At 43.8% G+C, this 115,982-nt stretch overlaps 1 protein-coding gene across 1 annotated transcript; it reads left to right on the top strand.

Annotated features, from left to right (window-relative positions):
- The first annotated feature begins 54,288 nt into the window (after positions 1 to 54,288).
- Positions 54,289 to 115,509, top strand: LOC311100195 (serine/threonine-protein kinase PAK 3). The gene is made up of 16 exons (XM_084141000.1): positions 54,289 to 54,445; positions 89,379 to 89,572; positions 90,014 to 90,114; positions 90,324 to 90,477; positions 90,738 to 90,775; positions 93,344 to 93,406; positions 96,738 to 96,887; positions 98,262 to 98,436; positions 98,884 to 98,947; positions 102,303 to 102,351; positions 102,515 to 102,627; positions 102,793 to 102,910; positions 112,826 to 112,925; positions 113,091 to 113,287; positions 113,404 to 113,541; positions 115,155 to 115,509. Exons 2-16 carry the CDS (start codon positions 89,401 to 89,403, stop codon positions 115,242 to 115,244), a joined length of 1,722 nt encoding a protein of 573 aa, XP_083997126.1. The 5' UTR covers positions 54,289 to 54,445; positions 89,379 to 89,400; the 3' UTR covers positions 115,245 to 115,509.
- Positions 115,510 to 115,982: the final 473 nt, after the last annotated feature.

The following is a 115,982-nucleotide window of genomic DNA, read 5'->3' as shown; positions in this document are numbered from 1 at the left end:
ACACACTGTCCTCTTAAATGTAGGCTAAACATAACGTTAGAATATTATTACATACAAAATGTAGCCTATCACAAAGTTACATATTAAGTCAATATTCATCCTGTCTGAATTGGTCAAAATCGAAAAGCGTAAGCTATTGAATATGAGCGTATTTGGAATGCGTAATACCATTTGGGGCTGTGCTGCGTGTGCCGTGGAGACTGATGGTCGACTCTCGCCAAACATCTCACTTCTCAACTGTCACCAACACCTCTCCGGTACGCATGCCATTTGTCTTTCACACACACGTGCCAGGGTTGGTGTGTTTATGACAGCGCGTGCCTCAGCTCCATGCGGTAGCTTTGATCCTGAAGTTATTAGCTACAGCGCAAGAGCGCAGTGCGAACACTTGAGATACCAATCGCGATCCCTCAACAAGATCTTATAGCACAAAAATAGATTTATGTGAACAATTGCAATACTCGTTTTTCCCAATATAATAGGTAAACTCTTGAAATTGGATGAATGAATATTTGTTTGGTTTTTAGTTCCAGATTGTCAAGCATGTCACACGCGTTCACTGCATGTTTTGCGCATTTAAGTGATTGGTCACCATGGAATTCCAACAACACTTCCTGTGGTGGTTCAATGCTTTCAATTGCTATGTTAGGCCTGTACTTTAGAACATTGACCAAATTCACATTGCCGTTCGCAGATGTGACAGTCTGGGAAAATGTAACTTAACCCTTTCCCTTGGGAAAGTTTTAGGATTGACACATGCATGTATTGTTTATTACCTGTTAGAATTTGTACATCATTTAGCGATGACGTGTCGCCACTGGAAGTGCGATGGTTCCCACAGCACACGCTACCCTTTAAATGTAAATGAAGGTGAAATATAATTACATCTGAATACAATTATTTACCACATTCACTCCACTACGTATTTATTTGGACAGTGAAGCTAAAACTTTTAATGTGGCTCTATACTCCAGATTTGGGATTTTAGATCAAATATTTCATGAGATAACATTACAGAATGTCATTTTCATACCTGTCTTACCATTTAGAAATTAAATCAACTCATCCCTCCATTTGAAGGTGTCATAAATATTTTGACAAATTCATTTATGTTTATTAATATAGGCTATGTGTATTAAAGTAGTCAAAAGTTTAGTATTTGGTCCATATTCCTAGCACGCAATGACTATGTGATGAGTGTGATTAGAAGGAGTCAGGCGCAGGAGGGTAAATCACCGAATACAGAGTTTATTCCGTCGTACACAGTTGCGCTGGATAGCGACAACAAAATACAGGCACACGGGGAACAATCTACCCCGGCAATACAAGGTACGGGTAGCTCCAACAAAATACAGGCACAGGGGAATAATCTACCCCGGCAATACAAGGTATGAGTAGGTCCACCGCGCTCCACTCAACTCACATAAAACAATCACCCACAAGGACAAGGGGGCAGAGGGAACACTTATACATGGACTAATGAGGGGATATGAACCAGGTGTGTGTAATTGACAAGACAAGACAAATGGAATGATGATATATGGAGCGGCAGTGGCTAGTAAACCGGTGACGACGAACGCCGAAGCCTGCCCGAACAAGGAGGGGAGGCAGCTTCGGCGGAAGTCGTGACAGACTACGAAGCTTGTGACTCTACAAACTTGATGGGTGTATTTGCAGTTTGTTTGGTTGTTTCAAATTATGTTGTGCCCAATAAATAAGAATAGAATATGTTTCTGAACACTTCTACATTAATGTTGATTCTACCATGATTATGGATAATAATTAATCGTTAATAATCGTGAATAATAATTGTTAATAATGATGAGTGAGAAAGTTACAGAGGCACAAACATCATACCCCCAAGACATGCTAACCTTTCACCATCAGTGGCTTGTACAGAACATTTTTAAAGGGGTTGCCAAGGTGGGGCCTAGACCCCGTTTAGGGGGGCCATAACCTTTTCAAACTGAATCGATGCAAGGTGGATTTTTTCAATATAATTATGATGGTTCAACTCATCAAATGCTTCAGTTTAGATATGGTACATTTCCCTGTTCAAATAAATCATAAATCAATTGTTACAGTGTTTGTTACAGTGTTTGCTTTTAAGGTCAGGATTTTATATAAGTGTATTAGCATAAAGCAGTAAATTCACTTAAAAGTGCCATCCAGAGTGCGAATTATACTGTGACATTCGGGGGTTCTCTATTTATGTATGCATGCGCTCGCTCTACTGTCGCTTTATATGGGCTTTATAGTAAAGGCATGTCATTTAACTGTAAAAATGTATTACCTTCTAATGTGTCGTGAACACAACCAGTCATGATGTTTTCATCTGATTGTCAAATAAATGACTTGCAAAATAAGTCCAGCATCCATTTGAATGGAAAAGGACATCTATTATAAACACGGTAAGTGTAATGACATTCAGCCTACAAAGTGGCTTGTATTCATGGCTGCCAAGGGAAACCAGGCTTCCCCAAAAAACATATAAAAAATAAACAAACTTATACAATTATTTATCGTTAATGTCTATCAGTGTTTCATAATTGTCCTTCAATTCGCAAGAGGCTGAATCTATTTCACCAGAGAAAGCATCCGAGCAAAGCAAACATCCCTCTGTCTTAATATCTGTAGCCCATGTATTTGATGCTGTCTGGCCCCCAAAAACATGATGGTATGACATGATTGATGCTGTCGGTGAGTGTCTTGGTCAAAATTATCTGTAGGCTATGTTCAGACGACCTATCAGATCTCAGAATTTCTGGGGGGGTCCTTGGGGTGGCCAATCAGATATCAGTGGGGCGTGACCACCATGTGACCCCTCCTGGAAACGTCACTGCTCACCATTATCAATTAAAAGGGAGTTTATATATATATATATATATATATTTTTTTTTTTTTTGGGGGGGGGGTGATATTCATGCCTCTGTAACTTTCTCACTCATCATTATTCATGATTCATTCATGATTATCCGTAGTCACGGTAGCATCCATTCATGTAGAAGTGTTAAGAAACATATTATATTCTTATTTAAAATAAAAGTGACTCCAAAATGACACAATACATTATTTACCATTCATTGGGCACAACATAATCTGAAACACAACCCAAAAAAAAGCAAATGCATGCAACAAGTTTGTAGGGTCACAAGCTTGATGTAGTCATTGTGTGCTATAAAATATGGGACCAAATACTAAACTTTCGATGAAATGTAATACACTATAAGAGAATGTATAAAGTGCTTTCATTTCTAAACGGTTAAACAGATATGTATGAAAATACCCTCAAATAAAAGGTACCATTCTGTAGTCTCTACTGTCGCCTCATATTAAACATTTGACGTAAAATACAAAATGCTGGAGTATAGAGCCGCCAAAAAAGTTGTAGCTTCACTGTCCAAATAAGTACGTGGGGGAGTGTAGTGAAGTACATCTACGTATGTGAAGTCAACATCCTCAGCTTGTCTGTATAAAAAAGTCAGAAAAGATCTTAGCGTAAAATGTTGTGCCAATTGGAATGGGTGATTTGTGGCTGCGCGTGTGCCTGTCTTTGTTTAAGAGACTGAGGTGTCACTTCATTCATTTGTAAATCCGTGTCACACTGGAGACTGGTCGACTCTCACCTACACCTCTTTTGTAATTACAATACGCGTGCCATTTGTTAGCGCTTTCTTACACCTGCCCACGGGTGTTACTACGGATGTGAATGCTTGTACGGAAGCGCCACGATGTCCTCATTGGTCCTCTTATACAAGTTGTTAAACGTGGGACAGCGTGGGAAAGCACGACAATGATCTGTGTCGAAATCATTTCAACCATTTACATTTAAGTCATTTAGCAGACGCTCTTATCCAGAGCGACTTACAGTTAGTGAATACATATATATATATATATATATATATATATATATATATATATATATATATATATATATATATATATATATATATATATATATAAAAAATCATACTGGTCCCCCGTGGGAATCGAACCCACAACCCTGGCGTTGCAAACGCCATGCTCTATCAACTGAACTACATCCCTGCAGGCCATTCCCTCCCCTACCCTGGACAACGCTAGGCCAATTGTGCGCTGCCCATGAGTCTCCCGGTCGCGGCCGGCTGCGACAGAGCCTGGATTCGAACCAGGATCTCTAGTGGCACAGCTAGCACTGCGATGCAGCCAACTGCTCTCTTTACTTCACTGTGTTACATTGGCCATCAGCCCGTTTCAATAGGCCTACAGATTTTTACACCCCATTATGCTATATATCCTCCTTATGACTATGGTGACTTCTTCTACGAATTCACTTTGTATTCCATTTCTAACTTGTGAAGGATACTCTACTGTATTTCAACAGTATAAGGCGCGTGCCGCGAAGCTTAGGGATTGGCCACCGATGGCGATGGGAGGAGTCCAAAGTCACCTCTCATTCCTATGGACTTAAAAGTCGTCCAGGGAAAGAAATGCCATATTGAGACTCTTCTTCAATGACTTAGCACAGAGAAATACAACTGTTGTTCTTGATTATTTACATCTGGACATTCTCTGACCTCTGGATGTATACGCTTTTTAAGGACAACAGCAGCTGAGATGAAACCACTTGGGGGAACAGAGAACAAGAAAATTGACAGAAAGGTAAGATTTGAACCATTGAAATGATTATATTCATCAGTATATCTGTAATACATATTAGTCAATCAAAATCGATTTGGACTCAAACATGTAGGCCTATTTTGTTCTTAGCTTGTTGACTGAAATTGGAATAACAATGTGTTTCTAAAATGTACCTATGTAACTAGTCCTACCATGTACATATATTTAGGTTTTAGGAGCCATTACTGTGGTATAAAGTGAGTGTTTTAGAAACACTGGTTTAGAATAGCCACTGGTCTAATCTCCCTGGTCTGATCTCCTTTCATCTTTCTCTTGTAGCTCCTCAAGCCTCAGGTGGAGAGACGTCGGAGAGAGAGAATGAACCACAGTCTGGAGAGCCTGAGAACACTACTGCTGCAGGGACCACTACACCAGGTATGAAGTTCACCTCTAACTTGACTCTGCTCTAAATGCAGCTCATACAGGTGTCAGCTCCTCTGAGAAGTGTAGCATGACTGTGCATTAATCTGCCCTCTCTCTCTCCAACAGGGTGTGACTCAACGTAGAGTGGAGAAAGCTGAGATCCTGGAACACACTGTTCTCTTTCTCCAGAACACTGGTGATGGGGACAGGAAGAAAGCTGAAGGTGGAGGACAGCAACATTCCTTCCAGGAAGGCTTCTCAGGCTGCCTGCAGAGAGCTGTACACTTCCTGGGGCACGAAGGGGAGGGGCTGCAGCTGGAGGCAGCACTGAACACTACTTTCTCTGCTCGTCTGAACAGCCATGTTTGTATGAGCACCGAAGTCCCGGCTAAAGCCCACTCTTCCAACTCTCTGCCCAGCACAATGTGCCACCAGTCCTCACACCTGATGAAGATACAGGAGTCCCACTACAAACAACAGCTTTGTGAAGTCTACAGGAGACATCTGTCTCATGCTCACAGAGCTCCACTCCGACATGGAGATCCCAACCCTCCCCAGCAGCCCCACAGACACTCTGCCAAGGAAGCCCAATCCCAGAACCTCCCAGCCAGCCAGTCTGTGTGGAGGCCTTGGCCCTGATCCAGCACAGGAGCCTGAATTGGGATATTGAACTGTAAAACAAATGTAATATCCTATGAACTGATAACCAGGATGCCACATCCTTTGCTGCTGAGGTTGCTATGGAGTTATTAATTCATGCAGTGTTGTGAACACTGGATTTAGGGAGTCCATAGATTTGCACTGATATGACAATATTGTACAGCAAAGCAAATATCAATTCTAAATATTGTACAATTACTCTATACTTTAGTATTACAACATGTACTATGTATAACTTGTAGTACTCTGATATCTTGTCTATTTTTGCACATTAATTTATTCTGGGACTTGTTCCTATGTTTTTCAAAGATATAGGCCTGTATGTTGAAATACAAATAAAACACATTCCTTTAAAAACATTGTCTCAATGGTATCTTATTTAGTAATGTGTAGAAGTATCAAATGTGTTTTTGGTTATGGTTGTCATCTGCTGATGTAATGGCACGTTCCAGCACGTTCCGATGCCAGTTAAAAGTATTGCAAAGTTATCATGGATTTGCATTTCATTGATAACTGGCACTTGTGTGTTTGAGTCAAAGGTGTGCAGAGACCACACGCTTTGACAAATCAAATTTTATTTGTCACATACACGTGTTTAGCAGATGTTATTGCGGGTGTAGCGAAATTATTGTGCTTCTAGCTCCGACAGTGCAGTAATATCTAACAATTTCACAACATATACCCAATACACACAAATCTAGTAAGGAATGGAATTTAAGAATACATATATATATGGACAAGCAATGCCAGAGCAGCATGGACTAAGATACTGTCGAATATTATAGAATAGAATACAGTATATACATATGAGATGAGTAGTGCAAGATATGTAAACATTATTAAAGTGACTAGTGTTCAATTTCTTAAAGTGGCCAGTGATTTCAATAGGCAGCAGCACCCTCTAATGTGCTAGTGATGGCTATTTAACAGTCTGATGGCCTTGAGATAGAAGTTGTTTTTCATTCTCTCTGTCCCAGCTTTGATGCACCTGTACTGACCTCGCCTTCTGGATGATAGCGGGGTGAACCTGCAGTTGCTTGGGTGGTTGATGTCCTCGATGATCTTTTTAGCCTTCCTGTAACATCGGGTGCTGTAGGTGTCTTGGAGGGCAGGTAGTTTGCCCCCGGTAATGCGTTTGGCAGACCGCACCACCCTCTGCAGAGCCCTGCGGTTGCGGGCGGTGCAGTTGCCGTACCAAGCGGTGATACAGCCCGACAGGATGCTCTCAATTGTGCATCTGTAAAAGTTTGTGAGGGTTTTAGGTGCCAAGCCAAATTTCTTCAGCCTTCTGAGGTTGAAAAAGCTCTGTTGCGCCTTCTTCACCACACTGTCTGCGTGGGTGGACACCTCAAGATGTTAGGTCGGGGACAAGAACATCAAAGTGCTCAGTGACAGCGACCTTCAATCACACCTGAAATTCTAAAGAACATTTTAAGGGCATTTTTATATCCTGAGAGGGTTCAGACTGCCGAAAACAAGGAGCTTTTCTTTACATTCTCACATATACACAAATTATGTCCTTGTTGTCTCCTTGGGGTATTGGAACGGATCATTCATTCACAGTAATTTGTTCAGAGGTTCATGGTACAATGTTATATTTTTCTTAACAGATTATTTTTTCTTTCATAGGCCTATGGCCTAGGCTTTATAACAAATTATTCCTAAACCAGCAGTGGGACAATCTTGGTTTAAGGAGCTTTTACATATATTGAACGATTTACTCTCAAATATCGAGACTAGCCTACAGTCTAAAAGCAACTTCCAACGTAATTAACATTCATTAATATTAGTAAGCCTATGCTAATAATATTTAACAAATGTGGTTCATCATCAGTACAACTACAATGTGTGCCTATTAAAAGTGGCAATCGAAAGTAATCTGAACAGATCCTATTAATTTAAGACAAATATTTATATCAACAAATTATTAGAAATGTTCTGTGATGGAACTTACATTTTTTGTCATTTAGCAGACGCTCTGGGGCGACTTACAGTAGTGAATGCATTCATTTTCATATTACTTGTCCCCCGTGGGAATGGAAACCACAATCCTGGTATTGCAATTGCCACGCTCTACCCACTGAGCCACACGGAACCACAATTACTTCCAAATATATTATTAAATCACATTACCTTCTTCAGACGTACCGTTTACAACATATGCTCAATATAGGCCCCATTTTTTACGATTAACGATTAACCTGAAATAGTTCTATTGACATGCCAAGAAAATGAGGAGACCAAATGTATCTATGGTCCCTGATGTGATACACTGAGAAATTGTCCTGAGCATTTTCCCTTGAGAAAAGGAGTAGGATAGATAACAGTTTGTTCTTTATTACCTGTTAGAATTTGTACATAATTAGGCAAAAGCTGCCACCGACTGTCTGGTGGAGCATTCCCAGGTTATCAGTTCTCACGCGCACATATTGACATGTGAAACGTTACTTAACATAGGCTAATATTACAATATAATTAAATCTAAATAATATTATATATGTAATAGTCAATTGTATTAAAGCAATATTCATCCACTAACAAATCAGAAACGCGTGTTGGGTCTGTGAGTAAAATGCTGTGCCAATTGGAAAGCCAATACCTTTCGGCTGTGCGTGTGCCTGTCTGTGTTTGAGAGTCTGAGGTGTCACTTAATTCATTTGTAAATCCGTGTCACACTGGAGACTGTTCGACTCTCGCCTACACCTCTCTTGTAATAATTACAATACGCGTGCCATTTCTTAGCGCTTTCATACACATGCCCACGGGTGTTACTGCGGATGTAATGGCTTGTATCGAAGCACCATGAGGTCTTCTTTGATTTCCAAGTTGTTAATACTGGGTACAGCGTGAGAAAGCACGACAATGATCTGTGTCGAAATAATTTCAACCAACTGCTCTCTTCACTTTACTGGGTTACATTGGCCATCAGCCCGTTTCAATAGGCCTTCAGATTTTTCCACCCCATTATGCTATTTATCCTCCTTATGACTATGCTGACTTCTATGAATTCAATTTGTATTCCTTTTCTAACTTGTGAAGGCTACTCTACTGTATTTCAACAGTACAAAGCGCGTGCCGCAATGCTCAGGGATTGGCTACCGTTAGCGATGGGAGGAGTCCAAAGTCACCGCTTATTCCTATGGACTTAAAAGTCGTCCAGGGTAAGAAATGCCATATTGAGACTCTTCTTCAGTGACATGGCACAGAGAAATACTACTGTTCTTCTTGATTATTTACATCTGGACATTCTTTGACCTCTGGATAAATACGCTTTTTAAGGACAACAGCAGCTTGTTGATTAGCAAAAATGAAACCACTTGGGGGAACAGAGAACAGGAAAATTGACAGAAAGGTAAGATTTGAACCTTTGAAGTGATTATATTAATCAGTATATATGTAATACATATTAGTCAATCAAAATCGATTTGGACTCAAACATGTAGGCCTATTTTGTTCTTAGCTTGTTGACTGAAATTGGAATAACAATGTGTTCATAAAATGTACCTATGCAACTAGTCCTACCATGTAAATATATTTAGGTTTTAGGAGCCCTTATTATAGTATAAAGTGAGTGTTTTAGACACACTGGTTTACCAGAGACACTGGTCTAATCTCCCTGTGATGATCTCCTTTCATCTTTCTATTGTAGCTTCTCAAGCCTCAGGTGGAGAGACGTCGGAGAGAGAGAATGAACCACAGTCTGGAGAGCCTGAGAACACTACTGCTGCAGGGACCACTACATCAGGTATGAAGTTCACCTCTAACTTGACTCTGCTCTAAATGCAGCTCATACAGGTGTCAGCTCCTCTGAGAAGTGTAGCATGACTGTGCATTAATCTGCCCTCTCTCTCTCCAACAGGGTGTGACTCAGCATAGAGTGGAGAAAGCTGAGATCCTGGAACACACTGTTCTCTTTCTCCAGAACACTGGTGATGGGGACAGGAAGAAAGCTGAAGGTGGAGAACAGCAACATTCCTTCCAGGAAGGCTTCTCAGGCTGCCTGCAGAGAGCTGTACACTTCCTGGGGCACGAAGGGGAGGGGCTGCAGCTGGAGGCAGCACTGAACACTACTTTCTCTGCTCGTCTGAACAGCCATGTTTGTATGAGCACCGAAGTCCCGGCTAAAGCCCACTCTTCCAACTCTCTGCCCAGCACAATGTGCCACCAGTCCTCACACCTGATGAAGATACAGGAGTCCCACTACAGACAACAGCTTTGTGAAGTCTACAGGAGACATCTGTCTCATGCTCACAGAGCTCCACTCCGACATTGTGATCCCAACCCTCCCCAGCAGCCCCACAGACACTCTGCCAAAGAAGCCCAATCCCAGAACCTCCCAGCCAGCCAGTCTGTGTGGAGGCCTTGGCCCTGATCTGGCACAAGAGCCTGAATTGGGATATTGAACTGTAAAACAAATGTAATATCCTATGAACTGATAACCAGGATGCCACATCCTTTGCTGCTGAGGTTGCTATGGAGTTACTAATTTATGCAGTGTTGTGAACACGGACTCAGGGTTTCCATAGATTTGCATTGATATGACAATGTTGTACTGCAAAGCAAATATCAGTTCTAAATATCATTCAATTACTCTATACTTTAGTATTACAACATGTACTATGTATAACTTGTAGTACTCTGATATCTTGTCTATTTTTGCACATTAATTTATTCTGGGACTTGTTCCTATGTTTTTCAAAGATATAGGCCAGTATGTTGAAATACAAATAAAACACATTCCTTTAAAAACATTGTCTCAATGGTATCTTATTCAGTAATGGGTTGTCATCTGCTTATGTAATGGCACGTTCCAGCACGTTCCGAATCCAGTTAAAAGTATTGCAAAGTTATCATGGATTTGCATTTCATTGATAGTTGGCACCTGTGTGTTTGAGTCAAAGGTGCGTAGAGACCACGCGCTTTGACACCTCAAGATGTTAGGTCCGGGCAAGAACTTCAAAGTGCTCAGTGACAGCAGCCTTCAATCACACCTGAAATTCAAAGGAATATTTTAAGGGCTTTTTATGACCCGAGAGGGTTCGGACTGCCGAAAACAAGGAGCTTCTCTTGACATTCTCACATATACAAAAAGTATGTCCTCGTCGACTCCTTTGGGTAACGGATCATTCATTCACAGTATGAAAAATGTATACACTCACTAACAGTAAGTCGCTCTGTATAAGAGCGTCTGCTAAATGACTAAAATGTAAAATGTAATTTGTTCAGAGGTTCATGGTACAATATTACATTTTTCTTAACAGATTTTTTTTTCTTTCATAGGCCTATGGTATGCAGGCTTTATAACAAATTATTCCTAAACCAGCAGTGGGACAGCTTTGGTTTAAGGAGCGTTTACATATTTTGAACAATTTACTCTCAAATATCGAGACTAGCCTACACCCTAAAAGCATCTTCCAACGTAATTAACATTAATTAATATTAGTAAGCCTAAGCTAATAATATTTAACAAATGTGGTTCATCATCAGTACAATTACAATGTGTGCCTATTAAAAGTGGCAATCGAAAGTAATCAGAACAGAGCCTATTAATTTAAGTCTGGGACAGAAGGCACATTTTTTAGAAAAGACAGATACTTATATCACCAAACTATTAGAAATGTTCTGTGATGAAACTTACAATTTCATCATTCAGCAAACGCTCTAGAGCGACATACAGTAGTGAGTGCAATTATTTTCATATTTGATCGTTCTTATCCCCCGTGGTAATTGAACCCACAATCCTGGTATTGCAATTACCATGCTCTACCAACTGAGCCACAATTACTTCCAAATATATTATTAAATCACACTACCTTCTTCAGACGTACCGTTTACAACATGTGGCTTAATATTGGCCCCATTTTTTATAATGAATAACCTGAAATAGTTCTATTGACATGCCAAGAAAATGAGGAGACCAAATTCATCCATGGTCCCTGATGTGATACACTGAGAAATTGTCCTGAGCTTTTTCCCTTGGGAAAAGGAGTAGGATAGATAACAGTTTGTTCTTTATTACCTGTTAGAATTTGTACATAATTAGGCAAAAGCTGCCACCGACTGTCTGGTGGAGCATTCCCAGGTTCCCAGTTCTCATGAGCACATATTGACATGTGAAACGTTACTTAACATAGGCTAATATTACAAAATAATTAAATCTAAATAATATTATATATGTAATAGTCAATTGTATTAAAGCAATATTCATCCACTAAGAAGTCAGAAACGCGTGTTGGGTCTCTGCGTAAAATGCAGTGCCAATTGGAATGCGCAATACCTTTCGGCTGTGCGTGTGCCTGTCTGTGTTTGAGAGTCTGAGGTGTCACTTAATTCATTTGTAAATCCGTGTCACACTGGAGACTGTTCGACTCTCGCCTACACCTCTCTTGTAATAATTACAATACGCGTGCCATTTGTTAGCGCTTTCATACACATGCCCAAGGGTGTTACTGCGGATGTGATGGCTTGTACCGAAGCGCCATGAGGTCTTCTTTGATTTCCAAGTTGTTAAAACTCGGTACAGAGTGAGAAAGCGAGACAACGATCTGTGTCGAAATAATTTCAACCAACTGCTCTCTTCACTTTACTGGGTTACATTGGCCATCAGCCCGTTTCAATAGGCCTTCAGATTTTTACACCCCATTATATAATATAATGTATAATATAATATGTAATATAATATATCATTATATATAATATAATATGCCATTTAGCAGACACTTTTATCCAAAGCGACTTACAGTCATGCGTGCAAATGTTATGCTATGTATCATCCTTATGACTATGCTGACTTCTTCTATGAATTCACTTTGTATTCCATTTCTAACTTGTGAAGGCTACTCTACTGTATTTCAACAGTACAAGGCGCGTGCCAAGAAGCTCAGGTATTGGCTACCGATAGCGATGGGAGGAGTCCAAAGTTACCGCTTATTCCTATGGACTTAAAAATCGTCCAGGGAAAGAAATGTCATATTGAGACTCTTCTTCAATGACTTAGCACAGAGAAATACAACTGTTGTTCTTGATTATTTACATCTGGACATTCTCTGACCTTTGGATAAATACGCTTTTTAAGGACAACAGCAGCTTGTTGGTTAACAAAGATGAAACCACTTGGGGGAACAGAGAACAGGAAAATTGACAGAAAGGTACGATTTGAACCTTTGAAATGATTATATTCATCAGTATGTATGTAATACATATTAGTCAATCAAAATCGATTTGGACTCAAACATGTAGGCCTATTTTGTTCTTAGCTTGTTGATTGAAAGTGGAATAATAATGTGTTCCTAAAATGTACCTATGCAACTAGTCCTACCATGTAAATATATTTAGATTTTAGGAGCCCTTATTATAGTATAAAGTTAATGTTTTAGACACACTGGTTTACCAGAGACACTGGTCTAATCTCCCTGTGATGATCTCCTTTCATCTTTCTCTTGTAGCTCCTCAAGCCTCAGGTGGAGAGACGTCGGAGAGAGAGAATGAACCACAGTCTGGAGAGCCTGAGAACACTACTGCTGCAGGGACCACTACATCAGGTATGAAGTTCACCTCTAACTTGACTCTGCTCTAAATGCAGCTCATACAGGTGTCAGCTCCTCTGAGAAGTGTAGCATGACTGTGCATTAATCTGCCCTCTCTCTCTCCAACAGGGTGTGACTCAGCATAGAGTGGAGAAAGCTGAGATCCTGGAACACACTGTTCTCTTTCTCCAGAACACTGGTGATGGGGACAGGAAGAAAGCTGAAGGTGGAGAACAGCAACATTCCTTCCAGGAAGGCTTCTCAGGCTGCCTGCAGAGAGCTGTACACTTCCTGGGGCACGAAGGGGAGGGGCTGCAGCTGGAGGCAGCACTGAACACTACTTTCTCTGCTCGTCTGAACAGCCATGTTTGTATGAGCACCGAAGTCCCGGCTAAAGCCCACTCTTCCAACTCTCTGCCCAGCACAATGTGCCACCAGTCCTCACACCTGATGAAGATACAGGAGTCCCACTACAGACAACAGCTTTGTGAAGTCTACAGGAGACATCTGTCTCATGCTCACAGAGCTCCACTCCGACATTGTGATCCCAACCCTCCCCAGCAGCCCCACAGACACTCTGCCAAAGAAGCCCAATCCCAGAACCTCCCAGCCAGCCAGTCTGTGTGGAGGCCTTGGCCCTGATCTGGCACAAGAGCCTGAATTGGGATATTGAACTGTAAAACAAATGTAATATCCTATGAACTGATAACCAGGATGCCACATCCTTTGCTGCTGAGGTTGCTATGGAGTTACTAATTTATGCAGTGTTGTGAACACGGACTCAGGGTTTCCATAGATTTGCATTGATATGACAATGTTGTACTGCAAAGCAAATATCAGTTCTAAATATCATTCAATTACTCTATACTTTAGTATTACAACATGTACTATGTATAACTTGTAGTACTCTGATATCTTATCTATTTTTGCACATTAATTTATTCTGGGACTTGTTCCTATGTTTTTCAAAGATATAGGCCAGTATATTGAAATACAAATAAAACACATTCCTTTAAAAACATTGTCTCAATGGTATCTTATTCAGTAATGGGTTGTCATCTGCTTATGTAATGGCACGTTCCAGCACGTTCCGAATCCAGTTAAAAGTATTGCAAAGTTATCATGGATTTGCATTTCATTGATAGTTGGCACCTGTGTGTTTGAGTCAAAGGTGCGTAGAGACCACGCGCTTTGACACCTCAAGATGTTAGGTCCGGGCAAGAACTTCAAAGTGCTCAGTGACAGCAGCCTTCAATCACACCTGAAATTCAAAGGAATATTTTAAGGGCTTTTTATAACCCGAGAGGGTTCGGACTGCCGAAAACAAGGAGCTTCTCTTGACATTCTCACATATACAAAAAGTATGTCCTCGTCGACTCCTTTGGGTAACGGATCATTCATTCACAGTATGAAAAATGTATACACTCACTAACAGTAAGTCGCTCTGTATAAGAGCGTCTGCTAAATGACTAAAATGTAAAATGTAAAATGTAATTTGTTCAGAGGTTCATGGTACAATATTACATTTTTCTTAACAGATTTTTTTTTCTTTCATAGGCCTATGGTATGCAGGCTTTATAACAAATTATTCCTAAACCAGCAGTGGGACAGCTTTGGTTTAAGGAGCGTTTACATATTTTGAACAATTTACTCTCAAATATCGAGACTAGCCTAATTAATATTAGTAAGCCTAAGCTAATAATATTTAACAAATGTAGTTCATCATCAGTACAATTACAATGTGTGCCTATTAAAAGTGGCAATCGAAAGTAATCAGAACAGAGCCTATTAATTTAAGTCTGGGACAGAAGGCACTTTTTTTTTTTAGAAAAGACAGATACTTATATCACCAAACTATTAGAAATGTTCTGTGATGAAACTTACAATTTCATCATTCAGCAAACGCTCTAGAGCGACATACAGTAGTGAGTGCAATTATTTTCATATTTGATCGTTCTTATCCCCCGTGGTAATTGAACCCACAATCCTGGTATTGCAATTACCATGCTCTACCAACTGAGCCACAATTACTTCCAAATATATTATTAAATCACACTACCTTCTTCAGACATACCGTTTACAACATGTGGCTTAATATAGGCCCCATTTTTTATAATGAATAACCTGAAATAGTTCTATTGACATGCCAAGAAAATGAGGAGACCAAATTAATATATGGTCCCTGATGTGATACACTGAGAAATTGTCCTGAGCATTTTCCCTTGAGAAAAGGAGTAGGATAGATAACAGTTTGTTCTTTATTACCTGTTAGAATTTGTACATAATTAGGCAAAAGCTGCCACCGACTGTCTGGTGGAGCATTCCCAGGTTCCCAGTTCTCATGCGCACATATTGACATGTGAAACGTTACTTAACATAGGCTAATATTACAAAATAATTAAATCTAAATAATATTATATATGTAATAGTCAATTGTATTAAAGCAATATTCATCCACTAAGAAGTCAGAAACGCGTGTTGGGTCTCTGCGTAAAATGCAGTGCCAATTGGAATGCGCAATACCTTTCGGCTGTGCGTGTGCCTGTCTGTGTTTGAGAGTCTGAGGTGTCACTTAACTCATTTGTAAATCCGTGTCACACTGGAGACTGTTCGACTCTCGCCTACACCTCTCTTGTAATAATTACAATACGCGTGCCATTTGTTAGCGCTTTCATACACATGCCCACGGGTGTTACTGCGGATGTGATGGCTGGTACCGAAGCGCCATGAGGTCTTCTTTGATTTCCAAGTTGTTAAAACTCGGTACAGAGTGAGAAAGCGAGACAACGATCTGTGTCGAAATAATTTCAACCAACTGCTCTCTTCACTTCACTGGGTTACATTGGCCATCAGTCCGTTTCAATAGGCCTTCAGATTTTTACACCCCATTATATAATATAATGTATAATATAATATGTAATATAATATATAATAATATATAATATAATATGCCATTTAGCAGACACTTTTATCCAAAGCGACTTACAGTCATGCGTGCAAATGTTATGCTATGTATCATCCTTATGACTATGCTGACTTCTTCTATGAATTCACTTTGTATTCCATTTCTAACTTGTGAAGGCTACTCTACTGTATTTCAACAGTACAAGGCGCGTGCCGCGAAGCTCAGGTATTGGCTACCGATAGCGATGGGAGGAGTCCAAAGTTACCGCTTATTCCTATGACCTTTTATTTTTTTTATTTTTTTTATTTCACCTTTATTTAACCAGGTAAGCCAGTTGAGAACAGGTTCTCATTTACAACTGCGACCTGGCCAAGATAAAGCAAAATAGTGCAATAAAAACAACACAGAGTTACATATGGGGTAAAAAAAACATAAAGTCAGAAATACAACAGAAAATATATATACAGTGTGTGCAAATGTAGCAAGTTATGGAGGTAAGGCAATAAATAGGCTATAGTGCAGAATAATTACAATAGTATTAACACTGGAATGCTAGATGTGCAAGAGATGATGTGCAAATAGAGATACTGGGGTGCAAAAGAGCAAAATAAATAACAATATAGGGATGAGGTAGTTGGGTGGGCTAATTTCAGATGGGCTGTGTACAGGTGCAGTGATCGGTAAGGTGCTCTGACAACTGATGCTTAAAGTTATTGAGGGACATAAGAGTCTCCAGCTTCAGAGATTTTTGCAATTCGTTCCAGTCATTGGCAGCAGAGAACTGGAAGGAATGGCGGCCAAAGGAGGTGTTGGCTTTGGGAATGACCAGTGAGATATACCTGCTGGAGCGCAGACTACGGGTGGGTGCTGCTATGGTGACCAATGAGCTAAGATAAGGCGGGGATTTGCCTAGCAGTGATTTATAGATGGCCTGGAGCCAGTGGGTTTGACGACGAACATGTAGTGAGGACCAGCCAACAAGAGCGTACAGGTCACAGTGGTGGGTAGTGTATGGGGCTTTGGAGACAAAACGGATGGCACTGTGATAGACTACATCCAATTTGCTGAGTAGAGTGTTGGAGGCTATTTTGTAAATGACATCGCCGAAGTCAAGGATCGGTAGGATAGTCAGTTTTACGAGGGCATGTTTGGCAGCATGAGTGAAGGAGGCTTTGTTTGCGAAATAGGAAGCCGATTCTAGATTTAACTTTGGATTGGAGATTCTTTATGTGAGTCTGGAAGTTGAGTTTACAGTCTAACCAGACACCTAGATATTAGTAGTTGTCCACATACTCTAGGTCAGACCCGTCGAGAGTGGTGATTCTAGTCGGGTGGGCGGGTGCTAGCAGCGTTCGATTGAAAAGCATGCATTTAGTTTTACTAGTGTTTAAGAGCAGTTGAAGGCTACTGAAGGATTGTTGTATGGCATTGAAGCTCGTTTGGAGGTTTGTTAACACAGTGTCCAATGAAGGGCCAGATGTATACAAAATGGTGTCGTCTGCGTAGAGGTGGATCTGAGAGTCACCAGCAGCAAGAGCGACATCATTGATATACACAGAGAAAAGTGTCGGCCCAAGAATTGAACCCTGTGGCACCCCCATAGAGACTGCCATAGGTCCAGACAACAGGCCTGTCTTTCCCTGACTTAAAAGTCGTCCAGGGAAAGAAATGCCATATTGAGACTCTTCTTCAATGACTTAACACAGAGAAATATAACTGTTGTTCTTGATTATTTACATCTGGACATTCTCTGACCTCTGGATAAATACGCTTTTTAAGGACAACAGCAGCTTGTTGGTTAACAAAAATGAAACCACTTGGGGGAACAGAGAACAGGAAAATTGACAGAAAGGTACGATTTGAACCTTTGAAATAATTATATTCATCAGTATGTATGTAATACATATTAGTCAATCAAAATCGATTTGGACTCAAACATGTAGGCCTATTTTGTTCTTAGCTTGTTGATTGAAAGTGGAATAATAATGTGTTCCTAAAATGTACCTATGCAACTAGTCCTACCATGTAAATATATTTAGGTTTTAGGAGCCCTTATTATAGTATAAAGTTAATGTTTTAGACACACTGGTTTACCAGAGACACTGGTCTGATCTCCCTGGTCTGATCTCCTTTAATCTTTCTCTTGTAGCTCCTCAAGCCTCAGGTGGAGAGACGTCGGAGAGAGAGAATGAACCACAGTCTGGAGAGCCTGAGAACACTACTGCTGCAGGGACCACTACATCAGGTATGAAGTTTACCTCTAACTTGACTCTGCTCTAAATGCAGCTCATACAGGTGTCAGCTCCTCTGAGAAGTGTAGCATGACTGTGCATTAATCTGCCCTCTCGGCTCTCCAACAGGGTGTGACTCAACGTAGAGTGGAGAAAGCTGAGATCCTGGAACACACTGTTCTCTTTCTCCAGAACACTGGTGATGGGGACAGGAAGAAAGCTGAAGGTGGAGAACAGCAACATTCCTTCCAGGAAGGCTTCTCAGGCTGCCTGCAGAGAGCTGTACACTTCCTGGGGCACAAAGGGGAGGGGCTGCAGCTGGAGGCAGCACTGAACACTACTTTCTCTGCTCATCTGAACAGCCATGTTTGTATGAGCACCGAAGTCCCGGCTAAAGCCCACTCTTCCAACTCTCTGCCCAGCACAATGTGCCACCAGTCCTCACACCTGATGAAGATACAGGAGTCCCACTACAGACAACAGCTTTGTGAAGTCTACAGGAGACATCTGTCTCATGCTCACAGAGCTCCACTCCGACATTGTGATCCCAACCCTCCCCAGCAGCCCCACAGACACTCTGCCAAAGAAGCCCAATCCCAGAACCTCCCAGCCAGCCAGTCTGTGTGGAGGCCTTGGCCCTAATCTGGCACAAGAGCCTGAATTGGGATATTGAACTGTAAAACAAATGTAATATCCTATGAACTGATAACCAGGATGCCACATCCTTTGCTGCTGAGGTTGCTATGGAGTTATTAATTTATACAGTGTTGTGAACACCGGATTTAGGGACTCCATAGATTTGCACTGATATGACAATATTGTACAGCAAAGCAAATATCAATTCTAAATATTGTACAATTACTCTATACTTTAGTATTACAACATGTACTATGTATAACTTGTAGTACTCTGATATCTTATCTGTTTTTGCACATTAATTTATTCTGGGACTTGTTCCTATGTTTTTCAAAGATATAGGCCTGTATGTTGAAATACAAATAAAACACATTCCTTTAAAAACATTGTCTCAATGGTATCTTATTCAGTAATATATGAAAGTATCACATTTGTTTTTGGTAATGGTGATCATCTGCTTTCTCAGCCAAATATTCAAAAATGCAGTGACTTATTTAGCATTCATCTTACTCAATGTTTATTGGCACGTTCCGATGCCAGTTAAAAGTATTGCAAAGTTCTCAAAGATTTGCATTTCATTGATTGCTGGCACGTGTGTATTTGAGTCAAAGCTGCGTAGAGACCACGCGCTTTGACACCTCAAGATGTTAGGTCCGGGCAATAACATCAAAGTGCTCAGTGACAGCGACCTTCAATCACACCTGAAATTCAAAGGAAGATTTTTAGGGCCTTTTTATAACCCGAGAGGGTTCGGACTGCCGAAAACAAGGAGTTTCTCTTGACATTCTCACATATACAAAAATTATGTCCAGTAGACTCCTTGGGGTATTGGAACGGATCATTCATTCACAGTAAGTTGTTCAGAGGTTCATAGTACAATATTACATTTTTCTTAACATATTTTTTTTTCTTTCATAGGCCAATGGTATGCAGGCTTTATAACAAATTATTCCTAAACCAGCAGTGGGACAATCTTGGTTTAAGGAGCTTTTACATATATTGAACGATTTACTCTCAAATATCGAGACTAGCCTACAGTCTAAAAGCAACTTCCAACGTAATTAACATTCATTAATATTAGTAAGCCTAAGCTAATAAAATGTACAAATGTGGTTTTTGGGTGGTCCTCTGTAGCTCAGCTGGTAGAGCACGGCGCTTGTAACGCCAAGGTAGTGGGTTCGATCCCCGGGACCACCCATACACAAAAAAATGTATGCACGCATGACTGTAAGTCGCTTTGGATAAAAGCGTCTGCTAAATGGCATATTATATTATTATATTATATTATTATATTATTATGGTTAATCATCAGTACAATTACAATGTGTGCCTATTAAAAGTAATTTGACCAGATCCTATTAATTAAATCTGGGACATTTTTTAGACAGTGTAGCTATTAATTTCACCAAATTATTCGGTTATTAGAAATGTTCTGTGATGGAAATTAAATTTTACTTTTTTAGTCATTTAGCCGACGCTCTTATCCAGAGCGATTTACAGTAGTGATTGTATACATCTTCATATTTTATCGTACTGGTCCGTCATGGGAATCGGATCAACAACCCTTGCATTGCAATTGCCATGCTCTATCAACTGAGCCAAACGCGACCACAACTTCTTCCAAAAAATATTATTAATTCACACTAACTTCATCAGACGAAGTACAGTTTACAGCATGTGACTCAGTATAGGCCCCATTTTTTATAACAATTAACCTGAAATAGTTATGTTGACATGCCAAGAAAATGAGGAGACCAAATTCATCCATGGTCCCTGATGTGATACACTGGGAAATTGTCCTGAGCATTTTCCCTTGGGAAAAGGAGTAGGATAGATAACAGTTTGTTCTTTATTACCTGTTAGAATTTGTACATAATTAGGCAAAAGCTGCCACCGACTGTCTGGTGGAGCATTCCCAGGTTCCCAGTTCTCATGCGCACATATTGACATGTGAAACGTTACTTAACATAGGCTAATATTATAATATAATTAAATCTAAATAATATGATATATGTAATAGTCAATTGTATTAAAGCAATATTCATCCACTAACATGTCAGAAACGCGTGTTGGGTCTGTGCCTAAAATGCTGTGCCAATTGGAATGCGCAATACCTTTCGGCTGTGCGTGTGCCTGTCTGTGTTTGAGAGTCTGAGGTGTCACTTAACTCATTTGTAAATCCGTGTCACACTGGAGACTGTTCGACTCTCGCCTACACCTCTCTTGTAATAATTACAATACGCGTGCCATTTGTTAGCGCTTTCATACACATGCCCAAGGGTGTTACTGCGGATGTGATGGCTTGAACCGAAGCGCCATGAGGTCTTCTTTGATTTCCAAGTTGTTAAAACTCGGTACAGAGTGAGAAAGCAAGACAACGATCTGTGTCGAAATAATTTCAACCAACTGCTCTTTTCACTTCACTGGGTTACATTGGCCATCAGTCCGTTTCAGTAGGCCTTCAGATTTGTACACCCCATTATGCTATGTATCATCCTTATGACTATGCTGACTTCTTCTATGAATTCACTTTGTACTCCATTTCTAACTTGTGAAGGATACTCTACTGTATTTCAACAGTACAAGGCGCGTGTCGCGAAGCTCAGGGATTGGCTACCGATGGCGATGGGAGGAGTCCAAAGTCACCGCTTATTCCTATGGACTTAAAAGTCGTCCAGAGACAAAAATGCCATATTGAGACTCTTCTTCAATGACGTAGCACAGAGAAATACTACTGTTGTTCTTGATTATTTACATCTGGACATTCTCTGACCTCTGGATAAATACGCTTTTTAAGGACAACAGCAGCTTGTTGGTTAACAAAAATGAAACCACTTGGGGGAACAGAGAACAGGAAAATTGACAGAAAGGTAAGATTTGAACCTTTGAAATGATTATATTCATCAGTATGCATGTAATACATATTAGTCAATCAAAATCGATTTGGACTCAAACATGTAGGCCTATTTTGTTCTTAGGTTGTTGATTGAAACTGGAATAATAATGTGTTCATAAAATGTACCTATGCAACTAGTCCTACCATGTAAATATATTTAGGTTTTAGGAGCCCTTATTATAGTATAAAGTGAGTGTTTTAGACACACTGGTCTGATCTCCCTGGTCTGATCTCCTTTAATCTTTCTCTTGTAGCTCCTCAAGCCTCAGGTGGAGAGACGTCGGAGAGAGAGAATGAACCACAGTCTGGAGAGCCTGAGAACACTACTGCTGCAGGGACCACTACATCAGGTATGAAGTTTACCTCTAACTTGACTCTGCTCTAAATGCAGCTCATACAGGTGTCAGCTCCTCTGAGAAGTGTAGCATGACTGTGCATTAATCTGCCCTCTCTCTCTCCAACAGGGTGTGACTCAGCATAGAGTGGAGAAAGCGGAGATCCTGGAACACACTGTTCTCTTTCTCCAGAACACTTGTGATGGGGACAGGAAGAAAGCTGAAAGTGGAGAACAGCAACATTCCTTCCAGGAAGGCTTCTCAGGCTGCCTGCAGAGAGCTGCACGCTTCCTGGGGCACGAAGGGGAGGGGCTGCAGCTGGAGGCAGCACTGAACACTACTTTCTCTACCTGTCTGAACAGCCATGCTTGTATGAGCACCGAAGTCCCGTCTAAAAAAGCTAACACTTCCAACTCTCTGCCCAGCACAATGTGCCACCAGTCCTCACACCTGATGAAGATACAGGAGTCCCACTACAAACAACAGCTTTGTGAAGTCTACAGGAGACATCTGTCTCATGCTCACAGAGCTCCACTCCGACATGGAGATCCCAACCCTCCCCAGCAGCCCCACAGACACTCTGCCAAAGATGCCCAATCCCAGAACCTCCCAGCCAGCCAGACTGTGTGGAGGCCTTGGCCCTGATCTAGCACAAGAGCCTGAATTGGGATACTGAATTGTAAAATAACTCTAATATCCTATTAACTGATAACCAGGATGCCATATCCTTTGATGCTTAGGTTGCTATGGAGTCATTAATTTATGCAGTGTTGTGAATGCTGGACTCAGGGATTCCATAGATGTGCATTGATATGACAATGTTGTACTGCAAAGCAATTGTACATTCTGTAAATATTAGACAATTACTGTGACTTCACCATCACAACATGTAATGTGTATAAGTTGTATTATTCTGTCATATTTATCCAGCCTATTTTGTACATTCATTTATTCTAAGATGTTTTTCCTATGTTATTACGAAATAAAAAACATTCCTTGATTAAATATTTACCTGTATATCAGTTTGTTTTATTGATGTTCAACAGAAAAATACAAGGTAGTATAGGCCTTTAAAAACCTGAGCACAAAATGCACATTAAAGCAATTATCTTGTTATGAACATTATCTTTATATGGTCACATATGTTGAACAAGGAAGTCCAGTGTCAGAACGAAAGGCTTAACTTAGTCTCATTAAGTTGTGTTGATTTGCCTCCGATGCTTTCACAGTTAAATTCAGTCATACTCTCCATGAAGTCTGGCACTCCACGTCGATAAGATATTGTAACATTTTAGGCAATTTTAAGTTGCAGCGTTGGTCCCTGGAGTTGCTGTCAAATGGCACGCGTCCACAAACGTTAGGTGTTTTATTGCCACGCGTTCTGACATTTATTTGGCAGTTGTGAGAAAAATCAAAAGGTAAATTCAAAGCGTTCAGGGCCCAGACGCTTCTTATTTCGCACCTACGCCAATAGGTGACAGGGTCATTTGCAAGCTCATGTAACGCAGAGTCGCGGATCTGTCCCCATCATTTTCCCAAGACAATAAAACAACTACAGGTAATGAAGGATCCATTTGGCCTTTTCATTTGTTGTCTGTCTAGGGATGTTTTAACTTGTTTTGTACAGTAGGGGCAATCTCACATTGAGTTATAGGTAACTGGTCCCATGGTACACAAGGTGACCAGCAAGTGTTAGCACAGGTAAAAAAATAAATATATAATAATAAAAAATATCTGTAAATTCTGTGGACGCGTCGCGTCATGAACTGCACTTAACCTGTGACAGTTGTTTATCAGAGCGTACATGTGATATTTAGTAGGCTACAGTGTCTTATTTGAAAAGTTGAATGTTTCTGTGGAAAAGTTGTCAATAAATTGTTTGCCGGCTTTTTCTGCTCTCAGCTTATTGTTATAGGTGCGCGCAAATATTTGGGTGGGTAGGCCTGTAATGTCATTGGTAGCCTATAGCCTAGCTCTAGAGCTAACCTTAAAAATCGATTAGCCTACTACTGATTTAGACGACATGGGAACAGATGGCAATAGTAACGTCGCCAAATCGCACATAGCACACTTGTGACATGAAGGTGAGAAGTGTCTCTGGATTTTCTTTGATGTCTCCACACTGCTGTAGACTAGAGCTAACAGGTGGTTGAGCCAAGGGTGAGTTTTGCATCGTTTCCGTTTTCAAGTCAACACCTTTTTCAGTCGGAATTTTGACCAGAAGGTGACCTCAATAAATCATGCTTTCGCACCTGACATTCGTGTTCCCATGGAAATGCGGTTTTGATATCTGGAAAAAGGCCACTGCCATGTAGGTGAGTAAAAGTCGCGTTGGCGCCTGCTTTTCAACCCTGTTAGAAATGCAATTGGCAACTTTTGCAGATAAAAATTCCACCTATGAACTTGACTATGGACCATGGATATAGGCCTAAATGGTTTCATAACATGAAAGTGTTTATTTACTAGCTTTTTTTTATTTAAATGAATAATACATTTTCACAAAAATATAATTGCATTCACAACTAAATTGTCTTCAAAATGCTTACCCAAGCTGAGCTCATTGTGTAGAGATTGCTTTGGAGTCTGTGAGAGCTGGTCTACAGCCTCTTCTGAGTACCCAGATAAATAATCAATTTCATTGCATTCACATCTTTAATTGTAAATGACCAGATAGAGGAAAAGCCCACTTGTGACACCAGTGTAGTGGATTCAGCGGGTAGCCCAAACGGGATTCGAACCTGTGACTGTCAGTCCAGTAGCACCCCCATGCCTCTACAGTGCCTTCAGAAAGTATTCACACCCCTTGACTTTTTCCACATTTTGTTGTGTTACAGCCTGAATTTAAAATGGATTAAATTGAGATTTTGTGTCACTGGCCTACACACAAAACCCCATAATGTCAAAGTGGAATGATGTTTTTAGACATTTTTACAAATGAATGAAACAATAACAACAAAGCGATTCCCCGCCCCTGTTTCGGTAAACAGCTGAGGGATGGGGCTGGAGTAATGGAACCACTCTCAAATTCATAGACAGAGCTATAGATGCAAGGAATGATCAACCATGATATGAAATGTATAATTTTAATCATGTTTTGAGACTATATAGTGTTCGTTTACATTTACTTTACAAACATTGGAGTAAAACAATATTATATTTTGAGTTCTTATGTGGTACAACAGTTGAACTAAGCTCATGAGGCAATTCTAAGTTATATTTTTCAAGAATCAATGGGCATATAGTTAAGTTAAAAGTCAAGAAATGGATGTAGGAACTGCAGATTGTCCCTTTAAATCAAATACAATTTCAACACGGTTGGTCATTCTACGGTTGGTCATTATGTCGGGGAGAATTTGAGACAAAATATCTAAAGGAATATATTATTAAATAGACTTTCCGTGGGTCTGTTGTAGACCCACTCCCTCCCTGCTTACCTCATGTCCAAATAAAAGTCATATGCATTTTGGTCAGCAACAGACACATATTTGAAAAGTCTGTTTAATAGGACGTTCCTTTACAAATGTTGTTTCAAATTCCCCCAGTCATAATCACCGTCCTGCCCACCGGCACAGTACATTGAAATAGCATTTTATTTAACTTCTGGCTTCCCGCGGACTGTTTTTGTGCAACCCAATACAATAAGGAGCAACGCTAGTGTATTAAATACACCCGCGTTGCTAAAAGCAGCTATGATCCCACCATTCTATGTGCTGGCGTTCGTTTGTTATATACATTATTAGATGCGAATGTCAAGCGAATATCGAACTTCAAGACAACTACACAGCGGTAATTTTGTTCATAAATTAGCATCCCATGGGGACAACACACTGGCTGTTTGCCTAAATGAACACATGGGGGAGACAAAACTCCACAAGGATCAGAAAAGCATTCTATCTTTGAGTTTATTTTCTTCAATAATGTGCATAGGTTGAATGAGCCTGTATGTATGGCTGCGTTTACACTGGCAGCCCAATTCTGATCTTTTGCCCAATTACTGGCAAACGAGCTGATCTGATTGGTCAGAAGACCAATTTGTGAAAAAAGATCAGAATTGAGCTGCATGTGTAAACGTAGCAATAGGCTGGCATTTCATAGTGGTTTCAGCTCAGTCCAGAGCCTCAGGCCAAACTGCTTTATTGGTGGTAAACACATTGTAATCCCCAGCCAAAGATGTCAACATCCCAGGCCATGACCCTGTTAGCCTGAGAGCTCTTTAACCCATTAACAGTCAGTTAGAGGTGGGCAGCTCTGTGAGAAAGGTGAGATCACTTTTAATACCGATTCCGTGTCGGGTCATAGAGCCTACATGTTGATAGGTGATTGTGCTGTGCTCTGCAGTATGACGTTGTTTATGTGATATGAGCCATTGACATCATCACACTTTGTACAGTAACCTCTTTGCTTTATAAGCTTGAAGAATCACATTTTAAGGAAACGATTCTTGTGAAATAAGGGTTTAAACAAAATGTTTTAGTGAAAATGACTGAAGTTAGTAATTGTGTTAAATGTCAGTTGCATCTGGTATTGGAAGGAGGCTGGACTCTCTGGCACTCTTTTCTACTGCTTTGAGTTTTGTTATGAATGGCGTGTATCTCACACGTGTCAACAGCTTGACACCATGTCTCCCTTTGTGCTCCGATGCACTGCAGCACAACAGAGTCTGTTTGGATAGAAGAGGGTTCCCCCCTGCTCTATAACAGAGGAAAGGGTACCTGTCCCCCCTCTCTCTGGTTTTCTTTCTCATGCTAATGCTATGCTGGACCTGGGGCACCATCTGCCCTCCCTGAGGGCTTGGGTCCCAATCACACCAGACGGGCCCTCTTTGTTGCTGTGAGTCCAGGCAGAACACTGAGGTCCACGCGCTTCCCTTCCTGTTGCCCAACAGACTAGAGCAGAGCTGCTCCTCCATTAGGAGCGCGAGCCTGGAGCCTGACCTGCCTGCAGGTAATTATACCTCGTGACTGAGACAGGGGGGCGCTCTGAAACTGAAGAGAGGACAGCCAACTCGCGTGCCCCTGTTCTAAGGGCAACAGTTTCCCTTTCATTCACCTCTTTGCTTTATGAGCTTGTAGTGCAGAGCCGTGCAGGAGCAATTCACTGTCTGTCCTCATCCATTTGATGTGAAGTAGCATAGTAGCTACTAGGAAACACTGGAGTGTCATCTTGCTGCAGAGCACTAAGTGCTCAGCATTGTTGAAATAATCTTTTTTGTATGTTTCATAGATAAATCATGTTAGTACTATCATTTGAATTCATCAGCTGTAATTATCTATTCTATCACTATATATCGTAGCTATGTTCAGTGTCCTGTAAACCCTATGGCTTGCTGCTGCTTTGACTGGTCAAAATGAGATAGATGTTTCTATTATGGTAATGTTCTCTAAGGAGTCACTCAAAGGAGATATTCAAAGCTTTGGGGGCCAATTTGTCCAAATCAATTTATTTCAATGATTACCAACACTTTCCCCATCTCCTCTATTTCCTGTTCTCTCATTGGTGTGTATCGTTGGCATCTCTCTCTTCCATTTCCTGTTTGTGTGTCTCCTCCTCTTGTCCCGTCTCTGTGAGGGCAGTGCTCCAGCAGGTGCGGCAGAGAGAGAGAGAGAGAGAGAGAGAGAGAGAGCGTCTCTGAGAGAGAGATAGAGTGAGAGAGTGCATCTCTGAGAGAGAGAGAGAGAGAGAGAGAGAAAGAGAGAGAGAGAGAGAGAGAGCATATCTGAGAGAGAGAGAGAGAGAGAGAGAGAGAGAGAGAGAGAAAGAGAGAGAGAGAGCATCTCTGAGAGAGAGAGAGAGCGTCTCTGAGAGAGAGAGAGAGAGAGAGAAAGAGAGAGAGAGAGAGAGAGAGAGAGAGAGCATCTCTGAGAGAGAGAGAGAGAGAGAGCGTCTCTGAGAGAGAGAGAGAGAGACTCCTACCCACCCCAAGCCCCCCACTCCAACAAAGAGGGCCTCAACATGAAAGTCACACATACGCCCAGGCCGTGAGCAGGCAAACAGGCCCAACACCCACTCTTACACTAGCCCAAGCCAATGGCATGTACCAGATGCTCAGCAGGCTCTGCTCACAATTACTGGCCTGAGGCCAAACCACACAACCAACAACATTAGACACTTTATGGAACACAAAGCCTTCACTATTTCATCCTGGAATATCCAAGGCCTGAGGTCATCTGCCTTTGGCCTAAAGAGCAGGAATCTGGACTTCACCAAAGAAATCGGAAATACAGACATTGTCATCCTACAAGAAACATGGTATAGAGGAGATGGACCCACTGGTTGCCCTCTAGGTTACAGAGAGCTGGTAGTCCCATCCACCAAACTACCAGGTGTGAAGCAGGGAAGGGACTCAGGGGGTATGCTAATTTGGTATAGAGCAGACCTAACTCACTCTATTAAATTAATCAAAACAGGAACATTTTACATTTGGTTAGAAATTCAAAAGGAAATTATCTCAACTGAGAAAAATGTCCTCCTGTGTGCTACCTATATCCCCCCACTAGAATCCCCATACTTTAATGAAGACAGTTTCTCCATCCTGGAGGGGGAAATCAATCATTTCCAGACCCAGGGACATGTACTAGTCTGTGGCGACCTAAATGCCAGAACTGGACAAGAACCTGACACCCTCAGCACACAGGGGGACAAACACCTACCTGGAGGTGACAGCATTTCCTCCCCCATATGCCCCCCTAGGCACAACTACGACAACATAACCAACAAAAATGGGTCACGACTCCTGCAGCTCTGTCGCACACTGGGTATGTACATAGTCAATGGTAGGCTTCGAGGGGACTCCTATGGTAGGTACACCTATAGCTCATCTCTTGGCAGTAGTACTGTAGACTACTTTATCACTGACCTCAACCCAGAGTCTCTCAGAGCGTTCACAGTCAGCCCACTGACACCCCTATCAGACCACAGCAAAATCACAGTCTACTTGAACAGAGCAATACTCAATCATGAGGCATCAAAGCCAAAATAACTGAATAATATTAAGAAATGCTATAGATGGAAGGAAAGTAGTGTTGAAACCTACCAAAAAACAATTAGGAAACAACAAATTCAATCCATTCTAGACAACTTCCTGGACAAAACGTTCCACTGTAATAGTGAAGGTGTAAACTTGGCAGTAGAAAACCTAAACAGTATATTTGACCTCTCAGCTTCCCTATCAAATCTAAAAATATCTAACAGAAAACCAAAGAAAAGTAATAACAGTGATAAATGGTTTGATGAAGAATGCAAAAACCTAAGAAAGAAATTGAGAAACCTATCCAACCAAAAACATAGAGACCCAGAAAACCTGAGCCTACGCCTTCACTATGGTGAATCACTAAAACAATACAGAAATACACTACGGAAAAAGAAGGAACAGCATGTCAGAAATCAGCTCAATGTAATTGAAGAATCCATAGACTCTAACCACTTCTGGGAAAATTGGAAAACACTAAACAAACAACAACACGAAGAGCTATCTATCCAAAACGGAGATGTATGGGTAAACCACTTCTCCAATCTTTTTGGCCCTATAACAGAGAACAAACAGCAAAAAAATATACATGATCAAATGCAAATCTTAGAATCAACTATTAAAGACTACCAGAACCCACTGGATTCTCCAATTACATTGAATGAACTACAGGACAAAATACAAACCCTCCAACCCAAAAAGTCCTGTGGTGTTGATGGTATCCTCAATGAAATGATAAAATATACAGACCACAAATTTCAATTAGCTATACTTAAACTCTTTAACATCATCCTTAGCTCTGGCATCTTCCCCAATATCTGGAACTAAGGACTGATCACCCCAATCCACAAAAGTGGAGACAAATTTGACCCCAATAACTACCGTGGGATATGCGTCAACAGCAACCTTGGGAAAATCCTCTGCATTATCATTAACAGCAGAGTAGTTCATTTCCTCAGTGAAAACAATGTACTAAGCAAATGTCAAATTGGCTTTTTACCAAATTACCGTACGACAGACCACGTATTCACCCTGCACACCCTAATTGACAAACAAACAAACCAAAACAAAGGCAAAGTCTTCTCATGCTTTGTTGATTTCAAAAAAGCTTTTGACTCAATTTGGCATGAGGGTCTGCTATACAAATTGATGGAAAGTGGGGTTGGGGGAAAAACATACGACATTATAAAATCCATGTACACAAACAACAAGTGTGCGGTTAAAATTGGCAAAAAACACACACATTTCTTTCCACAGGGCCGTGGGGTGAGACAGGGATGCAGTTTAAGCCCCACCCTCTTCAACATATATATCAACGAATTGGCGAGGGCACTAGAACAGTCTGCAGCACCCGGCCTCACCCTACTAGAATCTGAAGTCAAATGTCTTCTGTTTGCTGACGATCTGGTGCTTCTGTCACCAACCAAGGAGGGCCTACAGCAGCACCTAGATCTTCTGCACAGATTCTGTCAGACCTGGGCCCTGACAGTAAATCTCAGTAAGACAAAAATAATGGTGTTCCAAAAAAGGTCCAGTTGCCAGGACCACAAATACAAATTCCATCTAGACACCGTTGCCCTAGAGCACACAAAAAACTATACATACCTCGGCCTAAACATCAGCGCCACAGGTAACTTCCACAAAGCTGTGAACGATCTGAGAGACAAGGCAAGAAGGGCCTTCTATGCCATCAAAAGGAACATAAAATTTGACATACCAATTAGGATCTGGCTAAAAATACTTGAATCAGTTATAGAACCCATTGCCCTTTATGGTTCTGAGGTCTGGGGTCCGCTCACCAACCAAGAATTCACAAAATGGGACAAACACCAAATTGAGACTCTGCATGCAGAATTCTGCAAAAACATCCTCCATGTACAACGTAAAACGCCAAATAATGCATGCAGAGCAGAATTAGGCCAATACCCGCTAATTATCAAAATCCAGAAAAGAGCCGTTAAATTCTATAACCACTTAAAAGGAAGCGATTCCCAAACCTTCCATAACAAAGCCATCACATACAGAGAGATGAACTTGGAGAAGAGTCCCCTAAGTAAGCTTGTCCTGGGGCTCTGTTCACAAACACAAACAGACCCCACACAGCCCCAGGACAACAACAACAACAACACAACTAGACCCAACCAAATCATGAGAAAACAAAAAGAGAATTACTTGACACATTGGAAAGAACAAACAAAAAAACAGAGCAAACTAGAATGCTATTTGGCCCTAAACAGAGAGTACACAGTGGCAGAATACCTGACCACTGTGACTGACCCAAACTTAAGGAAAGCTTTGACTATGTACAGACTCAGTGAGCATAGCCTTGCTATTGAGAAAGGCCGCCGTAGGCAGACCTGGCTCTCAAGAGAAGACAGGCTATGTGCACACTGCCCACAAAATGAGGTGGAAACTGAGCTGCACTTCCTAACCTCCTGCCAAATGTATGACCATATTAGAGACACATATTTCCCTCAGATTACAGCGATCCACAAAGAATTCGAAAACAAACCCAATTTTGATAAACTCCCTTATCTACTGGGTGAAAAACCACAGTGTGCCATCACAGCTGCAAGATTTGTAACCTGTTGCCACAAGAAAAGGGCAACCAGTGAAGAACAAACACCATTGTAAATACAACCCATATTTATGTTTATTTATTTTCCCATTTGTACTTTAACTATTTGCACATTGTTACAACACTGTATAGATACATAATATGACATTTGAAATGTCTTTATTCTTTTGAAAATTCTGAGTGTAATGTTTACTGTTAATATTTATTGTTTATTTCACTTTTGTTTACTATCTACTTCACTTGCTTTGGCAATGTTAACATATGTTTCCCATGCCAATAAAGCCCTTAAATTGAAATTGAAATTAAAATTGAGAGAGAGAGAGCGTCTCTGAGAGAGAGAGAGAGAGAGAGAGAGAGAGAGAGAGAGAGAGAGAGAGCGTCTCTGAGAGAGAGAGAGAGAGAGAGAGAGAGAGAGAGAGAGAGAGAGAGAGAGAGAGAGAGAGAGAGAGAGAGAGAGCGTCTCTGAGAGAGAGAGAGAGAGAGAGAGAGAGAGAGAGAGAGAGAGAGAGAGAGAGAGAGAGAAGAGAGAGAGAGAGAGAGAGAGAGAGAGCGTCTCTGAGAGAGAGAGAGAGAGAGAGAGAGAGAGAGAGAGAGAAGAGAGAGAGAGAGAGAGAGAGAGAGAGAGAGAGAGAGAGAGAGAGAGAGAGCGTCTCTTGAGAGAGAGAGAGAGAGAGAGAGAGAGAGAGAGAGAGAGAGCGTCTCTGAGAGAGAGAGGAGAGAGAGAGAGAGAGAGAGAGAGAGAGAGAGAGAGAGGAGAGAGAGAGAGAGAGAGAGAGAGAGAGAGAGAGAGAGAGAGAGAGAGAGAGCGTCTCTGAGAGAGAGAGAGAGAGAGAGAGAGAGAGAGAGAGAGAGAGAAAGAGAGAGAGAGAGAGAGAGAGAGGTCCCAGCTGGCAACACTAATCACCCCACTGTTGATCAGCCTCTGATTGGAGACGTTGGTCACACTCTGTCACTGTCTCACTTTGAACTTCCTCAATCTTATGTGCTGTGTTATGAGTCCTCTTGTTTTTGCTGATTGGAAAAAATAGATTTGAACGTGTTAACACAAAATCTGCACAACATTAGACGCAATCTTTTGTTTTTTCTGTATACTATTCTGTTGGATTGTGCTTGAGAGACAATTATGATCAAATATAAATATATTATGTTAGAATAAATTATAATGAATTATGACAGATCATGACCAATCTAGATGGTGTGTGTTGTCATAGGGAGCTCCTGTGTACTGGTTTAAGCAGGCCTCCAGACCAGACTGAACCAGTGAACTTTTAGGTAAGTGAACTTGTTATTGTGCCCATGCACAGCTCCATGGCGAGCAGATTATGCATTGCCGTTGGGTCTGAAAGCATTGCCATCTTCATTTGCAAAGCTCCCATTGAATAAGTTGCTGCTGGCTGCATTGAGAGTTAGTTATTGAACTGGCTTACCCTAGGGAAACAAGGCAGCTTCAGTGACAGCACACAATAGGCCAGCTGTCAGGGGGAGGGGCTTGCTCAGGCCAGATCCGTCATGGATAGGGCCTTGGTGTCGGGCCCTGTTTGCTGATAGGTGCGCCCTATGAATTTATGCACCTCTATGCTAGCAGGCACACCACAGGCTGATTAATATTGACACAAGGCTTGATTGAGGGCAGGCAAGTGAGCAGGGTGGTGAAGGGGTGCAGCTGGGTACAGGCTTGAGAAAAGAGGCAGGGAGGAGCATCTTATAGTGTATTATTTAATTCTTAGGTTTAGTCTTCAACTCAGCAGGGTTTGTAATATGAGGATACACATCTGGAAATGAATGTGTCTTCTCTCATAGTTACTGCCTCTAGAGATATATATGGTACTGTTTGCTGATGTAATGAAATAATGGCATAGGCCTATATATTGGCAACCTATCTCCAAAATATATTACATTTTCAGAGTAGAAAATTAAACACAGCAAAAAAGAAAAAAGAAATATCACACTTATTTAACAGATTATTCATACTTGCATGCTCTTCAGTAGAATGTATTTTTGTTATTTTATTATTATAATATTTTGACCCCCTTTTTCTCGATATCCAATTGTGAACTTGTCTCAACTCCCCAACGGGCTCAGGAGAGGCGAAGGTCGAGTCATGCGTCATCCGAAACATGACACACCAAACCGCACTTCTTAACACCCGCCCGCTTAACCTGGAAGCCAGCTGCACCAATGTGTCAGAGGAAACACAGTTCAACTGACGACCGAAGTCAGCCTGCAGGCGCCCGGCCCACCACAAGGAGTCGCTAGAGCGCGATGAGCCAAGTAAAGCCCCCGGCCAAACCCTCCCCTAACCCGGACGGCACTGGGCCAATTGTGTACCGCCCTATGGGACTCCCGGTGGGTTGTGACACAGCCTGGGATCGAAACCGGGTCTGTAGTGATGTCTCAAGCACTGCGATGCAGTGCCTTAGGCCGCTGCGCCACTCGGGAGGCCCAGTAGTCTTTTGACTTAGTTTGATTTCAGTTGTTGAATATGTAAACTATGGACGCTATAATGATAGTGGTGCAGTCAAATACTTGGTCATACATCTACTTAAGCAGTCCGATTGTGGCAAATGTGCTCAATAGTCTTTTGACAGAGATAATAGTTTTTAGTTGGCCTAAATTACTGTCTACTTTGTTTTTGCTGTCACAATGCCAGACAAATCCTAAACATCTGTTCAACATGTATGAAGAGGGTCTCTCTAAACAGTCATTCTGCAGCTGGATTATTAAAAGCTGGATGTTTTCAACCGTCTTATTTGAATCAGTTTGGTGGGTATCACATTTTTAGATATCAGATGTACAAGAGAGCAGATCAAGAAGCTGTTCGTGTTTTCTGTTAGAGATGGATGTCCAATCACATCCTTGTCAGAGGGGATTTCAGTTTGTAGTTCTTCTCATAATGCCACATATGGTGTTGACGTGACATAGTGCTCTCTCTCTCTCTCACACAAACACACACACGCACTCACACACAGATACATACACACCCCTCCCCCTGGGTCCCAAGTGACCACTGAACAACACCACCACCCCTACTTTACATTCAAAGGTGTGTCTCATAGCCACCCTCTGAACAGTACTTGAGATCTCCTTGTTGAACGAACCATATTGCAGTAGGATATGCAACTACCTACCACACCAGTGATCCATTTCTAATACATTGTGTGGTACTAGGCTTGACTGATGTCTGCTCTGGCTGATGAAGTAGACTTTGTTTGTTACTGACAACACGCTCTACGATCAAAGCTGCCTGTTTAGACTTTGAAAAGGCAATATGCACTAGAATCCTGTCTGCTTATGTCACCAAAGGCTTTTCAATAAATATTCCCCTTGAATAGAATTACATGAAATGAAAAGGTCCCCATTGTTTTATGAAAAACATTGTCTCAGTCTAAAGCTGGATTTACACTCAATTCAGCTTGCAGGGTGGATTATGATGTTGATGATAGCTCAGAGTTATGGCTTGAGTATTTACTTCGCAAGGAGAGGGACCAGGGTACATTAGAATTGGGGGGAAATCTTCTGGTGTGAGTCCCCAGGGCCTGGAGCGGAGGGCAGCAGGACAGCTCTGTTGACTCTGGTAATGTTGGGCTGGCTGAATTATTCGGGCATCACAGCGGGCAGCCCTGTGAAGAGCAGCTGCTTTCTCCACCACTAAACTCCAGGACCATGCAGGAGAAGCTCATCCCTCTCCTAGTCTCTAGGCCGCATTGTAGGGATACGTAGAGTAGTAGAGGACCAGTGTAGTTATGTGGTGTTTTTCGAAACCTAGTGATGAAGAAGAAGATGCAAGGGTCCAGGTTTCTCTGCTCCTCTACAGCAAAACAGTTGATACATAATGTGATGTGTGATAACAGAACATACAGTGAGGGAAAAAAGTATTTGATCCCCTGCTGATTTTGTACGTTTGCCCACTGACAAAGAAATGATCAGTCTATAATTTTAATGGTAGGTGTATTTGAACAGTGAGAGACAGAATAACAACAAAAAAATCCAGAAAAACGCATGTCAAAAATGTTATAAATTGATTTGCATTTTAATGAGGGAAATAAGTATTTGACCCCTCTGCAAAACATGACTTAGTACTTGGTGGCAAAGCCCTTGTTGGCAATCACAGAGGTCAGTTTCTTGTAGTTGGCCACCAGGTTTGCCCTGGTCTTGTTTCACCCCCAAAATTATTTTGCATCTTCAAAGTGGTAGGCATGTTGTGTAAATCAAATTATACAAACCCCCAAAAAATCCATTTTAATTCCAGGTTGTAAGGCAACAAAATAGGAAAAATGGCAAGTGGGGTGAATACATTCGCTAGCCACTGTAGAGAAGCTCAGCCTAAAACCCCAAAGAGCAAGCGATGCAGATGTAGAAGCACAAAGTGACAAAAATCGTATCATGAAGTATCAGGTTCTCTATTGAAGATATCATGTATTCCTTTCAATTGGTGCTTTTGTACCTTAATGTGGGTGTGTACATATAGAAAGAATATTACATAGAGTTTATGGATAATTTAGGTATCACAGTGCCTTCAGAAATTATTCACACCCCTTAACCTTTCCACATTTTGTTGTGTTACAGCCTGAATTGAAAATGGATTAAATTGAGATTTTGTGTCACTGGCCTACACACAAAACCCCATAATGTCAAAGTGGAATAATGTTTTTAGAAAGGTTTTAGAAATGAATAAAAAATGAAAAGCTGAAATGTCTTGAGTCAATGTTATGGCAAGCCTAAATCAGTTCAGGAGTAAAAATTAGCTTAACAAGTCACATAAAACGTTGCATGGACTTACTCTGTGTGCAATAATAGCGTGTAACATGGATTTTTTAAATGACTACCTCATCTCTGTACCCCACACAATTATCTGTAAGGTCCATCAGTCGAGCAGTGAATTTCAAACACAGATTCAACCACAAAGACCAGGGAGGTTTTCCAATGCCTTGCAAAGAAGGGCACCTATTGGTAGACGGGTAAAAAAAGCAGACATTGAATATCCCTTTGAGCATGGTGAAGTTATTAATTACACTTTGGATGGTGTATCAATACACCCAGTCACTACAAAGATACAGGCGTCCTTCTTAACTCAGTTGCCGAAGAGGAAGGAAACTGCTCAGGGATTTCACAAAAGGGCCAATGGTAAGTTTAAAACAGTTACAGAGTTTAATGGCTGTAATAGGAGGAAACTTAGGATGGATCAGCTACATTGTAATTACTCCACACTAATAACCTAAATGACAGAGTGAAAAGAAGGAAGCCTGTACAGAATAAAGATATAAAGATATCATGTTTGCAACAAGGCACTAAATGAATACTGCAAAAAATGTGACAAAGCAATTAACGTTTTGTCCTGAATTCAAAGTGTTATGTTTGGGGCAAATCCAATACAACACATTACTGAGTACCACTCTCCATATTTTCAAGCATAGTGGTGGCTGCATCATGCTATGGGTATGCTTGTAATCATTAAGGATTGGGGAGTTTTTCCATTTTTTTAAAACACAAGGCCAAACTGGAGTTGCTAATAAAGATGACATTAAATGTTCCTGAGTGGCCTAGTTACAGTTTTGACTTAAATTGTCTTGAAAATCTATGGCAAGACTAGACAATGGCTGTCTAGCAATGATCAACAACCAAATTGACAGAGCGTGAATAATTTTTTTAAATAATAATGTGCAAATATTGAACAATCCAGGTGTGCAAAGCTCTTAGGGGCTTACCTAGAAAGACTCACAGCTGTAATCACTGCCAAAGGTGATTCTAATATGTATTGACTCAAGGGTGTGACTACTTATGTAAATTCGATATTTATGTAGTTCATTTTCAATAAATTAGCAACCATTTCTAAAAACATGTTTTCACTGTCATTATGTGGTATCGTGTGCAGATGGGTGAGAAAAACAATGCAGTTATTCCATTTTGAATTCAGGCTGTAACACAACAAAATGTGGAATAAGTCAAGGGTTATGAACACTTTCTGAAGGCATTGAGTGTCTGACCTCATTTGATGCTTCATGTGTAATCTCTTCCATACCCATACACACTGACAGAGGATATTTTGACCAGCTAGTGACCATGGCTGCAGCATGGGTATCAGTCACATGTGAGTGTGACATCGCCTGTTACTGTAGATGGGTAAACCCAGACCACAGTTTGGTGATTTCATCTGTAGTGTTAAAACACAGTGTTAAAGCTTTAAAGACAAACCACTCAAATGTTATCCCCCATAATCCACTGTATAGACTATAGACTGATGGCTCCAGCCCTGACTGCCACTGACCACAGCCCTCAGACCAGCTGCCCTGCATAGTATGTGGTCCTCTGTAGCTCAATTGGTAGAGCATGGCGCTTGTAACGCCAGGGTAGTGGGTTCGATCCCCGGGACCACCCATACGTAAAAATGTATGCACACGTGACTGTAAGTCCCTTTGGATAAAAGCGTCTGCTAAATGGCAAATTATTATTCTTATTCTAGATATAGCATACATATAGTATAGAGTAGATTGTATATAGAGTATGTCCATTATTGATATAGTCAATACTATTTATATTTAGTTATTATAGTAATTTTGTTATAGTTATTATATTGTATTTTCTACATAAATTAGATAGATCCAAACATTTCACATTCAATCTTTCTCCCACCCCACCCCACCAACCACCTCCCCTCTCAGATCTGTGCTTCAGTCAGCCTTATATTTGGGTGAGTGGAGAAGTACGGTTATCAGTTATGTCTTCCGAGCGCCTCTATGATTGACTCCTAAATGGATGTGAGATGGAGCTGGATGTCATATTACTGTCACCAAACCACCCATTTACCCATCCTGGGTTAGACCACTGAAACATTGATTTTTACGCCACATTCTCTCAGAGAATTGAGTCAAATCACACCGTGTAATGTATGATTTTTCCTGTCTCACTCAATTGACCATATAATTGCCAGGGCCCAGTCTTTCCAAAAGTTAACTATCCTGACTTTTTTTTCCGGCTATCGGATAGGATTAAATGCATAAAATAGAATGAATAGAACTGGAATCCCCATTCAAGTCAATTATTTGTCCGTTCTATGTAATCTATTTCTACACCTTTAATCCTATCCGATAGGAGAAATCTAAATAGATAACTTTTGAAAAACTGGGCCCAGGCTATCATTATGTTCTACCTCATTAGACATATTTTAGACTGAACCAAAATAAGTTGATTTACCACATTGAGATGTTTAATTAAGCAATAAGGCCAGAGGGGGTGTGGTATAGGGCCAATATACCACTGCTAAGGGCTGTTCTTAGGTAAGGCGCAACACGGAGTGCCTGGATACAGCCCTTAGCCATGGTATATTGGCCATATACTACAAACCCCCGAGGTGACTTATTGCTATTATAAACTGGCTACCAACGTAATTAGAGCAGTAAAAATTATTGTTTTGTCATACCCGTGGTATACAGTCTGATACCATGGCTGGTCAGCCAATAAGCATTCAGGGCTCGAACCACCCAGTTTATAATTATAAATACTGTATATGTTGGTTTCCTGACTTCTACACATCACACTTCCATATAGGTTTAATAGGCTGCGTTTACACAGGCAGCCCAATTCTGATTATTTCTTCCACTAATTGGTCTTTTGACCAATCACATCAGTTCTTTTCACGTCAGATCTTTTTCAGAGCTGTTCTGATTGGTGAAAAGACCAATTAGTGGAAGAAATATCAGAATTTGGCTGCCTGTGTAAACACAGCCATACAGCCTCTGGCATGGATCCTATGAGGAAGAGGGGAGTGAACCAACCCTGTATTATCTGTGTAAAGCATTCCACTGAGAGCTAAAGGATGATCAAGGGTTTCAGTGATATCTAACTGACCCATCTATCTAACCGGCCATGGCAGAAACACAAAGCTCCACTCCACCTAAAGATAGAAAGAGTCTTTATTATGTGAGGAAACGAGTCCCCCCGCCCATTCAAATACCACCTGTCACCCTCTCATGCAAATACCTGGCTTCACCAGTCCTTCCCCCTCCTCTCCCATTCCCTGCGGCCATGCAAATCAGGCAGGTTTAGCATTTAGGAGGGGCCTGCCCTGTGCAGGGGAGGGTCTCAGACAATAGCCTTCCTCCACCCCATGTTGGGCTGGGCTGACAGGCTGGGGTAATGTTTGTAATCATATCAGTTTGAAGACACGCACCTGCAAGTGTGTAAGACTATGATTTGTACCACGTGCGTAGTACATTCAAAGTTAAAATAATATGTTCTGCAATACTAACATAGGTCTGGCTGTCAAAACCTTGACCCTTTTATCACACATCTGGGTATTACGTTTGTGTAATAATGATCATGTCTATATCTGAAATGGTTCAATTTTAAGTCTGAAAGTCTGAGAATGAAATACAGTGTGTGCTGACTCCACTAGGCAGAGGGCACAGGCAGTAGATTATCCTACCCATTAAGCTGTAGATAGTAGTAGCCTGCAATGCATTAAACCCACTATGCTCTTCATTAATTGTACTTCCCATCATTCTCCTTTCCTGTAGAGGCGATAAGGAGGTTAGACACTTGGGACCTGATGATCTGCTGGCCTGCACTATTACCCCATTACAATCTACTGCTACAAAATTCTTCATCATGGAACATACAGCCCTTAGCCGTGGTATATTGGCCATATCCACAAACACTAGAGGTGCCTTATTGCTATTATAAACTGGTTACCAACGTAATTAGAGCAATAAAAATACAAATAAATTCATACCCGTGGTATACGGTCTGATATACCACGGCTGTCAGCCAATCAGCATTCAGGGCTTGAACCACCCAGTTTATAATATAATATAATATACTACACTACAGAGTATTATGTATTATGTAGTAATGTTGAAAAAACAACCACAGCTTATTATTGAACAATTCAATAACAGATTCATAGTGTAGCCTAAATATCACAATCATATTTTCATTGCTTTTTAGAATACTGTGATAGTATTTTGTCCCAGTAAGGTTAATAATCCAGAGTGATTGCGTTTTACATAACATAAGCAGGCTTTGTTAGCAGGGCTCCTCTTCCAGAATAACTGGGGAAATCCTTGAGTACCCCGCAGCGACGGTTGATATTTTCACACACAAAATCGCAGAGCAGAGCAGGCTTTTCCCTGGACAGCTAAATATAGGCCCCATTGGATCAGTGGGAGGCTAGTGCCTGGGGTAGAGGCAGTGGGAGTACAGTTCTGTACCACAGCAGTGCCGTGCTTTCCACCAGCAGCACTATATACCCAACATGCTAATTACAATTATTGCGCATATAATCGTCACTGCATTACCCCTGTAACACCTATTTAATAGTCTTATCACAGTACAGGCTCTTGTATTTGGCAGCGGTGCAGTGCTTCCTCAGCATCTACCACACTGCACTACACTAGACTACACTACACTACACTACACTACACTACACTATACTACACTGTACTACACTAGACTATACTACACTACACCAAACTACACTATACAATACGACACTAAACTACACTATACTACACTACACTACACTACACCACACTATACTACACTATACTATACTACACTACAGCACACTATAATATACTATACTACAATATACTGCACTATACTGCACTATACTGCACTATACTACACTATACTACACTATACTACACTATACTACACTATACTACACTATACTACACTATACTATATTACACTATATTACACTATATTACACTATATTCCAATGTACTATATTATACTATACTATACTATACTATACTACGCTACACTATGCTACACTACACTACACCACACCACACTACACTATACTACACTATACTACACTATACTATACTACACTATACTACACTACACTATACTACATTACACTGTACTACAATATACTACACTATACTACAATATACTACACTATACTACACTATACAACATTGTACTGCACTATACTGCACTATACTACACTACACCACACTATACTACACTATACTACACTATACTATACTACACTACATCTCACTATAATATACTATATTACACTATATAACAATATATTACACTATATTACACTATATTACACTATACTATACATCACACTATAATATACTATACTACACTATACAACACTATACTGCACTATACTACACTATACTACACTGTACTACACTGTACTACACTATATTACACTATACTACAATATACTACACTATACTGCACTATACAACACTATACTACACTATACTAACCTACACTATACTACACTATACTAAACTACAATATACTACACTAAACTACAGTATACTACACTACACTATACTGCACTATAATACACAACACTATATTAAACAACACTATACTACACTATACTACTATAGTGCAGTATACAATATGCTACACTATACTGCACTATACTACACTACACTATACTACACTATACTACACTATACTACACTATACTACACTACACTACACTATACTTCAATATACTTCAATATACTACACTATACTACACTATACTACACTATACTACACTATACTACACTATACTACACTATACTACACTATACTAAACTACACTATACTACACTATACTACACTATACTATACTACACTGTTCTGCACTACACTACACTACACTACACTACACTACACTAGACTAGACTAGCCTAGACTAGACTAGACTCTTAGAAAAAAGGGGGTTCCAAAAGGTTTCTTCGGCTGTCCCCATAGGAGAACCCTTCTTAGTTCCAGGTATATCCCTTTTTGGTTCCAGGTAAAACTATTTTGAGTTCCATGTAGAATCCTCTGTGGAAAGGGTTTTAAATGGAACCAAAAGGGTTCTACCTGGAACCAAAAAGGGTTCTTCAAAGGGTTATCCTATGGGGACAGCCGAATAACCCTTTTAGGTTCTAGATAGCACCTTTTGTATTCTGAGAGTGTACACTACACTACACTACACTACACTATAATACAACCCTTCTAATGCTAATATGCCTGCCTGGTGAGCAGAGGCAGCAGAGGGGTTACCATGACAACCTGTGGTTTTAGGTATGGCTAGATTCAGGGTTGGGTAGGTTACCTAGCAGTTAAGAGCGTTGTGCCAGTAACTCAAAGATTGCTGGTTCGAATCCCTGAGCCGACGAAGTGAAAAATCTGCCAATGTGCCTCTGAGCAAGGCACTTAACCCTAATTGCTCTGGATCAGAGCGTCTGCTAAATGACTCAAATGTAAAAATTGTACTTTCTACATGTAATCCGTTACCTGTCCAAAATTGTAACGTAATCTGGTTACTTTTGGATTACTTTCCCTTTAAGAGGTATTAGAAAAAGACAAAAAGGATCCATCAAACGCATTTGGTGTGTCATCATAGTGGTCTCTGATTGGTGGTCATCATTTGGTGTGTCATCATTTGGTGTGTCATCATAGTGGTCTCTGATTGGTGGTCATCATTTGGTGTGTCATCATAGTGGTCTCTGTCTTGTGGTCAGAATCGCTCAGGCTGAACAAACTTAAACTTGCGCCTTTTTTCAATGCTGAATTAAATGTAATTGAGAAAACAATCCATCCTGAATTTAAAATTAATCCAAGAAGTATTAATCTAGTTTGGGTGAGTAGTAGAGAGAACGTACAGCATGAGGGCCAGGTTAGGTTGTCTCTTCACATCCTCCAGATGTTCAGGTCACTTTGCTGTTGGTGGTGTTATGAGCCCCATGATGAACCCTGTTCCAGACTAGTGTTGTTAGAGCAGTGGGCTTCTCCTCTGACTCCTCCTCTAACATGGACTGTCACATGGTGGTGACCTAGCGACCCCCTCACTCAGTGTTGTCATGATGTTATCCCTCATGCACTATAGCCTGTTGACTGTGGTTTGAGCTGTTGGCAGTGTTCTGGCACTTGGTTTGAGGTGGAGGTGGTATTTTGGCTGTGATGTGAAGTATGCACTCACTAAGTCGCTCGGGGACGACCCGGACGACGCGGAGCAGGGCGCGTAGGATGACCCCGATGGAACTCGGTCAGCAGAGACTGGTCAAATATGTCCCTCCTTGGCACCCAGCACCGCTCCTCCGGGCCGTACCCCTCCCACTCCACGGCGTCTCGAATCAAGGATGGACCTCACAGTGTACGCCGGAGCCCCCTCGATGTCCAACGGGGGCGGAGGAGTCTCCTCTATCTCATACTGTAAGTCGCTCTGGATAAGAGCGTCTGCTAAATGACTAAAATGTAAATGTAAATGTAAGTACTTTTGGCTGTTGTGCTCTCGCTGTGGGCTTGGATGTGGGGCAGCTGATGTAGTTTTGGCTGCTGTGTGGCTGCTGTGGATTTGGCAGTGGTTTCTTTACTTTAGGCAGTGGAGGTTGTGGAGGCTGCTGACAGAGAATGCCCTGGTGACTCGTAGATCTTTGTAGAGCCGGTCAATTCCAGAGAGCTAGCTAGTGCTCATTACTTAATGTCACCACAGAGGGAGATTAGCTCACTGCTCTGTCTCATAGAGGATATTTATAGGTTTCATTACATAAACCTGATAAGCAGCACGGTTATGCAGATAAATCATCCCCCTGATAATGTATGCAGCAGGCTGACCTCTAACCTGTCAGCTCCATGACCACAGCTTTCACCACTCACCTTCACCAGTCTCTATTAGATGAGAATATTACATCTCAATGGATAGGGCCTAATTAATACCTCATAGCATTCATGTGGCAGAATCAGGGATCAGGGCTGTATTGGAATCATTTAGTCATAATGGAAAATCAGTTGGGTTATAGTCCCAGTCGGTATTAGATAGAACGTCGCAGCCCTGCCCGCCGGTTGGGAAAATAACCTGTGGTTACCTAGGTTACCCCATTGGCTCACAACAAAAATGTGACCTTTTTCAAACGCAATTTTGTTGTTGTCTGCTTGTTTTAGTCAATTACAAAACTATATTTAAGAAAACTACAACATGTCTAAAGATTACTTTTCAACATTGCCTGCTCCCGAGCGTTCTCATTACTTAGGAAAACGTAATATTGTAGGGCTTCCCTCATGCCTCTTTTCATGACGGTGGTACTTCCGCCTAGTACGGCAACTGCACCACCCGCAACCGCAGAGCTCTGCAGAGGGTGGTGCGGTCTGCCCAACACATCACCAGGGGCACACTGCCTGCCCTCCAGGACACCTACAGCACCCGATGTCACAGGAAGGCCAAAAAGATAATCAAGGACATCAACCACCCGAGCCACTGCCTGTTCACCATGCTATCATCCAGAAGGCAAGGTCAGTACAGGTGCATCAAAGCTGGGGCCGAGAGACTGAAAAACAGCTTCTATCTCAAGGCCATCAGACTGTTAAATAGCCATCACTAGCCGGCTACCACCCGGTTACTCAACCATGCACCATAGCGGCTGCTGCCCTATGGCCATACTGTAGACATGGAATCACTGGTCACTTTAATAATGGAACAATGGTCACTTTAATAATGGAACACTACTCACTTTAATAATTGAACACTAGTCACTTTATTAATGGAACACTGGTCACTTTAATAATGGAACACTAGTCACTTTAATAATGGTACACTGGTCACTTTAATAATGGAACACTGATCACTTTAATAATGGAAAACTGGTCACTTTAATAATGGAACACTAGTCACTTTAATAATGGAACACTGGTAACTTCAATAATGGAACACTGGTCACTTTAATAATTGAACACTAGTCACTTTAAAAATGGAACACTAGTCCCTTTAATAATGGAACACTGGTTACTTTAATAATGGAACACTGGTTACTTTAATAATGTTTACATACTGTTTTACTAATTTCATATGTATATACTGTATTCTAGTCAATGCTACTCCAACATTGCTCCTAATGCCAATTCCACTCCTAATATTTATATTTCTTAATTCCATTATTTTACTTTTAGTCATTTAGCGGACGCTCTTAACCAGAGCGACTTACAGTTAGTGAGTGCATACATTTTCTTACTGGTCCCCCGTGGGAATCGAACCCACAACCCTGGCGTTGCAAGCGCCATGCTCTACCAACTGAGCTACACGGGACTACATTTGTGTGTATTGTTGTGAATTGGTAGATACTACTGCACTGTTGAAGCTGGGAACACAAGCATTTCACTACACCCGCAATAACATCTGCTAAATATGTGTAGGTGACCAATAAAATGTTATTTTATTTGCTAGCAGCCACGTGAGTGAGTGCTAGCTAGCTACCAACCGGAACATTAAACTAACCAAGACCAACAACACAAACAAACTAGCTACAAGTAGTGAGTGGAGTTACAAACAGACTATACTAAACAAGTTAAATGTCTTACCTGTGATTAAATGTTTTCCACACACATAGCTACTTGTAGCCTACTTGGACACCAGGTCCCTACATTTCCCACTCTCCCACACCGAATAGCCTGAAGGCATAGGGCTTCTTCTCGCAAGCTCTATTTCCCTACGTGGGAGCATTGCGAACTGCAGGTCGGGATCATTGACCTGGTTACGTACATTGAACAACAAAGCAGATTTTCGGAATGTTTTGTTATTTTTGTATAACAAAAAATCTACAACGAAGTTGGCTCTTTTACAATGGGGGTCAATAGGAAAGAATGTTTGTTTTCCCCAATTTGTGGGTGTGGTCAAGGGGAATTCCTTATTATTACGTGAATATCGAGGACTGTATTGGAATCATTTAGTCATAATTGTGAATCAGTTGGATCAGGGCTGTATTAGAATAATTTAGTCATAATGGCGAATAATTTGGATCAGGCCTGTATTGGAATCATTTAGTCATAATGGCGAATCAGTTGGATCAGGCCTGTATTGGAATCATTTAGTCATAATGGCGAATCAGTTGGATCAGGCCTGTATTGGAATCATTTAGTCATAATGGCGAATAATGAGGGTTATAGAGCTGTACGTGGAAGAGCACTAGATCCAGTGTGTGTGTCCTGCTGTAACACACCATGCTGTGAGAGGTTATCAGTCATTCTGAAGGTCAGGCCAGTCTCTTTAGTCCCACATTCAATCACTATTGTCAAAGATGGGAGGAGGAAATTGGTTTGGTCTGAGTCACGACATCTCAGATTAATGTGATCTGAACAATACAATATGTTTCATACGCAACTCAAAAAATATAAAATGAATGTATTTTTATGTTTTTTGTGGTATGATTTTATATGCTGCATATTTGGGCAGCTCTGTCTTGCCCACCACCAGGGGAGATATGTGTTGTTAATATGCTGTTAGAGCAATGCCCTTATTCTCTGTTGTGTCATGTCTTCACTGTTAGAGTGAAGAACAGTCCTAATTCTGTACACAGTGAGTGTTACACTCATGATACTGAGATGGTAATAGGTTTAGCACGTATTGTCTTTGTAGCTAACATATTTCACAGAGCACAATATAAACAATGAATTATTGTTCTTGTTCTTGTATTATATCATGACTCCATACTCCTGCTTCCTGTTTACAAGCAGAAGCTCAAACAGGAAGTACCCGTGACTCACTCTGTTGAGATATGGTCATCAGAATCAGGGATTATGCTACAGGATTGCTTTGCTAGTGCTGATTGGAATATGTTCCGAGACAAGGAAATGCATCAGTGACGTTGTCCCCACAGTGAAGGTTCGCTGCTTCCCTAATCAAAAACCCTGGATTAACACAGAGTTTGGCGCTAAACTAAAGGACATGGCTACCACACACAGGGCCATGGCAGAAAACCCTGAGGCTATGGTCGAGGACAGGAACAAGTACAACAAGTCCCTCTACGACCTCCGCAGAGTCTTCAAAAGGACAATATAGGAATAAAGTGGAATCATATTACACAGGCTCCGACACCTGTCACATGTGACAGGGGCTTCAGTCCATTATGGATTACAAAGGAAGACCCAGCCATGATCTGCCCAACGATGCCTCTCTACCAGACGAACTCAACGCATTATATGCACGCTTCGACAATAACAACACCATACCGTGTGTGAGGCCCCCAACCGAACCAGAAGACTGGGTGATCTTGCTCTCTAAGGCTGACGTCAGTAAGGTCTTTAATCAGGTCAACACTCGCAAGGCCGTGGGGCTGGACGGTATTCCAGGGCGCGTTCTCAGAACATGCGCAGATCAGCAGGTAGGCATATTCACGATAATCTTCAACCTCTCCTGGTCCCAATCTGTAATCCCAACATGTTTTAAGATGACTACCATCATTCCTGTTGCCAAGAACTCTAAGGCTTCATGCCACAATGACTACCGGCCTGTAGCACTCACATCTGTAATCATGAAGTGCTTTGACAGGCTGGTTATGGCACACATCAACTCCATCATCCCAGACACACTAGACCCACTCCAATCTGCATACTGTGTGTGTACAGATCCATAGATGACGCAATCTCAATGGCACTCCACACTGCCCTCACCCACCAAGATAAGAGGAATACCTATGCGAGAATGCTGTTCATTGACTACAGCTCAGCGTTCAACACCATTGTTCCTTCCAAGCTCATCACCAAGCTTAGGACCCTGGGACCGAACACCATGGAGTGGGATGAGAGCTTCAAGTTCCTCGGGGGCCAAATCACTAAGGACTTAGAATGGTCCACACACAGTTGTGAAGAAGGCGTGACAGCGCCTCTTCCCCCTCAGGAGGTTGAAAAAGTGTGTCATGGGCCCTTAATCCTCATAAAATTCTACAGCTGCACCATTGAGAGCATCTTAATTGGCTGCATCACTGCTTGATATGGCAACAGCACCGCCCCTCGAACACATGGCGCTAAAGAGGGTGATGCGGACAGCCCAGTACATCACTGGGGCTGAGCTCCCTGCCATCCAGGACCTCTATATCAGGCGGTGTAAAGGAAATGCCGGAAACTTGTTAAAGACTCCAGCCACCCAAGCCACAGACTTCTCTCTGCTTCTGCAAACAAGTCTGACACCAACAGGCTCCTGAACAGCTTCTATCCCCAAGCCATAAGACTGCTAAATACCCAACAAATGGATAACAAATGGCTACACGTGTTCATCTGTGTTCACCCTTGTATTTATTTTCAAAAAAAATAAAATAATTCTCTATGCACATTCACAGGACTTTACACAGTCATGCACACTGACACTCCAACACACACATAACATGCATACACATTTATACTGACTCTACACACGCACACACATACCATTTTAATTTACGCTGCTGCTACTCTGTTTATCATACATCCTGATGCCTAGTCACCTTATACATATCTACCTCTATCACTCCAGTATCCCTGCACATTGTAAATATGCTATTGGAACTGACCCTGTACAGTGGGGAAAAAAAGTATTTAGTCAGCCACCAATTGTGCAAGTTCTCCCACTTTAAAAGATGAGAGAGGCCTGTCATTTTCATCATAGGTACACGTCAACTATGACAGACAAAATGAGAAAAAAAAATCCAGAAAATCACATTGTAGGATTTTTAATGAATTTATTTGCAAATGATGGTGGAAAATAAGTATTTGGTCAATAACAAAAGTTTCTCAATACTTTGTTATATACCCTTTGTTGGCAATGACACAGGTCAAACGTTTTCTGTAAGTCTTCACAAGGTTTTCACACACTGTTGCTGGTATTTTGGCCCATTCCTCCATGCAGATCTCCTCTAGAGCAGTGATGTTTTGGGGCTGTCGCTGGGCAACACGGACTTTCAACTCCCTCCAAAGATTTTCTATGGGGTTGAGATCTGGAGACTGGCTAGGCCACTCCAGGACCTTGAAATGCTTCTTACGAAGCCACTCCTTCGTTGCCCGGGCGGTGTGTTTGGGATCATTGTCATGCTGAAAAACCTAGCCACGTTTCATCTTCAATGCCCTTGCTGATGGAAGGAGGTTTTCACTCAAAATCTCACGATACATGGCCCCATTCATTCTTTCCTTTACACGGATCAGTCGTCCTGGTCCCTTTGCAGAAAAACAGCCCCAAAGCATGATGTTTCCACCCCCATGCTTCACAGTAGGTATGGTGTTCTTTGGATGTAACTCAGCATTCTTTGTCCTCCAAACACGACGAGTTGAGTTTTTACCAAAAAGTTATATTTTGGTTTCATCTGACCATATGACATTCTCCCAATCCTCTTTTGGATCATCCAAATGCACTCTAGCAAACTTCAGACGGGCCTGGACATGTACTGGCTTAAGCAGGGGGACACGTCTGGCACTGCAGGATTTGAGTCCCTGGCGGCGTAGTGTGTTACTGATGGTAGGCTTTGTTACTTTGGTCCCAGCTCTCTGCAGGTCATTCACTAGGTCCCCCCGTGTGGTTCTGGGATTTTTGCTCACCGTTCTTGTGATCATTTTGACCCCACGTGGTGAGATCTTGCGTGGAGCCCCAGATCGAGGGAGATTATCAGTGGTCTTGTATGTCTTCCATTTCCTAATAATTGCTCCCACAGTTGATTTCTTCAAACCAAGCTGCTTACCTATTGCAGATTCAGTCTTCCCAGCCTGGTGCAGGTCTACAATTTTGTTTCTGGTGTCCTTTGACAGCTCTTTGGTCTTGGCCATAGTGGAGTTTGGAGTGTGACTGTTTGAGGTTGTGGACAGGTGTCTTTTATACTGATAACAAGTTCAAACAGGTGCTATTAATACAGGTAACGAGTGGAGGACAGAGGAGCCTCTTAAAGAAGAAGTTACAGGTCTATGAGAGCCAGAAATCTTGCTTGTTTGTAGGTGACCAAATACTTATTTTCCACCATCATTTGCAAATAAATTCATAAAAAATCCTACAATGTGATTTTCTTGATTTTTTTTCTCAATTTGTTTCTCATAGTTGACGTGTACCTATCATGAAAATTACAGGCCTCTCTCATCTTTTTAAGTGGGAGAACTTGCACAATTGGTGGCTGACTAAATACTTTTTTCCCCCACTGTATATAGCTACTGACCCTGGAACTGACCCTGTATATAGCTTCTGACCCTGGAACTGACCCTGTATATAGCTTCTGACCCTGGAACTGACCCTGTATATAGCTACTGACCCTGGAACTGACCCTGTATATAGCTTCTGACCCTGGAACTGACCCTGTATATAGCTTCTGACCCTGGAACTGACCCTGTATATAGCTTCTGACCCTGGAACTGACCCTGAATATAGCTTCTGACCCTGGAACTGACCCTGTATATAGCTTCTTACTTTCTCCAGTTCTTTTTATTTCTTATTGTTTTTCTTCTACCTTGTGTTATTTTTAGTACTACATTGATATTGATTACTGAATTGTTGGGTTTAGAGCTGGCAAGAAAGGCATTTCACTGTACTAGTGCACGTGACATTAAAACTTGAAACATGAACTTGAAACTTGAAACTTTATTTAATCATGGAAAACTCTTTGTTTGCTTCCATGCTGTCAGCTGAAGGATACAGTACCTTTGTCTTCTTAAAATGGAATCAAGCTGGGAACTGTCTCGTCACCAGTCATCTCTCAAAGGTACCCAACTCCTCATGCAATGTACTGCTACTGTTTCCCTCATAGACTTATGCCTCTCTTAGACTGTAAGTCAGTTAACCACATCTCACTTTGGTCAAGATCATTGTAATGCACCACAGTACTGTCTGTCTGTCTGTCTGTCTGTCTGTCTGTCTGTCTGTCTGTCTGTCTGTCTGTCTGTCTGTCTGTCTGTCTGTCTGTCTGTCTGTCTGTCCTGTCTGTCTGTCTGTCTGTCTGTCTGTCTGTCTGTCTGTCTGTCTGTCTGTCTGTCTGTCTGTCTGTCTGTCTGTCTGTCTGTCTGTCTGTCTGTCTGTCTGTCTGTCTGTCTGTCTGTCTGTCTGTCTGTCTGTCTGTCTGTCTGTCTGTCTGTCCTGTCTGTCCTGTCTGTCTGTCTTTCATTACCACAGGCTCAGTGCTGGGTTTGGTTACAGCTAGCTATAGGAGGTGACTATGAGGAGAGAGAGTGATGAGAGCTTACTAATTGGATCAATGAGAGTATAATTACTTTGGTTTCAGGCACAATCATCTGAGTGGGGCTTGTCCTGCATATACCCTAATGAAAGTATATTTTGCTGTGTATATCACAGTGTAATTTCTCTGAGAGTTATATTGTCTGTGTCAATGTTATTATTATTATATTATAATTCACAGTGACTGTACGGTTTTCATTAGTAACACCTGTACCCACAATATAAGTATAAACAAACAAATGCATAATGGATGGTAGTTGAGAGCAAGTATATGTAAATTCAGTGTAGTTTAATTTCAGTTTGATAGGTTTTTCTTCTTCTTGACTTCTGTTTTTAGTTTTAAAATAGCCTTGATTGAGACTGTAGGGAGACAGACTAAATCCCCTTCATCTCTCTGCATCAGTGCACTAAAATAAGTTCCTGCATGGTACTGTTAAATATAAATCAAACATGGGCTCTGGTATTCTCAGATTCTCTCAGGATTAATCAGCTCTCTTTTTAGTCTTTCTAAACAGCTCATTGTAAAACAGAATCTAGTCAGTTAGTTTAGTATTAGGTATTAACATAACCAGGATATAAGAGTTGCAAATGATGTCACCAGTGTTTTGCCTGTGTTTGTGTATCTCAGTGTTAGTAGGATGAATGGGCTCATTCTCCATAGAATGCTCTCAGCTAGTTGCCTTAATTATCTACAAAAATCAATCACCAAGGCCTTAGAAACGAAGCAGACTTTGAAAATACATTTCTTTCTCAATATGTATATTTAGAGTCCCTTTTCGTAAGTCATGGATATAGCTATGGATTTATCCCGCTGCAGCATATGTAATTGTTCTTCATTCTTATGAGACAACTCATCATTTCTGGGATTCTGATATTAAAATATTTTGGCAAAATCATAATTTCTCCTCCACGCCCACAATAATAAGTATAAATGATAAGACGATCATCTAACTATGTTCTATTATGTCCCGCTAGTGGGGGTTTCCATAAGGATCAGAAGGTGAAGGTGCTCCTCCATGTCTCTGTTCTCCATTTGAGTGAACACTGTCAAAGAACAGGTCCATATTCTCCAACGAGGAATCAACATTACATGGGTTGTCATGACAACCAGCCATGATTCAGAATGCCTCAGATAGGTCTCCACCTCAGGCAGAGGAACTAGCCCTGAGATCTGAGCAGATGCTGAGACAGCCAGCCAATCACAGGTGAGCAAGGGGAAAAAGATGACATCATAAGCAAATTAAGGCAAATGAAGTGAGTCTGTGGTTTGTCGTCACCGCCCCTCCAGGAAGCCAGAGAGGGATAAATAGCATCTGTATCACATTCAAGGATACTCACTGCTCCCAGGGCAGGTCTGATGATTTTGACTAGCAGAAGTTACTTTTCGTGGCAGGTTAGGAGAACTTACACAGCAGGTTAAGATAATTAACATGGCAGGTTAGGAGACATAGGTTAAGGTTAGGAAACATTTTAGGGTTAGGGTTAGCTAAAATGCTAAAATTGTCCCTAACGCAACAAAAATATCTAGCTACAACCAGGCCTGGCATGAGAACAGTCTTGGTTTCCACTAATGCGATTCTGCTAAATGGCATCCATCCATCAGAGACTAGTGAGGCTTCCACCACCATCAACAAAATACCAAATGATGGAATTTCTTGTGGAAGAATGATGTCGCATCCCTCCAGTAGAGTTCCAGACACTTGTAGAATCTATGCCAAGATGCATTGAAGCTGTTCTGGTGGTGGCCCAACGCCCTATTAAGACACTTTGTTGGTGTTTCCTATATTTCTAATTGTACCTACAGATGTAGGATCTTAATTTGAGCCAGTTTGATACAGCAGGAAAATAATCCTGCAGCAACAGGAAATGTGAATTATTATTGATTATAAATATGGACATTTTTGTAGGGGTTGATACATTTTTCATAAGGGAAAATCAAGTCTGAAATTCCACACTTCAGAAGCCTTTTTCAACCTCAAATACACTACAAGTTTTACATTTCTCCTGCAACAGGGTGATCAAATTAAGATCCTACATCTGTACCTCTGTCTGGGGGACAACTACAGTCCACTATGGTTATATTCCACCACAAGACTGGCAGGGTCCAGGAACTGTAAGGGAACTGTAAAACAGACAGTCAACACATTTACGAAGCATGATATTGATATCATTTGAAATGCAACCTGATATAGTGGAACTATTACCAACTAAGTGTTAATCGATACAGGTCTAATTCATGTCATGAGAAAGGTAGGTGTGTATAGGTACTGTAACTGTATGTGTTTCTGCTACCCCTTGATTACATTTTAACATTTTAAGTGTAATCGACAGATTAAAGTAATAACTAGCAAAATAAGAAAGAGGAAAATATTTTTGACATTCAGACTTGAGAGTGGTAGAAAAAAAAAGATAGATATGGAAATATAATCCAACCTTCCTCCTCTCTCTCGCTGAGCTGGTTTGGTCTGTCAAACAAAATACCAACTGTGTCTGCCTCACTCCCTCTCTGCCTCCTCCCCCAGAGCTGCTGCCTTCATTAATATGCAACCTCCCAGCCAATGGGCTGAGCAGGGCGGATGACATCATGGGCTAGGGAACAGTAAGCAGCCAGTGAAGAATCCAGCCTGCCGAACAAGACTGAGTTTGGGGTCAGGAACCGGTCTGACAAGAGAATGGCAATCCTGCACGTAAACTGTCAATAGGACTGTGTATATGAGGATGAACCTACCAGAACACTGGATCCAAAGTCGACACACCGAACAAGAGAATGTCAAGATATATTTCAGGTAATCCCTTGTCTGTGTATGCGATAGAGGATGTGGATGGGAGAGGGAGGGGGGTTCTGTATGTGGTGGGTGCTTTGTAGTCTTTTTCCTCTTACTCCCTGCATTCTGCCCTGCTGGAGAGGAGGAGGAGGAGGAGGAGGAGGAGGAGGAGGAGGAGGAGGAGGAGGAGGAGGAGGAGGAGGAGGAGGAGGCAGCTGTGTTGATCTACGTTGTGCCTATCACTGAGAGAGAGTGAGAGAGAGAGAGAGAGAGAGAGAGAGAGAGAGAGAGAGAGAGAGAGAGAGAGAGAGAGAGAGAGAGAGAGAGAGAGAGAGAGAGAGGAATTGGAAGCCTGCATCAGTGAATTGGCTTTTAATGCCGTTACTTGCCAGCTCAATGTTATCAACGCCCATCCCCTCCCTCCTTCCCTGGATTTTATGGACCCCCCTTGTGTTTCACAAAAAGCATCTTTGTTGATGTGAGAGTCTGAATCATTGGCATTTGTCAGGGCCGTGTGTGTGTGTGTGTGTGTGTGTGTGTGTGTGTGTGTGTGTGTGTGTGTGTGTGTGTGTGTGTGTGTGCACAAGCCAGCCCTGTAGCAAAGCAGCAGCTGCAGTGGTAACACAGTAACAAAAAGAGGCAATGCTATTTTGGGTGGTGAGGTGCGAGGCTGCTGGCGGATGGATCTGAGGAGTAGATGCTGGGGGTGGATGGGGAGTGATGGGTGGTTATTATGTGCACAGGGACAGCCCTTTGTTATCGATGGGATGCTGCCTCTGAACCCACTTTATTTAGGGAGGGTTTTTTATGAGATGATATAATTTTTTTTCTCTCTCCACATACAGACACAGAAAGCAGTGGCTCTGTCTGTCTCCTGGTTTGAACATGTATGTGTGGAGCGCTTTCATGGCCACCCTGTCAGCTGTGGTGACAGGGAGATATACAGCGTCTGGTCACCTGACTGAGATGGGGGCGGGGCGGGAGTGGGGGTGGGAGCTGAGGGATCCTGCCTCAGCCTCAGTGAGGGGAGGAGGGAGGGGAATTGGGTCGGTCAGTCATCCAACCAATCTATCCATCACACTGGGCTACTGTTCATTTACACGCTGGCGTCAGGGCAGGATAGAGTAGAGCTGAGAGGACGAGTGAGAGATTCCACCTCTTCCTAGTAGCACAGTCATCCCCATGTTTGTGTGAAGCACAGCCTTCTGGGTAACCTGTTCCCTGTAAGATAAGGATGCTGGGAAGGCGTCTGGGTGATGGCGGAGTTGGGAAGAGGAGGATGTGGGGATGGAGAAGGAGTGATAGAGTGGGGGAAGGGGGAAGGTGCTACTCCCTGTGTGTGTGGGATGTGGCGTGCGTGTGCGTGCTTGTGTTGGGCTGTGGTGTTGATGCAGATATCAGGAGAGTTATAGCTATTCAATATCCACCCATCCAGCCCAACACCTGCTCCATCTGTCTCTTCACTGACAACAATGACACAGAACTAAAACAGCCTCTAGACCTTACATATCCTCATTGTTGTTATTTTCTATCAGCATGGCCCATAAAATTTGGAACCACTTTAGCTGTTGAGAGGAACTCTTGTCTTGTGTGTGTGAAAGGTGCAAGGCCTCTCATTGCATGTAAACATAGATCCCCATTCTAATTCCCTCGCTTTTCTTTTAACCTAGAAACATTGTGATTATAGCAGCAGTTTATAAACAGTATTATCTAGTCTAGTGGAATTGAAGACCTGTTATGTCATGATGGTCCTCAGGTTGTTGCTGGGTGATGGACAGAGACAAACAGGCAGACAGACAGACAGACAGACAGACAGGCAGGCAGGCAGGCAGGCAGACAGACAGACAGACAGACAGACAGACAGGCAGGCAGGCAGGCAGGCAGGCAGGCAGGCAGGCAGGCAGGCAGGCTGGCTGGCAGGCTGGCAGGCAGGCAGGCAGGCAGGCAGACAGACAGACAGACAGACAGACAGACAGACAGACAGACAGACAGACAGACAGACAGACAGACAGACAGACAGACAGACAGACAGACAGACAGACAGACAGACAGGCAGGCAGGCAGGCAGACAGGCAGACAGGCAGACAGGCAGACAGGCAGACAGACAGTGTTGTTGGTGTGTAGCAAAGGGAGGAAAGACAGGAAGAGAGGCTATGTGTAATAGTCCTTCAGAGAAGATGTGTGTTTCTTGTCTGTCTGGAGTCACAGTGTCTGATCCCAGATCAGAGGTTGGCTCTGGTAGATCGTTCACTGTATTGGGAGTCTGGAACACTGGGCCTTATAAGACACATGCATTGTCTCTGAATACACCGGCTCTCTCTCTGCTCATCCACATAGACATCTGAGGTTAGGGTGTTTACGCCCACCTGCCTGACTATAATGGGCATTATTGAAAAGAACTCAAAGAAGGTCAAAGGGCAGTGAGTATGAAAAACGAACTACGCTGAACCCTTGATTACCATACAATACCTGTAGGCAATACGTTCATGGATTTTTGTACCCTACGTTCTGACTGATTATAGTTGCCTGTTAAGACCCACAAGCTCTAGTAAGTCAATGCTTTATATTTCACCCTAGTGGTAGTGTGAAGACGTCCCGAAGCCATGGCTAACAATGATTTGTTGGACTGCTGTAGATCTGGATAATCATGCAAGACCACCACTTTCCTTTGCAGAATAGAAGGATAAACAGTGATGAGGGAGGGGTGTGTGTGTATGTGTGTGTGTGTGTGTGCGTACGCGTGTGTGTCCGCGTGCGTGTGTGTGGCATCACCCTACCCTCACTGTCACACACACGCACGCGGACACACACACGCGTACACACACCGTGTGGGCGTCATTATTGATGGATAGAACTGAGAGGGGTGATGCTGAGGCTTATCCCCACAGGAGGGAGGCTGTGTAGAGGAGGGCTTGATGAGGAGATGGATGGCTAGAACACACTGAGGAGAGGAGAGGAGAGGAGAGGAGAGGAGAGGAGAGGAGAGGAGAGGAGAGGAGAGGAGAGGAGAGGAGAGGAGAGGAGAGGAGAGGAGAGGAGAGGAGAGGAGAGGAGAGGAGAGGAGAGGACAGTAGAGGAGAGGACAGTAGAGGGGAGGACAGTAGAGGGGAGGAGAGAGGAGAGGAGAGGAGAGGAGAGGAGAGGAGAGGAGAGGAGAGGAGAGGAGAGGAGAGGAGAGGAGAGGAGAGGAGAGGAGAGGAGAGGAGAGGAGAGGGAGAGGAAGAGGAGAGGAGAGGAGAGGAGAGGATAGGAGAGGAGAGGAGAGGAGAGGAGAGGAGAGGAGAGGAGAGGAGAGGAGAGGGAAAAAATGAGGGGAGAGGTGAGGAGAGGACAGTAGAGGAGAGAGGAGAGGAGAGGACAGTAGAGGGTAGGAGAGGACAGTAGAGGAGAGAGGAGAGGAGAGGACAGTAGAGGAGAGGACAGTAGAGGGGAGGACAGTAGAGGGGAGGAGAGAGGAGAGGAGAGGAGAGGAGAGGAGAGGAGAGGAGAGGAGAGGAGAGGAGAGGAGAGGAGAGGAGAGGAGAGGAGAGGAGAGGAGAGGAGAGGAGAGGAGAGGAGAGGAGAGGAGAGGAGAGTACACTACAGGAGAGGACAGTAGAGGGCAGGAGAGGACAGTAGAGTAGAGAAGAGAGGACAGGAGAGGAGAGGAGAGAGGACAGTAGAGGAGAGGAGAGGACAGTAGAGGAGAGGACTGTAGAAGAGAGGAGATAGGACAGCTGAGGAGAGAGGACAGTAGAGGAGAGGAGAGATGACTGTAGAGGAGAGGAGAGAGGACAGTAGAGGAGAGGACTGTAGAAGAGAGGAAATAGGACAGCTGAGGAGAGAGGACAGTAAAGGAAAGAGGACAGTAGCGGTGGAGAGGGGACAGTAGAGGAGAGAGGAGAGAGGACAGTAGAGGAGAGGAGAGAGGACTGTAGTTGAGAGGAGAAGACAGTAGAGGAGAGGAGAGGAGAGTAGAAGAGAGTAGATAGGACAGCAGAGGAGAGAGGACAGTCGAGGAGGAGGACAGTAGAGGAGAGGAGACAACAGTAGAGGAGAGGAGGTAGGAGAGGACAGTAGAGGAGAGGACAAGAGAGGAGAGGACAGAAATGAGGACAGTAGAATAGAGGAGAGGAGATAGGACAGTAGAGGAAAGAGGACAGTAGAGGAGAGAGGAGAGGACAGTAGAGGAGAGGAGAGAGGACAGTAGAGGAGAGGAGAGGAGAGGAGAGGAGAGGAGAGGAGAGGAGAGGAGAGGAGAGGAGAGGAGAGGAGAGGAGAGGAGAGGAGAGGAGAGGAGAGGAGAGGAGAGGAGAGGAGAGGAGAGGAGAGGAGAGAGGATAGTAGAGGATATGAGAGAGGAGAGGACAGTAGAGGAGAGGAGGGGAGAGGACAGGAGAGGAGAGAGGACAGTAGAGGAGAGGAGAGAGGACAGTAGAGAAGAAGAGAGAGGACAGTAGAGAAGAAGAGCGAGGACAGTAGAAGAGAGGAAAGGACAATAGAGGAGTGGAGAGGACAGTAGAGGAGAGGAGAACACAGGAAAGAAGAGGGGACAGTAGAGGAGATTAGAGAGGACAGAGGAGAGGACAGTAAAGGAGAGAGGACCCTAGAGGAGAGGACAGTAGAGGAGAGGAGACAGGACCATAGAGGAGAGGACAGTAGAGTAGAGGACAGGAGAGGAGATAGGACGGTAGAGGAGAGGAGCGGACAGTAGAGGAGAGGAGGTTGGAGAGGGCAGTAGAGGAGAGAGGACAGTATAGGAGAGGACAGATTACAGTAGAGGAAAGGAAGGAGGAGAGGAGGAGAGGAGAGAGGACAGTAGAAGAGAGGAGAGAGGACAATAGAGGAGAGGACAGTAGAGGAGATGACAGTGGTTAAGAGGAGAGGACAGTGGAAGAGAGGAGAGGACAGTAGAAGAGAGGAGAGAGGACAGTAGAGAAGAGGAGAGAGGACAGTATATGAGAGGAGAGGACAGTAGAGAAGGGGAGAGAGGACAGTGGAGGAAAGGAGAGGAGGAGAGGAGAGAGGAGTCGACTGTAGTGGAGAGGAGATAGAAATGGACAGTAGAGGAGAGAGGACAGCAGAGGAGAGGACAGTAGAGGAGAGGAGAGAGGACAGTAGAGAAGAGGAGAGAGGACAGGAGAGGACAGGACAGGACAGTAGAGGAGATGACAGTAGAGGAGAGAACAGTAGAGGAGAGGAGAGAACAGTAGAGGAGAGGAGAGAGGAGAGGAGAGGAGAGGAGAGGAGAGGAGAGGAGAGGAGAGGAGAGGAGAGGAGAGGAGAGGAGAGGAGAGGAGAGGAGAGGAGAGGAGAGGAGAGGAGAGGAGAGGAGAGAGGACAGTAGAGAAGAGGAGAGAGGACAGGAGAGGAGAGGAGAGGAGAGGACAGTAGAGGAGAGGACAGGAGAGGAGAGGAGAGGAGAGGAGAGGAGAGGAGAGGAGAGGAGAGGAGAGGAGAGGAGAGGAGAGGAGAGGAGAGGAGAGGAGAGGAGAGGAGAGGAGAGGAGAGGAGAGGAGAGGAGAGGAGAGGAGAGGAGACATTATAGGAGAGGAGGGAGGACAGGAAAGGAGAGAGGACAGTAGAGAAGAGAGGACAATAGAGGAGAGGAGAGAGGACAGTAGAGGAGAGGCGAGAGGACAGTAGAGGAGAGGAGAGAGGACAGTAGAGGAGAGGAGAGAGGATAGTAAAGGAGAGGGCAGTAGAGGAGAGGAGAGGAGTCCATTGACTGTCTATGCTTTGTGCTGAGACCCAGGCCAGTACTCACTGAGCAGCAGTAACAGTCTCCACTCAAATAAACACAAGATCTCCTGACAACAGAATATCAAGGCCCAGTGTTGCAGCTGAACACTCTCTGGCTCAGGATGCACACCTGGGATTGGATAAGGAGGTCGAAGGACACCTGGGGGCAGAAGAGAGGAGACTGGCTTTTCACTTCACTTCCCTGCAGCTCCATGTGTCTCACCCTCATTGACACCTCACACCTCCAGGCCTGACTAACCACATTAACCACATACTGTTTGCTCCTCATGTGATACAACTAATTCAGTAGCCCCTGGCTCCAACCATCACATAGACAACACATAGAACATATAAAAAATAGTGGTCAGTTATAGACCACTGTTTCTGTCTCTTAATATGAGTGAAATAAGAGCTGAGTGTAAATTAGCTTGCGGTAGTCTATTCATAAACATACAAAGGCTTGTCCCAGCTAGCCTACTGGTTGGTTGTGGCCTGGCTGCTTGTCCAGTCAGTCACTGCTGTTTGTGTTGACTGTGTGTGCTGTACAGCGCTGTGTGCTGTACTACCTCAGGTTGGTCGGTGTGTAACCCAACACATGGGGCTTATCTTACATCACCTCAGCCAACTCCTAACAAAAGCTCCAGAAAGACCCAGCGCCTTGTATCTGCCTGCAGCCTGTCAGCTGGCCAGCCGAAATGTGATATCACATACAAATAGACCTTCCATCGTCCGTTTTCTTAGGATAGTAACGCTGCATGGTCTTATAACACTTTGGGCTCTATTTTAACAAACCTAACACAGTGGTCACTAAGCGCAGGTGGTAGCACTATAGGTTCAGGGGTGTGTTAGAAATATTTGTGCTATTTTCACTATCACAATTATCGGTGCACTTGCTGGCGTTGGCGCGAAAGGGCTGGGTTTTGATGAATAAACAAGTTGTGGGTGTGTCGAAGCTTGACCCCTCACTGGCCAATCAGAACGTGCTCCATGGCGAAATATGTGGTTCCTTCAAGTTGTGTATTTACAGTCTTTTATGTATTGCCTTGGAATCAATTCCAATGTTAGTCCGTTAGAATTTGTTATTTGGCTTACAGAAAATAAATCAACAAAATGTAGACCAATCTCTGCTAAATACGTTAACTTGAACCCATTTGCAGTCCAAATTGTTCTAAATAATTGCATAGCTTTAATAGCATTCACACTGACATAGGGGCTAGGCCTACTGTAAATTGCATTATGGCTGAGCATGGACATGCCAAACATTGTCAATAAGCAAGATGAACTTCATTATTGATTAGGCCTAAAAAGAGAACAAATAATTATAATCAAATTCTAAACAAAACAAAACAACACCTTGTTTTAAATAGGCTATGTCACACTTACAGGCCCCATCATTTCTCCCCGTGGCCATACAATATTAATACAACACAGACTGTGGAGGTTTTTACGCACATCCAAACTTTTCACAGAAGCTGGACAAAGATCTAATATAAAGAGAAAAGGAGAATGTCCACTCACCGTTATACTGCTTCCAAATAGGCCTATGTTTTATGAACATAATCAGAACCATTTTACAGATCAGATCGCATTCACACATCTCCAGAAGTTGCATTGCAAGCACGCCACGGAGGTTGTCACCATAAAACTGTTGAACCAGCCTTTGTTAAAGTAGGCCTAAGGGAGGGCTTGGATTTTGAACATATGAAATGGAAAACAAGCCATTTTTACAGGTTACAGATACCTTCTAAATAGGAGGTTCAGCGGTATATACCGAGGTTCTCATCTATCGTTTCATGATGGGCATGGACACGTAACCTACACGTAACCTACATAATAGTGGGGGTTTTATGCATGGGGGGGGTTTTATGCATGTCCAAAACGGGACCTGCATGGTTAAAATAATGTGGGCCTACCTACAATGCATAGATAAAAAGGGAATGTCAGCTCACTGTTTTACTCCTCTCAAACTTGATATTTTAATAAAGCTTTGTGATTTAGATTTATTTCCAAGAGGTCTCAGGAGCCAAACCCTTTATCGACAGTCTTGACTACTTTTCGATTGCATTGGGCAGACAAAAAAATGCCTTATTTGAGTGGACACTATGCTTGGTTTTTACTCAAATAAAACTAAATGTGAAAAAACCTTACTTTTTTATGTTTCTAAATACAAATTATTTTTTATGTTTCTAAATACAAATTATACAGGCACCAAAAGCCATTACGGCTAAAACCAGCTTTTGGTTGGTCTTAAATATCCCTATCAGCGCTGCCTGAAATTAGCACTATGAATCATGTTTTTAAGGACACACCTCAAATATTTCCACCCCGTCCATCTGAGCGCAAGCGAGCTGATACGAGACAGGTACATTTTCGAACCTGGCATTAGGGTTGGAAAATGCTAGTGCACCAGTTTTTACATGCCGAAATTGCAAACTAATGTGCGTTTGACACTAGCGCTGCCTTAACGCCAGCCGAAAATAGAGCCCTTTGGTGCGGACGACCGCTCGGCAGTGGGCAATGTGCTCTGCCAGAGTGGAGGAGGGTAGTATTGGTGTATGCTTTGGTCAGAGTGTAGTAGTGAAGTGGCCTAGTCTTAAGAAGTGTGCCTACTCCAGTGTTGTAGTGTAGTGTGTGGAGCTGTAGTGTTGCAGTGCTGTCAGGGCTACGGTCTGTGTACTGGATTAGCATGGAGGATTGAGAGCCATCTGGCCATTTTGCCTGATAGAGGGGGGAGTGGGGAGGCGGGGGGTGGAGGGACGATGGAGGAGGCACACTCACACAGACTTAAACATTGAAATATGTAAATATGTAATATCCTCTGTAGCTCTGTCGGTAGAGCATGGAGCTTGGAATGCCAGGATAGTGGGTTTGATTCCCGGGACCAGCCGTACGTAAAAATGTATGCACGCGTGACTGTAAGTTGCTTTGGATAAAAGCATCTGCTAAATGGTATATTATTATTACTTTACATTCTTCAATGTTCACTTTCGGGGTTAGATTTTGAGTTTGAGCAGGGCTGCCTGAAAAGAACTAATTGATCATCTGTAAATAACACTGTAATGAGACAGACTTCTCAGACAGACAGACAGACAGACAGACAGACAGACAGACAGATAGACAGACAGACAGACAGACAGACAGACTTCTCCAACAGACAGACAGACAGACACACAGACAGACTTCTCCAACAGACAGACAGACAGACAGACAGACAGATAGACAGACAGACACACACACACACACACACACACACACACACACACACACACACACACACACACACACACACACACAGACAGACAGACAGACAGACAGACAGACAGACAGACAGACAGACAGACAGACAGACAGACAGACAGACAGACAGACAGACACACAGACAGAGTGGTTCCTGAAGCTGTCTGTCTATGGACGATGCTCAAACTGAACTCTGATGATGATGGTTACTACAGGGACGCTTCTAGGAAGCACTCTTCCTCTGGGCCTGTTGTTCAGAAGGAGCATCTGTCTCTTGGCCTATAGTCAGACACCTGAACCCAGTTAGAACATATAGAAGAGCCACAGGTCTGGGTTCATGGTCTGTGAGCAGAGTAGACAAGAGTTTTGTCCACATCCCAAATAGCTAGGCGTGTTTTATCAATCAACACACACACTATGGGGGTTGGTGTTGCTATGGTGAAATGACCACCGTAGCCAATTGAATAGGCAACCCCACAATACCATGTAGGTTCACAGTGTGCTAAGAACACTGCATAATTTGTAGAATCTTTGAAAACCAAAGAATACCCCACTCCACAAAGAGGCACCGTATGGCTGTAGTCGAACATACACAAGCACACACGCACGCATGCACGCACATACTCGCACGCACGCACCTGCACACACACACACGCGCACACACTCACTCTCGTGCACTCACACATACACACACGTATACCTCTGTGTATTTTGGAGCTCCATAAAGGGAAGGTGAGTCTATCAGGATGGACATTAGAGGGACGTTGGTCATCGGACAAAGCCTGCCTGTGAATTCTGTCTATTTATGGAAATGCAGGGTTCTTGGGTTCTTTCCAGCTCTTATTAAATCATCCACCTCCAAATTAATCTTCTCTCTGTGAATTTAGAGAGGACATTCTCCCATCAGTAAGTACAGGCCTCCTCCACAAACAGCTGTGTTTGTGTGATTACCAGTATCACGAGTCTACAGTATAACTCATGGACAGATAACACCACTGACCCAGAAGAAATGCCAGGAATGATTATTGTTGTATTATTCAATGATTTTGAGCAGTCATTGGGTGTAGACACAATACTTGTATTAACACTCACACTTGACTTTTTTCCCTCTCTACTAGCACCAGTAGTGGTGCGTGGGTAAAATCACTGAGGAAGCCAAGCCAGTAAAAAAGCCATATTACAACCTATGTTGTGATAATTGCGTTGTTTGCTCTATAGCCCATTCATTCATACGCCACCGTGATATACAATAAGGCTGTGACAACAAAAAGAGAACAGTCAAACAGTGGCGGAATAAATTCAACTACACATATGTTTGTTTCATCAAAGAAATGGAGAGCAACATCTGTCCGGTGAAGTCCACAAAGCAAATATTGCATACCAACAGTTTTATTACCTGCAGCATGTGTAACAGTGTTGCTTCTGTCCCTCTCCTCACCCCTACCTGGGCTTGAACCAGGGACCCTCTGCACACATTGACTACAGTCACCCTCGAAGCACCGTTACCCGTCGCTCCACAAAAGCCGCGGCCCTTGCAGAGCAAGGGAAACAACTACTTCAAGGTCTCAGAGCGAGTGACGTCACCGATTGAAACGCTACTAGTGCGCACCGCTAACTAGCTAGCCATTTCACACCGGTCACACTCTCCGCCCTTTTGACCTCCTCCTTTTCTGCAGCAAACAGTGATCCGGGTCATCAGCATCAATGTAAAAGTGTTGCTTCCATCCCTCTCCTCGCCCCTACCTGGACTTGAACCAGGGACCCTCTGCACACATCGACAACAGTCACCCTCGAAGCACCGTTACCCATCGCTCCACAAAAGCCACGGCCCTTGCAGAGCAAGGGAAACAACTACTTCAAGGTCTCAGAGCGAGTGACGTCACCAATTGAAACGCTATTAGTGCGCACCGCTAACTAGCTAGCCATTTCACACCGGTTACACATGGTCAAGCAAGTTAATGTTTTCGACAGTTTACTAAAAAACTACTGATATAGAACGACGGAGTTACCGCAAGTCAGCACAAAGACAACAGGACCACTGCCTCCGCTATTCCAGCACCATTTTAACTTAAACATTTAAACATCATCAAATCAATAAGGCTATATATGCTTAGTTTAATACACTGAAAACAAACTTTAATATACCAAAAACAATTTAGTCCAATCAATGTTGCTAAATATCATGTGGCTGTCCATGGTACTGATTTATGTATGTGTGTGTGTGTGTGTGTGTGTGTGTGTGTGTGTGTGTGTGTGTGTGTGTGTGTGCAAGTAAAAAAATTAGTTTTGACTCACCCTACTTGTAGACTAGTTGAACGCCAATGCCATCCTCCTCTCTTTCATGTTGGCAAAACGGACTATAGCTCTGTCATACAGTACACATTTAGTTTTTGTTGTCATAGGCTACCTAGCTAAAATGCTTGCTAGCCTGACTTCCTTGCATGGGCAACAATGAACCAGCTAAGTTAGCTAGTTAGTTAACGTGAGCCTACTAGGCTACATATAGGCTACATATTGAACTTCAATCGTCCGGGTCGTCGGGGTTAGGGGATGGTTTGGCCAGCTGGGAATTCCTTGTCCCATCGCGCTCTAGCGACTCCTTGTGGTGGGCCGGTCGCCTGCAAGCTGACTTCAGTTGCAAGCTGTACGGTGTTTCCTCCGACACATTGGTGTGGCTGGCTTCCGGGTTAAGCGAGCAGTGTGTCAAGAAGCAGTGCGGCTTGGCAGGGTCTTGTTTCGGAGGACGCATGGCTCTCAACCTTCGCCTCTCCCGAGTCCATAGGGGAGTTGCAGCGATAGGACAATACTGTAACTACCAATTGGAAATCACAAAAAAGGGATACATTTTTTGTGTGTGTTTTTTGTCAAATATTTGGGGAGGCCTGGCTTCCCTTGGCATCCATGAATACACGCCACTGACTAGCACTGACTTTGCTGATAACTACTTTATCCCTACTAGCACTGACTTTGCTGATAGCTACTTTATTGAGGAAAATGTACTTACTATGACTGAGCCATGTGGTTGTCCCACCTAGCTATCTTAAAATGAAAGCAATAACTGTAAGTCACTCTGGATAAGAGCGTTTGCTAAATTACTAAAATGGGTAATAATTATATATATGTGTGTGTATGTGTGTGTATGTGTGTGTGTGTGTGTGTGTGTGTGTATGTGTGTATATATATATACATATGTGTGTATGTATATGTATATATATATATATATGTATATATATATATATATATATATATATATATATATATATATATATATATATATATATATATATATATATATATTTGCGAGAAAAAAAACATATGGGGGATTGGAAGTGATGCAGACAATTACATTGATGGAAGTTACAATCTATCTGAAATATTAAAGCTGATCTACCCCCTAAAAAAAAAAATTATAATAAAAAAGAGTAATAATTATTTTTATACCTTTTTGGTTAATTTTGCATCAGAGAAGCAAGTGCAAGACTTCTAGATGGTCAGCTGGTTAAGGCTATCGCTATGACCTTAAGGGAATAGTTAATTGCACACGTACGTACACACTCTCGCACACAAACTATTGTGCACAAACACACACACACACACAGACGCACACGCCACGTCCCACCTGTCACCTGTTCTTAGCTGCTGTTGAACTGTGGCTCATTATGAACCTAACGGATGTCTAGCGGCTGTAAGCAGAGCAGGCTCAGTATCCCAGCAGCCCCTAGAGGAGGAGAGGAGGGGGACTCGGGAAGGAACTTTGGGAGGGAAGTGGAGCTTGTAGAGACAAAGGCTTATACAGTATATGAGTCAGAGGAACAGACAAATCAGAATCACATGGAGTCAATTATCTGTTGAATTTCAAGGAGAACTCCAGACAGCAAGAAATACGTTTCATCTAAGAGCTTACTTGTTCATGTAAATTTCCCTCTAATATGACCTTATCTCTGCTTCACTGCACGGTGTTCCTAATTAACTAGCATGATGCTAGTGTCAGTTACGGTACAAAAAGAAAACTATATCCTAATCAAAACTTAGATCAGCTATGATATGTCTGCCCTCAGTAGATCAGTGTGTACCTCAGAGTTTTGGTGATCTCTATATTGTGACTAGTCCCTCTGTTGCCCCTGTCTCTGTTGTCAGTTCAACCCAGGACGGTTTTTATAATAATAATATAATATGCCATTTAGCAGACGCTTTTATCCAAAGCGACTTACAGTCATGTGTGCATACATTTTTACGTATGGGTGGTCCCGGGGATCGAACCCACTACCCTGGCGTTACAAGCGCCATGCTCTACCAATTGTTTGTTCAAGTGAAGAATAATATTTTAATTCCTTCCATGACATCTGCAGAACAACTTTCAGAGGCTGTCTGGTTTCCGTGGTGACCTTGAAAGGGAAATCACGTGAGAGGTGAGGGTTTGGGCAGTAAAGAGACAACATCTGCTGTGGTTTGGCCTGTGTGTGGTGGTCTGCTCTCTGCTGTGGGCCCTCCTCTGTGCTGTGAGGAGAGAACGTGGGGAGAGAAGGCTGTTGTTTTGACACTGCGCTTATAATTTATAACTAACTTTGAACTAATGTGTGAAGAGAGCCAACAACTACAGGTTAAACTCAAATAAGGCATACTACCTAATGGCAAATAAACCTGGTAAATATCTTGCAGCTCTCACAAAATGAATATCTGCTAAACCAGTAATTAGAAACAACAACGTGATTAATTACAATTTTAAAAGCTGAACATTTATATAAATCAGAATTTAACAACAGTGGTACGGATCCTATAGCTTCTTAGACTCAACAAACCTGAAGCAATTATCAGTAGACAAAAAATAATCATTTAAAACAGAGATCACCCAAGAATAAATATTAGATACTGTTAAAACATTAGCACAGAGAAAAGCACCAGGAATGGATGGCTTTCCCATTGAATTATATTCAACATTTTGAGACAAAGTAGCCCCCCTGTTTACACAAATGACAACACACGACACTCAATTCAGTACTTCCTAGTTCCATGTATCAAGTAGTTATCTGGAGAGTCCCCTGTTGATTATAGACTCATAAGTTTAATAAATTGTGACATTAAAATAATAACAAAAATAGACACTTACAAACCAATACAAGAACATGTTTCAGTTTAATATAATACGCCAAAAAACAAGATATAGATTCATCAATAATGGCGGTTGATGCCGAAAAGGATTTCGACCATCTTGAATGGTCTTTTCTATTCAAATGTTGGAATCTTTCAACTTTCCAGTTGAAATAATACATTTGATTTAAAAAAGTATAAATGTAAGCAAAAATGTACACAAATAATAAATTATCTGATGAAATCGCTTTAGAAAGGGCCACAAGACAGGGGTGTCCCCTCTCCCCCCTCCTGTTTGGACTGGTAATTTAACCGCTTGAAGAAAGAATGAGACAGGACACAAATGTAACAGGTATCAGTATTGGTAAACATTAATATAAACTAAAATTGTTCGCAGATGATCTCCTGATATACCTGAGCAATATTGAAAACTCAATTCCCCCTTTGCTGAAAATATTTTCAGAAAACTATAAAATCTCAGGATATGAAATGTATGTAGAAAAAAAATCATGGCAATAGGAAAAAGAAAAATAATAACTCCTGATCTACAGCAATCCTTTAAGTGGACCACAAAACATATCAAATACAGTAGAAGTCGGAAGTTTACATACACCTTAGCCAAATACATTTAAACTCAGTTTTTCACAATTCATGACATTTAATCCTAGTAAAAATTCCCTGTCTTAGGTCAGTTAGGATCACCACTTTATTTTAAGAATGTGAAATGTCAGAATAATAGTAAAGAGAAGGATTTATTTCAGCTTTTATTTATTTCATCACATTCTCAGTGGGTCAGAAGTTTACATACACTCAATTAGTATTTGGTAGCATTGCCTTTAAATTGTTTAACTTGGGTCAAACGTTTCAGGTAGCCTTCCACAAGCTTCCCACAATACGTTGGGTGAATTTTGGCCCATTCCTCCTGACAGAACTGGTGTAACTGAGTCAGGTTTGTAGACCTCCTTGCTTGCACACGCTTTTTCAGTTCTGCCCACACATTTTCTATAGGATTGAGGTCAGGGCTTTGTGATGGCCACTCCAATACCTTGACTTTGTTGTCCTTAAGCCATTTTGCCACAACTTTGGAAGTATGCTTGGGGTCATTCTCCATTTGGAAGACCCATTTGCGACCAAGCTTTAACTTCCTGACTGATGTCTTGAGATGTTGCTTCAATATATCCACATAAATGTCCTTCCTCATGATGCCATCTATTTTGTGAAGTGCACCAGTCCCTCCTGCAGCAAAGAACCCCCCACAGCATTATGCTGCCACCCCCGTGCTTCACGGTTGGGATGGTGTTCTTCGGCTTGCAAGTGCCCCCTTTTTCCTCCAAACATAACGATGGTCATTATGGCCAAACAGTTCTATTTTTGTTTCATCAGACCAGAGGACATTTCTCCAAAAAGTACGATCTTTGTCCCCATGTGCAGTTGCAAATCGTAGTCTGGCTTTTTTATGGCGGTTTTGGAGAAGTGGCTTCTTCCTTGCTGAGCGGCCTTTAAGGTTATGTCGATATAGGACTGTTTCCTCCAGCATCTTCACAAGGTCGTTTGCTGTTGTTCTGGCATTGATTTGCACTTTTCGCACCAAAGTACGTTCATCTCTAGGAGACCGAACGCGTCTCCTTCCTGAGCGGTATGACAGCTGCGTGGTCCCATGGTGTTTATACTTGCGTACTATTGTTTGTACAGTGGTTGAAAAACAAGTTTTAATGACTACAACGTAAGTGTATGTAAACTTCCGACTTCAACTGTACTTAGGATGCTTAATAAGGGACAATAAACAACAAATATATAAAGATAACTTAATTCCATTACTCAACAATATGAAAGCAGATCTAATTAAATGGAATAATCTTCCCATGAACCGTATAGGTGGAATAAACCTCTTTAGAATGGCATGGCTGCCAAAGATTTTTTATTTATTTTCGGTAATACCAATTACCCCACTGAAGACATTCTTTTAAAAAGTATCCTCGGTCATAACAAACTTCACATGGGCAAATAAAGTGTATAGAATAATAAAGAAAGCACTATAACTATAACAATATGGAAGAAATTGAAACAAGAACCAATATCACGCTCTAAAAACACAACAGTATGGAACAATTCTAGCTAGCTTTTCAGAATTCACAGATAAATTGTACCACATGGAAAACTAAAGGCATAGAAACCGTAAACGACTTGGTACCAGGAAATACATTTATTTCTATGACAGAATTAAAAACTAATTTTGGACTGAATACATGCAACTTAAATGTTGCATATCACAACATTTCGATTTGAATTATTTTGGACATCAGAGACACCTTGAGGGAATCTTATTTGAGTCAGAAAAGGATGTTCATATGATAGGGAAGATATACAAAACCTTACAGAGAGCATATCCAACTGACAAAAATACACTGAGAGTAGAAAATATTAAGGACACCTTCCTAAAATGTAGTTGCACCCCCCCCCCCCCCCCCCCCCCCCCCCCCTTTTGCAGCCTCAATTGGTCAGGGCATGAAAGCATTCCACAGGGATGCTGGCCCATGTTGACTCCAATGCTTCCCACAGTTGTGTCATTTTACATTTACATTTAAGTCATTTAGCAGACGCTCTTATCCAGAGCGACTTACCAATTGGTGCATTCAACTTAGGATAGCCAGCCTTTATTTAGATTTTTATGGGCGGTGGGGGAGGGGTGGCGTAGAAGGATTACTGTTATACTATTCCAGGTATTCCTTAAAGAGGTAGGGTTTCAAGTGTCTCCGGAAGGTGGTCAGTGACTCCGCTGTCCTGGCATCGTGGGGGAGCTTGTTCCACCATTGGGGTGCCAGAGCAGCGAAGAGCTTTGACTGGGCTGAGCTGAGCGGAAACTGTGCTTCCATAGAGGTAGAGGGGCTAGCAGGCCAGAGGTGGATGAACGTAGTGCCCTCGTTTGGGTGTAGGGTCTGATCAGAGCCTGAAGGTAAGGAGGTGCCATTCCCCTCACAGCTCCATAGGCAAGCACCATGGTTTTGTAGTAGATGCGAGCTTCAACTGGAAGCCAGTGGAGTGTGCGGAGGAGCGGGGTGACATGAGAGAACTTGGGAAGGTTGAACACCAGACGGGCTGCAGCGTTCTGGATAAGTTGTAGGGGTTTAATGGCACAGGCAGGGAGCCCAGCCAACAGCGAATTGCAGTAATCCAGACGGGAGATGACAAGTGCCTGGATTAGGACCTGTGCCGCTTTCTGTGTAAGGTAGGGTCGTACTCTACGAATGTTGTAGAGCATGAACCTGCAGGATCGGGTCACCGCTTTGATGTTGGCGGAGAACGACAGGGTGTTGTCCAGGGTCACGCCAAGGCTCTTCGCACTCTGGGAGGAGGACACAATGGAGTTGTCAACCGTGATGGCGAGATCATGGAGCGGGCAGTCCTTCCACGGGAGGAAGAGCAGCTCCGTCTTGCCGAGGTTCAGCTTGAGGTGGTGATCCGACATCAACACTAATATGTCCGCCAGACATGATTCGCCACCTGGTTATCAGAAGGGGGATGTCCTTTGGGTGGTGACCCAGCAGTGTTGCAGTTCTTGACACAAACCGCTGCGCCTGGCACCTACTACCATACCCCGTTCAAAGGCACTTAAATATTTTGTCTTGCCTATTCACCTTCTGAGTGGCACACATACACAATCCATGTCTCAATTGTCTCAAGGCTTAAAAATCCTTCTATAATCTGTCTCCTCCCCTTCATCTACACTGATTGAAGTGGATTTAACAAGTGAAATCTATAAGGGATCATAACTTTCACCTGGATTCACCTGGTCAGTCTATGTCATGGAAAGAGCAGGTTTCCTTAATGTTTTGTACACTCAGTGTATAATCTATTGGAACCAAGATTTAAAAAGAACTGATATTGGCACAAGATGGAGGGAATATTGGAGCATAACTAACGAGATTACAGTTAACTAAAATGTATTCTTAATCCAGTATAAGATAATGTATAGAATGTATTATACAAGAGATAAAAATCACAACTTTTACAGCACAATGTGTCTTAAGTGTAAAACTAATAATGACTCAATAATCCATGCTTTCTGGGATTGCTATAAAGTCTGGAAGTTGTGGGTGGAGCTAGAAAGTTGGCTGTCAGAAGTATTACAATATACTGTAAACGTACTTTTAATCCATCTGTCTTCATAATCAAGACATGTCATATGGGGGTTTAGTGAGATACCCAATGGGCTGGATGATTCTCTTCTCATCACTCATCTTGAAAAAACATATACTTAAACATAAAAAACTAAACATATATTAACACAATGGAAAAATCAAATTATTTATTATTGAAATATTGAAATACAGTAGCATGGGTGACCGAGAAAAACAAATGGATACAATTTACGGCGAAGTGGCAAACAGTAATACATGTACGAGGGATGGGGTGTGAGCATGCGGGTCTGGGCAGATGAGATATAGTCATTGTTTGTGTGGGTCTGTAAGTTGTTGTTCATATCTATATAGATATAGATATAGATATATAGTAGGGGTGTAACGATCCATCTACTACATCGATGTATCGATTTATATTCCTATGATCCAACTACATCGATCTGTGCTCGGCGAGTTGGCCTTTTGGACAACATATATCGATCTAACATCGTTTTAAAATGTAATAAATCGATTGTATCGATACTAGGAAATAACCCATTGGATTTAAGCACGTCAGACTTTATATGGATGTTTTTTCTTAGCACTTTTAATGATAAAGGCTTTAAACATTACTCGATTCAGTCTGCCTATCCGTGACGTCATCGCGCCAGCAGCAGCGCAAAGGCGCCAAGACAACAAAACATAGCATGGCGGACGACAGAGGAGAAGCCGACGAGCGAGAAATTATCAAGCCACCATTGCGGTCCTTACAAGAAACAGGAATCTAGGAAACTTCACCTGCACTGTCCAGTATCCAGGTATTTATTTCAGTCACACTGGTTGAATTTTTGGCTAAAAGGTTACTGAATCGATTTCAAGTCACTGAATCGTTTCGGATCGTATCGTTCTAAATGAACCAATATCGTCTTTGAATCGTATCGACAACCACGAATCGTGATACAAATCGAATCGTTGTTAAAACGAATCGTTACACCCCTAATATATAGATATATACTGTATATACAGTACCAGTCAAAAGTTTGGACACACCTACTCATTCAAGGGTTTTTCTTTATTTTTACTATTTTCTACATTGTAGAATAATAGTGAAGACATCAAAACTATGAAATAACACATATGGAATGATGTAGTAACCAAAAAAGTGTTAAACAAATCAAAATATATTTTATATTTGAGATTGTTCAAATAGCCACCCTTTGCCTTGATGACAGCTTTGCACACTATTGTCATTCTCTCAACCAGCTTCATGAGGTAGTCACCTGGAATGCATTTCAATTACCAGGTGTGCCTTCTTAAAAGTTAATTTGCGTTTGAGCCAATCAGTTGTGTTGTGACAAGGTGGGGGGGTATACAGAAGATAGCCCTATTTGGTAAAAGACCAAGTCCATATTATGGCAAGAACAGCTCAAATAAGCAAAGAGAAATGATATCCTATCATTACTTTAAGACATGAAGGTCAGTCAATATGGGAAATTTCAAGCACTTTGAAAGTTTCTTCAAGTGCAGTCGCAAAAATCATCAAGCGCTATGATGGAACTGGCTGTCATGAGGACCGCCACAGGAATGGAAGACCCAGAGTTCAAGTCACAGACACATCTCAACATCAACTGTTCAGAGGGGACTGTGTGAATCAGGCCTTCATGGTCAAATTGCTGCAAAGAAACCACTACTAACTGACACCAATAAGAAGAAGAGACCTGCTTGGGCCACGAAACACGAGCAATGGACATTCGACCGGTGGAAATGTATCCTTTGGTCTGGAGTCCAAATTTGGTTCCAACCGCTGTGTCTTTGTGAGACGCGGTGTGGGTGAACGGATGATCTCCGCATGTGTAGTTCCCACCGTAAAGCATGAAGGAGGAGGGGTTATGGTGTGGGGGTGCTTTGTTGGTAACACTGTCTGTGATTTATTTAGAATTCAAGGCACACTTAACCAGCATGGCTACCACAGCATTCTGCAGCGATACGCCATCCCATCTGGTTTGGTTTTAGTGGGACTATCATTTGTTTTTCAACAGGACAATGACCCATAACACCTCCAGGCTGTGTAAGGGCTATTTTACCAAGAAGGAGAGTGATGGAGTGCTGCATCAGATGATCTGGCCTCCACAATCCCCGGACCTCAATCCAATTGAGATGGTTTGGGATGAGTCAGATGGCAGAGTGAAGGAAAAGCAGCCAACAAGTGCTCAGCATATGTGGGAACTCTTTCAAGATGGTTGGAAAAGCATTCCAGGTGAAGCTGGTTGAGAGAATGCCAAGCGTGTGCAAAGCTGTAATCAAGGCAAAGGGTGGCTATTTGAAGAAACTCAAATATCCTTCCACGGGAGGAAGAGCAGCTCCGTCTTGCCGAGGTTCAGCTTGAGGTGGTGATCCGACATCAACACTAATATGTCCGCCAGACATGATTCGCCACCTGGTTATCAGAAGGGGGATGTCCTTTGGGTGGTGACCCAGCAGTGTTGCAGTTCTTGACACAAACCGCTGCGCCTGGCACCTACTACCATACCCCGTTCAAAGGCACTTAAATATTTTGTCTTGCCTATTCACCTTCTGAGTGGCACACATACACAATCCATGTCTCAATTGTCTCAAGGCTTAAAAATCCTTCTATAATCTGTCTCCTCCCCTTCATCTACACTGATTGAAGTGGATTTAACAAGTGAAATCTATAAGGGATCATAACTTTCACCTGGATTCACCTGGTCAGTCTATGTCATGGAAAGAGCAGGTTTCCTTAATGTTTTGTACACTCAGTGTATAATCTATTGGAACCAAGATTTAAAAAGAACTGATATTGGCACAAGATGGAGGGAATATTGGAGCATAACTAACGAGATTACAGTTAACTAAAATGTATTCTTAATCCAGTATAAGATAATGTATAGAATGTATTATACAAGAGATAAAAATCACAACTTTTACAGCACAATGTGTCTTAAGTGTAAAACTAATAATGACTCAATAATCCATGCTTTCTGGGATTGCTATAAAGTCTGGAAGTTGTGGGTGGAGCTAGAAAGTTGGCTGTCAGAAGTATTACAATATACTGTAAACGTACTTTTAATCCATCTGTCTTCATAATCAAGACATGTCATATGGGGGTTTAGTGAGATACCCAATGGGCTGGATGATTCTCTTCTCATCACTCATCTTGAAAAAACATATACTTAAACATAAAAAACTAAACATATATTAACACAATGGAAAAATCAAATTATTTATTATTGAAATATTGAAATACAGTAGCATGGGTGACCGAGAAAAACAAATGGATACAATTTACGGCGAAGTGGCAAACAGTAATACATGTACGAGGGATGGGGTGTGAGCATGCGGGTCTGGGCAGATGAGATATAGTCATTGTTTGTGTGGGTCTGTAAGTTGTTGTTCATATCTATATAGATATAGATATAGATATATAGTAGGGGTGTAACGATCCATCTACTACATCGATGTATCGATTTATATTCCTATGATCCAACTACATCGATCTGTGCTCGGCGAGTTGGCCTTTTGGACAACATATATCGATCTAACATCGTTTTAAAATGTAATAAATCGATTGTATCGATACTAGGAAATAACCCATTGGATTTAAGCACGTCAGACTTTATATGGATGTTTTTTCTTAGCACTTTTAATGATAAAGGCTTTAAACATTACTCGATTCAGTCTGCCTATCCGTGACGTCATCGCGCCAGCAGCAGCGCAAAGGCGCCAAGACAACAAAACATAGCATGGCGGACGACAGAGGAGAAGCCGACGAGCGAGAAATTATCAAGCCACCATTGCGGTCCTTACAAGAAACAGGAATCTAGGAAACTTCACCTGCACTGTCCAGTATCCAGGTATTTATTTCAGTCACACTGGTTGAATTTTTGGCTAAAAGGTTACTGAATCGATTTCAAGTCACTGAATCGTTTCGGATCGTATCGTTCTAAATGAACCAATATCGTCCTTGAATCGTATCGACAACCACGAATCGTGATACAAATCGAATCGTTGTTAAAACGAATCGTTACACCCCTAATATATAGATATATACTGTATATACAGTACCAGTCAAAAGTTTGGACACACCTACTCATTCAAGGGTTTTTCTTTATTTTTACTATTTTCTACATTGTAGAATAATAGTGAAGACATCAAAACTATGAAATAACACATATGGAATCATTTAGTAACCAAAAAAGTGTTAAACAAATCAAAATATATTTTATATTTGAGTTTCTTCAAATAGCCACCCTTTGCCTTGATTACAGCTTTGCACACGCTTGGCATTCTCTCAACCAGCTTCACCTGGAATGCTTTTCCAACCATCTTGAAAGAGTTCCCACATATGCTGAGCACTTGTTGGCTGCTTTTCCTTCACTCTGCCATCTGACTCATCCCAAACCATCTCAATTGGATTGAGGTCCGGGGATTGTGGAGGCCAGATCATCTGATGCAGCACTCCATCACTCTCCTTCTTGGTAAAATAGCCCTTACACAGCCTGGAGGTGTTATGGGTCATTGTCCTGTTGAAAAACAAATGATAGTCCCACTAAAACCAAACCAGATGGGATGGCGTATCGCTGCAGAATGCTGTGGTAGCCATGCTGGTTAAGTGTGCCTTGAATTCTAAATAAATCACAGACAGTGTTACCAACAAAGCACCCCCACACCATAACCCCTCCTCCTTCATGCTTTACGGTGGGAACTACACATGCGGAGATCATCCGTTCACCCACACCGCGTCTCACAAAGACACAGCGGTTGGAACCAAATTTGGACTCCAGACCAAAGGATACATTTCCACCGGTCGAATGTCCATTGCTCGTGTTTCGTGGCCCAAGCAGGTCTCTTCTTCTTATTGGTGTCAGTTAGTAGTGGTTTCTTTGCAGCAATTTGACCATGAAGGCCTGATTCACACAGTCCCCTCTGAACAGTTGATGTTGAGATGTGTCTGTGACTTGAACTCTGGGTCTTCCATTCCTGTGGCGGTCCTCATGACAGCCAGTTCCATCATAGCGCTTGATGATTTTTGCGACTGCACTTGAAGAAACTTTCAAAGTGCTTGAAATTTCCCATATTGACTGACCTTCATGTCTTAAAGTAATGATAGGATATCATTTCTCTTTGCTTATTTGAGCTGTTCTTGCCATAATATGGACTTGGTCTTTTACCAAATAGGGCTATCTTCTGTATACCCCCCCACCTTGTCACAACACAACTGATTGGCTCAAACGCAAATTAACTTTTAAGAAGGCACACCTGGTAATTGAAATGCATTCCAGGTGACTACCTCATGAAGCTGGTTGAGAGAATGACAATAGTGTGCAAAGCTGTCATCAAGGCAAAGGGTGGCTATTTGAACAATCTCAAATATAAAATATATTTTGATTTGTTTAACACTTTTTTGGTTACTACATCATTCCATATGTGTTATTTCATAGTTTTGATGTCCTCACTATTATTCTACAATGTAAAAAATAGTAAAAATAAAGAAAAACCCTTGAATGAGTAGGTGTATCCAAACTTTGGACTGGTAGTGTATATATCTATATTATATAAAAAAAGAAATAACCTGTGTAGGAATACAAATTCGTACACAGGTCTCCAAAAATGTTCAGAACTACACAAGCACTTAGAAATACTCCAGTCCTGTAGAGACATGCAGCTAGTCAGCCTAGTCTCAAAAGGTGATGATTGGTTATCCTAACAGCTCCCCACCAAAGTTACAGAACCTGGGTATGCCTCTTCAATGTCCACTACACTACAGAGCATCTCCCCAGCTGGCTTGTCCCCCCAGCCCTCCCCTCCCCTCCACCAGCCCTCCCCTCCCCACCTCTCCCCTCCTCTCCCCACACCAGCCCTCCACAAGCGCTCCCCACCCCACCCCACCCCACCCCACAACCCCTTCCCACCCCACCCCTCGCCACCCCTCCCCAACCCTCCACCACCCCAGCCCTCCCCACCCCTCCCCTCCGCTCATGCTACACAGAGCCATGAGCCTGAGCCAGATCTAGAGGCCCAGCCAGCCTGTCCTGCTCAGTGAGACTCCTCCAGCCTTCCCTCCCCCATCCCCCTCACTGAGCCAGCATGGACTCCAGATCACAATCCTCCTACAGCTCCTCCTATTTAGCCAGGCAAATTCAGCATTAATATTTGATCAGCGCCAAAGAGCAGTGAAAATAGCTACTCTTCATGGATATATTAATAGTTTATGGAAGAGGAATGTGAAAACATCTTCAGTGATATCTCTGAGACTAGGTGGGCCATGCAGGCAGTAGGCAGTGGTGTGTGTGCTGGCTCTCTGTGGGGTTTTTGACAAGTGTACATTCTTATTTCTGTCAAGACGTCATATTCTAATGTGGCAACCGTGATGCTAGCCCAGCCGAGCAAGAAGAAGAAGCCCAATTTAAGGCATGCTAGCATGTTAGGCTCAGCAGCTCAATTCCTCACATCCCTGTTTCTACTTTTCTGCCTGTTTTCACAGCTTGTGGTCTTAAGTGGGCATCATGGTATCATTTTAGACGATACTGAATATCCACAGCTGAATAATCAAACAGAAGACATCTAAAACATGTATTGTGCTATTTATTGATGAGTCCCAGAGAGAAGTCTCTTGATGAGAGGGATTCTGTTTCCCCTGCCGCATGGTTGAAATATTTCAGCATTACAAAAACATTTTGTTATCTTGCCCTGTCATGTACATAGAAAAAAGACAGTTGTTTGTTGCTTGCTGCTGTTGTGTTTTTTAAAATGTTGGATGTGATCAGAGAAACAGAAGATGCTCCTTTTAGGGGTAGTGCATTAACACAGTACAGAGTAGACTGTCTGCCTGCCTACCTGCCTGTCAGTCTGCAGAGCGACTCTGTACCGAAATAGGTCAGTGTTTTATGCTACAGTCAGTGAAGAATAAGGAATGTCTTGGCGCCCGTGAAACGTCCATCTTTAGTGGTCCCCGTGGAGACTGACCAGTCGGCAGTCCTGGAGCCATCCATTAGTCAGGTGACTAGCAGGGGGCCATACCCAGGCGGGAGGAAATGGAAGGGAACTTCCTGCAGTTAACCTGCTGATGACATCATGCATGTACACCAGAGATATAGTTAACTAACAGTGCACATGCTTTCACTTTCTATATACGTCACAGGAGGTTGGTGGCACCTTAATTGGGGAGGATGGGCTCATGGCAATAGCTGGAGCGGAATCGATGGAATGGTATCCAATACATCAAACACATGGTTTCCATGTGTTTGATGCCATTCCATTTACTCCTTTCCAGACATTATTATGAGCCGTCCTCTCCTCAGCAGCCTCCATTGATATACGTATCCTTTCACTTCTAGTGCATTGATTCTAGCTCCCAGTGCTGACAGTATAGTGTATTGTACATTCCCTGATGAATAGATAGAGTAGTCATGGCATCATTGAGTCTGCTTTATGTTACAGACCCCAATGCCTGAGGTTGTTAACACAAATCATCATATTCATGAATATGCCCTATGGCCTTCAAAGTGGTCTAGTCTTTATGACGTGTTTCTTGTAGAGTACCATGAGTCAGAAGTGCGATTGATAAAGCCCCGTCGTCCTGTCTGTCTGTGGAGGAATACTGGGATGCATTCATAAGTGTTGTTTTAATGAGCTGCATGCTAAAGGCTCTGAACATCCTCTGATTTGTTGATACAACCATTGATTATTCATTCCACCATGTCTGCTGACCAGATAGGGACCTGATTGGTCTTTGTTATTATTGTAGTGGTCACATCTGGCCTGTGTCTGCATTTTGTATAATTATATATATATACAGTGCCTTCGGAAAGTATTGAGACCCCTTTACTTTTTCCACATTTTGTTACGTTACAGCCTTTTTCTAAAAATGATTAAAAAATAAATAATCCTAAACAATCTACAAACAATACCCCATAATGACAAAGCGAAAACAGTTTTTATTTTTATTTTAGCAAATGTATTAAAAATTAAAAACAGAAATACCTTACTTACATAAGTATTCAGACCCTTTGCTATGAGAATCTAAATTGAGCTTGGGTGCATCCTGTTGCAGAAAAACAGCCGACGAACGCCGAAGCCTGCCCGAGCAAGGAGAAGGGGCAGCCTCGGCTGAATCCGTGACAGTACCCCCCCCCCCCCCCCTTGACGTGCGGCTCCAGCCGTGCGCCGACCCCGGCCTCGGGGACGGCCAGGAGGACGCAGAGCAGGGCGAGTCGGATGATTCTGATGGAATTCCCTCAACATGGAGGGATCTAGGATGTCCCTCCTAGGGACCCAGCACCGTTCCTCCGGACCGTACCCCTCCCACTCCACGAGATACTGCAGGCCCCCCACCCGACGCCTCGAATCCAAGATGGAACGGACTGAGTACGCCGGAGCCCCCTCGATGTCCAGTGGGGGTGGAGGAACCTCTCGTACCTCAGAGTCCTGGAGTGGACCAGCTACTACCGGCCTGAGGAGAGACACATGGAACGAGGGGTTAATACGGTAATTAATGGGTAGTTGTAACCTATAACAAACCTCGTTCAATCTCCTCAGGACTTTAAATGGCCCCACAAACCGCCGACCCAGCTTCCGGCAGGGCAGGCGAAGGGGCAGGAGCCAGACCCGATCTCCCGGTACATACACCGGAGCCTCACTGCGGTGGCGATCGGCGCTCGCCTTTTGTCGCCTGATAGCCCGCTGCAGGTGGACATGCACAGCGTTCCAGGTCTCTTCCGAGCGCCGAAACCACTCGTCCACCGCAGGAGCTTCGATCTGGCACTGATGCCAAGGTGCCAGGACCGGCTGATAACCTAACACACACTGAAAAGGCGTAAGGTTAGTTGAGGAGTGGAGAAGTGAGTTTTGGGCTATCTCTGCCCAGGGGATATATCCTGACCACTCCCCCTGCTGATCCTGGCAATAGGACCTCAGAAACCTACCCACATCCTGGTTCACTCTCTCCACCTGCCCATTACTCTCGGGGTGAAAACCTGAGGTAAGGCTAATCGAGACCCCCAGACGTTCCATAAACGCCCTCCAGACTCTAGAGGTGAACTGGGGACCCCGATCAGACACTATATCCTCAGGTACCCCGTAGTGCCGGAAGACGTGTGTAAACAGGGCGTCAGCAGTTTGTAGGGCTGTAGGGAGACCTGGCATAGGAATGAGACGGCAGGCCTTTGAAAACCGATCCACAACGACCAAGTTTGTAGTGTTCCCCTGTGAGTGGGGAAGGTCCGTGACAAAGTCCACCGATAGATGAGACCACGGCCGTTGTGGAACGGGTAGGGGTTGTAATTTCCCTCTGGGCAGGTGTCTAGGCGACTTACACTGGGCGCACACCGAGCAGGAGGAAACATAAACCCTCACGTCCTTAGCTAAAGTGGGCCACCAGTACTTCCCACTAAGGCAGTGCACTGTCCGACTGATACCAGGATGACCAGAGGAGGGTGACGTGTGAGCCCAATATATCAATCGATCACGAACCTCGAGCGGCACGTACATCCAACCCTCTGGACACTGGGGGGGAGTAGGATCAGTGCGTAACGCCCGCTCGATGTCCGCATCAACCTCCCACACCACCGGTGCCACCAGACAAGACTCCGGAAGTATGGGAGTGGGCTCAATGGACCTCTCCTCGGTGTCATATAGTCGGGACAGGGCTTCTGCCTTAGCGTTCTGGGAACCTGGTCTGTAGGTGAGCATAAACACAAATCGAGTGAAAAACATAGCCCACCTTGCCTGACGCGGGTTCAACCTCCTCGCCGCCCGGATGTACTCCAGGTTACGATGGTCAGTCAAAATGAGAAAAGGGTGTTTAGCCCCCTCAAGCCAATGCCTCCAAACCTTCAGGGCTTGAACCACAGCTAACAGCTCCCTGTCCCCCACATCATAATTGTGCTCCGCCGGACTGAGCTTCTTAGAAAAGAAAGCACAGGGACAGAGTTTTGGTGGCGTACCCGAGCGCTGAGACAGTACAGCACCGATCCCAGCCTCGGACGCGTCCACCTCAACTTGGAATGCCAAAGAGGGATCCTGAAGGGCCAGCACCGGAGCCGAGGTAAACAGGTCCTTCAGATGCCTAAAAGCCCTGTCCGCCTCAGCCGACCACTGCAGACGCACTGGCCCTCCCTTTAGCAGGGAGGTAATGGGAGCTGCTACCTGCCCAAAGCCCCAGATAAACCTCCGGTAGTAATTGGCAAAACCCAAGAACCGCTGCACCTCCTTCACCGTGGTGGGAGTCTGCCAATTGCGCACGGCCGAAACGCGGTCAATCTCCATCTCCACACCTGACGCTGACAAACGGTGTCCCAGGAAGGAGATGGACTCTTGGAAGAACAGACATTTCTCCGCCTTCACATACAGGTCATGCTCCAACAGTCTACCAAGCACCCGCCGAACCAGGGACACATGCTCGGCTCGTGTAGCGGAGTATATTAGAATGTCATCGATATACACCACTACACCCTGTCCATGCAAGTCCCGGAAAATCTCATGCACAAACGATTGGAAGACTGAAGGAGCATTCATCAAACCGTATGGCATGACGAGGTACTCATAGTGGCCCGAGGTGGTACTAAATGCTGTCTTCCACTCATCTCCCTCCCTAATACGCACCAGGTTGTACGCGCTCCTGAGATCCAATTTTGTGAAGAAGCGCGCCCCGTGTAATGACTCCGTCATACTAGCAATCAGAGGGAGTGGATAGCTGTATTTGATTGTGATCTGATTGAGACCACGGTAGTCAATGCACGGGCATAAACCACCATCCTTCTTCTTCACAAAAAAGAAGCTTGATGACGCAGGGGAAGTGGATGGCCGTATGTATCCCTGTCTCAGAGATTCGGTGACATATGTCTCCATAGCCGCCGTCTCCTCCTGAGACAGAGTATACACATGACTTCGGGGAAGCGCAGAGCCTACATGGAGGCTTATTGCACAATCCCCCTGTCGATGGGGTGGTAATTGAGTCGCCTTCTTTTTACAGAAGGCGAGAGCCAAATCGGCATATTCAGGCGGAATGTGCATGGTGGGAACTTGGTTTGGACTTTCCACCGTCATTGCCCCTACGGAAACACCTACACACCTCCCCAAGCACTGATCAGACCATCCCTCGAGAGCCCTCTGTTGCCATGAAATGTTGGGGTCATGAGAAGTTAACCAGGGAAGCCCCAACACCACGGGAAACGCAGGAGAATCAATCAGATACAATCTAATTATCTCCTCATGGCCCTCCTGCGTTTTCATCCTGAGAGGCGCTGTGACGTCCCTAATCAACCCTGACCCCAAGAGGCGGCTATCTAGGGCATGGATAGGGAAGGGCACATCAACTGGAACAATAGGAATCCCTAACTTATAGGTAAACTGACGATCAATAAAATTCCCAGCTGCGCCTGAATCGACTAGCGCCTTATGCTGGGAATGAGGAGAAACCTCGGGAAACACAACATTAATACACATATGCGCAACAGGGAGCTCTGGGTGAGTTGGGTGCCTACTCACCTGGAATGGCTCATCAGTGCGCTGCCTACTGCCTCGACTCCTGGGAGACCCTCCCCAGCACCGACCAGCAGTGTGTCCTCTGCGGCCACAGAGTGTGCAGGGGACGGCCCCTCTCCTGGTCTCCCTCATACCAGCACCTCCGAGCTCCATAGGGGTCGGCTCGGAAGTGCTGGGGGATGGAATGGACAGCCCCGGATCCAGACGTCCGCGGGTTGCCAACAGGGTATCCAGGCGAATCGACATGTCCACCAGTTGGTCCAGGCTTAGGTTGGTGTCCCTGCAGGCCAATTCCCGACGCACGTCCTCCCTCAAGCTACATCGGTAGTGGTCAATGAGGGCCCTCTCATTCCATCCCGCGTTGGCAGCCAGAGTCCTAAAGTCCAGTGCGAATTCCTGCGCTCTCCTCCTCCCCTGTCTGAGGTGGAATAGACACTCACCCGCCGCTTTTCTTTCTGGTGGATGATCGAATACCGCCCTAAAGCGGCGGGTGAACTCCGCATAGTTGACAGAAGCGGCGTCTATTCCCCCCCACTCGGCGTTGGCCCACTCCAGCGCCTTGCCGGACAGACAGGAGATGAGGGCGGACACGCTCTCGTATCCCGAGGGGACCGGGTGGATGGTTGCCAGGTAGAGTTCGACCTGGAGCAGGAAACCTTGACACCCGGCAGCTGTGCCATCATAAGCCCTCGGGAGCGAGAGCCGAATCCCACTGGACCCCGGAGGTGAAGCGATGGGTATCGATGATGGTGGGGGTGTAATCGGAGGAGGTGTAGGCAGACCTCCTCTCTCCCATCGCTCCATGGTGTTCACTACACCTTCCATGGCGGTGCCGAGAGCCTGGATCATGGCAGCTTGTTGTTGTACGCGTTCTTCCATTGATCCTGCTGGCACCGCTGCTCCTGCTGACTCCATGTAAGTTGTGTGATTCTGTCAGAGCGTCAGTGAATGCGGTAGGCGAAGTCAAACGCAGGACACAGAGCTTACTGGAAACGTACTTTACTCGAAAGTAACCAGAGTATAAACAACCTCCACACAGGGAGGAAAACAACCCGCACACGAACTACTGCCGATGACGAATACAATCACACACAACACACAATGAAAGACAGAGGGTTGTATAGGGAAGACAATACAACATAATGGGAAACAGGTGTACACAATAAAGACCAAACAAGTCAAACACAGAAACATAGATCGGTAGCAGCTAGTACTCCGGGGACGACGAACGCCGAAGCCTGCCCAAGCAAGGAGGAGGGGCAGCCTCGGCTGAATCCGTGACAGCATGCCTCACCAATACCCAAACAAGTGCAGGAGGTAGCTTTGTGTTGACTGTTTCAGTCCAGGGACATAGCTACTTTAGAGTATTAAAACTGAAAACACAGTTTTTCCATGCTGAGGCCTGAGGATGTAACAAACTAGCCACAAACACCTACAGTTGAAATCAGAAGTTTACATACACCTTAGCCAAATACATTTATACTCAGTTTTTTACAATTCCTGACATTTAATCCTAGTAAAAATTCCCTGTCTTAGGTCAGTTAGGATCAACACTTTATTTTAAGAATGTGAAATGTCAGAATAATAGGATTGAGGTCAGGGCTTTTTGATGGCCACTCCAATACCTTGACTTCGTTGTCCTTAAGCCATTTTGCCTTTGGAAGTATGCTTGGGGTCATTGTCCATTTGGAAGACACATTTGCGACCAAGCTTTAACTTCCTGACTGATGTCTTGAGATGTTGCTTCAATATATCCACATAATTTTCCTTCCTCATGATGCCATCTATTTTGCGAAGTGCACCAGTCCCTCCTGCAGCAAAGCACCCCCGCAGCATGATGCTGCCAACCCCGTGCTTCACGGTTGGGATGGTGTTCTTCTGCTTGCAAGTGCCCCCTTTTCCTCCAAACATAATGATGGTCATTATGGCCAAACAGTTCTATATTTGGAGCAGTGGCTTTGTCCTTGCTGAGCGGCCTTTCAGGTTATGTCGATATAGGACTCGTTTTACTGTGGATATAGATACTTTTGTACCAGTTTCCTCCAGCAACTTCACACGGTCCTACTCTGCTGTTGTTCTGGGATTGATTTGCACTTTTCGCACCAAAGTACGTTCATCTCTAGGAGACAGAACGCGTCTCCTTCCTGAGCGGTATGACGGCTGTGTGGTCCCATGGTGTTTATACTTGCGTACTATTGTTTGTACAGATGAACGTGGTACCTTCAGGCGTTTGGAAATTTCTCCCAAGGATGAACCAGACTTTTGGAGGTCTACCATTTATTTTTCTGAGGTCTTGGCAGATTTCTTTTGATTTTCCCATGATGTCAAGCAAAGAGGCACTGAGTTTGAAGGTAGGCCTTGAAATACATCCACAGGTACACCTCCAATTGACTCAAATTATTTCAATTAGCCTATCAGAAGCTTCTAAAGCCATGACATAATTTTCTGGAATTTTCCAAGCTGTTTAAAGGCACAGTCAACTTAGTGTATGTAAACTTCTGACCCACTGGAATTGTGATACAGTGAATTATAAGTGAAATAATCTGTCTGTAAACAATTGTTGGAAAAATTGTCCTAACCGACTTGCCAAAACGATAGTTTGTTAACAAGACATTTGTGGAGTGGTTGAAAAATGAGTTTTAATGACTCCAACCAAAGTGTATGTAAACTTCCGACTTCAACTGTAGGCTTCTAATCAACACATAGACACACACACTAACACACACACACATTTGTTTTACTATCGTTGTGGGGACCAAACAATTGATTCCCATTCAAAATCCTATTTTCCGTAATCCTAAACCTAACCCTAAACTTTAACCAAACCCTAACCCATCATTCTAACTCTAGCCCCCACCAAATTATTCTTGTTTTATGATCCTTGTGAGGACTTCTGGTCCCAAAAGGATAGTAAAACCAAAAACACACACACAAATATTTGATGTCTCAAAGGTTCCTTCTACCTCTATATATGAGAGATTGCCCGTGGTCCGTGAGTACATCCTGTGCTGCCTGGTGGTCTTTGTCTACTAATGTAGGTCTCCACTCTGAGAGGCTGTGTGCCAGGCCCTGAATCGGAGACTGTTGGACTGTACATCACATGATGGGCCTCAGGGCAAGGTTGTGAAAAGATCCTAAGATGGAGGATGGAGGGATTGAGGATGAAAGAGGGGATGAGAGATATGAACATGTAGCCCAGCTCTCTCTCTCCCTCTCTCTCTCTCTCTCTCTCTCTCTCTCTCTCTCTCTCTCTCTCTCTCTCTCTCTCTCTCTCTCTCTCTCTCTTTGTCCCGGTTGTGATTTCACAGTCGAACAAAGCCATTGGACATCAATAGCACGATTCTAGCACCAAACAGCTCATTAGCTCACATACTTCTAACAGCCTGAGAAAAATGTGCTGTCATCTTGAAGGTTGCTCTTCATTGACTTTCACTTGTTTACATTGGAGAGGGAATTACTGTAATTTAACTCAATCTGTAGCTGTTTTCTCATCATCTTAATCTGTAGTGCACAGGGTTCAGGATGACAATTAGTATACCTTCTTGAGCCTAACCTTTACTTAAACAGATTTATCCTCTCTGAGTCTTTCAGATGACTTTCCCATCTTCATCTGAGTGCCCTCTCCACATTACCTAAATAGGCCAATGTTCCTGATGTAGTTGGAATCCCTAACTAGGGGGCTGCTCTATTGCAAGCTGCAGGTCTGGCTCACTGTTCTGTATGCTGCTTCTATTCCTACAGTGCCCACTGTTTCCTATGCAGAGCATGCTCCTGTCAATCTCATTATATTACCCTGGTGCCGGTGCTCCAGGAGAGGGCTCCCTAAAGCCTGCAGCTGCAATATTAATGGAACAGAGCAGCAGAGAAAAATAAGAACCTCTGCTTCATATTATATTACTGCCCTAACCTGTTAGCTCCTTACTGGGCCCTGCCCTAACCTGGTCCCTACCCTAACTGGGCCCTACCCTAACTGGGCCCTACCCTAACTGGGTCCTACCCTAACTGCAGCCGAGCAGCCATGACTTGAACACACATTCTAAATCGCTGGCCCAAACGTCCGCCTCACATATTGACATTTCGGACAGAGATGCCTGAGAGAATGTTGTGTGAAATGTAACATACACCATAATGTAATGGAACACAATGTAACAGGCACCGTAATGGTGAGCTATGTTCCTGAAACATGTTGTGTCATAAACATTGATTGATTTGAATGTCAGTGTTTCTATAACTGGGAGTGTCTGTCTGAACTGAGGCTTGGCTGAATCTCGGATTATCATATTACACGCAGAATACTATAAATAGGCTACAAACTACAGTACAAACTGCAGTAGTCCATGATGTTACATGAGAATATGTGTCAATCAGGGATGCAAGGGTTTGACTATGCTGAGGACTAGATAGTCTGTTTACAGATGCTGCCAGATGAAGTCAGATGTGTACTGGTGGATTTATCTCCTCCTATATGAATGTAGGTCGATGGGCTGCAGTCTCTATACTGTCAGTTTCTCTCCATCATTTTGGCAGACGATGATTGAAACAGCATCTCAGCAAAGATGTTTAATCTACTTAGTTCAGAGCTTCTGTTGAATGTAGTCATTTAGATTTAAACATGGTTTTATAGCTAGATGTTTTCCAGTCTGTGAGTCTTGTGATTGGATTGTTTTTTCTTTGGCACACGGCAGATATAAAACATTACACTGAGTAGTTCCTGAACACAGAGGCCTTCCTTCAAGAAAAAGATTAGGAACGAGAGTGAAACTATGACAGGAAATTGTAGGTTTAAGTAGAGATAGATTATGGGATATTGTGCCCCCCTGGAGCACAGAGAGAGCCCTTCTTGTGACCCATGGAGATTTAAACACGCAGGCTGGAGGCTGCTCATGCCTCTACTGACAGCAAACATTACACAGTGAGGGGGAGAGAGACAGTCATTCAAAGGCTTTACCTTGTGGCGTTATGTTGAACTCCTGATGAAGTCTAAGGCAACTCATATGAGTTACAGAATTTGTACTCAAGTTCAAAACCATTACAACATTCCTCACATTTCTTGATCCAGTTATTGAGATTGAAAATACGTCTCTAAATGGGGGCTGGTTGTTGATTTGTTGAAAGCCTGCAGAGTGCAGAGGGAGTGGTGGACTTTAGTATATTTTGATATCTCAGGGAAGAGCCTGTAGGCACGGCCCTCTTCTCATTTTCCACTTTGATCCTAAGAATCTCTTCATTTATTTTCTATCATAGCACCATGCTAAACTTCCATCTCTCTTGTTTTTCTTTCTTCCTAGGAGATTGTGAGTGTTACTAAAGATGTCCGATAGAGTCGATATTGAAGAGAAACCGCCAGCCCCTCCCTTGAGAATGAACAGTAGTTCCCGAGACTCTACATCAGTGAATCACGGCTCCAAACCTCTCCCAATGGCTCCTGAAGAGAAGAACAAGAAGGTCCGCCTGCGCTCCATCTTCCCTGGGGGAGACAAGAGTGAGCAGACAGCTGCATATCACATTTTACTGTAGAATTAGAGTCCTGCATGAGCTTGTCCTGACCTCATGACCTAAACTGTGTGCCCTAGACATCACCACTGGCTCACGAGGTCCAGTGACAACAAGGAACCAGTTGATCAGTGATAGAGTAACATCACAGCTTTATGACGGTTAGGAGCCCCCTCTAAGTTATGCAATTTGAGATATGGGTATTGTATTTATATTTAGCTTCGCCCTCAGCAAAGAGTGAAACAATCTGAGTTATATAAAAGTTGCTGGAGCCATATAATCTGTGTAAACACAGTTCTTGTTCTAAAAATATTTGTAATCTCTGCTCAGGAATAATACCACACTGATTTGAAAATGTATCTCTTTAAAATCTCAGTGTACTATGTATTAGAAATAGATCTGAATGTTATTTTTGTTTTCCCCTGTGCAGCAAACAAGAAGAAGGAGAAGGAGCGTCCTGAGATTTCCCTGCCCTCAGACTTTGAGCACACCATCCATGTCGGCTTTGACGCTGTTACAGGGGAGTTCACTGTAAGTACATCCTTGACAGATCAACGTTCCAGTGAATATATTTAAACAGTATACGGTACATCACAGACAAGGAAGGTGTACAGTGAAGGTTTTGAGTATACCTTTAAATGGCCCATATTACCACTACATGTTAAAAATAACCATGGTAGCTATGAGGTCACAGAGTGGATCTGACCTCTGACCTATGACCTGTAACCTCTCTCCCCCAGGGCATCCCAGAGCAGTGGGCGCGGCTCCTTCAGACCTCCAACATCACCAAGCTGGAACAGAAGAAGAACCCTCAGGCCGTGCTGGACGTGCTCAAGTTCTACGACTCCAAAGAGACGGTCAATAACCAGAAATACATGAGCTTCACCTCCGGAGGTAAGAACACACAAACACACAACAGCCAGACGCTGTTTCAGATCATCTCTCTGCCTTACATTTCTGAATAATTGAAATAGCGAAAATATGCTGCTGTGCTGAGCTAAAGCTTTGAATATTTACAGTACATGCGGTCAGATCCGCTCTGTGACCTCATCTCTGTGACCGCACACTTTTTCATGTCTTGGATATATTTAACTGTCAGTGTGTTGTTAATGTAAGAGAATGGGACGTCTGGCAATGATTCCTTTCTCTTTCAGACAAATCAGCACATGGATACATAGCAGCCAACACTCTGGTAAGTGCTACTTCATTTCAAACATGTTTCTTTCCTCTTAACAACTAATTAGCCCGCATTTATTGAAAGAGAAACAAATATGAGCTTATAGTCTGTGTAGTACTCTCTCGTCAGCTGTAGGGTGCTCTGGAGTTTTTGAAAGCACTGTAAGCCAGACTGCGTGTTCTCGCTGGGCCCATTAACATTATCATGACCTCACATGACTGTCTCAGAGTATAAGCGTCCCTTTGGAAATCAGCCAAAGGACTGTCTCTGGGCTGTGTCGCTGTCTGAGTAATGTTTCATCGGTGTAATGTAAATGGTGGACTGAGAGAGAAGACTCTCAGGGGTTGTGTGCACTCACCTGCATTCAGACTTTCTGTCTGTTGGTACTTTACCTCTGGCTTGGGTGTGAATAGTCGGTGAACGGAGGCCTTTTCTCTACTATGGTTTTGTTATGTCTGGAGAATGCTGGTTTTCCCAGGCGGTGGCGCCGGCCTGTTGACTCCCAGCACTCTAAGGGTCCTGATGAAGTGTTGATAGAGCAGGTACCACACCTCTCAATAAGGAGCTGGTTCAGAGCCAGGCAGTAGGTACCACACCTCTCAATAAGGAGCTGGTTCAGAGCCAGGCAGTAGGTACCACACCTCTCAATAAGGAGCTGGTTCAGAGCCAGGCAGTAGGTACCACACCTCTCAATCGGTCAGCTCTCTGATATACTGTATGTATCAAATCAAAGTTTATTTGTTGCGTGAACGGGATACAACAGGTCTTACAAGCTATTTCTCAACAATGCAGTGTTCAAATACTAGGTCATATATCAAAAGATAAAAAAGAATTTATAACAAACCTAAGAATAAAAACTCACAAGGAGTAAAACACACAAGAATGTACGCAATATACAAGGTCGCTACCAGTTTCATATCAATGTGCAGGGATACAGTGGTAGGTGCCATATGGTGGCATTATGTCAATGTGCAGAAGCAAAATGTTCTGCCACTAATATCACGCTAGTGATCACCTTGCCATCTCTAGGTCAGCAGCTAGGTCTGGTCATCAGCAGAAGGTCCCCAAAACATGATTTGTGTCTCTTCACCCATGAAAATCTCTCTTCAGTTGATATGTGAGGATCCATTCATGTGTATTTAGATACTGATAGAAATAAGTCCCCATCTCTCCGTAGTGGTCCCCTGCCCTCTACCCTTCCCCATCTCTCCGTAGTGGTCCCCTGTCCTCTACCCTCCCCCATTTCTCCGTAGTGATCCCCTGTCCTCTACCCTCCCCCATCTCTCCGTAGCGGTCCCCTACCCTCTGCTCTCCCCCATCTCACCGTAGCGGTCCCCTGTCATTTACCCTCCCCCATCTCTCCGTAGCTGTCCCCTGTCCTCTACCCTCCCCCATCTCTCCATAGCTGTCCCCTGTCCTCTACCCTCCCCCATCTCTACGTAGTGGTCCCCTGCCCTCTGCTCTCCCCCCATCTCTCTGTAGTGGTCCCCTGTCCTCTACCCTCCCCCATCTCTACGTAGTGGTCCCCTGTCCTCTACCCTCCCCCATCTCTCTGTAGTGGTCCCCTGTCCTCTACCCTCCCCCATCTCTCTGTAGTGGTCCCCTGTCCTCTACCCTCCCCCATCTCTACGTAGTGGTCCCCTGTCCTCTACCCTTCCCCATCTCTATGTAGTGGTCCCCTGTCCTCTACCCTCCCCCATCTCTCTGTAGTGGTCCCCTGCCCTCTACCCTCCCCCATCTCGCCATAGTGGTCCCCTGTCCTCTACCCTCCCCCATCTCTCCATAGCTGTCCCCTGTCCTCTACCCTCCCCCATCTCTACGTAGTGGTCCCCTGCCCTCTGCTCTCCCCCCATCTCTCTGTAGTGGTCCCCTGCCCTCTACCCTCCCCCATCTCTCCATAGTGGTCCCCTGTCCTTTACCCTCCCCCATCTCTCAGTATCGGTCCCCTGTCCTCTACCCTCCCCCATCTCTCTGTAGTGGTCCCCTGTCCTCTACCCTACCCCATCTCTATGTAGTGGTCCCCTGTCCCCTTCTTCTCTCCTCCATCTCTCTGTAGCGGTCCCCTGTCCTCTACCCTCCCCCATCTCTCCATAGTGGTCCCCTGTCCTTTACCCTCCCCCATCTCTCTGTAGCGGTCCCCTGTCCTCTACCCTCCCCCATCTCTCCGTAGTAGTCCCCTGCCCTCTACCCTCCCCCATCTCTCTGTAGCGGTCCCCTGTCCTCTACCCTCCACCATCTCTCTGTAGTGGTCCCCTGTCCTCTACCCTCCCCCATCTCTCCGTAGTGGTCCCCTGTCCTCTACCTTCCCCCATCTCTCCGTAGCAGTCCCCTACCCTCTGCTCTCCCCCATCTCTCCGTAGCGGTCCCCTACCCTCTGCTCTCCCCCATCTCTCCGTAGCAGTCCCCTACCCTCTGCTCTTCCCCCATCTCTCCGTAGCGCTCCCCTACCCTCTGCTCTCCCCCCATCTCTCCGTAGCGGTCCCCTACCCTCTGCTCTCCCCCATCCCTCTATAGTTCATTGCTCTGTAATGTTGTGTGGGTCTGTGTTCAGTAAATCCTCCCATTTTCAACCTTCACATTCAGAACCGACTGCTGTCGTCTGGGCCTCCTGTCAGCCTTAGAACCTGCAGCGCATTATTTGACAAGGTAACTCCTCCATATTACATTCCGCATACCTCTACGGTCGTGGTCAAAAGTTTTGAGAATGACACAAATATTAATTTTCACAAAGTCTGCTGCCTCAGTTTTTATGATGGCAATTTGCATATACTCCAGAATGTTATGAAGAGTGATCAGATGAAAGTCCTTCTTTGCCATGAAAATGAACTTAATCCACAAAAAAACATTTTCACTGCATTTCAGCCCTGCCACAAAAGGACCAGCTGACATCATGTCAGTGATTCTCTCGTTAACACAGGTAAGAGTGTTGACGAGGAGAAGGCTGGAGATCCCTCTGTCATGCTGACTGAGTTAGAATAACACACTGGAAGCTTTAAAAGGAGGGTGGTGCTTGAAATCATTGTTCTTCCTCTGTTAACCATGGTTACCTGCAAGGAAACATGTGCCGTCATCATTGCTTTGCACAAAAAGGGCTTCCCAGGCAAGGATATTGCTGCTAGTAAGATTGCACCTAAATCAACTATTTATCGGATCATCAAGAACTTCAAGGAGAAAGGTTCAATTGTTGTGAAGAAGGCTTCAGGGCGCCCAAGAAAGTCCAGCAAGCGCCAGGACCGTCTCCTAAAGTTGATGGGATCGGGGCACCACCACAGAGCTTGCTCAGGAATGGCAGCAGGCAGGTGTGAGTGCATCTGCACGCGCAGTGAGGCGAATACTTTTGGAGGATGGCCTGGTGTCAAGAAGGGCAGCGAGGAAGCCACTTCTCTCCAGGAAAAACATCAGGGACAGACTGATATTCTGCAAAAGGTACAGGGATTGGACTGCTGAGGACTGGGGTAAAGTCATTTTCTCTGATGAATCCCCTTTCCGATTGTTTGGGGCATCCGGAAAAAAGCTTGTCCGGAGAAGACAAGGTGAGCACTACCATCAGTCCTGTGTCATGCCAACAGTAAAGCATCCTGAGACCATTCATGTGTGAGGTTGCTTCTCAGCGAAGGGAGTGGGCTCACTCAAAATGTTGCCTAAGAACACAGTCATGAATAAAGAATGGTACCAACACATCCTCCGAGAGCAACTTCTCCCAACCATCCAAGAACAGTTTGGTGACAAACAATGCCTTTTCCAGCATGATGGAGCACCTTGCCATAAGGCAAAAGTGATAACTAAGTGGCTCGGGGAACAAAACATCGACATTTTGGGTCCATAGCCAGGAAACTCCCCAGACCATAATCCCATTGAGAACTTGTGGTCAATCCTCAAGAGGCAGGTGGACAAACAAAAACCCACAAATTCTGACAAACTCCAAGCATTGATTATGCAAGAATGGGCTGCCATCAGTCAGGATGTGGCCCAGAAGTTAATTGACAGCATGCCAGGGCGGATTGCAGAGGTCTTGAAAAAGAAGGGTCAACACTGCAAATATTGACTCTTTGCATAAACTTAATGTAATTGTCAATAAAAGCCTTTGACACTTATGGAATGCTTGTAATTATACTTCAGTATACCATAGTAACATCTGACAAAAATATCTAAAAACACTGAAGCAGCAAACTTTGTGAAGACCAATACAAAACTTTTGACCACGACTGTACATTGGCTGAACACTAAATTGAACCATTTTGAACTCCTAATGTTGTTGATGCTAGATTTGCCCAGATACGCAGGCTCTATTGGATGGAAATGAACATGACTTACCAATAAATATGACTTACCATCCACCAAATGTTTGAGATTTTAGAGACCGCTTCACTCTCTATATTTAAATTTTGTTTGTGGGGGGGCATAATTGGATCTGGCCAATTTTCAAGGTAATGGATGCTTCGCTACTTCACCACTTGTCGTAAGCATTTCCTTAAACAATTCCAAATGGCCCACCCTTAAACTGTCAGGGCAGGGGCGCATGCCTAAGAGGGCTATTATGATCGTCAAAATCCTGCATGTCTGAACACGTGTTCTTCACTCCCTTCCCCACATAGCCAATATGTGCCTGCTTTAATAGTCAGTGGTTTAGATCTGACCGCGTGGCCCAGTAGAAACCTGTTAGCTAGCGCTGCTTATCATTAGCCAGCTAGCCTCTCATCTCCACTGCCTTGTTCGGCTCTGTCTGTGCTACCATGAGGGACAATAGGGGTCAGTGTTCTGAAGACTGCCCCAGATTCATAGCACAGACAGAGTTGAAGAAGGCAGTGGAGATGAGAGGCTAGCTGGCTAATGATAAGCAGCGCTAGCTAACAGATGTCTACTGGGCCATGTGGTCAGATCTAAACCGCTGATGGACTATTAAAGCAGGCACATATTGGCTATGTGGGGAAGGGAGTGAAGAACACGACGGACTGCTGGCTTGGCACCAATAGCCCACCGCTAATCACCACTACTGATATGCTGCGCTGCTTTGGCTATTCTTTGCCATCCTATGTTGCATGCTTAGGCTAGGGATGGATTAAATCTATCCCACTGTACAGAACAGTCCAAGTGGTCACCCAGATGATGGAGTACAGTACAGAGGTGAGAGACATTGAAACCCATTTTAGAGGAGAGAGTAGTGACAGGGATTGCCTTTGCATGGCACTCTGATCCACCCTCAGAATAGGTATGTGACCTACTGTATTATAAGGCTGTTTTTAGTGGCTATGGTTGGAGTGTTGGGTTAGGGGTCGTTTTGCATGTTTGGCTCTCTAGGCCCAGCTGTATGCTGTATAATGCAGTTCTATGGGCTGTCACTGAAACACCTCACAACAGAGAATATCCCTGTTAGCCTTGTTCTAGCTTGTTTTCTCATATAGCTGTCATGGTTTTTGCTGTAAAATGTAACTACTGTACCACATATCCCCCCACCCCACACACCCCCACCCTCTGAGCACATCCCACCATGTCATACCACACTCTCTGTCTGGTACATACCTCAGCCCATATGATCACAAGCCATTCTAGTAGCTTTCCTGTCCAGGGCCCGTATCCACAAAGCATCTCAGAGTAGGAGTGCTGATCTAGGATCAGTTTTGCCTTTCGGATCATAATAAATAATATTATATGGACAGATCCTAGATTTGTGGATACGGGCCCAGGTTTAATCAAGCTGATCATATTGGATACCTACATTCCTGATTACACTGTGGATTTTTTTTATTTTTTTTATTGTTTTACCGTATCTTATTTCACAGCTGAACACCCTGTTGTAATGGTATGGTCTAAGGAGGTGTTTATTGAAAGCATGGACATGCTTCATTACATGGAACATTAGGAGTCCCTGGACTAAACATTGACAATAATGCTTGTGACGCAGCTGTCCCAGCGTTTCAGATTGTCACAGTCCAACGTACTACAGACCTCCTCACTGAAACCTTGATTTACCCTTCAGGGTGCAAAGACATCGACAGAGCCCCCTATAGCGCCCCCTGTGTCAGAGGAGGAGGAGGATGAGGAGGAGGAGGAGGAGGAAGAGGAGGAAGAGGAGGATGACGATGAGCTACCACCTGTCATCGCACCTCGACCTGAGCACACTAAATCTGTGAGTCACTCTGAGGTTATAAACAATGACTTAACACAATGTTACCGATCGAAGACTTAGGAAGGCTTACAGTCTAATCACCTCAACAACTCAACTCAGTACAGAGTTGTACAGTATGCTTGTCCTGCTCCTCTCTGACTGTGTCCTGCCCCTCTCTGACTGTGTCCTGCCCCTCTCTGACTGTGTCCTGCCCCTCTCTGACTGTGTCCTTCCCCTCTCTGACTGTGTCATGCCCCTCTCTGACTGTGTCCTGCCCCTCTCTGACTGTGTCCTTCCCCTCTCTGACTGTGACTGTGTCCTGCCCCTCTCTGACTGTGTCCTGCTCCTCTCTGACTATGTCCTGCCCCTCTGTGACTGTGTCCTGCTCCTCTCTGACTGTGACTGTGTCCTGCCCCTCTCTGACTGTGTCCTGCTCCTCTCTGACTATGTCCTGCCCCTCTCTGACTGTGTCCTTCCTCTCTCTGACTGTGACTGTGTCCTTCCTCTCTGACTGTGACTGTGTCCTGCTCCTCTCTGACTGTGAATGTGTCCTGCTCCTCTCTGACTGTGACTGTGTCCTGCCCCTCTCTGACTGTGACTGTGTCCTGCTCCTCTCTGACTGTGTCCTGCCCCTCTCTGACTGTGACTGTGTCCTGCCCCTCTCTGACTGTGTCCTGCCCCTCTCTGACTGTGACTGTGTCCTGCCCCTCTATGACTGGGAATGTGTCCTGCCCCTCTCTGACTGGGACTGTGTCCTATCCTTTCTGACTGGGACTGTGTCCTGCTCCTCTTTGACTGTGTCCTGCTCCTCTCTGACTGTGACTGTGTCCTGCCCCTCTCTGACTGGGACTGTGTCCTATCCTTTCTGACTGGGACTGTGTCCTGCTCCTCTTTGACTGTGTCCTGCTCCTCTCTGACTGTGTCCTGCTCCTCTCTGACCGTGTCCTGCCCCTCTCTGACTGTGACTGTGTCCTGCCCCTCTCTGACTGTGACTGTGTCCTGCCCCTCTCTGACTGTGTCCTGCTCCTCTCTGACTGTGTCCTTCCCCTCTCTGACTGTGTCCTGCCCCTCTCTGACTGTGTCCTGCTCCTCTCTGACCGTGTCCTGCTCCTCTCTAACTGTGTCCTGCCCCTCTCTGACTGTGACTGTGTCCTGCTCCTCTCTGACTGTGACCATGTCCTGTTCCTCTCTGACTGTGTCCTGTTCCTCTCTGACCGTGTCCTGCTCCTCTCTAACTGTGTCCTGCCCCTCTCTGACTGTGACTGTGTCCTGCTCCTCTCTGACTGTGACCATGTCCTGTTCCTCTCTGACTGTGACTGTGTCCTGCTCCTCTCTGACTGTGACTGTGTCCTGCTCCTCTCTGACTGTGACTGTGTCCTGCGCCTCTCCTTACAGATCTACACCCGCTCTGTCATCGAACCCTTGGCGCCTCCCGCCCCTGTGAAGGAGGTCACAACCCCGCCGGAGTCCCAGGTCCAGCCGGAGAACACATCCAGCACTCTGTACCGCAACACTGATCGGCAGAGGAAGAAGTCCAAGATGACAGATGAGGAGATTCTGGAGCGACTGAGTATGTTGTCTCTCTGTGGACCTATGGAGCATGGAGAGACCCATAGAGATTGTGCTGTGACTGTACTGTGATGTGTCCAGACCTCTCAGCTCTAAACTCATCCTATTGCAGTGATTAGTGTGGGCTGCTCAGTAAGCCACAGATTACAGCCTTAGGACGGCCAAGCGCCCCTCTATAGTCAGAGTACTGCTCTCTCTGCAGTGTCTGCATGTGCCCCTGTCCAAAACATCAGCAGTGCTCTACTGTGCAGGCCAACCTCCCAGCATGCAGCAGTGTATTTTGCCATTAGTACGAGGCCCCACAGCGGGCCACATCCCTGAATGGCATGGGCAGAGGAGCGTGTGTGTAATGCAGGGTTGCCCTCTCCATGGTTGTGCTGTGTGTGCATGCCTACCTCAGCCTGACCTAGAGACACTCTCCACTAATCACCTCTCTCTGTCCTCTCAGGGAGCATTGTGAGTGTGGGGGACCCCAAAAAGAAGTACACACGCTTTGAGAAAATAGGACAAGGGTAAGTCCACTTTCAATCCAAATCCACTAGCTACTTACTGTCTCTTATTGGAACAAAGTACTCTTTGGTAGTCAGCCCAGCTGAAAGAAAGAAAGACAACGCCTCACTCAGGAGTGACCAGAGACAGAGCGGAGAGAAAGAAAGAGGTTGAAGGGTCTGAGAGAGAAGTAGAGAGTAACTTTATTCAGGCATGGCTGCGGGCCAGATGAGCTCAGCCTTCTCTCTCTCTCTCTCTCTCTCTCTCTCTCTCTCTCTCTCTCTCTCTCTCTCTCTCTCTCTCTCTCTCTCTCTGGGAGAGCTGGAGTCTGGGGTGAGCTTAGCCCTGACATCACCACTGCCTCCACCTCAGACCTGAATACAACAACAGCAGCAGTCAGCTCCCTCCAGCACTGCAGAGACACTCCATCTGTCTAACACACCACTAAGGGCTCCCATGATCAACGTTGGTGGGAATGGCAGACAATCTACACACACTGTCTATAAATTAAAACAGCCGTGCACAAGGATATGAACACTAAACCGTGGTTTCTCACAGACCTCTCTGATTAAACCCACATGGAAATGTTACCTGAGGATGTGAGCAGTTAACAAATCCTGAGCTCAGTAGCCTTACCACCACACACTCCATTACCTCTGGAGATCACATGAGAAGCTTCCTGATGAGTCAATGATCAGCATGGAGTGGTTCCACAGCTACCTAACAACAGAGTGTTACCTGGCTGGCTGCAGCGCATCAGTGACTGGGTTGGGATACGCTGCAGAAACACTTGTTCATTATTCATACACACTCACAATACAATACACTGGTGTAGCCTGACGGTCTCAGGGAGGGAGGGAGGGAGGGAGGGAGGAGGGAGGGAGGGAGGGAGGGAGGGAGGGAGGGAGGGAGGAGGGAGGGAGGGAGGGAGAAGAAAGAAGAGAGAGGGCAAGGAGAACAGAGTGAGGGAGAGATGTGAGAGAGAGAGAAGTGTGACTTGACTCAATCTCTGGAGTGTGACTTGTAAAATGAGTGTTCCACTTCATTCTGTATAAGGTCAATCTGTGAGACCTCATTATCGAAATGAAGCCATTCTGCAGCAGCAAAACAAACTGTTGTCAAAAAGACAGGCAAGGCATGGGTTAGACTGCCATGGTGCACTGGTAAAGTTAATGCAGTAGAAACTAGGCTAAAGTTCATGGTGTGGAACCAAACAGTAAACCAGACTCCTGGCAGGGGGCTCTGTCTATTCCTGGTTACAGCCTTCACCATGGGACTGTGTTATATTCCTGGTTACAGCATTCTCCATGGGACTGTGTTATATTCCTGGTTACAGCATTCTCCATGGGACTGTGTTATATTCCTGGTTACAGCATTCTCCATGGGACTGTGTTATATTCCTGGTTACAGCATTCTCCATGGGACTGTGTTATATTCCTGGTTACAGCATTCTCCATGGGACTGTGTTATATTCCTGGTTACAGCATTCTCCATGGGACTGTGTTATATTCCTGGTTACAGCATTCTCCATGAGACTGTGTTATATTCCTGGTTACAGCATTCTCCATGGGACTGTGTTATATTCCTGGTTACAGCATTCTCCATGGGACTGTGTTATATTCCTGGTTACAGCATTCTCCATGGGACTGTGTTATATTCCTGGTTACAGCATTCTCCATGGGACTGTGTTATATTCCTGGTTACAGCATTCTCCATGGGACTGTGTTATATTCCTGGTTACAGCATTCTCCATTGGACTGTGTTATATTCCTGGTTACAGCATTCTCCATGGGACTGTGTTATATTCCTGGTTACAGCATTCTCCATGGGACTGTGTTATATTCCTGGTTACAGCATTCTCCATGGGACTGTGTTATATTCCTGGTTACAGCATTCTCCATGGGACTGTGTTATATTCCTGGTTACAGCATTCTCCATGGGACTGTGTTATATTCCTGGTTACAGCATTCTCCATGGGACTGTGTTATATTCCTGGTTACAGCATTCTCCATGGGACTGTGTTATATTCCTGGTTACAGCATTCTCCATGGGACTGTGTTCTATTCCCTTGGAGCTGATACAGAAATGGAAGCATCATAAAAACAAAGAGACGTTATAAACCTGACACTACCCCAGGCTGTACCCAGGGAGGTGCCTGTGGTGTCTTGCCAAAGGGCAGAGTGCAAGGTGGTGGGATACAGCACCATGTCTCTGCCCTCCAGCACTCAGAGGTGTAAAATGTCAGGGCAGAGAGAGGGACATCTTGGGACAGAGGTGCAGGTTACTGTACCCCAGCCGGGGGTGCCAAACACACAGAGCTTTTTTTTTTTTTTACATTGTAGTCATTTAGCAGACGCTCTTATCCAGAGCATTAAGTACCTTGCTCAAGGGCACATCAACAGATTTTTCACCTAGTCAGCTTGGGGATTCGAACCAGCGACCTTTCGGTTACTGGCCCAACGCTTAACCACTAGGCAACCTGCCTCCAGTTTACTGTAATCTGTGTCTGTCTGATTAAAAGGATGCTCAGGCTACTGCAGAGGGAATATCAGATCTGTGATTCCAGTGGAGCCCCAACACCACTGTGGCACAGGGATCAGAATAACAGTACATATACTGGACATGGTACAGAACAGACACTTTGCAAGAAATCATATTGTACATGTTAATAAGGGCACTTCAAACACACTGTACACTTGGCAGAGTGGGTTCATATGCCAGTCATGAACTGTATGCATTACAGACTTGATACTGTACACACAAGTCATACACTAAACACATCACAGAGTGGTGAGCACCCCATACACACTCTGAATGTAACTCAGACAAACAAGCACACGCATAGCAGAATGAGCTCTTGATATTCTCCACATATGCAAGTGGTATAATGTGCACATGCAAGCCATGCAAGACATTTATAGATATCAGAGAGGAAAGGTAATCTTATTGACAGGTTAATTACTCCTATTAGTTATTACTGACCCAGGGACACTAGTGTTGCCTTTTCCAACTGCCAATGGTCAATGCTGCCCTCTGGTGGCCAAATTAAATGGTACTTGATCATCTATGAAAGGAAGCCATTGAACTGCTTGCATTCAAATACATTCTGTAATTGTTTCTTTGAAGGGCATTCTTGTGTTAATAAAAAAATGTCCTCCAGGCTCTTGAGAGTTGCATAACTCTAATATTATGGAGATGGGTACCGTGGAGGGACATGTTTTGGAAGGAGCAGACAAGAAAGGCATTTCACTTTACTAGTGCACGTGACAATAAAAACTAGAAACTTGAAACTTTGAGAACTTGGGTGATCTGTTCTAACTCCTTGCATGTGGACTTGTTTCTATGTGGAACTAATACATTGTTATCTTGTTTCCTCAGGGCATCTGGCACTGTGTACACAGCCATTGACATTGCTACTGGCCAGGAGGTAAACTAACTACCACAGTCACTTCAGAAAATCCGCAACATCTTACGTGTCTATCAGTCACCCTGATGATTAGCCTTCTCTTCTGGCACATTAATTGTGTAATCTGTCAGAAGAGCACTGAAGATACCATGTAGTGTCGTGTTTGTGGTTGTTCCTCTCTCAGGTGGCCATCAAGCAGATGAACCTCCAACAGCAGCCTAAGAAGGAGCTCATCATCAATGAGATCCTGGTGATGAGGGAAAACAAAAACCCCAACATAGTCAACTACCTGGACAGGTGAGCCTAACCATACTGTGGTTACTGATGGGGAGAACCTAAAGTATAGCAGCTACTGTAAATATGACCATCTCATGCAATGACTATACTGAATCTCTCTGTCCTCCTCTGTCTTTAGTTACCTGGTAGGGTCTAGTATACTTTATCTCTCTCCTCTGTCTGTAGTTACCTGGTAGGGGATGAGCTATGGGTGGTGATGGAGTACCTGGCTGGAGGTTCACTGACTGATGTGGTGACTGAGACCTGCATGGACGAGGGCCAGATCGCTGCAGTCTGCAGAGAGGTAAGAAAGGGGGATTCCTAATCTGTTACACAACTGACTGCATTCAACAGGAACAGGACTTCTGTATTATACCCTTAATCAGCGTCCACATCATCGGCGCTCAGGGAGCAGTTGGGGAGTTAACTGCCTTTCTCAAGGGCAGAACAGCAGATTTTTCCACCTTGACGGCTCGGGGATTCAAAGCAGCAACCTCTCGGTTACTGGCACAACGCTCTTAACCGCTAAGCTACCTACCTCTACTGTCAACCCCTTACCAGTTACCATGCCTCAGTGACAGTCCTCTACTGTCAACCCCTACCAGTTACCGCTAGGGTTGAATATTTTCCCAGTATTTTACAAATGTTCCATCCCAAGAATAAAAAATGTCCCGCCAAAACCGGAAGTGTCATTCAAAAGCATATAAATACGCCTATGTCTGAATTTGATTAGAGCTTTGATCGAAAATTCAAGCCTGATGCTACCTGAGCCTGATGAGCCATACAGTAAATATATTTTATGAGCCCTACATTAGACATTTTATGAGCCCAAGCCCAAAAAAGCCCAAATGATTGTGGGCTACTAACTGCACATTACACACGACAGTAAAATAATAAAAGCCTATAGATGTAGCTAGCTATATGCACTCTTGGTAAATAAATTAAACAAGCTCCAGTAGGCTAATCATTTTGAGTGCGGACTGTATTATTGTACTGTATTGTATTATACTGTATTACAGTGCATTCGGAAAGTATTCAGACCCCTTTACTTTTCCACATTTTGTTACGTTACAGCCTTATTCTAAAATGGATTAAATTGTTTTTTTCCCCTCATAAATCTACACACAATACCCCATAATGACGAAGCAAAAACAGGTTTTTAGATTTAGAAGAATCTCAAATATAAAATATAATTTGATTTGTGTTATTTCATTTTTTTTTATTCTACAATGTAGAAAATAGTAAAAAATAAAGAAAACCCTTGAATGAGTAGGTGGGTCCAAACTTTTGACTGGTACTGTAAGTATTCAGACACTTTACTCAGTACTTTGTTGAAGCACCTTTGGCAGCGATAACAGCCTTGAGTCTTCTTTGGTATGACTCTACAAGCTTGACACACCTGTATTTGGAGAGTTTCTCCCATTCTTCTTTGCAGATCCTCTCAAGCTCTGTCAGGTTGAATGGGGAGCGTCGCTGCACAGCTATTTTCAGGTCTCTCCAGAGATGTTCGATCGGGTTCAAGTCCGGGCTCTGGCTGGGCCACTCAATGACATTCAGAGACTTGTCACTCCTGCGTTGTTTTGGCTGTGTGCTTAGGGTCGTTGTCCTGTTGGAAGGTGAACCTTCACCCCAGTCTGAGGTTCTGAGCGCTCTGGAGCAGGTTTTCATCAAGGATCTCTCTGTACTTTGCATCTTTCCCTCGATCCGGACTAGTCTCCCAGTCCCTGCCCCTAAAAAACATCCACACAGCATGATGCTGCCACCACCATGCTTCACTGTAGGGATGGTGCCAGGTTTCCTCCAGCTGTGATGCTTGGCATTCAGGCCAAAGAGTTCAATCTTGGTTTCATCAGACCAGAGAATCTTGTTTCTCATGGTCTTAGAGTCTTTAGGTGTCTTTTGGCAAACTCCAAGTGGGATGTCATGTGCCTTTTACTGAGGAGTGGCTTCTGTACCATAGAGGCCTGATTGGTGGAGTGCTGCAGAGATGGTTATGCTTCTGGAAGGTTCTCCCATCGCCACAGAGGAACTCTGGAGCTCTGACCAAGGCCCTTCTCCCCCGATTGCTCCGTTTGGCCGGGTGGTTAGCTCTAGGAAGAGTCTTGGTGGTTCCAAACTTCTCCCATTTCAGAATGATGAAGACCACTGTGTTCTTGGGGACCTTCAATGCTGCAGAAATTTTTTGGTACCCTTCCCCAGATCTGTGCCTCGACACAATCCTGTCTTGGAGCTCTACGGACAATTCAAACCTCCTCATGGCTTGGTTTTTGCTCTGACATGCATTGGTCAACTGTGGGATCTTATATAGACAGGTGTGCCTTTCCAAATCATGTCCAATCAATTGAATTTACCACAGGTGGACTCCAATCAAGTTGTAGAAACATCTAAAGGATGATCAATAGAAACAGGATTCACCTGTTCTGAATTTCGAGTCTCATATCAACGGGTCTGAATACTTATGTAAATAAGGTATTTCAGTTTTTTTTTTTTTATAAATGTGCAAACATTTCTAAAAACCAGTTTTTGCTTTGTCATTATGAGGCATTGTAATGTAACAAAATGTGGAAAAAGTCAAGGGGTCTGAATACATTCCAAAGGCACTGTATATGGACTGGAATTAAGCACATCATTCAAACCATGATAAAGCTGAGAGAACATGCGATTCTGGTGCAGCACATGCGGCTTACAAAGTTACAAGTATAGGCTAGCGAATTTGATTTTAATTTTGAAATATAATAGGGCCTATTTGTATAATTAGTAGGCTGACGCATATATACACTTCATAATATTTCCCCTAATGTTATTAGCCTACCTTCTTTTTCTCTCTATATTGTTGCTTCATTCCTTCCTCGCTTTCAACAGTTAAATGAAATAAGTTTTGTTGTCCTTATCGTCATCATTCTAATGACATCCTTGAATAATATAGGACTAGAATGAGATGCAGATGGCTTTCTCTTCTCTTCACAAAGATTGAATGGTTATGGGTCTGAATAAATAACTGCTATAGCCTACCACCATCGCGCATTCGCTCTACTTTCAAACTACCCATGAGTTCTATTGGCTGCTGTATTTAACATTCAGCAAACAAGCGCTTGCGTCCCTCTTTGAATAGTTCATTGGTATAATACATGAAAAAAATAAAATAATCCATCAAGCTATTCTAGTCTAGCTTTTCCTGCATGGGACTCCAAGAGCTAAGGAGCGTTTTTTTAAAGTGAGAGGCCAGTGGTGCGTGCTTGTTGCGCAAGAGACAGAGGCTATAAGTTAGAAGCTTATTATGCATAACCCATCATTCATTAGCTAAATACTGTATACGGCATTTCATTTATTAACTGAAAGAGGTAGGCTAGGACATATATAGTATATCAGTCTTTAACAGGATTATCTATTTTGGATGCAATTTGAATGGAATTGATGGAGAGAGAGACTGCTCGCGCATGCTCTGATTTAAAGAGTTGATATTCGAGTGATAGGCTGTTTTAAAACTCTGCAGCTGCAATTAAATACGGTGACCCCCGAAAGCAAGATGGAGATGTGTAAATTAGACACGCATTCGGTCTTTACTGTAGCATAGGCTATGCTGCAGCCAATGTCGGCCTACCTGTCACAGTGCCTTCTCCACTGTAACCTCTGCCTTCTCCAATGTATCCTCTGCTGTCTCCACTGTAACCTCTGCCTTCTCCACTGTTCATATTAAATAAGAAAGAAAATGTTCACCTTTATTTAACCAGTTAAGCCAGTTGAAAACAAGTTCTCATTTACAACTGTGACCTGGACAAGATAAAGCAAAGCAGTGCGATAAAAACAACAACACAGAGTTACATATGGGGTAAAACAAAACATAAAGTCAAAAATACAACAGAAAATATATATACAGTGTGTGCAAATGTAGCAAGTTATGGAGGTAAGGCAATAAATAGGCTATAGTGCAAAATAATTACAATTAGTATTAACACTGGAATGATAGATGTGCAAGAGATGATGTGCAAATAGAGATACTGGGGTGCAAATGAGCAAAATAATTAACAATATGGGGATGAGGTAGTTGGGTGGGCTAATTTCAGATGGGCTGTGTACAGGTGCAGTGATCGGTAAGGTGCTCTGACAACTGATGCTTAAAGTTAGTGAGGGAGATAAGAGTCTCCAGCTTCAGAGATTTTCGCAATTCGTTCCAGTCATTGGCAGCAGAGAACTGGAAGGAATGGCGGCCAAAGAAGGTGTTGGCTTTGGGGATGACCAGTGAGATATACCTGCTGGAGCGCATACTACGGGTGGGTGTTGCTATGGTGACCAATGAGCTAAGAGAAGGCAGGGATTTGCCTAGCAGTGATTTATAGATGGCCTGGAGCCAGTGGGTTTGGCGACGAATATGTAGTGAGGACCAGCCAACAAGAGCGTACAGGTCACAGTGGTGGGTAGTATATGGGGCTTTGGTGACAAAACGGATGGCACTGTGATAGACTACATCCAATTTGCTGAGTAGAGTGTTGGAGGCTATTTTGTAAATGACATCGCCGAAGTCAAGGATCGGTAGGATAGTCAGTTTTACGAGGGCATGTTTGGCAGCATGAGTGAAGGAGGCTTTGTTGCGAAATAGGAAGCCAATTCTAGATTTAACTTTGGATTGGAGATTCTTAATGTGAGTCTGGAAGGAGAGTTTACAGTCTAACCAGACACCTAGGTATTTGTAGTTGTCCACATACTCTAGGTCAGATCCGTCAAGAGTAGTGATTCTAGTCGGGTGGGCGGGTGCCAGCAGCGTTCGATTGAAGATGGATATAGGTCTGTAACAGTTTGGATCTAGATCTAGAGTGTCACCCCCTTTGAAGAGGGGGATGACCGCGGCAGCTTTCCAATCTCTGGGGACCTCAGACGTTACGAAAGAGAGGTTGAACAGGCTAGTAATAGGGTTTGCGACAATTTTGGCGGCTAGTTTTAGAAAGAAAGGGTCCAGATTGTCTAGCCCAGATGATTTGTAGGGGTACAGATTTTGCAGCTCTTTCAGAACATCAGCTGTCTGAATTTGTGTGAAGGAGAAGCGGGGGTGGCATGGGCAAGTTGCAGCGGAGGGTGCAGAGCTGTTGGCCGGGGTAGTGGTAGCCAGGTGGAAAGCATGGCCAGCCGTAGCAAAATGCTTGTTGAAATTCTCGATTATTGTAGATTTATCGGTGGTGATAGTGTTTCCTAGCCTCAGTGCAGTGGGCAGCTGGGAGGAGGTGCTCTTATTCTCCATGGACTTTACAGTGTCCCAAAACATTTTGGAGTTAGTGCTACAGGATGCAAATTTCAGTTTGAAAAAGTTGGCCTTTGCTTTCCTAACTGATTGTGTATATTGGTTCCTAACTTCCCTGAAAAGTTGCATATCGCGGGGCCTATTTGATGCTAATGCAGTACGCCACAGGATGTTTTTGTGCTGGTCAAGGGCAGTCAAGTCTGAGGAGAACCAGGGGCTATATCTGTTCTTAGTTTTGTATTTTTTGAATGGGGCATGTTTATTTAAGATTGAGAGGAAATTACTTTTAAAGAACAACCAGGCATCCTCTACTGACGGAATGAGATCTATATCCATCCAGGATACCTGGGCCAGGTCAATTAGGAAGGCCTGCTTGCTAAAGTGTTTTTGGGAGCGTTTGACAGTGATGAGGGGTGGTCGTTTGACCGCAGACCCATTACGGATGCAGGCAATAAGGCAGTGATCGCTGAGATCCTGGTTGAAGACAGCGGAGGTGTATTTAGAGGGTAAGTTAGTCAGGATGATATCTATGAGGGTACCCATGTCTACGGATTTAGGGTTGTACCTGGTAGGTTCGTTGATAATTTGTGTGAGATTGAGGGCATCTAGTTTGGATTGTAGGATGGCCGGGGTGTTAAGCATATCCCAATTTAGGTCACCAAGCAGTACGAACTCTGAGGATAAATGGGGGGCAATCAATTCACATATGGTGTCCAGGGCACAGCTGGGGGCTGAGGGGGGTCTGTAGCAAGCGGCAACAGTGAGAGACTTATTTCTGGAAAGGTGGATTTTTAGAAGTAGAAGCTCAAACTGTTTGGGCAGAGACCTGGATAGTATGATAGAGCTCTGCAGGCTATCTCTACAGTAGATTGCAACTCCACCCCCTTTGGCAGTTCTACTAGACGGAAAATGTTGTAGTTGGGGATGGAAATTTCAGAATTTTTGGTGGCCTTTCTAAGCCAGGATTCAGACACTGCTAGAACATCAGGGTTGGTGGAGTGTGCTAACACAGTGAATAACTCAAACTTAGGAAGGAGGCTTCTGATGTTAACGTGCAGAAAACCAAGGCTTTTACGGTTACAGAAGTCAACAAATGACAGCTCCTGGGGAGTAGGAGTGATACTGGGGGCTGCAAGGCCTGGGTTAGCCTCTACATCACCAGAGAAACAGAGGAGGACTAGAATAAGGATACGACTAAAGGCTTTAAGAACTGGTCTTCTAGTGCGTTGGGTACAGAGAATAAAGGGGGCAGATTTCCGGGCGTTGTAGAAAAGATTCAGGGCGTTATGTACAGACAAGGATATGGAAGGATATGAGTACAGTGGAGGTAAACCTAAGCGTTGGGTAACAATGAAAGAGATAGCATCACTGGCCACCCCTCATTGCCTGGTTCCTCTCTAGGTTTCTTCCTAGGTTTTCGCCTTTCTAGGGAGTTTTTCCTAGCCACCGTGCTTCTACACCTGCATTACTAGCTGTTTGGGGTTTTAGGCTGGGTTTCTGTACAGCACTTCGAGATATTAGCTGATGTAAGAAGGGCTATATAAAATAAAATTGATTGATTGATTGATTGATTGAGCCGGTCTCGGCGTGTATGGGGGTGGAACAAAGGAACTATTTGAGGCAGTTTGAGAGGGACTTGGGGTTCTACAGTGAAATTGTATAATAAGAACTAACTGGAACAGCAATAGGCAAGGCATATTGACATGGGAGAGAGGCATAAAGCAATCACAGGTGTTATTAGAGAGAGCTAAGACAACAACTGGTAATGGCAATAAAGTTTGGGCTGAGGCTAAACAGAATAAACAGGACAGGGTACTGTGTAAAGGAACAGTCCAGCAGGCATCAGCTGTGCAGCTGAGTGATCATAAGGTCCAGTGAACAGCAATATGTGAGTCCGAGAGCAGTTCAAATTGGTGCTTCAGCACAGCGAGCAGGAAGCACGGTTGTAGTTTGCGTGTGCTAGCGGGCCGGGGCTAGCAGATGGATCTTCGTGGTGGTCGCAACGGGAAGCCTGTTGAAACCACAGACGATTACATCGGCAGACCAGTCGTGATGGATCGGCAGGGCTCCGTGTCGACTCTAGGAGGTCCCGTCCGGTTGACAGAGAGGTAGATAGCCGGGAGATGTGCCTGACTCAAGGCTAGCTCAAGGCTGATTAGCCAACAACAACGTTCATTTGGTTGCAGTTAACTAGTTGCGATTATCCAGTGTTAAAGGTCCAGTGATTCAGTGATTCCGGCAGAAAATTCGATAGGATTCTGGGTCGATAACACGCTGTGCAGACAGTGCAGACTGGCCGATAATAGTCCAGGCTAGAGCTGGCTGGTAGGTCGTGCAGGCCACGGACAATGGAGAAAAGCCGCTAATGGTGGCTAATAGCAAGTAGCTAGTTAGCTGGCTACTCCCGTCCGGTAGACAGAGAGGTAGATAGCCGGGGCTAGCTCAAGGCTCAAGGCTAACTGGTGCTACGGGGGCAGTGGTGATTAGCCTACAGCAACATCCATTCGACATCTATTCGGTTGCGGCTAGCTAGATCCGGTGTTAAGGTCCAGTGATTCAGTTATTCCGGCAGAAAATCTGATGTTCTGGGTGAAAACCGCTAACGGTGGCTAATAGCAAGTAGCTAGTTAGCTAGTTAGCTGGTGATATGATGTTTTTATGCTATAATGATGTCATGCCATAGTATTGTGAGGACAGGGAAAGAGTTAAGAGATGAGTGGTTTGGGGCCATGAAGTCTACATTCCATTATGTCAAGGTAGATTAGTGATGTTTAGGATAGCATGATTGATGGGCAGGATACTGACTTGAGGTAAAAAGTGATGAACATCAAAGGCAGGGAGCGCCCATGGAGACTTGCCAGATGTACAGTGGGGGAAAAAAGTATTTAGTCAGCCACCAATTGTGCAAGTTCTCCCACTTGAAAAGATGAGAGAGGCCTGTAATTTTCATCATAGGTACACGTCAACTATGACAGACAAATTGAGATTCTTTTTCTCCAGAAAATCACATTTTTTATGAATTTATTTGCAAATTATGGTGGAAAATAAGTATTTGGTCAATAACAAAAGTTTCTCAATACTTTGTTATATACCCTTTGTTGGCAATGACACAGGTCAAACGTTTTCTGTAAGTCTTCACAAGGTTTTCACACACTGTTGCTGGTTCTTTGGCCCATTCCTCCATGCAGATCTCCTCTAGAGCAGTGATGTTTTGGGGCTGTCGCTGGGCAACACAGACTTTCAACTCCCTCCAAAGATTTTCTATGGGGTTGAGATCTGGAGACTGGCTAGGCCACTCCAGGACCTTGAAATGCTTCTTACGAAGCCACTCCTTCGTTGCCTGGGTGGTGTGTTTGGGATCATTGTCATGCTGAAAGACCCAGCCACGTTTCATCTTCAATGCCCTTGCTGATGGAAGGAGGTTTTCACTCAAAATCTCACGATACATGGCCCCATTCATTCTTTCCTTTACACGGATCAGTCGTCCTGGTCCCTTTGCAGAAAAACTGCCCCAAAGTATGATGTTTCCACCCCCATGCTTCACAGTAGGTATGGTGTTCTTTGGATGCAACTCAGCATTCTTTGTCCTCCAAACACGACGAGTTGAGTTTTTACCAAAAAGTTCTATTTTGGTTTCATCTGACCATATGACATTCTCCCAATCCTCTTCTGGATCATCCAAATGCACTCTAGCAAACTTCAGACGAGCCTGGACATGTACTGGCTTAAGCAGGGGGACACGTCTGGCACTGCAGGATTTGAGTCCCTGGCGGCGTAGTGTGTTACTGATGGTAGGCTTTGTTACTTTGGTCCCAGCTCTCTGCAGGTCATTCACTAGGTCCCCCCGTGTGGTTCTGGGATTTTTGCTCACCGTTCTTGTGATCATTTTGACCCTACGGGGTGAGATCTTGCGTGGAGCCCCAGTTCGAGGGAGATTTCGAGGTCTTGTATGTCTTCCATTTCCTAATAATTGCTCTCACAGTTGATTTCTTCAAACCAAGCTGCTTACCTATTGCAGATTCAGTCTTCCCAGCCTGGTGCAGGTCTACAATTTTGTTTCTGGTGTCCCTTGACAGCTCTTTGGTCTTGGCCATAGTGGAGTTTGGAGTGTGACTGTTTGAGGTTGTGGACAGGTGTCTTTTATACTGATAACAAGTTCAAACAGGTGCCATTAATATAGGTAATGAGTGGAGGACAGAGGAGCCTCTTAAAGAAGAAGTTACAGGTCTGTGAGAGCCAGAAATATTGCTTGTAGGTGACCATATACTTATTTTCCACCATAATTTGCAAATAAATTCATTAAAAATCCTACAATGTGATTTTCTGGATTTTTTCTCCTTATTTTGTCTATCATAGTTGACGTGTACCTAAGATGAAAATTACAGGCCTCTCTCATCTTTTTAAGTGGGAATACTTTGTTTCCCCACTGTATGCCAGGAGTAATAAAGGCTATATAAGGTAATAAAGGCTATATAAGATAGAGTGTCTTCTTTGTTAGGTAGTTCAACTGACGAAGGGCAAAGCCATGTCCGTTTGTTGGATGAACCCACGAGCTCGTGATTGAATAAATACTTGGTATGAAATCTCCACAGAATGTCTAAGTATAGCCTTGCATCCTTGATTCTTTGATACCTGAGAAACTCATCATAACAGATGGCTGGCTAGTTTCAACTGGAGATTCTAGATAAAGGTGAGTAAATAATAGAATCTGTTCCACATTGAGTGAGGCGGGTTGCAGGAAAGTATATTTAGTAGAAGGATGAAATGTGTGATAGGGAAATATATACGTAAAATACAAAAAAAATACAAAAAACAGGCTATTTACATGGACACACAAGAGAACATGACCACACTGCTACGCTATCTTGGAACAGGACATGGTTCAGAGATCAAGGCAGTTGTGGTTATTCTAGAGGTCTTAATTGGGAGAAATGTTTCCAGGCGTTTCCTCTGATCTAGATGTGTGTCTGTGTCTCCACTCTACAGTGTCTGCAGGCTCTGGATTTCCTGCACTCCAACCAGGTGATCCACAGAGACATCAAGAGTGACAACATCCTGCTGGGCATGGACGGCTCGGTCAAGCTCAGTAAGTCACCTCACCAGTAGGGGACAGGCAGGGACCAGGGTGGAATGATGCAGTCAATGGTATGTTGGTGGAGAGAGTAATGTGGAAAGGGATGGGGTTGGGGGAGAGAGCCATGTGGAAATGGGTGGAGTTGAACCAATGTCTGACGTTTCTCTCTCCCTGCAGCCGACTTTGGGTTCTGTGCCCAGATCACCCCAGAGCAGAACAAGCGAAGCACCATGGTGGGCACGCCCTACTGGATGGCACCCGAGGTGGTGACCCGTAAGGCCTACGGGCCCAAGGTGGACATCTGGTCCCTGGGTATCATGGCTATAGAGATGGTGGAGGGAGAACCTCCCTACCTTAATGAGAACCCTCTCAGGGTAAAACCGAAACACACCATCTACAGTACACACACATCCAGGGATATATTAGAGCTATTTGATCAATAACTGCCAGTAACTGATTGTCCCTCTCCACCCCTCTCTCCCCTCCTCAGGCCCTGTACCTAATCGCCACCAACGGGACTCCAGAGCTGCAGAACCCTGAGCGTTTGACCTCCGTGTTCAGAGACTTCCTCAACCGCTGCCTGGAGATGGACGTGGACCGCAGAGGCTCAGCCAAGGAGCTCCTCCAGGTACACAACAACCCCACCCTGACCACCAAAACATAACCTAAACTTGACCACTCTAACATAACCCAACCCTGACCACTCTACCATAACCCAACCCTGACCACTCTAACATAACCCAACCCTGACCACTCTAACATAACCCAACCCTGACCACTCTAACATAACCCAACCCTGACCACCAAAACATAACCCAAGCCTGACCACTCTAACATAACCCTAACTTAATGTAGCAGGTGTAAAAGAAACGCCTGAAACTAGATTCCCTACATACTGGTCTTGATGAGAAGAAAAAAAACTTTTGGGGAGGTGCTTTTCTGCACTGTTCAACCAATCTAGTAAATGTGGAGGAGGAGTTAAGATGGAGTGTCGCCTTGTTAACGTCCAAAAGCGTAAGTCGCATCACAGGCTCTCTTTTCATTTCCCCTGAAAACCGGAACATCCAGTTGTTGGGGACTCGGCAGAGGCTAACATAACCAAATCTGACCACACCAACTAGTTTACTCCTACATTACTATAGCAACGCACATGCCACGCCCACCTGAGGATCTGTCATTTTCAGCCATCTATTTCCTGTGTTTGAGGTGTGCAAAATCCACTTGTTACTTTAATCTCGCTGGATTGATTGCTTTCATTTTACTCCTGCGACTCTTTCATAATCTTGCTTGTGGCTGTCTTTTTTCCCCGTTAACATTACCACGTTATGTTTGTAATGACCTTTCAAACACACCCCGGTAATGGCTGAAATGGGCTCAATGGAATATATTGTCTCTCTGTTGCATCCATAAGAACGCTAAAGCTTCATCGGGGATTTAACACATCATATAGACACTTACATCACAAGAAAGATAACTTTATTTTGAGAGTGTACATTTTTTGTGGAATTGAAAGAAGTAATCATTTTATACAATGATAATGTATTCATATACGCAAATATACCCAGTGTATTTATGCAAATTAGGCACATATAATTTTCTTTATTTTAACACAAAATATGAAAGAAATACCTGATACCATTAGAAAATGTATATATGAGTGCATTCTAAGAAAAAAACTGGGACATTTTACAATAAATTGAATACCTGAATTCTGTTGCTACATTACTAACCTACAGGTAACTGACAAAATAAAGGAAACACCAACTTAAAGTGTCTTAATAGGGCATTGTAATATGTAATACATAATTTAGTGTTTTGTCGATGGTGGTGGAAAACGCTGTCTCAGGCGCTGCTCCAGAATCTCCCATAAGTGTTCAATTGGGTTGAGATCTGGTGACAGAGACACACCCACACACCCTTAAACCCCCTATGCTCCCTTGAGACCCCTCTTTCAAAGTCACTGAGATCTTTTCTTCTAGCCATGGTAGCCAAAATAATGGGCAACTGGGCATTTTTATACATGACCCTAACCATGATGGGATGTTTTAATTGCTTAATTAACTCAGGAACCACATCTGTGTTGAAGCACCTGCTTTCAATACACTTAGTATCCCTCATTTACTCACGTGTTTCCTTTATTTTGGCAGTTACGTGTACAGTTCTAATCTGAAATCACAGTCTGTACAAGCAGGGCTGCAGAGCATTCCCCCATCACTATTCTTCTCTTGTGTTCCCTTGCAGCATTCCTTCCTGAAGTTAGCCAAGCCCCTGTCCAGCCTGAGCCCCCTGATTGTAGCAGCTAAGGAGGCCATAAAAAACAGCAGCCGCTAGAGGGCGCCATGTTTCCACACACAGAGCTGGACCCTGCTCCATGGGGTTGTGTGACAGACAGTAACCAACCCACCTGCTGCCTCATGGATGGACAGCTGGCCTACAGGGCCTCTCAGCGGTCAGACGCTGCTGCTGAACCGCCTGCCGCCTCCTCCTTTAGTCCTCCAGCATTCTGTACATGTGGAGCAGTCTGTCAGACATGTGTGTAAGCGTGTGTGTAAGCGTGTGTGTGTGTCCTGTGAGGAGAGTAGAGGCTCCTAAACTTAAAACTAAAAAGAGAAAATACCGAAGAAAAAAACTTGTGCTCTTTTTCAAAAGGGAGAGATCCAGGAAGAGAGGCAGAACGTAACAGCACTGAGATAATGTGATTCCTTCCTTGTCTGTCCAGTGATCGCCTTGGTTCCCTTTCCCTTTCCATCAGGCCTCTCCTGCAGAGAACATTTTACATGAGACAGACTTGGGGACTCTGGACCCAACATATGCCTGCATGACTTTGGCTCCATGTAACCAACTTGCAACCTGTGTGTGTGAGTGTGTGTGTGTGTGTGCGTGCGTATGTGTGTGTGTGTGCGTGCGTATGTGTGTGTGTGTGCGTGCGTATGTGTGTGTGTGTGTGTTCGTGCGTGCGTGCGTACGTGTGTGTGTGTGCGTACGTGTGTGTGAGAGAGAGAAAAGGAGGGAGGGAGGGAGGGAGGGAGGGAGGGAGGGAGGGAGGGAAGTGGCAACCATCCTTCAAAG

The sequence above is a fragment of the Coregonus lavaretus genome, assembly GCF_964263955.1.
Source record: "Coregonus lavaretus genome assembly, chromosome: 24".
In the NCBI taxonomy this organism is placed as follows: domain Eukaryota; kingdom Metazoa; phylum Chordata; class Actinopteri; order Salmoniformes; family Salmonidae; genus Coregonus; species Coregonus lavaretus.
The sequence above is the reverse complement of the archived record's forward strand: the minus strand, read 5'-3'. Positions and strand labels throughout refer to the sequence as shown.

Coding starts and splice junctions, on each gene's coding strand:
- LOC311100195 (XM_084141000.1), top strand. CDS start 89,401: ATGTCCGATAGAGTCGATATTGAAGAGAAACCGCCAGCCCCTCCCTTG. Junction 98,437..98,883: donor GGAGATTCTGGAGCGACTGA/GTATGTTGTCTC, acceptor CTGTCCTCTCAG/GGAGCATTGTGAGTGTGGGG. Junction 98,948..102,302: donor TTTGAGAAAATAGGACAAGG/GTAAGTCCACTT, acceptor TTGTTTCCTCAG/GGCATCTGGCACTGTGTACA.